Below are 144179 nucleotides of genomic sequence, written 5' to 3' on the forward strand. Positions count from 1 at the left end.
CCGCGCCGCGACACCAAATACAAACGAATCACCGTTTTCGATGGTAGAGCTCTCACTTGCACTTTTGTCATGTAACAATAAAGCCCCGGGATTAGACAGAATAAAATTCAACTTGTTGAAAAATCTGCCTGACCCCGCCAAAAGGCGCTTGCTGAATTTATTCAACAAGTTCCTCACGGGTAATATTGTCCCACACGACTGGAGACAAGTCAGAGTTATCGCCATTCAAAAACCAGGGAAACCAGCCTCCGATCACAATTCGTATCGGCCGATTGCTATGCTTTCCTGTATCCGGAAATTGTTCGAAAAAATGATTCTGTTTCGTCTAGACAATTGGGTCGAAACTAATGGTTTACTTTCAGATACACAATTTGGTTTCCGCAGGGGCAAAGGAACGAACGATTGTCTTGCGTTGCTCTCAACAGAAATTCAAATGGCATTTGCTCGTAAAGAACAAATGGCATCAGTTTTCCTAGACATTAAGGGGGCTTTTGACTCAGTTTCTATAAATATCCTATCTGAGAAGTTGCATCAGCATGGTCTTTCGCCAGTTTTGAACAACTTTTTACATAATCTATTGTCTGAGAAACACATGTACTTTGCGCATGGTGATTTGTCGACAATACGATTCAGCTACATGGGTCTTCCTCAGGGCTCATGCTTAAGCCCCCTTTTATACAATTTTTACGTAAGTAATATCGATGAATGTATCAACACATCTTGCACGCTAAGACAACTTGCCGACGACAGCGTTGTGTCTATTATAGGACCCAAAGCTGCCGATCTCCAAGGACCATTACAAGATACTCTCGACAACTTATCATCATGGGCTCTTCAAATGGGTATCGAGTTCTCTACGGAGAAAACTGAGCTGGTTGTATTTTCGAGGAAGCGAGAACCAGCACAATTACAGCTTCAACTAGGGGGTGAAACCATAGCTCAGGCCTTCACATTTAAATATCTCGGGGTCTGGTTCGACTCCAAAGGCACCTGGGGATGTCACATTAGGTATCTGAAACAAAAATGCCAGCAGAGAATCAACTTTCTTCGTACAATAACCGGAACTTGGTGGGGTGCTCACCCAGGAGACCTGATCAGGTTGTACCAAACAACGATATTGTCCGTTATGGAATATGGATGCTTCTGCTTCCGATCAGTGGCGAACACTCATTTCATCAAGCTGGAAAGAATTCAGTATCGTTGTTTGCGTATTGCCTTGGGTTGCATGCAATCGACTCATACGATGAGCCTCGAAGTGCTGGCGGGCGTTCTTCCACTGAAAAACCGGTTCTGGGATCTCTCATATCGTTTGCTCATTCGATGCGACATTTTGAATCCTCTGGTGATTGAAAACTTCGAAAGGTTAGTTGAGCTTAACTCTCAAACCCGTTTTATGTCCTTGTATTTTGATTACATGGCTCAGAATATTAATCCTTCTTCGTTTGTTTCCAACCGTGCTCATTTCTTGGATACTTCTGATTCTACTGTGTTTTTCGACACATCCATGAGAGAAGAAATTCGTGGAATTCCGGATCACGTGCCCCCTCAAGTGGCCCCAAATATTTTTTATAATAAATTTAGAACAGTCAACTGTGAAAAGGTGTTTTACACTGACGGATCAAACATCAACGAGTCCACAGGCTTCGGCATCTTCAATCAAAACATCACCGCTTCTTACAAACTCAGTGATCCGGCTTCAGTTTACGTCGCAGAATTAGCTGCTATTCAGTACACCCTCGAGATCATTGAAACCTTGCCCAAAGACCATTACTTCATTGTCACGGACAGTCTAAGCTCAATAGAAGCTCTCCGGGCAATGAAGCCAGGAAAGTATCCCCCATATTTCCTGGGGAAAATACGGGAACATTTGAGAACTTTATCTGAACGGTCTTATTTAATATCGTTAGTCTGGGTCCCTTCGCATTGTTCCATTCCGGGCAATGAAAAGGCAGACTCATTGGCTAAAGTGGGCGCATTGGAAGGTGATATTTATGAAAGACCAATCTGCTTCAATGAATTTTTCAGTATCTCTCGTCAGAAAACTCTCGAAAGTTGGCAAACTACATGGACGAATGACGAACTGGGACGATGGCTACACTCCATTATCCCTAAGGTATCGACGAAACCTTGGTTCAAGGGGATGAACATGAGTCGTGATTTCATTCGCGTTATGTCACGGCTCATGTCAAATCACTATACATTCAACGCACATCTCCGGCGTATCGGGGTCGTGGAGAACGGGCTCTGCACCTGTGGCGACGGTTATCAGGACATCGAGCATGTCGTGTGGTCGTGCGTAGAGTATCGTGACGCCAGGTCGAAGCTACTGGAATCCCTCAGGGCCCGAGGTAGACCGCCTGAGGTGCCGGTTCGGGATGTGTTGGCGAGTCGGGATAGTTCATATATGCTTCTCATATACCAGTACCTTAAACACATTGATATACAAGTGTAATGTGTTATTCCTCGCTCAGAAAATATAATCTCCACCTACAGGTTCGACACTAACATCCGCCCGATTCTCTCGATCCCCGTCCCTGTCCACCATCTTCATTGGAATTAACAAGATCTTTTTTTTTTTGTCACTAACTTTTTCGTTCCCCTTTCCCTGTTTTTTCACCATCTCGATGGCAACTAATTAGATCTCTGTCGTTTTCAAACATTTTGTTCCCACACCCCTTTTTTACCCCGTTTCCCACAATATTTACTTCTTTTTTTCATTCTCTTCCGTAACATCACCATCACCGGAAGACCGCTCCAGTCAATGACCAGCATGCGGGCCACCCGCCGGGCCTTCGTAGCCTGGGGGTGTTTCCCGCGGACCCTCACGGACCGAAGAATGCGGCCAACATAGAAAATTACCATCGCCATCTGGAATCATCTCATCCTAAATTCAATTCACCGGCCACTACCGATCGCCAGATACTATATTACATAATGATACTACTCTAGTTTTAAGTTAGACGATAATTAAGATTAGTAAATACCCTTGGCATCTTAGAGCTTAAGCAGTGTGCCTTAATATTATATTATATTATTGAATAAAAAAAAAAAAAACATTCGATTTCTATCAATTGTCATTTTGCGATGGCGAAGGAAGGAGAGCATGAACACCCTGGCCCGATCAATGTACTGCCTCCTGTATTTTGTTTCGGAAGTCATTTTTACCTCCTTTGTTCGGCAATAAAAATGGATTAAAATTATTGCTTTATGGTCGATTATAGTTGAGTCAGATTGCCAGGCAGCACCCCATTTAACAACGTTCTAAAGCAGTAAAATGGCATGTCGTTGACTACCAGCATGACATAAATTCAGTTTCTGCTAAGCAACACAGAGTGCGCTAGAGGAAGGGGTTTTCTAGATTGCTTTGGATGTGATTCTGATGATTTTCAAGTCTAAAAAAGTTATCTAAAAGTGGATGTCTTGGCTAAGTTTTCACCAAACATTCAGCATGGTATACATTATAAAATTGTGACAGCATTTGATTTATCCTACTTAAATTGATATACTTTTCTTAAAACTTTTACAAAACTCAAAATATCCACCAACACTACGGCGGGTCAGCTAAAAATCGAAGAAATGAATAAATATTCAAAACCCATTGATTGGTAGCAAAGCTGCAGAAACTTTATGCCATATTTATAAATTACATTTGATAAGATTAGACCTAGACTGCGTTAAGATGATAAAATTGATCATAATTTCACTGAATCAAAAAAGCTAGTTCTAAACTAACTACGGATAGCAAATGATAAGTTGTAAATTAGTGCTTGGAGTAAATTTTTTATCACTATATTGAAAAATCTTCATTCCGCAACAATAAATTCGAATTACCCGATTCATTAACTGTTCAAGCGAATAAACTCTGCTGGGCTGACTGACGGGTAAGCCGAATGCTCTTCACGCAACCCGCTTTTGTTCAACACGATCAAAAATATTTTCTGATCCATGCATCTGATCGTTACAAAATTAAAATTGTAAGCCCTTTAAATCGATTTTAGAATATAAAAATATTAAACTGTTGTTTCACCAAAGAACTAGAACAAATAAAAGTAGTCTATTCGCCCGGATATATCGGATCATCGTCACTCAGCGGATCGACGACAACCGGTGCCGAAAGTTCGGGTATAACAGCGATACCAGTTGCTTTGCACATTCCCTGCTTAAGATGCCGTTTGTAGTTACTTCCCCCGACGAACCGCTGACCACAAATCTCACATGCAAACGGTCTCTCGCCGGTGTGGATGCGCCGGTGAACCGTCAGCTGTCCTCCCTGAGCGAAACGTTTCTCACAAAAGTCGCACTGATACTTTTTCTCGCCTAAAATTATGAACATATAAAACCACAAACCACAAACCAATGATCGAAGATAACCTTACCCGTGTGTGTTGTAATATGTTTGGCCAACGCCGTCGAAGTGGTAAGCTGGCGACTACAAATCTTGCAAGTATACTGCTTATATTTTTTACCTTGGGCTCCAACATCTACTGGGGCAGCGATTTGTTCCGCGTTCGGGATAAACAACTTACTTTGAGGATTGAAATGCATATTGTAGTGCCGTCGCATTTCATTTTTATCCACAAATCCTTTCTGGCAGAGCTGACAAGTATATGGACGTTCTCCTACGAAACAAACAAAATTTCAATTTAGTAACCTTTTCATAAATGCCTGTTTTACAACATACCAGTATGCAATCGAGTATGGATGGTCAGAGTTCCCTTTTGTGTGAACGTTTTACCACAAATATCACACATGAACGGAATCGCTACCTTGCCGTGATTCTTCATGTGACATTGTAAATTTTTTAGATGCTTGAATATTCGATTGCACATTGTGCAAGTCATAATTCCTGGCAAAGTGTGCTTAAATTCGTGCTCCACAATTCGTTCGGCATCGCGGAATGTTAGATCACAGTATCTGCATTTTGTTTCTGGTATTTCTAAATCGTGATCCGCTTTAACGTGCTCCAGAGCAATCGTCAGCGAAGCGAAATTTTCCGAGCACAATCCACAAAAACAAGGTCGATTAGCTTCAGTTTCGGTGCATGTTATCTGATGCTCTTTAAGCTCATCTGGTAAACGGAACGTGGTTGTACATCCTTCACAAATGTAAGGCTTTCCGGCATAATGTTGAGTTCGAGTCCGATGATCCAATAAGTGACCAATCGTACGAAAAGTTTTCCCACAACCTTCGCATGAAAAATTAGCATTTTCATCATGGTTTCTTCTTTCATGAAGAGCCAACGATGAAGCTTTAATAAACGCCCTGCCACATTTTAGACAGATGTAAGCATTGCTCTTGGTATGCAGATTTTGATGCTTTCGAAGACTACTGAAAAGAGTATATGAACGGTCACATTTGTCGCACTGAAACCGCTTTTGGCCATCCACAACAACCACAGTTGCATTATGTGTTTCTGCTATTATCTTAGCATCCAGTATTTCGTCCGCTTCCTTTTCTGCAGCATGACTGCGTTCATGGGCCTGGCATGATGCCAGCGTAACAAAACGTTCGTCACAGTAAACACACTTGACAGCAAGACCTTCCTCATGTTGGCGCAAATGCTCACACAGAACCCGAGTTGTAGTGATTTTTTTATTGTCACATTTCTGACAATAATACGGTAACCACTCCTTATTATGAGTCACAACGTGCACATTCAAGTCATCCCGCGTTTTACCCGTGAATTCATTACAAATATAGCATTTGAGTTCTCGTTTTAAAAACTCTACATCGTCGGATTGTTCCTTGAGATGTCGTTTTTCGTGCATCTCGTGATCGTGTTTCTTAGTAAACTTCTTATCGCAGAAACGACATACGAATCGTCGATATTTTTCCATATCCGCATTGTATTTCTCATTGTGCATACGACGCATATGACTGCTCTGGGCCTGTGCCGATGGAAAGCGTGCCGCACAATACATACATTTGTGTTTGCGACTTTCATCATGCTGCCGAAAATGATAATTCAATTCCTTCAATTTTGTAATTTCACGTGACACGCAAATTTTGCAATTGAATGGTAACATGTTCTTATGCTCGCGCCTCATATGCTTTATCAGAGCCCATGTTTCCTTTTGATCGGTGACACATATATAACATTTTACCACATCTTCCTGGTCAGATTCTTCACTGCAATCCTTTTCAATCTCTGATTTTATTTTCTTGCGGCGCTTAACCTGTTCTTTCTTTACTTTTTTGCCCACTACATTCGGTGGCTTATAATCATCATCATTGAAGTCGTCATTATACTCAGCACTTTCATCCGATTCTGCAGTTTTGATTTCCTTCTTTTTAATTAAAATTCTTCGCTTCCGAGCTCGCTTCGCTTTTACCTTTTCTAGTCTCCTAGCAAGAGGCACATCGTCGTTCTTAGCCCAAGCTTCATCCGATTCTGTATCTTCTTCGCATTTCACTGTTACCTTCACAGGTAACTGGATGGTCTGTAAAGGCTTAGGCGGCTGCAATTGTGGCTGAGTATCGATTGGTTCTTTTTTGATAGCTTCCAATTTCTTCGGAAGATCCTCAACAAGTTTTACCTCCACCGGTAGGGCATGGAATATGGGAGTCGGAGGATCATACTTTTCTTCATTATCATACTCTTCATCACTTCCGTGAATACTCAATGGTTCATCCTTGATTTCGAAATCCTCGTTTTCCAGCAGAGCTGTCGGAAGCAATCCTCCAGGTCTGCTAGGACCAGCTGCGGAAAGTGGATTCCCATTTGCTTCAATCGGTTCATCTTCCTGCTTTACAATGTAGATTTCTTCCACATCGTTGTTGGTCGGAATGATATGTCTGAAAAGTGGAAAAAACAATATATCCGGAGCATCGAATGGAATAAAATTTAAGTATTTACCGAAGCAGCATTATTTTAATCCCTGATAAATGTAAACTGAAATGACAACTGCACTGTGAAAAAGAACCTGCTGACGCTACCTCAGGGATGCCAGTTATGCTATCCAAATTAACAACAATCAAGCCGGCTCGCTAATGGGTGACAAATTCGCAGTATACTGAGACCTTTTATATGCGGATTTTGAATGAAGTATTTTTCCGTAGAGGATTTTGAAATATGCACGAAAATATCACAAAACTGTAAATATCTGCATACCTCGAAATATCGGTTACATTCAATCGTCATAGATCTGCCAACCTGGCTTCTCTGCTAGCGACCGAGCAGATTTATTCTGAAAACGACTATAATGTCAAATTTTGACTATCAATGTTTTAACAACGATGATATCTGTCAACACCTGAAAACATCAAAAAGAAAAACTATTAGCGAGAACTTTTGTATCCCGGAATCCTTACTGCAGCATGCTTTGTCGGTTTGTATCATACCAACTCTACTAGATGGGAACTTAGGATATTCTAATGCACATTTCCCTAACAGGCAAGTAATTCCGGACACCAATGGAATAGAACAAATTTACATAGTTAAGTCGGAAAATGAACCCGAGAATCGAGAGGTTTCGGATTCTCTTGGAACGTCCGCATTAGACAATGAAGAAGTTGACCATATCAAACAAGAACCTCCCAGCGATGAGGAAGAAGCATGCGAGGATGGCATTCCTAGCTTTGGAATGCTGGATGTTATCATCAAAGAAGAATTGGAAGAACCAGGTTTGGAGGATGGTGGAGAAACAAGTACTAAGTCACGAAAAGATAGTAATAATTCAAATGTTTCAATGGATGGCTCTGCTAGAAGTTCCAGCGAGAGCGATTCTAGTTACACTAATTCCGACGAGTCGGACGATGAAGTCATACGACATACCCGATCACGCAAAGATACGCGTAGAACAAAAAATGTACGTTCTATACAGGATACCGAAGATAGCATGGACGAGTCTTTGAATGTAAGTAAGAAAAGAGGTCCGTACAAAAAGAAAGAGCAACCAACGGACAAAATCAAAGCGGTCAGACGAAAAGTTATTAAACGATTCGTTTGTCACTGTTGTCCGAAGAAATTTTCAACCCTATTCAATTTGGAACGGCACGAGAAAAGTCACATAACACAAGCAGAGAAGCAAAAACACAAAAAGAAGAATTTGTGTTTTGTCTGTCAGCAGGAAAACGAAACAAAGGACGCGTTACATGAACATTTGTGTCTGCATGCTGATATGCTACCGTACATGTGCCCGGATTGTGAAAAACCAGTAAAGGTTATTTCCGTTAGATTACTGAATAAACATTTTCAGTTACACAAGGAAATGCATACCGGTATTATCAAATGCGTTTATTGTTCAGCAAGATTTCACTCTCTTTCCGGCTGTCGACAGCATGAACGGGGACACGTTGAAGGGCAGCATATAAAGGAGGCACAAGCCAGAGCCGATTTAGAAAGCAAACGTCTTAACGTAAAAGTCATAATTGTAGATGGGTTGAAGAGGTATGAATGTGAATATTGTGGTAAGTCTTACTCGTTATTAGCTACACTTCGAAGACACACAAATTCACACACGATGGAAAAGGTTTATATGTGCAAAATGTGCGGAAAGATCTTCAATAAAGCCTCTTCTCTGACATTACACGAAAAAGTTCATTCGGATGTCAAACCATACAAGTGTGAGACTTGTGGCAAAGGATTCAAGGAGACAATAAGATTAATCGAACATCGGTGAGTGAGGACAGTGTGTATGAAATCCAACCATTACTGCTACTAATTTTATTTCAACCATTACTACAACTAAATTTATTTCGCATAATCGAAGATTTAAATTTTTTTAGGCGTATTCACACCGGCGAAAAACCATATCAATGTCATTGTGGAATGGCATTCCGTAAAAAATACATTTTAAAGGAACATAAACACATTTGCGATTTACCCGAGGATATAAAAACTTGCGAGTGCCGTTTCTGCCAGCAGTCGTTTCCCTCGTATTTGGACATGGTGCATCATATTAGACAATTACACACACTCGGAATGCCAGAAACCAAATGCCAATATTGTACGTCCAAATTTAAAAACGTCATTCAGTTAATAATCCACGAACAGCGCCATGATCTACCGAACGTAATTAAATGCGATCAGTGCAATAGAATTTTCAAACAGGAAGCTAATCTTGAAGCGCACATTAAGGTAGTTATTAAATTACAATGTTTTTGAAGTATATTCATATCTTGCATCACTTGTAGACACACATTAACGAACCGGAAGCGTTTATATGCGACGTTTGCGGGAAAACTTTCAACCAAAGTGTTAACTTGCGTATACACAAACGAATTCACAACGCAACACGATCGCATGTATGCGATCTTTGTCCGAAGAGTTTTCTGTGTTCGAGTACCATGCGCCGTCATCGGTTAACTCATTTTAACGGAAACAGTAAAAATTACATCCCAACGTTGGAGGACGAAGAGACAGAACCTGGTACAAGTCAGATTGAATGTGTCAAACAGAAGCCTCAGGCATCAACGGTTCATAATGACAACATGTAAAAATATGATACTGATAAACGTACTAAATTTTAATGAAATTGAATCTAATTGTATCTTGGTACTGGTACCGTATAATTAAACACTTAAGAATTCGTTGAACGGTGATAAAATAACATCAAATTATTTACTTTTTGCAACCTCCCATAAAAAAACGAAAAAAAAAATTCTACGTTTGCCGACTGCACACTGATACCTACTGATTTGTTGATAAATAGCTCATTTTAATTCACGCAAAATGACTCAATTTATGGTGACCATGAATAACCAGCCATTTCGTATGCTATATTCCGCCCACCGATTGGATTGATGTTCATTTTCAGCAGTTCATTCATTATGGTTTAAAACCTCTTAGATTTTTTTATAGTGACGTCACAAATGAACAAGAACTCATCCTTGACAGTTCAGCGGTACAGTTTACACACAAGCTTAAACAAAAATCGAAGAACACATCTGAAACAATCATCTTTACACTTCACAACTAGCCACTTTTATTTAATGAATCTTTGAAACGAACCGTATCGAATCGTTAACAAATGTTTTCAAGCTCTATTTAGGTCTCATCCGTTTGTACATTTAGGTCTCATCCGTTTGTCAACAGACAAACAGAAATAAGTCTGTTTACAAACAGTACCGCTGAACTGTCAAAATGTGTTCATCCGATTGAGGTTAACAGTGAAGGTAAAAAAAACATAATTAGGTTTTTTACCATCACTGCTAACCTCAATTAAATTAACATTTTTTGACAGATCAGCAGTACTGTGTGTAAACATATATTTTTTTGTTTGGCTGTTTACAAATTGGATGAGACCATTTACGGTCCATATCGCCTAAATAGTGTCTTAAAACATTTGTGCTCAATCGGTCCGATAATCGAGCAGATGATCGGACATATGCGGCTCGATATCGTTCACTGAGCAACCGCACACAAAAAATAACTCTGGTTATTATAAAAAGATCGTTGGTAAATTCAATAATTTCCGTTGGTTGTTTTTTTAAGAGAGTAAAAACTCAAACTTTAGGAACTTGAAAACTTTTATTGAAAACAGATAGTTCCTATCAATTGGAAAGGTTAACCGGAAATTCCTACTTATTTTACCAGCTGGCTTTAATTAAATGTTTTATTTTTCATGTGACCACCTCCTTGATAGTACTTGTTTCTCTATCTAAAATTAATTCTGTATAAAATGTTCAAAACGACGTATGTAACAATGAGAGATTCTCTTTGTTTACTTTCTCTTTTGATTATTACGGTACTCTTAGCAATCCTTCTCTCCAATCATTTACCGATAATAATAACTAATAGCTATCATCTTTCAATCTGCTCTGGAGAAATTACCGAAAAAAGCAGGAATATTTCGCAATAATCGAAAGAGAAAGTAAACAAAGAGAATCTCTCTTTGTTACATACGTCGTTATGAACATTTTATACAGAATTTATAAATCTTTATCACTTATACGGCAATTTGAAAATCAACCTAGAATTTGTTTAAAATTGATTGGAAGAACCCTTCTGAAAATTTATATGATCGAATTGGGCTAACGTTGCATGCAGATAGCTTTGGTCGCATACACCGTTGCCAGGTATTTTTATTCCGATTTTTGTCCTCTATCCTGTAATACAGATATGTTCTACAGAAATACCGATTATTCATACAGACAAATGGATTTTTGGATTTGGCTTGGGCCGGAATAAACACCGGTCACAATTTTCTAGAATAAATGTTGTATAGATTCAAGTAAAAATAAATTTTAACGCTTGATAGATTAAAAAATGACTTAGCAATTCTAGACGTACAGTCCAAACAAACAGTAGTAAAAGAAATACCACTTTTTTAAATCGATATACACAACAAAAATCTTCAACAAGCGTATACCAAGACCACATATATTTATTGTTTTCGTATTTATTTCATTCACGTAACAAAAATTTTCATGATAATTTTAGAACAATTGATTTTTTTACTTTCATCGAATGGGTAATCTTTTCGAAATTTGTCTAAACTATTCGGTGAAAATTTCGCCCTGGCATCCCTGATTAGAAATTGTTTTCATTTAACGATTTAGTAGCGCGCTAATATGAATTTGTAGTATATAACTATTTATCCACAATAATCAACCTTTGAAGATAAAAAGTAGAATGGATACGGTTGGCAAATTGGAGGAAGAAGCCCTTAAACGCAAGGAACGGTTAAAGCATCTAAAACGTAAGCAAGAAACCAGCAACAGTGAATCAAACCAGATAGCCGAGTCCATCCCAAAGTAAGAAAATTGTTCGCAGTGAAAGATCATAAAAGTTGAAACTTGATGCAATTTTTCTTCATTCCCACAGGCCAGTTTTTCGTAATTACCGCCCGGAAAGCGAAGAAATCAAAGAAAATGCGATCGAAGAAGTATCTCCCATAGATCTGGAAACAGAAATAAGTTCTCAGCTGGCTATGATGAAGGCTCCTATTGTAATAGAAGATATCGACATAGCCAATCTAGCACCAAGGAAACCTGACTGGGACTTGAAGCGAGATGTTTCGAAAAAACTAGAGAAACTGGAACGACGGACACAAAAAGCGATAGCAGAATTGATTCGTGACCGCCTAAAAGCGGGTCAGGACGATATATTGCAAGCAGTGAACGTCGCATCAGCGTCTATCACTTCCGCTAATAACGAGGATGAATAAAAAGACGGGAAAACCACATTTATAAACATGATTATTTTACATACAAATATTTAACTAGCTGTACAATTGAAAACAAATTTGTCATCATTCTATCCGATTTTGCGGCCTCAGATATCGATTTGAATAATGTGTGGTTGTCACCGATGCTGGTTCAATATTTTGACATTGAGAAACTTTCATGATCAGATCGTTGATTTCTAAAAAAAAATAAAACGTGAAATTCAACGCTATTGTAATGTTTTTGATCAACCTACTTTTTCTATACTTTTCCTCGATTGCATCGGACGTTTCTTTGATTCTCCGAACCGATTGTGCATATTCTTCGCTTGTTACTTGATTCTTCATGTGTTCCTGCTGAATTTGTCTTACTGTTTCTTGAAGCTCATTGAATTCTTTTTCTTTATTCTGTATCAGTTTTTCTTGTCTCATTGCAATCTCCGTCCGCAACTCTACCTTGCTCTTCAGCTTCATCACTTCTTTGTTTAAATTATTTATCACGATATTTGCATTTGAAATTTCATCAGTCGTAAGTTGCAAGGCATTCTTTTTCGTCTGGCAAATATTGCGTTCCGCTTCTAGCTCAGCCTCAAGTTCAGATTTTTGCTTTTCAGTTATTTTCAGCTTACTTTGTAGTTCGATTATTTGTTTTCGCAGGTCTACAATGACAGATTCGTGTTTCCCATCGCGACACTGGTATGATTGCAATTCGGATTTGAGCTGTTCATTTTCATCTCGGACGCGGCTACTCAGAGTTTTCAACTTGATATTCTCTTCCCGTACAGATTCGTAACGTTTAGATTCTTGCCTGCAATAGAAGTTTTCTAGTCATAAAGTTAAATAATAGAAAAATTTAAAGCAACGGACATGATCCTATCTGCATTTGTCAACAGCTCTTTATTCTGCGAATCAACCTTTTCCTGCATAGCGGATATCATCACTTTCAACCGCTTTTCTTCCAGATCCTTCGATTCATTAATGTGTTTAATAGTTTGTTGTAGTCGATTGATTTCCTCTGTATTCCGACTGAAAATCATATTTTCCTGCTCCAAGAGTTTTGCGTTCAACGTTCGAATATCACTCTGGAGTCGGTTGATCGATTCATCTCTGCTGCTCAATTCTAAATGATATTTTTGTATTTGTACAACATAGCCTGCTGTTTGATCCTGTAACGATTGCAACGAGAGATTGATGTGGAACAGAATTGTTTCCGTCGATGCTAGTTCTATTTGCAGAAACAGATGCGTAAGATTCTTGAAAGAACTTTTCTCATAAAATTGTAATAGATGAATGTTATCATCTTTAACTATGCTCATGTGTAGTTCTTCCTTTTTGCAGCTTTCCAGTATTTTTGTTAAATGATCGATGAATCCCTGGAATGTTACGTGCAACGACTGCTCGGTACGAATTTGTTCATAGCTATTGTTATCGATTGTGCTGATGAACATTTTAGACTGATCTGTTGTCTCGGTTAGACGAATTTGCTGAAAATAAGCGAGTAGTATAACTAATGTTGAAATTTAACACATTTTCCGATAAAACCTACGATCAAATTTTGTAGATCCATTTTTTCCACCACGACGTTGTATTTCAACTGAGAACGCAAGCCATAACATTCAACACTCACTGGCAACTGATAACTAGGAAAGAGTACTTTAACACCTCGCCTGCGATGCGCATCTATAAAATAGTTATCCATTGAACTGCTCCAGTAGAATTATCAAAAGAAATAAAGCCAATAACATTTGTTTACAGTATTCTCTATATTGCAAGGCCGTTATAAATGGCTTTCAAGTTTCACAGTAGTTGACATTTGAACTGCGTGCCTTTGGAAAACAAAAAGCTGTCAGCCGGTGAGTGAAGTTAGCTCACACCGTTCTTTAAACGTCATCTAGAAATGCCAAGCTTTCGAGGAGCATATTCAGCTCATTCGACTATGTTTTCATTCTTATAAGTTTAGTTTCGTGCTATGTTAGATGTGGAGAACATTGGTTAAACTGCTAAAAGTGAAGTAATCAAGTATTGATTTCTAGTACAAAAATAAATTCTTCATTTCAATGAAGAGCTTTTTCAGTTATTCTTTAGACTAGCTCATCTAGACTTGTCAAATTCTAGTCGTAACCGAGACAATGTTGCTAAGGTTTGAATCAATTCAAATTTGAATATATGTATAAAAACTACATCTGGTTGTTCCACAGGCAATTCATATCATCTAGTAACGCTATCGAGGAAATCTATATCGTTAAACAGGAAGAAGAGAGCGACAATGAGGAGCACCCGTCCGTAGAAAAATTACTTCCCGAAACGGGAATCGTGTCGACATCAATGACTATATTTGCAGAAAACAAGCAGCCAAATGTGGTAGAAATCAAAAGTGAACCTGAAGATGATAAAAGCGATGACGAAAGCCTGCTGAAACAACCTTTCGTAAATTCAACATTCGTAAGCGAATTGAATCCTGATGTAGATGATACCAAACAGTTGTTAGTAAAAAGCGAAGATGAAGATGATATCCCATTAGCAATTCGCATGAGAAGAAGAAAACAAATTGCTAAGTACGCTGAAAAAAATAAAAATAATATTGTTAAAGCGAATGATTCCGATTCTGATGATTCTGGGAGTCGTGTTGACGATTATGTCGGTAGTGACTCTGAAAAGAGACCACAGAAGGATCCGGATTGCAACATTTGTATCGTAAAATTTTCAACTAGACACGAGTTGAAACGTCACCTGCGAAAAAGACATTCTGATATGCTTCCTTTTCGTTGTAATAAATGTGCATCAAGAGAACTGAAAAGCTTTTGTTCTTTAAACAAACACTTTGAAATGCATGATCCAGCCAAGCCGTACAAGTGCTGCTACTGTGAAGCACGGTTCACTTCTAAAATTCATCGTACAGCCCATCAGAGACGCTTCCATAAGGATGACTTGGAGAACGACACAATTCGGAATGCGAATCGTCGTTTTGTCTGTCGTTATTGTAGTAAGCGGTTTGCTGCTAAATTCAATTTAGAACGTCACGAACGGAATCACGAAATGAAAATTACAGACGATGAATCCTTCTTAAACAGACGCAATAAGTGCTTCCTATGCGATTTGAAACCGTGTGAGACCAAAGAGGCACTTAATGACCATCTAACGATTCACGTCGATAAACTACCATATTCGTGCCAACGGTGTGAGAACGTTTCGGCTATCACATCGATTCGTTTGTTGAACAAGCATTTGGCATCACACGAAGAACCCGAGAAGCCAATAAAATGCATCTATTGCAACGATAGATTTCTTTCCATTGGTGCTTGCCAGGCCCATGAAAGAACGCATACCCAGGAAAAACAAGCCGATGAAGCCGCTGTTGCAAACATGGAAAGCAAAAGAATTTCCACCAAAATTATCATCGTGAATGGCATGAAACGGTATGAGTGTGCTTATTGTGGCAATTCATATTCTTTGCTGAGCACTCTACGAAGACATGAAAATATTCATACTGGAAAAATTCAATATGTTTGTAAAGTTTGCGGCAAAATTTTCAATAAATCATCCTGTTTGCTGCAACACGAAAAAACACATTTGCAAAATGCACCGTACAAATGTGAGATCTGTGGGAGAGGATTCAAGGAAACAATAAGACTTATAGAGCACCGTCGAATTCATAGCGGGGAACGGCCTTTCACTTGCGAGATATGCTTCAAAAGTTTCCGTATAAAACCACTGTTGAGAGAACATAGTCTTCAGTGTACGCCTCCAGATACCAGCATAGAATGCAAATGTCGTTTTTGTGAAAGCGTATTAAGTTGCTTTCGGGACTTGCAGGATCATGTTCTAGGCTCCCATCCACTCGTAATAGAGGAAACTCGTTGTACATATTGTGATATGTCTTTTAAAAGCGCCATAAATTTAGTAGACCATGAATATTATCACCGTAATCCGAACTCAATCAAATGCGATGTGTGCGGTAGAATTTTCAAACAACATTCAAATCTACGTCGTCATCAGCGACTACATAGCAATGATGCCGTTCCATATCAATGCGATCTTTGTGGTAAAAGTTTCTCTCAAAGTGGAGCGCTGAAAGTTCACAAACGAATTCATTCAGGTAAAGTTCTGACCGTAAATTTGTACTGAATACTACATTAAGTGGTTTACATTTTCTAGGGGAGAAACCGTATACATGTGAACTATGCGACAAAACATTCTACCACAGCTCGACCATGAACAGACACAAGAGATCCCATTACAAAAGCAAGAGCAGGTTGTTTTTATTTGGTGAGCAAAATCGTCTATCTGAGAATATGCAACCTGAAAGCATATCTTCGAATGCCATTGTCCCTATCAATTTTGTGCATTCTCAAAATATTCCCAATCAAAATCAACAGTTGATAGATGGAAATGCGATGCTGTCTCTTGAATCGGTAACCCTTCCCGTTTCGGTGGAGCCTCACATTTTTCTCGGATCTCAAGTGCCTAATAACTTACCAGAGCAGCAACTATCACTGGGCAGTTTCGAAATCAACACCGGAAACACTTCTGGGGGTGAAACAGCATCTACTTTGGGGGAAGGAACACCGCTTTTCGTTCTGGATACGAAGCTGTTAATACCTCAAACGATTGTGCAACATCAGGAAGAACGTATTGAAACCGACATGTAACAAAAATTGCAGTTGTACTCAGGGAAAAGTTAATGTGAACCGAAGATATACTATTTTGGTATTAAATTAATTTCTACTGAAACTTTTTAAAATTTTTTTTTTGAGCAAACCGTCACTAAGTTTCGTTCCCGCGGCTCATGGCACTCCGATACAAAAAGCATTAACATACATCAGTTCCATCGTTGATTTTCGCCAAGGTTCCCATTTAGGATATCATTTTGAATCTGTACGTTATGTTTGATGACCTGATTTTTCTAAAATGCCTCAGCCATATCAAAGCGTTGATGGTACCAAACCTTACATATTCTTGCGCACAAAAAAAAACTAATCCCTCATACGATGCAGTTCATAGAGACCTATTTTGGCTAGCAAATACATTGAAAATTTAACTTGGATTTCTGTTTTTTTATATGAACAAAACAAGTTTCGAGTTGTCTATAATATCTCATGGAATACGTAAATTAATTCCCTTTTATTTCACCGGTGAACGACAACATCTAAGTTAAAGCCGGGGTAAAGCCAAATTGTATATTAACTCTAGAACGCTCTCGGGGGGTAGATTTCAACCCCAGCGCTACTTCAAACCTCCGCCATAATTTCATTATTTTTCTCGGAGATGGCTTAACTGATTTCTACAAACTTCGACTCATATAAACAGTCTTATGCTCCCATATAAGGTTTCTGAATATCATTTACATCTGACTGATGGTTCCAGAATAAGAGGATGATATATGCAATAAAAGTTAAAATAATGTCACCCATTTTGCTCGAACCTCGAACTGTATGAACCGATTTCGTCCATCTAACATTCGAATAAAAGGTCTTAAGGTCCCATAGAAACTGCTTGTATTTTAATCAGATTCGACTTCCGGTTCAGGAGATACAGGGTGATTAGTATAATAATTTCACATAAATTTATCGGGTTCATCGGATTCACAGATTTTGACAGTCGACAACCAAATAAACTTATTTCAGTTTCAGGTATTCGGTTTTCGATCCCGGAACGCACCCAAAAATTTTATGTGGAACGCACTACGATTTCTCTAAAATGGCTTCACTGATTTTCAACAATTTCGAATCAAATGATCAATTAGGCGAATTTAACTGAAAGTATCGGGACTAGAGAAGCTAAAAGAAGGCCAAAACGAATTCAATAAACAAAAATTAAAATTAAAATAAACTTATGGTTCCATACAAAATTTGTGAATTTTATCCGATTCCGACTTCCAATTTTGAAATTACAAGCTGATGAGTTTTTAAAATTCAAATCGTCATAGAAGCGATACCTAAAAATCTTCAAAGTTGGACTCAAAACTATTTCAATTTTTTCGTCATACTAATTCATGGACATACGATCTGTTTTGGGTTATGATGGTCTCTGAATACCTTTTCTGGAAGTACCATAAACAATGACAAAAACTTTAAAGAGGAACTCACTTCTGCATCTAATTGAATGCTGCACCGATTGTCATACGTTTAGATTTAAGGGTATAATTTTATGGTTTTATACAATTTCTATCTTCGATTCGTCGATTGGTCATGAAAGTTATTTCATGAAATCTAAAAACATCGAAGAATATTCACGCAAAAAACACATGCGGATTGATAAAAAAAGGTATCATCTCACTGTTAGGTGGACTAAGCACGTTTTTGTAAATAAAGGGTGATTTTTTAAGAGCTTGAGAACTTTTTTAAACAATAAAACGCATAAAATTTGCAAAATCTCATCGGTTCTTTATTTTAAACGTTAGATTGGTACATGACATTTACTTTTTGAAGATAATTTCATTTAAATGTTGACCGCGGCTGCGTCTTAGGTGGTCCATTCGGAAAGTCCAATTTTGGGCAACTTTTTCGAGCATTTCGGCCGGAATAGCCCGAATTTCTTCGGAAATGTTGTCTTCCAAAGCTGGAATAGTTACTGGCTTATTTCTGTAGACTTTAGACTTGACGTAGCCCCACAAAAAATAGTCTAAAGGCGTCAAATCGCATGATCTTGGTGGCCAACTTACCGGTCCATTTCTTGAGATGAATTGTTCTCCGAAGTTTTCCCTCAAAATGGCCATAGAATCGCGAGCTGTGTGGCATGTAGCGCCATCTTGTTGAAACCACATGTCAACCAAGTTCAGTTCTTCCATTTTTGGCAACAAAAAGTTTGTTAGCATCGAACGATAGCGATCGCCATTCACTGTAACGTTGCGTCCAACAGCATCTTTGAAAAAATACGGTCCAATGATTCCACCAGCGTACAAACCACACCAAACAGTGCATTTTTCGGGATGCATGGGCAGTTCTTGAACGGCTTCTGGTTGCTCTTCACTCCAAATGCGGCAATTTTGCTTATTTACGTAGCCATTCAACCAGAAATGAGCCTCATCGCTGAACAAAATTTGTCGATAAAAAAGCGGATTTTCCGAATGGACCACCTAAGACGCAGCCGCGGTCAACATTTAAATGAAATTATCTTCAAAAAGTAAATGTCATGTACCAATCTAACGTTTAAAATAAAGAACCGATGAGATTTTACAAATTTTATGCGTTTTATTGTTTAAAAAAGTTCTCAAGCTCTTAAAAAATCACCCTTTACATTGAATTTTTAGACAGATTTCAATTCTGAGGTTAGAAATCTATTCTAAGGATCGTTTACTTATAGAAAAAGCCACAAGAGCGTTCTTGGGTAAATAATAATAACCTTTTATACGAAATTTTGGTTACCTGGAATAGTATTAATCATGTAACGGATTTGTAAATCAAATTATGCTATATTTTAGTCGAAACTGTGGCCTCAACATGTTGCGTTATTCAGTTATAATTACAGCTCAAGTTCAGAAAAACAGCAAATTGTTGAATACTTTCTACTAGCCTAAAACATTTAAATTGTCCATTTCAACCCGGTGAACAGCGATTGCAGTCTAACGTATAATAAATCATTCAAGTCGGGACATGGAACCGAAATTGAACGTTTTCGCAGTCACTATATTGGCCAATCTAATGGCACTGTAAGCAAATTCTTGGAATTACATTCTTTTTGTGGAATTTGGCCTTCCTGTTTCAACAGACTTCCTACTGACACTAAGAATCCTTTCCAGGTCGGGGCTCGAACATACGACACTGGCTTGTAAGACCAGTTTCCTATGCATTGAATCACCAACCAATCTAAGAGCAATGTTCCCTCATGTAGATCCATTGTTTATTGATAATGATATTGAATCTCTTAAGGGTTATCAAATCGTTACTGTCAAGTAGAGTGTTTATAAGAAGAGTGACGACATCTCATCCGTAATGCTGACAACAACTCAAAACGTTTAATCCGAAATGTTGACAGTTTCGTTCGCTTTGTACTGTATTTGACAGATCGTTTGCTCGTTTGGAAAAAGCTGTCATTCCAAACAAACATCTGTCGTCACTCTGGTTTAAGGCACTTTACTGTCAAGTTACTGTTTTCCACAACACCATCAATATATCGATCATTCAATCAATTATGACTCCACTTGACGAAAAATAACATCAATTGCAGTTGGCCCTGCCATTGACATTTACATAGAGATGTCAGATGTTTGGCGTCATAGAAGGTCCAAACAAACTCGAATTTAGTTCAAAACATACCAAAGAAGTATTTTTATGATTTTATGCTCCTATTATGCATGAACTACTACTAAGAAACGATACCTTGGCTGGTTCAATCCAATATATAGGACTGACAGCACAATGAATTGTGTTCACGGAAGCAACATATTTCGCTGTATTAGGTTTTTTATCGTGACGACACAAATGAACAAGTATTCATCCTTGACAGTTCAGCGGTACTGTTTACAAACAAGCTTAAACAAAAATCGAAGAGCACATCTAAAACAATCATCTTCACACTTTGCAACTAGTCACTTTTATTTAATAAATATCAAAAACGAACCGTATTCAATCGTGAACAAATGTTTTAAAACTTTATTTAGGCGATACGGACCGTAAATAGTCTGATCCAATTTGTCAATAAACAAACAAAAGAAATTTCTGTTTACAAACAGTACTGCTGGACTGTCAAAAAGTGTTCATCCGATTGAGGTTAGCAGTGACGGTAAAAAACCTAATGTTTGTGTTCATGCCTTCAAGAGATAAAAGCAGGATTCCAACGGAGCGGTGTTTGGATAAAACAAATTGTAGAAATATTTTCTGCTCTCTAACATTAGGATGTGAGAGATTTCATTCATAGTCAGTAGTGCCTTGATCGTTGACGGTGGTGTTCGTGAAAATTCCACTATCGCTCATTCCATCTCCAATTCCGACGAGTTTGTGTGAGAAAGGTTCGAACTAACATACACACTTTAGACATGAGCTGTGTTCTGAATTGCTGACTTGGTGAGCCACAATGGTCAAGTTGTATAGTTGCTCCGGTCCTGCAAGGAGGGTTAGATCAGATAAATAATGTTGAAAAATATCTGCTTCGAAAAACAAAATTCCATCCGAGTTTAACACAGTTCGTTGATTATTATGGCGACTCTACTTATGAGATGACTATTGGTACAATAGCCCTACGCCTATTGATCGACTGAGCCACAAAAGCACACACCTGATTGATTGATTGGTTATTGATAAATAGTACATATAAATTCATACAGTCGCTCTAGCTAACCGAATGCAAATTGCAGACGAAGGCAGTAAAATTCATGCTTATCCAACATTACGTTCATTACAAATGAAACTTTCCGTCAATTGACAAATTAGAACTTTATGAATTGCATCGTATGAGGAACTATAAAACTCAATTTGTACAACTGAAAATTGGTTACCAAATTTTAAAAAAAAACAAGTTTTATTCTTTCATTGGTATGTAATAATAAGGCTTTGCTTTGCATATTAATAATAATGAAAAACTTATTTTCTTTTAAAAAATAACTGCATTTCATAATTATTCCAGTTCGAGATTTTTTTTAGATATTTTTTTCAAATGTTGACATAATAGCACAATGGGAAAGACTGTTGCCTTTCGCTTAGCCGACCTTAAATCAGCCTCCTTGAAATAAAGGATGTTTTTTTATGATTCAAGAGGCGTGCTACCATGATAAAACAATATCATAGATATTCAAATTTTTCTTATATTGTAAATTACTTTTGGATAATGTTGATATGGCGTGTAATTCTTTATATGAATGCGTGGATTATTACGCTAATGAATTTACCATATAATAGAATTTGAAATGCTTTTCCTAAGACACCTGTAGGATTTTTTTTGTGCAGGTGGAACATTACTGCATGCTCTAGACCGACCCACCGTGCTCTAATACAGTGCGGTATGAAAATCATACTTCTGCCAAACCATACACCTACATGAGCGAATATTGAATGTGCATGTGTAAGTTATGCTGCTCTCGCATCATACATTCATTCTCTCTCATACAGCATCGCGATGGTTCATTCGCATTAGCGTACGAGCATATGCTGTCAGCAGTATATCTGCTTAGCGGTAGCCATCAATTGATGAAGCAAGGAGCGAAGAAATTCCTGTTCTCAGTAGAGTTGGAAACGCCGTCGCTAGTGAACGTACGCTTGTTCGCGGTCCGTGTGCGATACATACCCTTATTAGACCTAGGTACCAACATCAATATAAATATCAATAGCAGGAGCGGAGCGAGAGAACGACAAAGGGTGGTAGCATAATAACATAACACCCCACTCTTAACGCCCTGTCTTCTTGCCTGTCATGACTTCTTTAGAGCAGGACTTTCCGAAACGCAAGGAACGTGCTTGTTAGCTAGGGCCAATGTTCAGTGAAGATGCGGTGTTATCGTTTGTGTTAGAAAGAAAAATGTTTATTTCAAGGATAACGGCATTACTCCTGAATGTACCGTAATATCTCGGTTGCGTTTTGGGTGGTGGAAGCATACGACAGGAAACGCTGTGCTGCTGTTCTGAATAAAGCTATCGAAGATTCAAATGTATGGCAAAGAGCGAAATAATTTTAGTTTAAAGTGAAGAAGGTGAAGAAGTACAGAAAAAAAGTGCACGGAAGAAAGAGAAAAAAGTGCGAGAAATCCAGAAAACGAAAAGTGTAGCTGTGTACTCCTGGTTGCAAACAGTGAGAAACAGCAGCACCAATAAGAGAAGCACCAAAAGCTTAGGATGATATTTTTCTTCGTGAGAATGTTCGCGATCAGCATTATCAGCTGAATCAGTAGTTTATCGAAGGAGGTTTAAATATGTTGTCAGCGAAGTAGTGAAGAATGTCAGTGGCATTATAATCCGTCTCATCAAATGATGGATTCGAGGGTAAACTAAACGAGTCTTGCAGCAGAAGCATAAGACCAGGAGTGGACGCGTGTCTGACACGCGACACGATCTGTGTAAGAGGAAGATTTGTAGTGTCCGAAAAGACGATGAAAAATGTGAACCAAATGGGCTGGGCTTCCAATGCCTGCCAAAGTTTTCATCGATGACTTTGGAGTGTTTTCGGCAACGACCTCACAGCCATCTAAAATTATTGGTATTCCATAGTAGAAATTGTGGGGCGGAAATTCCGCAGCAAATCTGGCTCTACTCGTGAGCAATGTACGTATGGTACTTTAGGCATACTGAAAGCGAAAAAGTGCTTCGAGAGCGAGAGTCAAGTGAGAAGAAAAAGCAGCAAAAAAATCGATAAAAACAATTCGCTTCTCATCAAAAATACATTTTCACAGTAGGAGAGAGGGAATACGATTTCTTTCGAAGGGGTGTTTCCTTTTGCTCTTGGTCTTAGGAGATTCTTCCTTACCACAGGACGGGGCTGAAATCGAAGTGACTGGTAATAGCAGAATAGCCGGAGTGGATCGACCGGATACACTCTGAGGAAGGATAGAGAGCAGCACGAGAACTGAGTGTGAGAAATTACACCAAATTTGGAGCGAAACATGGATTTTCGAATTACGTTACTGCTAATTATTGGTAAATATTCACTAACAATATTATATACAGATAATAAATTGTCTCAGGCATTTCACCTTCTCACCTTTCTGGTCATAAATGAGTATAGAATCTGAGTATATAATAAAAATTATACTGAGAAAGATTCGTATGAACAGATATTTTATAATTAATTTAACAAATTAAATTAAGATATGTCCCACAACAATATTGTTTCTATCACACTCTAAAATTCAGATACAAAACAAGTACAGATTAGAAACGTTAAAATTACATTGATTATTTAAACTCAAGCTCGATTGTTTCTTGCTAAAAACAGTTTTAATGTAGAAACTTTTGCTCTTCGCTGTCTGACAACAAATGGTGGAAAATTTTTCTTGGAAAATGTGAAGCTAAAATAACATTGCACATAATAAAGCCAAGTAAGAAGTATGGGAGTCATGGTATGCAACTGAATGGGGTTACTACAGCGAGGATGGTAAAGACAGTACATATGTATATTCGTATATAAATTGCAACTGTCGACATCCTGGCGCAAGCGACTCGATCGTGGTTCAGTGAAGAAGATTGCTAGCAGCCGAGAAAACGGCACAAAACGGGGTACACAAACACAGGTATAATACATGATTAGAGCAGAACCAATTCGAGAACTTACTGTTTGTCGTTTTGGTTCTACTTCGTGGATCCTAAAGTGAAGCATGCACGGGTTATTCCCGGAAACGGGAAGCATGCAAAAGCTAAATAATTGAACAGTGGAAGCTGGTTTCCTGTCTAGCTGCTTTTAGTAAGTAATCAATAGACGATTCAATTCAAGTGGGAAATGAAATTTTGGAACATTTTGCATTGTATGTCTGTCACCGAACAAGCTACCCTCTCCTGGAAAACTTTGAGAAGTTTCGAGTCATTTGAACCGATAACGAACCTAGCAAGTTAAAGCATTGACATTTGTCTTGATGAAAAATGAAGTGAGATCAATAATCTTCATCATCCCATGGACTAAAAAGCTCGTATTTTTGAACGAGGCTTGGAAAAATGCCAATTGGCAACTGCTCATTTTTTAAAGGAAATAGAATAAAAACAAATGCTGACTAAAATTAGATGACATACACCAAAACTTAGTAACTATGGCATTTATTTATATACTCATGAAAATTTCAGGAATCAATGAACAAATGCAATTAATATTTTGCTTCATTTCACAAGTTAATTTGACACGGTTTCAGATACTACAGGCAAAAAAGTAATCAGCTTATTTTGTTACACCGTAAGCAATAATTATTTTAATTTTTTGTAATGCTGGATCTCGTTGCTATCCTTCTTTTTATGGAAGAGACAGTCTTATTATCACTTAGCAAGGCTTGGGGAGCTATTGGTTAACTATTCATGTCCTCGTACATTGGATCGACATCGCAGCTATTGAAGGAAACTTCGTTGTGGATTTCTTATTATGTTCGTTGTTATCTGAAGCAGCTGCACATTGTCGTACGTTGGTTGCAGATGATGAGAGTGATTTATTGTTGTTGAGTTCTGCCTTGAATATTGAGATGTAGGTAACTGATTGTGGTAGGTGACCAGCGATTTCCATGGAAGCCATCTTTTAGTCCACACGTAACAAACGTATGCCGTTCGGGATACTAGGAAAGACCTTTGCACTGCGACATAGTCGAAATAAATCCTAACTAGCGGAGGAAGCCAGATCATGCACAGGTACTTCAATAGCACTGTCTGAAAAGTGATATGTTTAATTTTATGTTTTAACTTTTTGTTTAAATAGAAAAAAAAACAAAATGGCTCACATCTTGAACATTAGCCAAAGCTGATTGTAAAGGGACGTCTTCCCGATGAACTCTGATACATGTAAATGAAATATAAAACTGTCTCAAGTTTGTTAGCCTCCAAAACTGTAATAATTTTTCGAAATGTTGCAATATGTAAACACGAACATAATTTAAAAAAACCTCTTCTCAGTCCACCCAATTGTGTGATAATGCCTTTCTTGGCATTCGAACAGTTTCATGTAAATTTTTTTTACATGAAACTGTTCGAATTTTTTTTTTCGTTAGGATAATAATTGATATAAATAATTTGTGTTGGTTTTAAACATAAATTCATTCAGATTGTTTCGGTTAGTTGAACAATGCGGGACTTTTCGTTTGCATTGCATATTCGACGACATTCTAAAATCCAAAAGTTTCAGCAAAAATACATTTGAACTTGTTCATTGATTACATTCTACGCGTTTTGTTGGTTACGTCACTGATTCCAATATATCTTCGGAACCAGAAGTGACAGCCTATTTAATATTTAATAACTATTTATTGGAATATGAATTAAAATTATATTATTAAGATTTAAATTGGGTGTTCAGCCACAAGTGGTATATATATGATTTGGTTATTACCATGAGGACATTATTTGCTTCCGCAATTCTGAGTGATCTTCGAACTTGATATAACTCAATAGTAGCTTTCAAACGAGCCTAAGTACGAGAAAATAATGCGGAAGTTAAAATCCTTAAAAAAGGGGACGGGTATAGCGTGATGCTTTTCACGCAGCCCGCCTGGGTTCGATTCCCAACCCCGCACATAGAGTCAGAAAGTTAAAACCTCTATAATAAAATAAAAAATAAATCTTCAAAAATTCGACTGTTAAGTTTTAATTTTAATTTGAAACAATCACATTTTATTTATATTTCAAACTATAGAATTATTTCACTACTAGGAGAGGTGAAAAGTTTTCTCCTTGACCATCAGAATGCGTACTACTAGCAAAAATTTTAATGGTACCCTAAATTTTATTTTTACTTAGGCCGACATGTTGGATTTCAGCGTGATGTTCTGCATACACAGCTGAATTTTGTTTACAAGTGATTGAGATTCTGTAGATATCCATTAATCCTGTCATTGAGTGCCTCACAGACTATCTCCGTACCAGAGACACAAACACGAGCGCATTTCGGAAGCGTGTTTGACCTTACCGATGTGGAATCTGGTGGACTGAACACGTCGTGGGAACCCTGGATTGATTTATATACGTCAGAGAACAAAAATGAGTGCTCGGCAATGGTCTGAAGTCGGCACATGTGATCTGAAGTATTTCAGTGTACTGTGTTCAGTATTTAATGCACATAACTTCTTAGATACATTATTTCAGTAAACTTTTACGGCTTCTAAACTAGCTTCATGTGGAGGAAGAAATATTGTCATTCGTCTCTATCACAATGTTTACGCTTATCTACATCCACTACATCGCAGCAATTTATTGGTGATAATCGATGTTATGCATATTGAAATTTCAAAGTGAAATCGTTTGAATTGATTGGACATACTCAACCATTCTGTTCACAACTTAAAAATCTCGTATTGAGTTATCATCCAAAATCAAGTATTTGTTTGATGATAATGTATAATGATTGATTGTTGTTGTGTAGCAGTCTTGTTTGAAGCGATCCCCTTCAGCAAATTTAGACTACTGCTATCAAAATGGGTTTATAACCCAACGGCACCTGATTGTGAATCGCAGTAATCAAGAGCCTCTTCGAAAATGAAGGAATTTCTAGTATGGGTCGACAGGGGCATACCATTGTCTACAGTCGGCTTTATCATTCAACTACGTAGACAGCGGTTGATAAGATAGATACTGACACCGAACTCCGACCGTCGAGACCGGATTAATTAATTACTCAACTTTCCTGACATTGTCCGATGACAACGATGAACGGAATACTGTTGCGGATGTTGGAATAAAGGATGAGCATGGCAAACGGTTGTATTACCGAACTAAAAAAAAAAGTACAAACAAAGGATTCAGTTAAACAAAACCAGTAACAGTAATTATGGGATGCGACAGTCGGACCATTTACAGTATGATTTACCTCTTTTTCATAAGCTTCATTCAGTAAGAAGAACTAAAGAACTCGTTAACATTAAGTTAGGTTAACGATTGTAAGCATTAATAAAACTGATTGGGACAAACTATCATTCACATGCATGTACCGGGTAATGGTGCTAGTATTTATTCTTCATCGAAAAGCGCCGACAACCACAAACACATTGTAAATTATAATTAAATTCATACAAATGAGCGTATGTACGGTTTTCTCTTAGTATTATGTACACTACGAACGAGTAAATGACAGAACCTTTACACCAACCGTTTGGTCCAAGTGCACTCGAGATATACAGGTGTCTCCATGTTTCACGCTTTTAATATACACACCGTTTCCATACTCCGTCGTGTTTAGTCAAAGCCATTTATCTTCTCCGTCCGGTCGCTCATTCTCTGCCTGTCCCTGGAGTGACCACTTTCATTCATCGGTTTCCACTAGTGTCGGGGCCTTTACCTAACTCGTGCTCGCTGTGATCGTTATTTGTTCTGATTTTGTAGTCGGTTGGGGTAAGCCCAGCCATTGGATTTATTTAAAATTCATTCAATCAAATGGTTTGTAGTGGCACACAGACTACGACTAGAACAAAGTACTGGAAAATCGATTCCTGCACATTTAACTTTTTGTTTGGAAGTAACAAAGAGTCTTCAATTTGTATCAATATTACTAGCATTAAAAATTATATTATACATATTCTCGTTTTTTGAGTTGGTTTTCATATACTGTAAATGTAAAATTTTCATTGTGCGTAAAAAAATTTTCTATCCGAGAGGAAAAAAGAAGAATATTTAGCCTTAGGCATGCGCTTAAAGAAACCTTACCATCTTAAGTGACTGTCGGTCAGGATACAAGAATTCCATTGAAATCGCTTGTCACCTACAACCTTCAGCAGGCCACGTATCAATATTGCAATAAATATGTTCACTACAGTAAGTCTTGCGATAAACTGGACAGGAAATCATCTCCAGCCAAGGACAACAATATTTCTTCTATATCGACCCCTGCCAGTTCCGGAAGCACCGAAGATAGTTTCCAAAATTCTCCAAGAAGGGAATTACATTCGTTTCTCATATTCATACCAAACGCCTCAGCACCACAAGGCGGATTGAAAAAGGTCTTTTCTCTGCCAGGTGTACTTTTATTTGATTTTCTTCTTCCATTTAATAATTAAAACACATTTTTGTCATTGATCGTATGATTTGAGGATACCTTTCCAGTAGAATTGACTGCCTTTGGTGTTGATCTTTTGGGTGAGCAATTTCAGTGAAATTCGAGGCTTTACGAGACAAAGGGTTGGTAGTCGGATGGAGCAAGGTATAATTAGTAAGCCACATGGGCAAACATTTTCACTGGTGACTTCCCAGCATATCGCGAGCTCCTTTAGACTAGTGCGGTGGTGCATTATCATGATGTAAAATCATCTTTTTCAGTCTGAATCTTTCCCATGGCTCATGAACTTCCAGCGCCCCTGCAAGCTGTGGTTGCGTTTTTGTGTCATCTTCATCAATGCTTGCAATTGGGCGTCATCGAACAATTTTATCAAAATTTAGTTGATAAAACTTTTTAGAAAAACATTTCATTATATTAACCATTTACTTTAAATTCGTTAAAACTCAAGTATTTTGTGAAGCGAATTTGAATATACACTGGAGTGCAAAAATTGTTATGTCATAGAAAACAGTGTTCTGCGAACTTGTTTCAAAACATAGGACTATCAGGCATGTTTTTCCAAAATAAAAGTAAACATGATGAAAGTATTACTTTCATCAGTAATGAAGGCTCAAAAATATGAGATCAATAGTAGGATTCGCTAGAAGCTTTTTTTTTCAATGCTTGTTGTCGAAATGGGATTCTGCTTGTTAATTTGAATCGTGATATAACATGAGTCTATAGATCTTTTTCCACTGATCCAACAGCCTAAACAATCTATCGATAATTACTTTCTCGCATCGTTCGACCAGAATTATGATTCAGACCTTCCTACCGGCCTTTGCAAACCGAAACTGTTTGATAACTAATTATTCATTCCGGCATCTGCGTTTTTGCATTTATGTATTTGCGCACCACCCTTCCCATGTCCCAATTGCGAATCCGGCCCCGTTGGAGCAAGAAGTCGGCATGCGAACACAGACCTTCCATACCAGGATTATGGAATTTCGTTTTGCACTGGCATTTTGGAATGAAAGCTTCGTTGCACTGGGGAGTACCCCGGCAACTGTTTCTATTTCATTCTCTTCCTCTCTCTCTCTCTTCTTCGATTTGGCTACTACTCCTATGGGATACTATAGTTTGCAATATACATTCACTCCCGGTTCTGCAACGAAAATTGCACGAATAACAACAATCTAGTGCCATGGTGGTGTTACCGGAAATGGATGGCCAAACCTGACTAGGGAAAGTATTTCTAAAATATTTTCCCCAGATTTATTTCTGTAAACCGTTCGGGGTGCAGATAACGTGATTGAATTGTAGAGGTGGTGGTTGAAAGGTGGAGAACCGTTTCGATAAATAGGGACAAGGGTGCAACATAAATCAACCATTTGTGCCAAATGCCAATGTGGTTTGAGGAGCCAGGATTATTTTCAATTGCCCTCTAGAAACGAACGATGGGTTTTATTCAGCGCGGTGAGCAGGACAGAGACATCAATTTCATTTATCGATTCCTCAAGCTAAATTGTCATTTCATTGTGAATTGTTGATAACTTATTGAATGCAGATTACTACCGACGGCTCTTGTGCACTAAAAGCTTCTATCGATCGACGCAGTAAACACTCGATTAGAGAAAATATTCTTTCTAACGCCAATAGGGCGCCAACGTCCAATCAATCAATCAATGACCGAACAGCAGGATGACATGGATTAGCTCCATCGTTTTTTTTGCGTTTGCTTCAGTTGCCATCAGAGTACAATCACTATTGTTAAATGCATTTGGCATATGGCAGCGAGCCGTTGTTCGTTTAATTACCAAAGTAAACATCATAGAAGCTAGTGATGATATTTTTGTCCCATCAATATAAGCACCATTATCGCATGTTGACCCAGTAAGGTGCACTTTGTAAAGCGACAAAGTAACCAATGCGTTCAGGGACTTATCGCGGGTCAATTTTATGTCACCGTAGCGACGCAAAACACGTAGACAGTGAGACGACCAAAGCCATAACAATAGGGCACTTCCAGGCAGGCTGTTTCACATTCAAATACATAGGGTAACAGAGGTATTTTGGCCCACTTTAGGATTGATTTTATTTTGGCCCACTTTGAATAAATATCCACCAAATGTTGTAATATCTTTGAAAATCCCTTCCGCAATGGATAATTTAATGTGATTAGCTTCAAATTTATGCAACATCAGTTACTTAACATCAATAAAATCCGATAAAATCGATAAAGTTTGTTAGGTGGGCCAAAATATATGAAGTGGCCAAAATACCTCTGTTACCCTACCAGGAGTTTGGGTTGAAAGTAGTTGGGTGAATTATCGTTGACAGTGGGGTGGCACAATGTGGCACAACCTTGTAAGTAGCTATAGGTATGTAAGTGCCTACGTTGACTATCGAAATCGCCCAAGTTGCTGGTTTTCTGGGTACATGAATAGTGGTCACCATCGTCGGCGCCTGCTATGGTGACCGCAAAACTTTTCACCACTAGGAGATTTCCATGCTCAAACGATTTTCCGCGGTAGTTTGCGTGATTCTATGCCATGCGACTATGGCACGGAAAAATTTAAACGGTCTGCTTTATAAATAAGAGGAGTAATTATCATAATCCCGTGTAATAGTTACCACACAATTTATTTATATGAGCATACTTGGTTGCCGTCATGGTTGCCGACTGTTACAGGAGAAACGATTCAAGTGCATGCTCCGTGTTCTATTTTTACGGCTTTATTATTTATTCTGCAGCAGTAAACTGCATTCGGTGCACACGGTCCTAGTGTACGGGCACAGACTGTTTTTTGACAGTGGTACGTAGCAGCCAGCAGGTACGAATGTTAATGTCGCGTCGACCACTGTAACACACGTCAACGATTTGTTTTGGTTAAATTTTTGAAGCGTCCCATTAACGATACAGGCGTGACCAATTCAAACGCTTCGTTCCGACGATTGAGTAACGATTCAGTTTTGATAACAACATTAGTTTTGCTATGGTTGACAAGTTTTTGTTTCTCTGAAATTCATTCTTTGATCTAAAAATTATCGCAATTTTGAACTGGTAGCAACTGTATTCACAACAGTGCCCAGATTTCCAGATTTTACTCAACTAAAATATTAGCAAACTTTTTCAATCATCTATTCGCACATTTTGTTACTTCTTCGCATAAACTCCAATAACAAAATATATGTTGGTAGTTTACTGACGGTTATATTTGGACCATACCAAATTCCGCTGGTTTTGATTCAAATCTGCACGTCACATAAATAGATTACCTCCGTTAAATCGAATTAAAACTTTTGGAAGCACAACTTTCACAGCACCATTTCCAATGTCAGACCTAGGAACAATAAAAATGAATTAGCTAAAGATTTATTACCCGCATTGTTTACCCCATTCCCCAATTCATACGAGCTTACACCCACATCTGGCCATTTTGCTACTGGAATAGGTTTATGGGAAGCGAATCGATTTACATGAAATGGCACCTATAAATTTGTTGCCCAATCGTTTTTTTTGCGAACTGTTGGCTACGTTGGAGTGTTGGAAAACGATCGCTATCAATATGCGATATGAGTTCCAGTAAGTAGGCCTCGCTAGACGTGTACCGTTGAAGTTTTAATTTGTTTATTCGTTATTCTATCACCTAAATATTAAGCTGGAAAAGTTTACCTTTGTTTGAAATAAATGTAAGATTGCTGAGTATAGCCAAGAGGAGAAGTTCAGGAAACAAATTCCATCACTCTTCAAACAAAAAAAAAGTGTGATAATAACACTATTAAGAACGAGAAATTTTCTGAGGAAACGCAATCCGTTTCTCTTCCCTCTCCTCGAATTCTTCGCTATGGTATTTCTACGCGCCTTTTGAAACACAAATGCAACTTTGAGTGAGTTATAAAACTTATCTTGTGTTCGAGTGTTTGCACAAGTGAACCTATCCGTATGATTACATTGCTTATCCAAGATTGGGAATTCAATTTGTAACTGAGATATACGAAAGAGATGTTTATACGTTCAGAGACAAGCTTTCATATTACAATAGAAATAAAACAAAATCCAAGATCTAGTAAAATCTACCATTGCTTGAAATGGTTTTGTCATACGCTCGTTATTGAAAGATAGGCATAGAATGTGTCTATTTCTTTAGAAATGGGACGGCATGGTTTCACTTTTTGCGAGGAACTTAGACAGAACCGAACTGTTGATATATTGGAAAGTTATAATTCTCAATCATGAAGATAACAAAACAAGTCGGATAAAGTTCGATAGCGAAAACTTTTGTTAAAGATGTAAATGAAATTTTATGAAACCAATGACAAGAAGAATTTAAATTGCACCTTGGACAGGAATATTGTACGATACCTGAAAAAGAAAGGTGACAAACATGGTCAAACATACCCGCATAGCGTTTTGGCTGCCTGGGCAGCCATGGCCACCAGACGGCTACCAAAATTGATTCAATGACGGTTGTCCAATCCAATTTGACAAAACAAAGTCGCCTGTATCTAAGTTAGCCGAGCGTTTTCATCTTCTCACCTTCGCTGAAAATGTCAAAAATTTCAATGTGGAAAAATCCTGGTGGATATGGTTGTATAGTTTGAGTTGTATATCTCGCAGCGGTGAGGCAGTCGGTCACCAGAAGGTCTGCCAGCAATATTTTTCTAGCTGGCAGCGTTTAGTCAGCCATCTGGCAGCCATGCATATGCGGGTATTAGGTTGTGGAAGTTCACACAAAGATATCTCGTAAGGCAAGCCGGCCGTCTGTTCCTATGGCTTGAAGAGTGACATTTACATCGCGACCGGAACCAAAACTCAGGAAATTTATATGCCGGAATGCCTAAACAAACCTGCCTAAATATCTTCAAGCGATAAATTTGTTTCGTTCTGTTTTGGTGGAATTTGGCATCCTACCATTACGGAAAAAGGTGTTGTACATGGAGTTGTATACCGCGAACAATGTCCAGGAGGTGCTCCAGGACATAAGCCCTCCCAACAGATTCCAGATCTTAGCACAGAAGGAAAATAATAGACCTTCGTCAAAATGAAGACGCGACGCTGGTTGGAGGCTTTCAAAACGTAGACGGAATTAATTAGAAGAAAGGCCTGGTAATTCTCATTCGCTAGCAACGAAGCAAAAGGGAATATTTTATTCTATATTTTGTGTAAATTAATATTGAAACAGAAACATGAGTTAATTTTCAATGAAGTTTTAATGATTGATCGAAATGCCTCCTCAGAATTCATCACACTCTCATCATTTATAGAATTCAATATAAATGATAATAGATAAATGATTCTGGACCATTAGGACGATGGTAGATAGACCAAATTATTGATAAGAAAAGATTGAACAGATTCTGATGTTTTTATATTACATTAAGCGCGTGTCTGTGAATTGTTTTTATCGAGACTTATCGAGATAGATTGAGATTTTTGATAAACGAGAAACTAAAAAAACTGTATTAATTCACCTAGTGGTGTAATGATGCCTTTCTCATTTAACTCGTGTTTTCATAAATTTTACTAAGGAACTTATCAAAACCCTTTGACTTGAGTCTTGATTAAGAACAAAAAAATTGTTTGAGAATCTTTCCGATTTTTGAGAAGTTTTGAGTCAAGTTTATAGGTATTCCTAGTTTTCTTTCTTATTCTCGCTCTAAATGACGGTATAAATTTTCAACTTACTTCACCCGTCTCTGAGAAAATGAAGAAAGTTCCATTATTGAGTTTTTTATCACTATTTTTATGACTTCCGGAACCGGGAACTGGGAACCGACATAGCTGAAATCGGTTTGTTTAACCAGCAACTAACACAACCTACAAATTGCAACTATTTTGTGCCAAATTTAGAATATTTTATTCTTATTTTGCATTATCGCTCTAAATGACGGGTTGTAATTTCATACCATAATCCATAACAATCCTGCAATTCCGGAATCAGAAATCGGATACGAAAAAAAACCTACAGTTACTTATTAGAACATAATACCTTCCATTTGAATCTAAGTTTGCCGTTTTTGAGAAGTTGGAGTGATTTCCGGTTTGGAGTACACAATTGCTTTTTTCAGTTCTGCCGGAACGAAGATCCGGTATAACCAGAATCAATGTATTTTGTCATCAACTAACTAAATCTGGTCAATAGTATATGACTAGTGGAAAGTATTTGGTTCGATTTTTCAATGTCATGTATATAAATACGCTCTTAAAAATGTATTTTTTTATACTTATCGGCCTGTAATTCCGGAACCGGAAGTCGTATTCGGATGACATATGATAGGGTTCTATTGGATTGTAAGAACTTTTAATCGAACCTAAACTTGTGAAAATTTATTGAAAGTCTTTGAGACAATCAAGTGCACTTTTTTTATTTTTCTGCATATTTTACTTCGTTGCTCCGGAACCAGTAGTCGGATCAAGATGAAATTCAATTGCAGACTAAAGAACTATATAATCTTTCATTTGTATCTGAGTTGAAAATAATCGGTCATGCGGTCTCTGAGAAAGTCGAGTGAAGTTTTTTTTTCATTTTTTCCTCGTTATTCTCGAACCGGAAGTTGGAGTTGGGTAAAATTCAATAACAGGCTATGAGAACGAGAGACGTACATACATACACATACACACATAGTCATTTTGCGTACTCGATGAACTGATTCGAATGGTATAAGACATTCGGCTCTCCGGGCTTTAATTCAACAGTCTGTTTTCACAATAATTACATGACCTTTCTATATGAGGAAGGTAAAACATGACCATGAGCCATGGAGAAGAAGGGAAGACTCTGCTATTGAGCTACTGGGGAAACTAAAAAAAAGTCAAAAATATATGTAAATAGTCTCGGGAAGTTATTAGCTGCCGTTCGCCACCCCAACCACTCAAACCACTACTACATTTTAAGCCTCTTTCCTCATGATGAATTCACTCACTGCGCTTCTTTTCTTCTTGTACATACTTAAAGTGGCAAAAAACTTTCAATTTGCAAAATTCTGATCATACCTTCTACAGGACTACAAAACAAAAACCTTATCACTTCCACCTATTCAAGTCTTGAAAAGACATTAAAACGCCGAAGACACTCGGGCATACCATAATACTCAAACCATTTTCGCATCAACACAAGAGCCTCCTAGTTCAAGAATTATCATCATAAGTTTCAATTCAAGGGATGCTGAGTTTGTCCTGCAGTAACTAAAATTGATAAAAAAAATCTAATAAAACCTAACAATACATTTACGCATGCATTTATCGTTCAACGTAAAGAAAAAGCAACTAGATTCGCTACCACGTATAATAATGTACACTGCCTCGAACATTCTGTGACACATTCTTCCAGCATGAAAGATTGTACTATTAAATTATGTAGATGACTTCTATCCGAATGAAGATTCTAGAAAAAATAGGATTTAATACTAACACTCACTTTTCTTCACTCAAGAAACAAATTCATATATCATATCAATGTCAAACAAAAAAATTCCGTTCGAATCGGTAGAAATCAAAAAAAAATTCAAAATTCCATTCAAACATAATTCCTAACATAACTTTTCTAGAACAATTTATGGAAATAGTCCAGTCTATTCGACTATACAAAAGTAAAGCATAGTGGGTCTTGGTGATTTCGTTGAATCGATACGGCTCTTAATTACAAAGGGGCAATTTACAATCTTAGGAAAACAACCAGAGGCGGTGGAACAAATTTCACCCAGGTATAGAGTAAAAATGTGTTGGTGGTAAGTTAGCGGAGGGTGGAGTTTGGTTGTTTAAGGAAGTTGATGAAAACCCGCATTTCCAGGTGTGGAATTCCACACCCAGAAATTTTCCTGGTGTGGAATTCAGTATTCACCCAATACAGCTTTCGCCGCATCTGAAAACAACCATTTTTGCAAAACGTAATACCAGGTTTCTTCTCTATCTTTGAGCGGAAATTAGAAATAAATAGATTCATCTAGCGGTAGCGAAGGAAACTAATTTTGCGGTTTTCAAAGTATGCAGTTTTCCTTAATTGTGTCAACAAAATTTGTAGCAGCATGCAGTAAAAAATAACAACTCGCACCATCACTACATGAAACACCAATAATCGAAATGAAAACATGCTTAAAAATTATAACTAGTTATTCTTGGTCGAAACCCTTCTAGCCTTCTACTCGGGTAGTCAGTTAGGTATTCTTTGAATACTTGATGATGGTCTGTCGTACTGGAGTGCTACGTGTGAAAGCTTTTATAACAATAACGAGTATCGAACTGGAAGAGACCACTAGACTGGGTACTACATTTGTACGTTGAGCGTATGGCACCAAGATTTGTCTCGTATGAACCACGTAAGAATTGCTATCATTTTGTACCGTTTGTGCAACCCGGTGAGCCAGGTGCTCAATAGATGCTCATGTTATCTTTTGTATATACGTTTTCCACATAGCCAAACCCCGGTTAGTCATTCGTGTCGGTTGCACACTTTACGAACAGAGTACGTTTTGAACAGAATGTTCCCTTTTGTGATATGCTTCAAACTGGTAGCATTCAAGTGGGAGGCTGGAAAACCCGCCTTTGACAATCGAGAATGACAGAATGACACACAGATACTTATCCACGTACGTGTGAACTTTCTAAATGAAAGCGCGTGATAGGGCACCGACAACCTGCACTTCAGTTATGTGTGAGTCTCGTACTAGTCAACGAACCTAGAAAATATTCCTTGCTATGAAAAATTTCAACAAAATGTAAATTTTCTACATCTAATCATAATCATGCAACTTATCTGAATCGAGACATAGTTGCAGTTGCAGCTGAGTGCTCCATTCATCATCATCGCAATTCTCATCTTCAACGTTGTCACCGTCGGTACAAAATTAACCGGCCGAAATGATACATTCCTGTTTTTCGCACAGATTTAAATTATAAAAGATATACTTTCCACACTCTCGTATGTGACGACATATTTAGACGCCTCTTCCAAACGCCCTGCATGAATGGGAAATGAGCAATAGTAACTTGTTTGAAGAGTGCAGCACACACTAGCATTGAGTGCGCCAAGCATGCATAAAATTTTAGTCGACAGAGCAGCAGTGGCAGTGGTCATAGGGCAATAAAGAGAAAATGCAGAGAAAAGTAGAGGCAACAGAAGCCCATGAGCAGACGTTGGTAGTTGGTTGTATGGTATCTTGTTCGAAACGCATATGAAAGATAAAACAGGAAAAATAGAAATTTATGCTTTAGACACTGATTTTCGTGGTTTTAGAGTAAGTAGATTTGGATAGATTTGAGAAAGCCAACATTTCAACGTTCAATCGGAACAAAATGTACTAAATAAAACAACAACGACGTACATAAAACTACGATATGTCAAGAGTCGAAATAACGTAAAAATAGTTTACCACAAGTACGTTACATATATTGGAAAGTACGTCTTACTTGAAGATTTTTTACTGAGCTCTAAGTCTCACTCGTGCCTATTGTGCAACATACATTACTCCATGTTTCGATTCATTTGAGCTTTGCCATACTATTTTAGTGGGATTTTATGTGTTTTCTTACGATGTAGAGCAGCAATTGACTTGAAAATCTAATCAATTAGAACCTCAGTTCTATTGTATTGCTATACTTTTTTCCATCAAACCATCGCAAAATATCGATCCGGTAGCTAAATTTAGCATGACAATCTCCAAGCCTGTATGAAACAAAATTGGTTATTGAATTACTACTGATGAAGCATTACAAGTGTTATTGAGCGAGGTAAAAACACAGGCGGTCGAGATTTTTTCGGTTCCTTTACTTTTTCAATAACGCCAAAACAATCTACCTGCTAAAACGATACCCTTCTAATTTCCTTTACGAGGATCCTAATCACACAAACAAAAAAGTAAAGAAAAACACACCCAGTCTGCAGCTGGTGCTAGTAGAGTTTCAACACACAGGAACAAAAAATAATTCGATCGGAACGATACAAGCAGATAGGGAAACCTTTCCGAAAATTGAGAAATCACCCGACATAGCTCGAAAAAAAAATACATACGTGAAAAGGTCCAAATAAAATGTGGGTGGAAGAGAAACAGAAACTTGTAAACATAATTCACATAGACAAACTATACACGACAGCCCAGCATGGTAGTAAGGAGAGAAGTTTGCTTTGTATGGGAGCAAAGCATATCAAATATTGAAGATACGATTTATTCTCAAGAAGTTATGAAAGGTACAATTCGAATTCATCGAGCAAAATTGCGGCAATCGGTGCTAGACAATCATTCGGCTATCTTACAATCGAAAAATGGGGACGGGTATAGCGTAATGGGATAGTCGATGCCTTTCACGCAGCCCGCCTGGGTTCGATTCCCAACCCCGCACATAGGGTCAGAAAGATTTTCTGGTCCGAAGAGGCGAATGACCTAAGATGTTAAAGCCTCTATAATTGAAACAAAAAAAAAACAATCGAAAAAACCCTCACTTTCAGCCTGAACTGTTTATTTACACGCCGAGAACCCATAACAGCGTGGACACCCCAGGAATCAATTGCCTTTTTTCGTTGCAACAGCCGATTGCAGGAATTGTTCATCACCGGGTGGTCGAAGCATAACAATGCGACTAGCGAGGCTCAATGGTGTACCATTTACCCCTCGAGTCATGATGGGCTTGATTTGTACTAAGGGGAAAACATCTGCACACATCTTTGGTTCAACACAATACCTTATGAAGCAACCACAACTACTAGAATTTTAAACTAACTCATCACCTAAGTTTTAAATGTTATAGAAATATGATATGAATATTTATGGCTAGCTTTTGACCTGCTTTCTATTAAAAACTTGAACTTTTAATTGTTTAGTTATTTTCGCTATTAATTACCATATATCTGAAATGAAGCAAACCACAAATTCGCATTCTGCAGAGCTGCCTTCCTGATCATCCCGTTGGGAATGCTCGTTAGCTACCAGCTGGAGGAAAAACCACGCGGTAGCTCTCACTGCATTCGTTTGTTCCAATTTTAAAGTTGGCACATTTATCGGCCAACTCTCGTCGCTCACATGAGAACTTGTGCAATACTTGTGTATTCATGCCAGAAGGAGCACCATTATTCACCATCTACTACATCACATGTACATTTTCGACAACATGAAAATTTACTTTGGTTCACTAAAATCTCACCTCACATTGAAGTAGTAACAACAAGTGGTATGGTTTGTGGCAGCAAATGACTGGCTGGAAGCTACAAAATGTGTAAATATGCATGTACAGGATGGATGCTGTATGCATGCGGTTATCTTAGCACTAGATAACGTGTACCAAAATCATTACATTTTCCGGGATGTGGCACAGAAGAGCTAGCTAGCGATTCTATGTCGATTGGATGAGAGCCAAACGGATTCGCTATTGATAATGGATTTTTTTTTATCTGCAACAGTCTATAGCGGTTAGGATTCAGACGGTAAGCCACTTGTTTCACAAATCAATTGTAATATGTTTTCGAGCTGGAAGGATCCTTTTTAGTGTCAGTAGAATCGTACTAGTGTACCAACGTAATTTTCCATTACATTAAGTATCAACTGTAAAGTTTAACAATCTTTTTTTCGATGGAAAAGCGAGAATGATATTGAAATGCGGGATTCAGATTCATACCCAGGTATGATCCGTGGAAGGTGATTTTTCTCTCCAATCGCTGAGTTCAGAAGTTCCCCAGGGCTCGCATTAAGACCGTCTTCTTTTCATCTTGTACGTAAACGACATTTCATCTCTCAACTCCTGACAATCACTCGGACAACACCGTAAAGCTACTAAGCTTTACTTTACTATAAGAAGTGTATCGAAATAAGCTATCCACAAATTTTTCTTTCAAATTATGATAAAAAACGGTGTTTTATTCAAGCCAAAAATTTGTTCTTTATTGTACGAGGGTAAACTTGAGCATAATGAAAACCGGATGAAATTTATGTTATACCTACGCGAATATTCGAACTTTTGATCGAACGCTCTTCATCAAGTTCCGGACAAGTGTTGCACCGCATTTTTTGGACACTTGAGCCCAAATTTTTTTGAACTCCTGCATGTTCCCAGCTGCTTTACCAGTCTTCTTGAAGACCCTCTTCACGATTGCCCAGTAACGTTCGATGGGTCGAAGCTGAGGGCAATTTGGTGGATTGATACGCGAATACAATTTCCGGACCCTTGTCGCTGCTCGCTTCTTCTGTTCTACACTTTGTTTCGGGATTTTCTGCTTCTTGTAAGTCTTCAGGTGATTTCGCCTCTTGATACGCTGGATCGCTACGTATTGACATTGATTTGTTCTTCATGTTTAGAGATATCACTTTCTGGTCCAGTTTCGGGTTGGAAGAGCCGGGTTTTCTGCCTCTTCTTGGTAGCTCATCCAAAGAATACTGTTCCCCAAATTTATTAATGATGGTTTTAACACTGGCATGATGAATTCCAAATCGCTTCACCAATTTTTGTATAGTAATACCTTTCACACTTAGCCATGTGTCCAGAACCTTAATTTTCACTTTCTTTTCAATACGCGACATTTTGAAAACGCTGAATTTCAACCACACAAACAAGTAAACAAACGAAAGCTGACAGCCAAACGCACAGCATACTGTGATCTGAGCATAAAAATCAATCACAAATACATGCGTACAACACAAATGTATGTGGATAGCTTATTTTCGATACACTCCTTAGGGATGCTCGTTAAGTTTTGATATGAATAGTTAAAAACAAAGAGATTTGTGTCAAAAACGATTTCATTTCCAAATAATTTTCATGAAGTTCAGTATGCTTTTACATGCGATCAAAAGAATTCCTGGAACACTTTTTCTCTTTCCGAAAAAAGTAGCTGCAAAACGTATATTTTAAACGTTGATCGGTACACTGTTGCCACGACGGAAATCACGACAAATATCTTAAGATACTGTTCTTATCACGCATACCATTGTCATGATGTTGGTATTGAGGTATTAAAATAAGTGTTACATATCTCGAATAAATCTCAAATTAACATTATCTTTCGACGGAAACGATCGAAATCAATGCTTTCACAACTAAAGTTGAAAACTGTGTTCGAGATGCTCCATAATGAAAAAGATAAGATTGAAATGATGGCAAGGACATCATATGAACTAACAGAAGAATGATTTTTTAGAATCCTCATAACAACTATGCAATGAACATTTTTTGTGTGAATTAAATTTGAATTTAACACTAGGATAAAAGTATACTACAAACGGGCAAAACAGAACCACCCAATAATATCGAAGGAACTTGCTCTTCAGAACCGTACCATTGTTCATCTGGATTTGCATACCACACTACGATAAAATAATAAAAGTTACCAACAGACTTGTAAAAAATCCAATTGATAGTCATATAGACAGCTTAAAATTGTGACGTATTTTCAATGAAAGAATCCAATCCAACAGCCTCATATTCGTTTATTTTTACCATCTCATTCGTAAATGATTGCATCCAAAACAAACAAAGAGAGACGAAGCATTTTTGTCTTTCACTGCAACAGAAGAAAGTATCAATACCAACGTCACTCGACACTGCTCTACGATAAGACGAGACCAACATAACGTCTGCATGGAGAATCAAGTCACATATTGTAGCTTCGGTCGGAAAACAATTGCTATAAAAGTGGATGGGAAACTTTACCTAATCCGCCATTTGGAACAGATTTGGCGCACGCGCTTACTGGAATACACTTCAGTTGACAGAATCAAAAAATTTCATTGTGACAAGAGAGCCTCATATTTTGATGAACATGTTAGAAATTCACTTCAGGACCCAAAAAATAATATACTCGGTATGATTTGTTACCGGTAAAAGTATGGCAAAATTCGCGGATAAAACTGAATGTGCAATATTGTAATCTGTGCCTGTAGTACTTTACTGAAAACCGGCCTAGTGCATTCAACTAAGATGTATATACAAGAAAAACATCTCTACTTTTGAGTCGCTATAGAAACTTTTTATCTTCGTTCATTCGCAATCAGAGAGGTGTGGGCACAGAACGAAAAGAAGAAAGATCAACTGAAACTTTAGCTTTTTTCCGACGGGTTGCAGATATGAGATATATTGCGGACGCATATCACTGCACACTACCATATCCCGACGACATCGCGGTAGAGTAGGAAGTACACATCACTTGACCAACAAACCTCGAATAGTGCACACATTTAACAACAAGAGTACTCCTCGTGCAAGGTAACCAGTCCGTGGTTATGATGTTGATATTGACTTAGCAGCACACGTACATGGTTTTTTTTCTGCGGGATAAACACACTGCGACATCATAATATAATCATGCGGGAAAAGACTTGTTTCTCTCATTCTTTTGAACACGTAGAAAGGAGTCTGGAACAGGTTCGCAGTCATCACAAAATCCCCTTGGGCTCATAGTATCGCAATTTTTTCTGGTTCACGTGGTACAGTTTATGCTGTGGAAGGCAGATTCTGATTGCTCTCTACATTAGCATGGCAAAGGAAGGTTGATAACGTCAATTACGTTTTAAATTTCCGTCGTGTAACTCTGTAGTGTAGCTCATATGCAAAAATGTACGCATCTTAGAAACAAGCAAAATCCCGATCCCGAACATTGAAATGCTACAGTACGCGCTAGCGAATGACAATAATCTAAATTATCTTTTATCATATTTCGCAAACTGACAAAAATTATGTGCAACACATTTCCGCTTCCAAAACTCAACTAGATGCCAAACTTCGAGTAATACTGTTCCGTGTAAAGTTACTGTTCATGAGCATGCGTTTGTGTTGCTCCATGTTAACAGTGTTAAAAATGTTTTCATTAACCCCGCTGAACATTTATTATTATTTTATGCTAAATTTAATAGTTATATTAGTACGGTGTTAATGCTTCCCTAATGAGCTATGAGTAGTGTTGGGATCCGTTTACATAACGTTTACTTAGGGCACCGTTTAAAATTTTGGGTTTTTGATCAGATAAGAGCTTCCTCTAGCCGGAAGATGTTTTGTTTTCCTTTCAAAGCATTGTAAATCATTTTACACTCATTCCAACATTACTTAGGTAGAAATGTATAGGAAGTTTGATTGATAGCCATTCATCTCAAGTTTCAACAAATCGACTGCATTAATACTCACAAAACGACCCGATAGAAGAAAAGGAAATAAATGTGAAACAAGATCAGGAATACCGATTGAGCCAAGAGATGTGATCTTTTGTGAACAGTTACAACATCATCAGTCCGATTCAACATTATGAAAATTGAGCATCGAATCAACCGTCAGAAGTGCTGCTGTCTGAAATGGCACGAGTGGTCGCTTCAACATAATAGAGTAAATTATGGACCCCATCCTCAAAGTAGACAAAGTCACGTACAGGTGAAAGAGTGTGTAGGCCGAACTGGTCGTAACTTCTGACCATCGATAGTAAATGCCTAGCCTCCGAGCGGAAGATTGGTAGCGATAGCGAAAGCAAAGTGTGAAAGATCAAGCATCAATATGGCTGCCTTCATACTAGTAGTAGTACACGACCTAACCCATAGACCTTTAGTTCGTAGTTTTTTTGTCATAATCATAGGACGAAGAGATAGAAAAATGTGGGTATCTGATAAGGGAACATTTTAACATTATAAATATGTAAATTTTTTATCTAGCTGGTAACGGTTCTATTGGTAATTTCGAACATATATTAATACAAAGCTTGTTATATACATGTAGAAATTTTGTATTGAAAGTTTTGCAATATAATGACGTGTACACATGCAGAATTCCAATCATGAAAATGGACAAAATGAATCATAATTCCGGTTAAAGAGAATATGAACAAATATATCAGTTCATTGTTATTTAATTCCACCTGACTAAAGTCTACATGAAAAATATATTATTTATTTATACTAATTGTTGTCCGTGTGATAAATCGGCTTGATAGTTCTCCGAATTCGAATAGTTCTTTGACAGATGTAAACGCTCGAATATGTGAAGTAAACGGTATCCGAAAGTAGTGCGATGGTTCCAGAAATGATACAAATCCTACTATATATTTCGGCCATAATTCTCTAAACTTTCGTTTGAGACGTCAGTATAGAAATTGAATTTAGATGCAAAATTTGATTCACAAATAGCATTTATTTCACGTCTACTTGGTGGTTCAAGTTGAACCGCGAGGTGGCATTAGCAGTTCAACATAAACTGCTAATGCACTGACAAATTACATATTTCATACTAAATCCTTCAAGCAGTTTTATTATATGTTTTTGTTTCAATTATAGACGGTCATTCTCCTCTTCGAGCCAGAAAAACTTTCTGCCCCTATGTGCCTGGTTCCAAGGTGGGCTGCGTGAAAGACATCGCCCAACCCATCAGGCTATAGTCGTCCAAATTATAAAAATTATATTTATCCAGAAATTTTATCTTATTTCAATCTTTCATTAAAAGCTAGTGAAAGGTGTGTTGAAGTAAATAAATACAGTCTTTGTTGTTATTAATATGAATGGGAGATTATGTATCTCATGAGTCAATTTGTTCATAAAAGCGACTGATTTCATCATTGTTCAATCATGACAATGGTGACGAATTTCGATTGAGGTTTATGGAATTGGTCTTTATGGAATCTCTCGCATATGTACAAAATGAAAAGTTTCGATATTTTTGGTTACAAGTTTGCATAAAATGTGTCTGCATCCAATAAAGCTACCACTTGTTGGGCAGCATTGCTGAGCCGATTTTATTTCTCTCTCATGTTTCGTTACATTACCAGGGACCTGTAGCAGAAAAAAATGGCGCATCGACTTACATTCTCAAAAATAGCATTCACTTCATTTTCATCGCGACAGCATATATGTTTTTATGCACTGATCGAATCTGAATTAAATTATCTAGACATTGTCAGGATAGATTTTTGATCCATGCTTTTGAAGACGAGACATTCAATGAACAAGTTGAAAGACGGCGTTTTTAGCTATGCAATTCATCCTTCAGAAAAAAGACTTTGCCGTCCGCTAAAGTCAATGAATCATTCTGAAATTTTCACAGAATAATCTAAACTAATTTTCTACGAGATTGTCAGTTGAGTTTTCTGATATTCGTCACCGTTTCTGAGAAAATCAGATTTGAAGCGTGAAAATAGCCCTCTAAAACACACTAAAACACACTGCCTCAGCCCTTAAGAGAAAGTATTTTTGCCAAAGTAACGTTGGATTAAAAATACTCAATCTTCAAACAATGCAGGCTCCGACATTAGATACTGTCTACTATTTTTTGGCTTGGCTGCAAACATTTTGGTACCAGCTGAGATGCTTTAGTCGATAACAAATTTATTTTATATACGTTCACATTTATTTGACTTGTTTATTAACATCTTCTCCTATTAGAATTTATCGTTTTTGACAATGATGTGGTTCTTAAAAATGAGCAGATATATCTGTATATATAAATATCTCATTCGTTGACGTCCCCACTATATATTTTTACATGAACCTCTTCAAGTTTTATAATAAGAAAAAAATGATAATGAAGTAAAGATGTATCCAAATTAGTTTGGAACATATCAATTGTAATCTCGCTCTAGCTTATTTAAAATAGATGAGATGAATAAAGGCGCTAAGACGAATATGGGTCAAATCTTGCTTGTCGCGATTTGTATTTTTTTTAATAAATTCCATAGAAAAAACTCTCACGTGAATCCACGGTATATCAATGTGACCGTCCTCAATGTAGTTGCCTAACTCTTCACATTATTTTTAATTTTTTCGTTATGCTCGAATTCCAGGGGGAATTCTGGCAGTTAATCGCGTATAAAATAAGATAAACAAACTTGGTGTTGAAATTGTACACGTTCTCTCTCGACGTGCTCCGCTGGCTCCGTATCCAAAAATAGAAGATGCTTGGGATATTTTTTTTCGAAGCGGTTCTTATATACCAATAATATTTTTTTCTCAAGAAAACCTAACTCGTGTCGATGGATAAAAGACATCTTCATAATATGTCTCTGTCCATTTCATCTACGTACACCAAAGAGCAGTCGTTTTCACGTTTGAAAACCAGAAGAGAAAACATTTGAATTTTTCAAATGTCGTTCATTTAAAAAAATATGAATTATAAGGTGCACATTGCTAACAAAACTGAACGTTTTCGACAACCTGGACAGATTCTCACTTCCTCTTCAAACATTTACAAGTTTGCGGCAGAAACCCTTTATCGATTGATAGTTAGAAGCACACCGTTTTCCTTTCATTTCCTACTGCTGTGTTACGATTTCCTTGAGCTTGACATCATCATCACACTCTGTGTTCAAGGCACCGATGCAGGAAACCTTCTTCACGGACAATTTTCTACTTCTTAGGATAGGCAGAAATCATTCTTGTATAAATATGTATTTACCTTAGTTAAGTCCTACTGTCCACAAGTACCACAAGTAAAACGATTTGGCTTTACCTTGCCATCTGTGTCGGTCAATGAGGCGTATAATAGAGCTCTTCAAGGAATATTATTTGTATTACTACTGGATAGATTGAAGTACGCTTCCGATGAACTGATCAGATTATTTATTTTTTGTGTAGACTAGGTCGATAATCATCGACCATAATGACATTTGGTAACTGGAGAATCCTATCTTGGAAAGCTGTAGTTTGATGTTAATGCGTTCAAATGAATTCGTGAGTATCAATTAAATTCGAACGGCATTTCTACCCGCTTCCTTCCGCACACGATAATGTACACACCCTCAGTAGATACATGCAATAGGGCCATTGTACCTATATTCATCTCATTGGTCGAGGATTCATTAAATACTCATTATCTCGATGTCTAATTTAAAACTAATTCACCTCTGAGGATAAACAGATAATACATGAACAGATGAACAAAGATTGAAATGGACACAGTTACCCTACACCCTTTGAAGGTTAAATTTTCATCAGTTTGTTTTCCATGGTCTACCGGACTCATTATGTTCAAAGGTGGTTAGTGTGGTTAATTTGCTTTCACTCCGTTAGGTACCTATTTTTGAACATGGATTTTCTCGTCTGGCATGAAAATGAGTCGTTTTGATGCAAGTAATTATTGATGTATCGTTGAACTGTTGACGTTTGAAATTTCTAACATATCACCACACGTATTGCATACCATGAGCTTACTGTCAAAAGTGACTGCTTTTGGAACGTTGCAAGCAAGGTAAAAGCTGTAAATTGGCAATACAATAGTTAAAAGCAATTTCTGTGAAACATATTCTAGTTACAATTACATTTAAATGTGTATGGTTTATCTTGGGCATTCCAAGAAAGACTGCCAACTGTAAACGCTGGAAATAAAACACGGAACATTTTTTTTTCATCTCTTGTATAATTACCTTCACTATGTTATATTTTGCTGATTTATTGATTCTTTTCGGTGAGAATTTAATAAGAACCGTCATTGTTGATTTTTGTACTGCATAACGTTTCGGCTTACTGTTCTTCATAGCCTTCGCCTACAATATATATTTTTTGCCATTACATACAACAATTTATAATATCTTTAAATATATTAAAAATTTAAGCAATCACGAATCCAAACCGTTTACAATCACAATGTTAGTCATTTTTGCATTTACTGTCGGAGTCTTGGTTCCATTTACGTACTGTCTCTTAGCAAAATTTTAAATTTATTGAGTGTGCATCAAACTCGGTATCGCTGCTTGACAATGTTTGTCATGACATGTAAATTTTTTTTGGCTTAGGTAATTCAGAGCATGCAAACACAGATTAAATAGTTTGGGAACCATTTCAAAAAAACTTAAATACGGCGAACACCGGTCCATAGTTGCTTCGTATTGGCCGCTAAAAATCACCTATCTTTGAAAATAAGTTAAGGCAGTTAAGCTCAGCCGACAGTAATAAACGGGTTCAAAATGACTGAGTATTTCATTCATTACTTCATTAAGCAAAGCAACCAAACCGAGTAGAAGTACATAACATGTTACTGGAAAATACACGAGCGCTGCTATTATTTCGAACTCCTCTTAAGGATATTGGTATCAATCAAATCGATATCCATAGACTGTAATTTTTAAAATAATGTGGAGACTCGACTAATCATATGTCTATTCCTACAATCCTGATCCCAATACTCATTCTAAAAATGTTTCAAAACATGTAGGGTAACGATTCCCTATTTCATACCTCACAAACCTGATTTAACCACCAAAATCACTATTATTATTTTATATTTCTGTTTGATTCGTCTTACTCCACATTGAGAACTGATTCACATTTCTTGGAAATCAAATTAATATTCAAAAAACTGTTCATCTTCAATAATCTGTTCCAATTTCATCTCAATGTTATTTAGATTTGTTATCGTGACGTCCAAAAAGAACAAGTATTCATCCTTGACAATTCGGCGGTACTGCCTGCATGGATTTTGACTTATGTCTGTCTTTATGTTAAATCAAGTTGCCTTGCGAGCAATTAAATAGTACGACTGAATTGTCAAATAAATTGTCAAATTAGTAGTAACGGTGAAAAACCTAATTAGCGATAGTAATTAGAACCAAATATTGCACTATTACAAGCTCAGGTTCAAAATGTCAGAACTATTCTTAAAGGGACCTAATGTCAACTATGATACAACACACGGTATTTTTAGAACCAGTTTCTATTCAATTCAACTTTTAAAAATGAACCGGACAGAAAAAAGCGGCCAACATAGATACTTACCAACGTGTTACATTCAATACGCCGGCCGGTGCCAATCGCCAGCTGATGGCGGGATCTGCCAAAGTCATTACATTATCTAAATATACTATCCTAGTTTTAAGTTATTTGTTAATTAAAATTAATTGAATAAAAAAAACTTTAAAAAATTATTGGATGGTTTTCGTTTCCTTTCGTTTTACATTTAAAATTTTACTGTAATGTTAATCTGTATTGGCCCTTATAACAATATGAAAATATGTGCATCTGCATTGGCCCTTTCAACACACACACACACACACATACACACACACACACACACACACACACACACACACACACACATACACACACACACACACACACACACACACACTTAACAGCGGTATGTTGACATATATCGAATTCAGTCACGTACCCAAAGAAGGGGGCTGGAGGGGCCCTGGCCCCTCCCAAATTCAGAAACAGATACAAAAAAAAAGTTTGAGAAATATTATGGGGCTGTTGATCATGTAGATTCTGTGATTACAGCGTGAGATAGAGATCAGAGTCAAAACCACATAAAATGGAAGATGAAACGGGGATAAATTTTTGTAATGGGATAGTGTAAGAAAACTTAAAATTAACATTTTGAATCGTTTCACAGTTTTGTTATGGTACATTGAAAGATATGATTCATGTTCAAAGTTATGAAATGATGGGATGAGATGGAAATAGCATTTCAGATGAAACAGGGAGTCGTTACCCTATTCAAAATAGAATAACTATACATTTTGTTCCCGGTTCAATAAAAAACAAAATGGACAATGATGAAACTTATGCTTCAGTCAAACGATGATATTCACATTCACGAAGTAAATTTATATATTGTTTCGATATTTTACACTTGATATGAGAAATTGTGCAAGGACTGAAAGTCGAATCGTTGCCGTTCCGTTGATGTTGTAACAATGTCCGATTCTATGTGGATATATTTTCGCTGCCTGTTTTAAATTCCTAAAGAGGTGAAGCAAAAGAAAAGCATTCAGAGCTCGGCGTTTTCTTTATTGTTCAGAGCTTGTAGCTGCAATATCATACACATGCCTTTTTCCAGCATCTTTCCTCTAGCCCTATTTCATAGTCTGGCTATCTTTCCTCAATCGTGCAGCAGAGAGAAACTGGAGTGAGCTCTATTCGCCCATTGCTAGCACGCCGATGTAGAGTACAGATGGCTCTTTACATGACATCTTTCAAAACGATATTGCTCATAAAAAGTATTTATAGTGTTGTGTGATTTTTCTTCTTGACAACGTTATGATAGACACTGCGGATTCTCCAAGCCGTGCATAATTCCAGTGAATATATCAGTGGTTGGATTAAACATAGCGAGAGCAGATGTAGCAGTGGTTGATAGAATGGAATGGAAAATACATTGTCCAAGAGTTTACATTTTGAAATAAACTGCAATCGGTGAAATATTGGATACGAGGTCGATGGTTGATAAACAAATACTCCGTAAATACAGTAGTGTGATGTTGGTCCATTGACTTTGTCTTTCTACAGAATGAATGAAACGAAGGCTAGCAAAATTTTTAATTTTTAATATTATACGAGCCCCAAAAATTGCTATACCATCACCTATACACGCATAATTTTAAAATGTTACAGTTATTTTCACCACATTCAACATTAGTTAGTTAGGCTAATAGATGAATCCTCGTTCACTTGCGGGATAATTCTATTAGCAGAAATGTGAGCTGCTTCTTAAATTGAATCGTCGTTCGCGGTGTCTTCGCATTTAACAAAACAATACGTAATATGAAGCTTTTGCACAGGCTGACACGGCTTGTTGAGTACTATATTCAATAACCATTTGAAGTCATCGTAGGAAAAGAAACAACGTTGAACATCTACACATAAAATATATAGTAAACTGTTTACCCTTCGAAAATAGTGTTTGCAACTACCGTAGGACGAATGCTCTGGCTTCGCTGGTAAAGAAACGGATATACCATTAATGGAGTATCTTTCAATTTGTTGAAAGCAAACTGCGGGATACGTTAAAAAATCAGAAGTCTCCCCGAGACAGTAAATATTAAATCAAGCTTTCTGTTACTATCATTGTGTAGCTCAAGGTGGACGATAGCTACCAAGTCGTACTTCGGCTACGGCCGACTGTTTCGGTTAATGCTGGAAAGGAAGCCTAATGAATGTGGTACGAAGACAAAGAGTGAAGCAATAACAAAATAAACAACCACTATATGACTGTGCTCGTGGAACGTAAAAAAATCACAAAACCTTGAATAGAAGATTCAGTAGATGTTTTGTTTGCTTTAGAAATTGAAAATTATATCATAGTTAATAACACTTTTAAATTATCAAAAATAAAGTGTGAATATCTTAGGACTAACCGTATAGAAAAATTGCACACTCAAAAATTGTGATTTTTTGTAGGTGACCTAATTCCACATACGATGCAATTCATAAAGACCTAGTTTGTCGAATGACGAAAAGATCCATTTGTTATGACTTAATGTTGGATTGGAATGAATATTACTGGTTCCGACTGTAATTTTCAATCGGCTTGCAAGTGCGACTGTATGAATTTATATGCACCATTTATTAGCCCAGCGGTTGTGTACTTCTGTGGTCCAGCCGATTTACGGAAGAATTTTTGTGATCCAACGATTCTCGGTTCAAAATCGTCGCAGTCGCTCGTTTGAACTATTATTGGTTTGAAAGCTAAAGCTTGCTTCAGACAGAATTGGAACAATTGCCTGGATTTCAGTTATTTATTATTGAATTCAAGATCTTTTTTTATACAAATGTAGCGTTTTCTTCATACTTTTAAGAAAGAATACGGATAAAATTATTCGTCACAATTTCGATTTTTTCCTGTAACACGGCTCATTACGCGGCGCACACCTTCTTCGTCCATTGTTTTAGCTATCTTATTCCACCAAATCTTGCCAAAACATTACGGGATGGTCGTGGGATCGAATGAACGTCAAAATTCGTTTTTGGAGACACTCTTTTTGGTATAGTTCCGATGTCATTGTCTTATTTGTAACGAAAACTTTCGTTTTTTTTACCACGGCTGCAAATGCCCTGCCAAATAATAAATTTTATTGCAAATTTGTCGGCAAAAAGAAATTTAAATTTGGCTGGAACATCCCTCCGAGCCGTTGCCAAGTAAAATTTTTGAACTGGGATTTGCCCGAAGTCAGCCTTGACATAGGTTTCATCGTCCATCAGAGGACACCCGTCGAACTTGATCCGAGCACGAATTTTGACCACACTATTCTGTTTTATGGTCCGATTTGGCTGTTTGCTAGCTCGATACGACTTGATTCCTTCCCGGAGTCGAGTTCTCCTCACGGTACTATGGGCAGCACCGAATTTTCTGGCCAAACCACGGTCCGACAGATTAGGATTCCTCTTAATCGTCTTCAAAATCTTACCACGCAGTTTCCGGTCGACAGTTCCACTCCGACGATTGGCTTGAGGCTTCCGAATCGTCGTCAATGTTTCCTTATACCGTTTGATAACGCGCCATACGCTATTTCTGGGCAATTTCAGCTGTTTAGCTAGCCTAGATGCAGACCACAATGGATTTCTCAAATAACTGTGCACAATTTTTTCCCTTCTTTCGGCTTCCATGTTGATTGTTTACAAAGTACAGTCGATTTGCGGAATGTCAAAAATCATACGTGAAGCTGACAAAATTCCCGACACGTGGGCGCCAAGAACTTCCAATTCCGTCCACCAGAAGCGCCACAATGAGAGCAAAAGGTTGTTCCAATTCTAAATGAAGCAAGCTTTACTTTTGGATTGTGAATCAAGTTCCAGAATCTATATGAATTTATGATGAAAATCAGCCCAAATTCGTATCAGAAATTATCCTAACGAAAAAAATATGTTTGGATGAGACTGTTTGAATGACAAGAGGAAGGCATTACCACACCACTAGGTGGATTAACACAGTGAAATGTTTTATTGAAATAGTGACAAAAGGAAGTCTGATTTGATATTATTGCAGCTTGAAACTACAAAGCATGATAATTAATTTTTCTCAGTGGATTAGTTTATTTCAATCAATATTTTGATAAAAATAACAAATATTATACAAGTGCGTTCCTGTTAATTTCTAACGAACTCTAGTTAAACGTAATGGCTGTAGCGCTTTAAATATACAAACATTTTAGTTGGAATAAGTGAAATTAAAGTTTGCCTAATCTTATATTTTTTGTTTGTTTTAAGAATAAAATGATTTCTTTCAAACTAATTTGCAAGGTGAATTTTGGTACTACTTTTAGTTCAATTTATATTCATTTTTAAATTCTTGAAAACCAAGTTTTTGATTGATATTGTCAATTTTCATTTGCACTAAAACATTTATCCCTTCTGTCGCGAAACGATCGAATTATTCACATACCATAATCAAGCCCTGGTAATTTAATTAGTTTGCATATTGTTCGAAACACCACGTGTACAAAAAATTCAATTGTGAATCGAAGAAACAATATATTGAATAGTTGTAAATCTTTTCAAGATATAATAGAATGTATTGTAATTCTTAGATCTAAATGTGATTCAATAGTTTATAATGTAAAATCAATGGTTTATTTATCTACGGGTATACCTTCTAGAGATGGTCGGGTAATAAAAAACCCGACCCGAGCCCGAAAAAGGTCGAATATCCAAATTTCATTTCTACTTGCAGGATATTATACATCATAGTTAACAAAAATTAAAAATATGAATTTGTGAACTAATAACTTTTTTCTTTGCAAATAACAGTATTATTCAAAGTTTTATCAGTTGAAACAATTATAAATTCAATTATGCTAATTGATGATAGTTGGACCCACGGCACCCGCCATGGAGGGTACATTTGGACAAATTTCAACAAATTTTTAAGTTCAATTTTTATGTATAATTACAAAAGCATCTGTTTACAAAAAATCACAATGAAGATAAGAATGTATACTACATTGTTTAAAACAGAACCATATCGCATTGAACTCACTTCCGATGAAAAAAAAAGAATTATTCAATTCTGTCGAGGAACAGAACCATGAGAGAAACTGAAGGTATGAAATGTAGAAAAAAAATCATTCAATCATTTGGTCCACTTCCTTTTGTCACTCTGAATCAACGGTAAGCCAATAAGACTGACGCCTAGGAGGGGTGGAGAAATGAGATCGATGCTAGATCAATATTACAAATGAAATCACGATAGAACTATTGGTTGCGCTGACTTTAGCACTTTCAAGAAATGAGACATCTGCGTAACCGTGCCTGATAAAACTTTTCACTGAAAGATATGCTAACCAAATTTTATACTGGCCAAACCTTTACTAACTCCAGTGAAAGTCATTTCATTGCTTCTTGTAGGCGATTATAACAATGAAGTTTTCATTCAAATTAAATAAATATTTGAGATTTTAAAATTATTGAGCCCCTATATAAAATTGATAGTTCAATAAGTTTTATATCAAGCTCAGCCTGACGATATGCCTATTCGATACCCTCAGCTTAGTGCTTGATTTTGTAACTAATTCTCAGCTGAGTATGTAAAAAACATATTTTCAAACTTCGGCAGCTGTAAATTGCCTTCGTTTCCTTCCTAACTTAATTTGTATCGCACTTGGCTTCAAAGAACAGCCGAAATGCCACACTTGGACCACTTTTGAAAATGCTTTATTTATACACATACACATAATAGTCGAGTGTGGATTTTTCCAAGTGTTTTTCCTCACCCACTTCAGCTAAATTTTTTTTTTCTGCTCCTCTCATTCAACCCGTATGTTGACGGTCCCGTTGAAAGCTATCGTAACGCTCTCAAGCTATTTGGGGGAGAACACGCGAACAAAAATAGGGTCTGCCTTCACGCACGTCAAGAAGAATCGGTCTAATTTAGCGCATACATCAATTCTATTACTCTTCACGTTCCATAAAAATATATTCGATTATTTTTCTTCGCGCTCTCTAGCTGCGGCAATCCTGTGCCCCAGAAACATGATTGAGAGGAGAAAAAAAAGTGCTGTACGATTTGATACCCTCTTGAAGGCCATACTTGCCGGCAAATATCAAAAGTCAAGCACCGCGATGAAGTCTGGATCTTTTACCCCTCACACACTAATCGCCGTCGAGATTAATTACATGAAAATGAAGTGTTGATTATAACGCAGCTTCGTTCTGGTCAAACGATTGAACTTTTTTTTTACTGCCAGAATTAGTTTTAATAACTGCTACACCACGTTTCAACTTGTTTCTATTGTAGCTGATGAAAGTTTGTGATATTTTTTCTTTTTTTTTCATAGATAGAATATATAGTGTTGCATAATTCCGAATTGTTGGTATGATAGTTGAAAATTCCCAGGGTTTCTGAATTTTTATGATATTTGGAAATAAAAGTATAGAACGATTAAAAAAAATGTATATCATATGTTGGAAGTATTAGAAATAAAGTAATTCAATGAGTGACGATAATCTTTCTTTTTGTCATATATTTTACAATATTTCCTGGATAAACAAGTAGTTTCTAATCTCATTAGAAATTTCTGTCTTTCCATGCTGAAAATCTTCACACACCGCATAGGCGCCAGTTTTACATTGTACGTTGCAGACAAAAGTCTACTGCTTCCGTCACCGTTATCTTTTCAGTGAACTGCCATCTGGTTAAAACCAACAACGACCACATTCCTAGTGTCAGGTTCTTTCATCACACGGCCCAACCACACATTACCTCATTGTAGCTTGTTGCCTTTTTTTTCCTATGTGAGGACGAGGACAACTCGACTGCCGACATGAATGATGCATCACACTTTGCCAATTGAAGAATGAGAAATATGTTCTCGTGTTCTCGCTATCCCATCCCATGCGCACATCGCCTTCCTCTTTCGAATCTACTGTCTTTTCGTTGTGCATACCAATGAAATGCAACGGGGAGTACGGAAAACTAATGACTTTCAGGCGGTGATATTCACAAACACAGTCATTAACAATAAGAAGGTAAAACAGTGTGATCCTTTTTCTTGTCAGTAGCGAAAAATAGCGCTTATAATAATAGCTTTCTTTACTTCCAAAGAATTACTCAGAGCAGTAAGCCGATGGCATCTTTCATTAGGCTGAGTAGAAATAGAATTTAATTTCGAAAGACATTTCCAGCTATTTGATGGAAGAAAAAGTTGAAATATTTTCAAGAATCGGCTATACCACATTTAATAATCCTACCACCAAGACATCACAGACGATATCCATGTATCAAGAACCAAGGACCAGTCAAAAAAGTTACACAAAATAAAAATACAGTGTGAGAGATCCCAACCGTCTGTATCCATTATCTTAATTGATTGAATCATCCACGGCCCTACACGGAGAACCCAAAAGTCGTGCCTTAGTAGGAAGCAGAGAGGTACATTTAATAAGTGTTTTTTTTTTTTTGTTTTTTTTTTTCTTTCTACAAATTACAACCGAAAGAAATGGAAAAGAACTTATGCGATATAATCTATTTCTCTTAACTCGAGCAAACTTTTTTTTCGGAACAATTGACCCTTGATATGGAAAAATATATCTGCTGTGAAGAAGAAAGAAACCTGTTTTCGTCTCACATATTACGAACTGGTTCAACTCCCTTACCACTGGTACAAGCATGCATTTTTTCCCGTATGCGCCAACCTGAACGACCGTTTTTTACAGTGTTTCAATGTCAAGATATTTTTTATAAGTTTTATATAGATAACGGAAAAGTTTAAAAATTTGCATGGCTTCCAACCACGGAACAATGTCATTTTTATGCCAAAGTTTGTACCATATTTCAATTCCATGTAGGCGATGTAGGCACACATAAACCTTCTGGATGTGTATGGGGGTTACATACATGATATACATGCCTTTAAATGTTGGCGTCTTTTGTTTTCAGCTTCTTTTCCTGTGTTCATGTCGAACAGGTTCCACTCGAACTCCTTTCTCCTGTTACCGACCGCTAATCGCAAAAATACGTTTGGTGATAGATGAGACTATGGGTACATCTATTTAAGTGCCTAGTAGATAACAGAACAGAATTTAAGTAAAAAATCATCCTCAACAGTGTGATGAAAAATGTTTGGGTATCGAGAGTACAGCGACTTTAAAGTTGTGATAAGATAAAAGCTTTCAAATTTTTGGTAGAAATTATAATATACATCATCTTTGGATAAGAACGCACTTGAACTAGTAAATAGTTATTAAGTTATGAGGGCTCCTCAAAAACTGATTTTTAAATTAGTACTATTTTCTGAATAAAAGCTTGTGAATTATTTGAATTTTGATACATTGGACTTTGGACGTCTTCAAACTAGTGCGATTACCAAAAAAATAGATACTTTGTCGAAATAAAAGTCGATTTTAATAGTTGGTGGTAAAGTCTTATGATGAACATTCGCTGCAATTGCAGAAAAAGATTATAATCCATTAATAAGGAGTGTATCGAAAATAAGCTATCCATAAATTTTTCTTTCAAATTATGAAAAAAAAAACGATATTTTATTGGAATTAAAAATTGATCCTTTATTGTACGAGGTTAAACTTGAGCATAATGAAAACCGGATGAAATTTAAGATTTTCTTTCACGAATTTTCGAACTTCTGATCGAACGCTCTTCATTAAGTTCCGAACAAGTGTTGCATCGCATTTTTTGGACGTTCGAGCCAATTTTTTTTTGAACTCCTGCATGTTCCCAGCTGCCTTACCAGTTTTCTTGAAGACCCTCTTCACGATTTCCCAGTAACGTTCGATGGGTCGAAGCTGAGAGCAATTTGGTGAAATGATATTTTTCTCAACGAAATTTATACCCTTTTCCGCAAGCCAATGGAGAGTGGTTTTGGCATAGGGAGCCGACGCTAAATCCAGCCAAAAAAGTGGAGGTTTACTATGCTTCTTATGGCAGCAATCTCTCTTGGAGACACTCAGGTCGATAGATTTCTGCATTTATACTTCCGGTAGTGAAACAAATGGTTGACTTCAAATCGCAAGAACATATTGCTTGTCATACCAGTATCTTTCGACAAAATTTCTCCGCTTGAGTCGACCTGTCCACATAGCCCACATCCTCCCCAACGACGACTGTGAAGTATTGTGGACCTGGAAGCGATTTTGAGCTCTCCTTTACATAAGTCTCATCATCCATCAAAACGCAAGCATCCGGACACTGCAAAGAACGCGAATACAATTTCCGGGCCCTTGTTGCTGCTCGCTTCTTCTGTTCTACACTTTGATTCGAGATTTTCTGCTTCTTGTAGGTTTTCAGGTGATTTCGCCTCTTGATACCCTGGATCATTCCGACACTCGTTCCTGCTTTTTTGGCCAAATCACGTATTGACATTGATTTGTTCTTCATGATTAGAGATACTCTTCCTGGTAGCTCATCCAAAGAATAGTGTTCTCCAAACTTATTAATGATGGTTTTAACACTGGCATGATGAATTCCAAGCCACTTCACCAATTTTTGCATAGTAATATCCTTCTCACTTAGCCATGTGTCCAAAACCTTAATTTTCACTTCCTTTTCAATACGCGACATTTTGAAAACGCTGAATTTCAACCACACAAACAAGTAAACAAACGAAAGCCGACAGCCAAACGCACAGCATGCTGTGATCTGAGCATAAAGAACCATCACAAATACATGCGTACAACATAAATGTACGTGGATAGCTTATTTTCGATACACTCCTTATTTTATGCCGAGCCGACCGATCCGAAGCAAAAGTCGGTACCGGAGAGTTCGGATTGGTCGGCCCGGGCTAATGCGACCTTTAAGCAAATATATCAAGTTTTAGCACGATAAAGCCATTTGTTTTATTTTACCAATTGTTTTAGATCATCAGCTCATTTAGATTGAACTGAACATAAAATTAACATCCAGTTCAATCTAAATGAGCTGATGAGCTTATACATCGAGACGCCATTTTTATTCTTTAATCGAAATTTGATCATCGATTTATACAAGGATTGTTGAATGATAGATGCACGGTTGGAAGAACTAACGAAAGTTTGTGCACACATTTCTTGCTGTTTAGAACTCGCTCTTCAAAAGCCTAGTTTTTTTTAATTTTTTAAAACACTGATTTTTTTTGAATATTTGCATAATAGTGACAACAACAAATCTAGTTTGATTCAGCCAATGTTACAATGATTGAAAAATTAGTCAAAAAGTCAGGGTTCAAAGCGAGTCATTTTACTAACGGTTTACATCACAGTCGCGTGAAGGAGTTTGTGCTATCCAAAACTGACTGCACATCGAGTTTTAATGGGGCCTATTGAATCATCAGTCCGACGACATTGCCTAGCTGAATAATTGCATGTGGGACACTTTGCTATGTGATCGTGAATGTGGAGGCGACACATCAACACCATCAGCGTTAACGACAGTGGGCATACTCTCAGACGGTTCAAATTAATCATCAGATTACTCTACTCGGTCAAGTAGGGAAGATGACCCAATAGTCGTATTAACAGGTACTCATTAGCTACTCGAGTGTTTGTATAGATGAAACTCAATTGAATCAAATCAATCGATCTGACATAGAAAGATAAGATTGAGTGCACATTTAAAATTTATCATATCGATTGATATGTTAACAACAACCATTGAGATAGCCGACGTTTTCAAAATTTCATTCGTATAGCTACTACTGACACAAGTACCTTACTGCCGAAGATCTAAAACAGGACGTATCTAAATTAATTCAAACGCAGCTTCAGATGTGATGTCCCTCTTTCTGTGCATTTATTTCATTCGGCGCCAAGATGCAGACAGATGCATTCATCACAGTTCTGTTTTTGTCGTGGGTTAAAGATCAACGGAAATGAGCTCAATCAACTTTGAAAATAAAGAGTTTGTTTGTTACTTGTTGCTGATGATTTGAATAATGATTGCAAAAGGAAGCACTAGCTAGCTGTTTTTTTTTCTCCCTCATATTCGAAAGCACTTCCTCTGGCGATCATCTGCTTATCAGTCTCGGTCGGTAATTATTGAATGAACTATTATTTAATTATTCAGCACGGAAACGATCATTTTGAACAAATGAGCACGAAATTTCGTTTTTTTTAACTTTTATTGAATGAGAAATCATTAACGAAAATTTTCCGAAACTATTTAATATAACTATAAATCCTAAAAATTCGACCAATTCATATCTATCGTTTTACAAAAAAACAAACTTTAATATTGTTTTTGATTTCTTTTTTTGTACACAGGCACAACCGTGGCAGTTGAGGTCCATTTCGAGACACCAGACAGCGGTTTTTTCCTTAAGCATTCACCTCGACAAAGCTCGATCTCGTCGTCTTCGGCCAAAGGACGATCAAATTCGGATTCTGTGTTGTCGATAGACAGATTCACAGTGGTACAGAACAGTCAACCTGTATCGATTCGAGCTAGTTACGGTCCCTTCTCAACCAAACAAACCGTCCCGGCCAGATACATTGTACCGGATGCTCTGGATTCATCCAGTGATTCGTCACAGAATGCGACTGCAGCGTTGATGGACCTGCAGCAGACAAACCTGCACCTAGATATATCTGCACATGTCGTCAAGAACAGTATACCACGAGATTCACCTGTTCTAAGGGTCCTGTTTCACGCCGGTGCAGATCCAGGTGGGCATTTACAGCGTCAAAAGATATGTGTATTACTGCACGCATCAATTGGAAATAAAACGCCATTAAAAGGACGATGTATGCCGGAAGGAGAAGATGGCGTTTGCGTCGCAGAGGTTGTAATTCCGTCTAATTGGTGGCCACCGTTACCGCCTCCCGAGAAGGACGGTCGCCCGACCATAGCACAAAAGACTCCTCAGAGAATGGTACAAGTATCATACAGTGTATTTGAACCACCGGCGAGGAGCCCTGAGTTATGCGAACCTAAAGTGCAGATTCAACCGTTGACGCCATTTGCGAAGATTCCTCTGGTACAGTCTCATATGCCTTATAAGGATCTACGAGCAGATGAGACTTTGACCATCATGGTGCCCCAGCAACCGCTATATCCATTATCCAAAATTCATGTACCAGTTTTTCTACATCCCGAGCCAGACCAGAACATCGCGGTCTTTATTGTTAGGTAAGTGTAGAGTATACTAACGTATCTTATCAAATATTAAGGAAAATATATTTCTACATTAAAGGGCTCGTGTCAAAGCAGGGATGCGAATACTCGGTGCCAGTGCGTCTTCGGAAGATTGGAACGTTTCAGTAGAGAAAGAAAATACCAAACATACAGTGGCCAGGGTAACCGCCTTCCGAAAAGATCAGGATCCAGATTCTCCAGTCAGCACAACAGAGGACCATAATGCCAATAAGTATGATAAAAACGTTCAACACTAAAACAAGAGTATTAACCCGAACATTAACTTTTAACTATAGGATAGTGGAAGTTTTCTCATGGCTTTTGGAAGTTGCCAACGATACCAAAGATCACTGGGACGGTGGGCGTATTGTGTGGTCCGTTAGTTATGTGCACGATGGACCAAAGATCAAAGAACTGTCGGCAGAAGCCTCCAGTGCCCCTCACGAGGAAGGCAGAAAAAAGATAGTCGCGAAGTTGGAAATTCAAAAAGATGATATACAAGCCGTGTTGCCGATCGCTAAGGTTTGTTTTATTTTTTTGATTGATGAAAATTTGTAATTGATCAGCGAGATCCACGATTTCAATCTTTTTAGAATTGGGAATTGATGAACACGGCTGTATTGACTGGACGTCAAGTATCTCAGGCAATGAAAGTATTCATAGTTTCTCAAGCTGGTAAAGTGGCTGATGTCACACTTCAGAGTTCGTGTCAAGCGGAAGACGAGAGTGTCATAAAAGTAAGTTTTACGTCTAGTATTCGTTAATTATAGATAAATTATAAGTTATACACCTAGACTTGATCTATAAAAAGTATAAATTTAAAAACTTAATAACCTCGACTATTTTGTAGGTTTCTTCATCCTGTAGCTCAGTGTACGTAGATGGTTCAGAAGCCAGAGGTTCATCGAATGCATCCGTCTTGGTGAAGTATGGAACTTACTCTGGATTGGCTAAGTTTACCGTCTGGATGCCTGAGTTTCCACTAGAAGTATCCGTAGCGGATTTCCGATTGTCACAGATAAAAGGCTGGAAAATTCCTGAAGAACATAATGCGTAAGAATAGAATCTTTTGGTATTTTTCTCTTATTGATCTGCAAAAAAAATCTTTAATCCAGAAGCGCGAACGGGAAAATGCGACGGAAAAAACGGGCTTACGGATGGAACCATCATGGAGAAGATTTTGTTAATGGTGTCTCGTCGGATCGAAACGTCTGCCGTGCACGCTATCAGCAGAGTCCCGTTGAAGTTTATGCAAGATTTTTGGCCATGGATCAGGACTCCGGTCGCGTGAGTTATTTGATCTCTCGACGGACTGGCCTGAGAGTTACCGATTTGGTGCAGCCTTTGCTAAGAGTAGCCGATCCGAAGATTGCCACGCTAAGAGGACGAACACTACAGGGAAGGGCAATGGGAAGAACAGATGTGCAGGTAAGATTCAAATTGTATGTGAAATATTTTCCTTGGTTCAAACTGATCTTACAATTCAGGTGCTATCTCCAATTACTGGAAGAGTTATCGGTGCTCGAGAGGTTCGCGTAGGAAGTGATAAAGTCAACATTGAAAGATTGCTGGTACGGGTTGTCTCTGGTTTGCAGCTTTCTATTGCTAGTGATAATGCAATTGAGAACGGTTACATTGCCGAAACTTCGGTTACTAGGAAACTGACTGCTCAATATCAGGAAGGCCTGCTAGACATTGATCTGGAGTTTTCCGACCGTTCTAGGACTCCTTTAAGGTAAAAAAATGCCATTATATTGTTTATGACGGAATAATATTTTTAAAATTTTCTTTATTCAGGGATATTTCGGTTGATGATTACTTTTTGCTGGTGGAAAGTTTAGATACAGAAGTGGTAGCTTTTGCTCCAATGTTGGCTTCCCATCACCCAAGAGTGATTGCCGTTGGGGAAGGAAACGGTGATTTACTGAGAGTTACGCTGCTGTTATCTGAAGAATGCCGCTTGAGAAGGAATATTCCGGTGTCGAAACAGGTTAGTAATTCCTTTAATTTTCCATTTCACTGTTGCAATTGTATTTTTAAAATATTCATCCGAGTTTGGGTCAAAATTTCCTGAAAGAGTCTATTATAGAATAATCCTTAAAATAGTCATCTAGAAGTAGAAGAAATTTTTAATTCGAGTGACCATCGAAAGGTTAAAGCCGGGGTTAAATAAACAGATAAAAATAACAAGTTTCTGAAAGGGTACAGGGTAAGGTGGGTCAAAAATTTTGATATCAGCTCCACCAAACTTTCCGTGTTCCTTTTGGGTCCCATAAGAACTATGCAAAATTTTAGCTCGATCGGTGAAACTATATTTTCGAGTCCGAGGGTTAAAATTTTGTATGGGATTCAGCATGGGAATATTATTTTATTTACAAAACAAAGATGGAGATGACTTCTAAAGTCTAAAAATCAGTGCATATATTATTCTCGTAGGAAATTTAACGAGGAAGAAAACCTTCGAAAATAACAAAACAAACTGACATTTGTAGGAAAAGTTATCAAAGGAAAACCGACCGGACCGGAGATTCTTGCATTGACTAGCCTTAGACGATAATACACCCGATTTTCAGGTCGTAAGAGATTTTGATCAAAAATAATTTTCGTAACAAGCCTGGTTTCGTTAATAATCAAAATAACATAATTTTCTTACAAGATTTTAGCTTTTTAGCTATGTTATATTGAACGGGTAAGGTAGTTAAAATTTGAGGGATTTAGTTAGGAAGCAGTTAGATTAAAGAGTCACATCAAAGCAGTGACAATGAAAGCTAAGAACATTAAGAACATTATGTAAACAGTTTCTTTTAATCAAATTCATAAACAATTTTCGATAATCCAACAAAAACTATTGTCTTCCTAGGGCATAAAATCTTCGATCGGCCCTCTGGTGAGTGCACTTGCTTCCGTGCAGGTGGACTTCAGTGCCTCTGACATAGGAACTCGACCGGACACGGTTCAAAATGACGGAATAGGTGGACGAGAGCGCAAGCCAGGACACGAGTTAAGTGACTTGGCAGATATTTTAATAGGTATTCCCCTCAAGGATGATCACAGTCAAGAGCCCGCAGCACTTCAACCCTCCAGACAACACCGGGGAGGAATTCCTGGTTATACAAACAGTAAGAGCATGGTTTATGCTGATGCCACCTCGTTGGAGATCGGGATGTATGTGTTATTAGCTGCGTTCTGCTTAGCTATCGGAGTATTTGTAATCTCATGCGTGGTTTATGCATCAAAGTTTCGACCCGTTACAATTGATATGAATGGTGAAGCAAGTGTTCGAGATGGTATGGGGAATGCTTCAGTGTTGGGCACAAAAGTAACCGAATCAACAACTAACGCTCATGATTGGGTGTGGCTGGGACGTGCTACGATGGATCGATCTGCGAACGGAACGGACTTCAGTGGAAATAACAGAGGTTAGAGATGAATAGCTGATTAATTACATCGAATTGAGTGAAAATTTATCTTTTTTTCAGATTCACGAATGCATATCATCAACAATCCAATGAGCTCGAAATATGGAGACGCAGAGGAAAGTGTTGTTCAGGTCAACAGCTTCGATAATCCAAACCATATTCAATTACCACCCAACACAAGCACTGCGATAAACTCAAACACTTACAATAAACGAGACCGCAGGAGCCATACTAAAAAGTAAGCCCATCAGTTGGCAGATTTAGTCGGAACTGTGAATCATTTACTTAATTTTAATTTGATTTCTAGTGAAGATGAAAAGGCTCCTCCACTACCGCCACATGGAGTTCCTGTGATTGGTGGAGTAGAATACCGTCCTCCAGTTCCACCCCATAGGAATATGGGTGTAACTGCAAATGTTGTTCAGCGGGTATGATGATGCATTGCTTGTTTTACTATGAATCAGCCTTAACTAACTACCTACCTACGAAATTACTTCCAGCACCAGGAACCGTTGGTCCAGATGAGAAATCCAAGACGCGTGCATCCACGTTATGTCCGCAATAGTGGCAATAATTGTCCCACAACCAATCCAGCATTCGAAATTCAACTTCATGGTAATTCAGCGCAACGCAACCTGAACTTCACTCAGCAGCAAATCAATGCAGCACTCTTCAACAACAACGTTCCTCAGTACTCTGTTCAACCTATCGTACGACAATCCACGAAATCACCACACTCATTTGAAAATATGGGATTCTCTGTAGTCCCACAGTCGCATCATCTGTCTATGGCGGGACCATCAAATGGCAGAAACTTAGAAGACCTACACATGGCCGAACGATTGGTACAACAATGTGCTCAAAAGTCAGCTTTCAAGTTTGATACCATCAGCAACCCATCGAGTAGCAGGAACAATGCAGTGGCTACTAATCTCTGTAACGGTGATCCAACAGTTAGTAGTAATGCTCAGGAATGTCCGCCGGTCACGATGGAAACGACCACTGAGATCAATTCTCTAGCTGCTGCAACGGATAATAGACGGTTTCGCTGTGAAGATTGTCCAAGTGATGTGAAAACCCTCGACTCTAGTTCTGACGGTAACGGAGGGTTTGTAACACCTCCTACCGAGGAGCAGCAACAGTTACAACAACACAATCAGTCCAAAATACCAAAGCCACCGTTGCCCCCAAAGCATAACAAACCAACGGTTGTGGGAAATCCGATGTTTGCTAGCACGCCCGATAGCGAACTTGGGCCTGGTGAGAGTCTTGGTCTCGATGATTTAGATATGGATTACGAACAAATTATGCACTATTTTGACAATTTGAAGGTGAGTGGTAATTCAATGATTGTACTAAATAAACAAGAGAATCAATACTTCTTCTATTCGTAGGAATCGAATGCCTGAGTTCAAGAGATCATTGCAAAGATCCGCGAGATACTGTCCACGTTCCAGCAACAGTACCGGAATGTAGCCATATCACCTGTCAGCAGTCCAATGTGCATACCCAGTATTAACGACCCAAACTTCGAACAGTTTTTCGAACATTTGAGTGAGTCGTACGCCTAATTCGTATCGCGTTACATAAATCGTACATATTCTTGTTCCTCCTCGGTTCATCTGTTCAACTCTGAGAAGTATATTCTAACTAATCACATACTTAAAACCGTCAGACATTGTTTTCAAGCTATAAATCATATTTAGAATATGCATTTTTTTATTGTTGAAGAAAACGACGCGACTGTATTATAAATTGATCTCACTTGTCGTTTAAATATGCTTTATCGCGATAAAATTACAATCAATCAAATGGGGTTAAAACTAACGGAGCATCTTTGCAGTGATCGTAAAACTAAAGAACAACAACATTTCAATCTGGTTGAAGTTCGCGAAGGAAAAGTAACAATAATAGTACTTCCACACACAAAAAAAGAATAAATCTGTGTATAGCACTCGACATTTTTGTCAAAGTAGGAAATTTGGAGATAATGCCGAAAAAAATACATACTCAAATGATTGTTTTTTTTTGTGACGTGATTGCAAACATAATTTCAGTGGTAAGCAACAGAACTTGAAAGCTTTCATATATCTGGCTTGATCGCAATACTAAAGTAAACAAATAATAACAACGCTCAAAGCGTACCTATTTCCAAATTTACACCTGCGACGATCGACAGTTTCATTTCAATATTATGGGACTACACAAGCACTGAAAGATTCCACAGCAGTGATCACGATTACACACGTTTGAAATGTTCCGTACATTTATCCCGCAAGTTTAGAACATTTGAATAATCTGTCGGGTTTGTTGATTGAAAAACAGTGAATCAAATTACACTCTAGTCATTTAGTTGAAGAAATTGGAGGAAGGATATAAGCGGATTATAATTATTGCAAAAGTATATATTATAGAAACAGTTGTGTAAGATAACTTAATATGTAAAAAATGGAAACTCATACCTTATATTATTATCATTAGTACAGCTTAAAAGCGTAATGGAACCGTTTTACATGAATTAACACAAACCCAGTGAAACCGGCTACAGTTTTTTAGGGTACCTATGTTAAAACATTGATTTCTATCGAACCGCTTCGTATTCTACTGAGAAGGAAACTAAATTGAAAAGCAGAAACACGATTCATATCATATCGATTCTATGAGACATTGTTTATTATGTAAATAGAATTTTTTAATGTGGCATAAGACAGCTTGATTTCATAATTGTACCTCCGTTGGATTAGCTGTTTATATCAAAGAGTGTGTCATGATTTCAAGATTGTATTTTAACGAACTTCAGCCATAAAAATGCATTTTCAAAACCACTTACATTGTCTATACGAAAATGATACCAAAAATTAGCTTTTTAAGGACCACTTAGGCTTAGATTACAGTCAACACAGAAGATTTAGTTCTATGCAAAATGAAATGCATTACCAGGAAATATTATACGCTGTTCATTACGCGCGATATTATGAATGAAATAAGAAAAAAATATGGAAACACATGTACCTATTCATCGCTAAGACATTGGACTCATTGTTAAATTTGGATTTCTTTCAATTTTCCATGTCGTTTGTTCTCATCGAGCTTCCAACTGGATCGTAAAAACATTCCCTACAGTCTTCAAGTTTGTCTTGATTGGACTCGATTGTAAATTGTTTAAACAAACAATTATTTTTACCAGTTTTCACATATTATTTTTGTCGATGAGTTTGCTCTCAATTAGTTCATCTGTGTCATAAGATTTCAATTATACGTAAGCAGCTCCAGCTATACTGAGACAAATCATTCATATGAAACTATTTAACAAAAATTTACTAGAAAAATACTATACTCATCTTCTATCCGCTGCCGCTGTTTTACTGTGCACTTCCTCAGCTTTTACTTGCTGTCTTTATAGTAAAAATAATGTTATTCTGGTCACACCTCGGCTTGTACGTGTGTGTGGAAATCTGAAGCGAGGGTTAGGCGATTGAATTTTGATAGCATTATTCTGAAGGATTGCAATTTTCATTTTATTACACCGTAATGTCGACGTTGTGCATTGCTCTCACTAAACCTGTCTCACTCAAGGAATATTCATAAAAAGTGTAGTTATCTCGATTGAAATATATATAATTAATTTTCGAGCCAAAGAAAATCTCGCTACTAGCAAACAATTCCACGATAAGTCATTGCTTCAGATAACCATATAACCTATTGTTGAGTCAAAAAGGAGTCGAGTGCCAGTTTTTTCCTTATTGAAATCTCAATGTTAACTTGATTTTACTCAATAATGTTAAATTTTACCTTCAAAATTCTACTGTAAAATGAATTTAAAAAAAAATCTTGTTTACCTATTTGCAGTTGTTTGCACTAGATTCGAAGAACGGCGCTTGGACTCGTTGACTTAACATAAGTCATATCTTTTCCGTCTTTCTAAAATCTAGAATCACTCGAAAAAATAAGTTTAACTATTCATCTAGCATTCTTTAATTTTTTGCAGTTGCAGAACAGCAACAAAATCACAACCAAAATGACCAGCTAAATGTATATTGTTTATAAATGAGCTTGATTATACACGCAATCCGCAAATACCAAACTTACATTACAAAAAATGGACAAAGTTATATGCAACAGTATATAGATAAATTTAATGCAAAAGAACAAATAATGCAAATATTTTGTATTCGATATAACATTACGGAGGTATGATTTCTAGAAATATTTATACATCAAGAGATCCGACGCATGATTAGAGCAGAAATCGACAAATGTTGAAAAATAAAATAGCAAGACACATGAATGTTTATTCCAAAGCAGCAAGCGTGTTTAGAATAGTGCAAGAGGCAGAAAATATACCGTTCGATAGCAAGCAAGTCCTAGGCAAGCAAAGATATATTATGGAATATTATCTAAGTGGAACACTGACAAATTATCACAAGTCCGTTCAATGAATAACCTAATGTGGTAAGGTGTAATATATTATAGCTGAAAATATAAATAATGCAAAATGGATACCAAATTACAAAGAAAAGATAAATGTAAAAGCCACTCCCAAAACCTTTTATGAACCCCATATACGCTAGCTAAAGACTTTAGGTAGGATTGAATCAGATTTCAGTCAGAAATTGGCGAGCACAAATACAATCATGTGCGTTCCAAAATTTCGAGAAACAAAAAAAACCGTTCGCCGTATCACGTTAGGACATTCGCTAAACCTGATCGAACCTAAAATTAAATATACATATGAAAACCTATATATCAAACCACTAAAACAAAAATCTGCTTATACAAGACATCAAAACAAAACAATAACAATATTAAACGCATATATAGCTGTTGTCGCTCCCAGCATAAAACAAAGTGTAACCTCTATACAGGCTAATACGTACTAAATAATAATACAATGCTACAGCTGCTCGCGATCCAAACAATACACAAGGTGGGATTCTCTCCAACTGTACTGGCGCACTCTAGGCAATTCTATTGGATTTATCTCTGACATTAGTTCGGCTCTTTTTCATTGAAATCAATTGCAAAATGTTCGAAATAATAGTTAAGACTGGAGTTCAATCTATTAAATTATGTCGATCATGAAAGAGCGTAGTTATTTCTGAAGCTTGGAAAACGGCCTTTCGACTGAAATTGTTAAAGTAATCTCATATGTTTTTATATTAGTATTCTGCTTATGTTTTCTATAATTTCATTCATGCTCCAACAAAAGAAATCAAAGAACAGACGTTTCGCTAGGTTTGATAATTGTTGTTTAATTAACAGCCAATTCTTTCAATGGATAACCTCGAAATTGTAATGCAAAGTACTGTATGAAGATCGTATTACCTAAAAGACACATTCTAAAAACTTTGTTCACTTAATAGCTTCACGATAAATAAAACTTCAAAGCAAATGTAAAACACAACAAGCTGCAAATATTAGTTTCATGAGTTGTGACGGAATCAGATTTGTAAAATTTGTTTAGGGAGTTTTCGCATTCTTTGATTAAATAGATTAGTGAGTAAATACAAGCCATACGAATTTTGTTGACTAATTGTAATGTTTTAGTTTATGTAAACTGGTTTTTTAACTGTTCTGTTTTCTTTTCCTTTCGTTTTCACTATTCCAATACTTACTAAAGTTATTTTCATAGACTACACGAAATGGCAGTGTTGACTTATACGCCCAGTGACATAGTGATAAATCGGTATAATTGGTATGCTTAGTACCTGACTATGTAATCTTCCAATTGATGCCACTCTCTGAATTTTCCCAGTTGTTAGATATTCAAGTTTTTTTTCTGCGCTATTCATCGAATGCGAACATTTTATTATATACAGTTACCACCGATCAGTTGAACGCTAGTACTAGTTGAGGGCAAAACGCCGCACAATTATACTGGAAGAATGCAAACAAACAATTAGTCCTTAGAACGTAATAAAAAAAAAACGACAGCAGCTGCTTGTAATGGCAATTTCAATACAAAATGTTTTAGGAAAATTGCACCGAGTCCTCATTGGTTAGGATGAAATGCAACAGTAAAAATCGAAACTTTGACGTAGCCGAAAAAACAAGCGAGTTACGAAGTCGTGCAAGGAACGATATTATTTAAATTATTACAAAATATAAACAAATAAACGAGATATTATTTGTAACTGTAAAAATAAACAAAAAGTGCTTATATTAATGCGTTTCACTTTTTTTCGATATCGTTGAGAAAGAAAGCCTTTGGTGTTTGTAGTAACATTTAAATATCTCCGGAACCAAGACGATTCCTATATTTGTCGATTTGCAGATGAATTTTGCATGTGACTTATTTATTAGCCCGTATATACGTACTCGAACATCCATATTAAATTGAAACATCGTTGGTGGTTGAATGGTGGCTCGAATCGAATACTGTGCGATTATTTGAAAACTCGCAAATTCCATCGAACACAAATTCTTTGACTGCTTGAGATTAAGGGAAGCTTACGATCTTCTACAGCAAAAACTTTCGGCACTAGTTGGTAGCCGGCACACATTCCCGAGTGGTGAACTGCTACGACCATCATTAGAGTGGATCGCGAAAACTACGCGAACACAAATCTCAAAAACCTTGTTAAGCTACATCAACTTTATTGAAGAATGCAACGGCGCAGTTGATATAAATGCATGAAGTTTTAATTTTAGTATCCCGATATAATAATTTTATCTTGAATTCCGATTGAGACATAATAAACGTATTTAAAAAAAAATGTTGTAGCACTGCAGAGACATTGTGGGACGGGGAAGAACATGTGGGAAAGCGGGTAGCGAATTCCAATTCGCTGCCTCCTGTGGAATGCACCTTCTTTTCCCGCAAATTATTCCAAAGGCTATCAGGACCATCACACAAAAAACCAAATCGACTACGTTCCCATCGACGGGAAATTCTTCTCCGACGCAATTTGATTCGGACCGCTACGATCTGCAACGTAGCGTAGATACTACCGAGGAATACGCACATCAGTTGACAACCAGTAGCTACCAACGAAAGAGCAGCTAGTCGCGGTGACTCTAGAAGACAACTGGAAGGATATAAGATCAGCACTGCATCGATATCGATACTAGGTACGAGGGAACCGAGCCGAGGAAATGAATGGTCTCTTGTTTACGGTAAAGTTTTAAAATCCCATGTCACCTGTTTAATATTTCTCTGGAAGGAGTGATTCAAAGCGCGAGTATTGGCACGAGTGATACGATCTTCCGTTTAGCTTCTCAGTTTCGCTGATTCGGTTTTCTGACACGTAACTTTAAAGTGATGATGGAAACATACATCGGACTCAAAACAGAAGCTAGACGGATTGGAATACAAAATATGCATGCATGTGAGCAGGCCCGTGCGCAGGGTTGGGAGGGTGGCTTGGGTTTTTAACCCCCCCACGGAAGATTTTTCAACAGTAAGTTCCATGAGCAATAGAGTATTTTTTATGTAAAAGTGCAAATAACTTGACCTTTCTTTCAAATTATTGCACCTTCCTCATCTTTTGAACCCCGCTCCCTCCCTTGAAACGAAACTCATAAAGATAAACTATTCTGACATTTTTTTCGAGTCGTAGATTTACCAACCAATTTCTAATAGCATATGCACGGGTTTAATATTTTCTTTTCAGCCAACTGCTATGTAGCAATTGCTTCAATTCAATAAGTTATCACTTGCCGATGCAAAGCTTTTAATACATATCGACTTATCCACCGATTATTATGCCGTATAATTGCGATCCAGCCATAACAATCAATCAATATTCAATGTCTACATATTGTAGCGTTATGTGAAACGCCACCATTCGAACTTCACTCCAACAGTTTGGTGTTCAGTGACATTGACCCTATTTTGCCAACGTCTGAGGCTACTCACACAGCATAATAAAATTATGCCGTACACATCGGCGCGTGTTTGTGGTCAATAGTCTTACATGAAAGGATTTCGACAATACCGTTGTACCACGATTATTCCGTGAAGGATAAATGGTATGATATTCTTTTTTTTTGGTATTGGCCAAACTTAGTTTCAAAAATTATTCTATTACAGTTATTGAAAAATTACATAAAATCGTCACATGTCATCACAATCAACAGAAATCTAACAGGACTTCAGTCGATTCATTGTTGTGATACATGAAAATGTTTTTTTTTTCATTTTTTATTTTTTGTATTTCAAATCACGAGGTCGAGAGCTGATTCGTTCATAGACTACATAAAAGTAAACGATTGTTCCTCGAGACAGACGGTTTCGTATTCTTGAGATTGACCTTTCGATCCCACTCGTAGAGAAGAACTATAGCGGTAAAATATTGAGATCTTCGACGATTACTACGCTAACCCTTTTTCGAAGTGGTAGGCCTTCGCGGGCCTGGCAACGCGGCAACTTTTTTTTTTAATCACGCACTTTGACTTTTTCGGAATGAAGAGCAACGTGGTATCGATCGTGCTTCGCATACGAATTAATACAGACAAAATCCCACTAAAGTGGCCGGCTGCCAGTGATCGTTAATCGAGTAGTAACAAAAGACAAAACCCAAAAAATTGAAAAGAGTTGCTAGAAGAGCAAGAAACCACGTCACCCCTTGATACCAAAAAAGGGGTTTTATATAGCACTGCACAGCATCCGCTGGGATCTTTTTCGGAAGGTTTGGGTACACTTCGGCCTCATGGTGGGAAGTTGGTTGACGGCGACGACGAGAAAATATGCTTCACACTGTTGATTCGGATTGATTCAAGGTCTTGGACTTGTTTGGTATATTATGCGAACGCGATTTAAATGGCAATTGGAAAAAGATAGTGTGAAATTCTAGATACTGTTGTAGTCAATGTCAATACATTATAAAATATGAAATTTAAATATAATGATGATTCTAAATTTTTTCCATGAACATAAATTAAATTAATGACCAGCGTTGCGTAATGTATCGATTAACCAAGATTTGATTCTTATAAAAATTTGTATTAAATGAACAAGAAAATAATAGATTTCTAAAATTTCTACACTGAAATAGATCAATGCATCAATGCATCAATAGTCTTCTCTTACTTAAATTAGCATGTGACAAAACGTCAAGTCAAGTCGACAAGTTCTTTTATGTCAGATATCAACATATGATGTAGTAAAATGTTCATATTTCGTAGTTTCCATATTTTTCGTCCGTTCATGTCACAAGCGTGGGTTCGTTCAAACCTTCAAACCATATATGAACGTGTATTGAACACGATTGATTCAAACATGCGTGCAGCAATCTCCTAGAATCTTCAAAAACAAATAACATCATACTAAACAATAAAATCAATAACAAACATATTGATTGGAAAGGAACTGTTTTGATTACTGTTTCGTAAACACAAGCGAGTGTCATCGCGATTCCACATTGTACCGGAACACCGAACATCGTTAGAATGTGACGGAGAAAACATTCTACAGACACACGTTTTCACTTTCAGTCCCCGAAGCAGATTGGCAAGTTTGAAAGAATGCTAATGAAGCCAGTCGGACTACAAGCATTTTTAAGAATGAGTGGAATGACGCAGGTGTAACAAGATAAATTCTTGCATAAAATTCGCATATAATGAGTGTGCTTGCGATGTTTGTTTATAGCTTTTTCTAGTGGAACCTGATTCCACAAGCAAAAAGCTATCGGAATGGTAAGAATAATAGTTTTCCGTGAACGCTTGAATTTGATAAATTTATGTTAGAAGCTTTAGGAATTCAGCTGTTCATATAGATCAGGGGTCCCCAAACTATTTTGGGTCATGGTTCTCTTTATTAAAATTTACTAAGGGCTCAGACCCCCATTCACAAATTCCTTTCAAAATTAATTTTCTCGCTTTTTTTAATATTGATGTAAAATACTTACCAATTTTCGCGGATATTTGACCAGGAAATACTACTTTTTTTAGCAATAAAGTAAATAACAACTTATATCAACTTATATCAAACACCCCGTCGACCCCCATAGTCAGTTTTCGTTTACGTCGACCCCCGCAAAAAGGACATCGACCCCAAGGGGTCTATACTGACCACTTTGCGAACCCCTGATATAGATGTTAGTTTGTTACTATTCTGGGTTTTCGAAATCAACGAAAACAGTATATATTTAAGTATTTTTTAGGACAATGTTCATCTGACAATAGATCCTATTAGTATTAATATTATTATTATTATTATTAATATTAATAACAGTTAATAGTTAATTAATACCCGGCTTTAACTTTTAGTGGTCGTTCGCCTGTTTCGGTAAATTTAGTTCATTATGACCATCTTAATGAACCAAACTGGCAGAAACAGGATTTTTTAGATGATTACCAACTAATTTTATAGATTAATTATTACGATAGATTAATTATTACGATAGCAAAAAACAATTATTCATTTTCATTCAATATATATGATTGTTTGTCTCGTGATTGTTACTGAACATTATAGGTCTGATAACATTGGGCACATTGTTAACAATACTATACTATAAATTAAATTCCTTTCACTATGCCTCGAGAATTTTTCATGGATCGAGCAATCGTAAAACCCGGCACTTAACCGATTCTTGTTTCACTCATTACTGACACGCCACGGTAAATTAATGTTTGTTTCAATCACTATGTATTTCCATACATACACAAAGCCTTCACCACAAAAGCCGCCCAATAACTGGCTTGTGGAAAGTGGCTCCGTGCAGTCATCCCACTATATACAAATACACACCTCCATCGTCAATCGACTTAGCTAGCAGAAAATATTTCCTTACGATGATGTTAAGGTGAAGAGTTATCAATTTATCTTCATAATATTAGAACTCAATATTTACAAATTAGAAGGCCGGTTATTGAACCTCAGTTCATGGAAGTTCATACTGGACGGGGCTATTTATTGCGGTGGGACCGAGCATCCTAACTCTCATTGGTATCAGTTGAAAGATTCGCAGCTCCGTCAGAATCACATAGTAGGCGTCGAGGGAATTGATCTCGAATGCGACTCTGACAGTCAGCACAGCTTTAGATTCCTCTTCTAGAAGCAACAAGCCGCATGCTTTGATGATCTTTGTTATCGGTTAATCATTCTAAGCGCTGTGGTTTAACTTAATTAACATACATGTTTTTATACTATGCCACTCCTGAATCAACACCAGAGGGTGATGGTACGCAAGACGTGATTCATTGAATTCCAGTTTTAAAGAATTTTTACGGCAACTGTGAAGAAAATAAGTAGTCGTGGAATTGTCATGGAATTAGTTATGCTGTTTCAAATGCAACAAATAACTAATTATTTTGTGCTACATACTACAGAAATTAGCATTTTGTACTATCTAAATGTTTGATAAGAAAACTATGTTTCAGTCCACCTGGTGGTGTTACGATGCCTTTTTTATAAAATTATATGTTTTTGTGGGCTTCTTTGTAAAACGCCTTTGATTGAAACCCAATAAGAGAGTTTGGAAACAAACTAACAAGTTCAGTTTTGAAGATTTCGCAATTCGCAAAATTTTTTCGTGGTGCCACATAGAGGCTCTTCACCGTGTATTTTCGGACCTAAACTGAATGGATATGAGGTTTTGAAGAATCGGTCCACTCGGCGTACTGCCGAAATCTTGCTTCCGTTGGTTTCTAACTAATGCAAATGTAATTTACTAAATTAAATGCATTTTTCGGTTGAGCAGTCAAACAAAGTGATTACAGGTTTGTAAATGTTTCTTCTCATAACTATCAATGTGGCGCAGACTTCTGTTTTCTTCTGTTTACTAGGTTTACTCAAAGCTTGTTGTTGTTGTTGGAATCCCTGTAGCGAAGTCGCAATATTTTCTATCTAAACTTAAAAAAACATTTTTGATTATTTTTTTCCTTATATCCTTATAATATTTCGTTGATTGCTTCAGCAGATATAACTCTACTCATTATTGTTAACTTTTGCTTCTAAAGTTTGAAGTTGTTTGAACGCTGTAGAAAAATATTCGTTGTCCTTTGATATGATATATAAATGGCTGCATCGAACGAGGTACGAAAGTCGTGTTGGCAAACTAATTGTTTTATTAGTTGATGTGCGGAATCCGATAAACGCGTGTTGTTGTGGAATTCAAAAAACAATCAAAGGAGTTTCGTCTTTGACTCATCAGTGCAGAGCAGTTCAAATTGAACTGCTTAGTGCTAAACTCGGCAGTTCAATTTGAACCGCTAAGCAGACGTAAAGTTTCTGCTATTTACAGAACACTTTTTGTTTTGCAACGAAGTGCAATGTCTTTTCTGACGTACCGAACGAAAACGTGTTTTCGACTATTTCTGGCCGATGCAGGTATGGTCATTTAGGGGTTAGCCAAATTTTGTGCTAGGGCACATAACCGTTTTCATTATTTTTACGTTCTGTAAATAGCAGAAACTTTACGTCTGCTTAGCGGTTCAAATTGAACTGCCGAGTTTAGCACTAAGCAGTTCAATTTGAACTGCTCTGCACTGATGAGTCAAAGACGAAACGTAAAAATAATGAAAACGGTTATGTGCCCTAGCACAAAATTTGGCTAACCCCTAAATGACCATACCTGCATCGGCCAGAAATAGTCGAAAACACGTTTTCGTTCGGTACGTCAGAAAAGACATTGCACTTCGTTGCAAAACAAAAAGTGTTCTGTAAATAGCAGAAACTTTACGTCTGCTTAGCGGTTCAAATTGAACTGCCGAGTTTAGCACTAAGCAGTTCAATTTGAACTGCTCTGCACTGATGAGTCAAAGACGAAACGTAAAAATAATGAAAACGGTTATGTGCCCTAGCACAAAATTTGGCTAACCCCTAAATGACCATACCTGCATCGGCCAGAAATAGTCGAAAACACGTTTTCGTTCGGTACGTCAGAAAAGACATTGCACTTCGTTGCAAAACAAAAAGTGTTCTGTAAATAGCAGAAACTTTACGTCTGCTTAGCGGTTCAAATTGAACTGCCGAGTTTAGCACTAAGCAGTTCAATTTGAACTGCTCTGCACTGATGAGTCAAAGACGAAACGTAAAAATAATGAAAACGGTTATGTGCCCTAGCACAAAATTTGGCTAACCCCTAAATGAGAATCAAAGGAGACCTTTTGTGGCTTCTCTAAAAATCGAACCTAGATTCCAGTAAAATTTCGTTCAATATGTATGACTACTCAAAAATGTTTAACCGGAATCAGTTTTAAAAGGAGATTCTAAAATACTACGTGTTTTTGACAATTATCTGAGAACATGTGATAGACTCAGTATAAATTGGTAAATATATACTGATCAAACTATCGCGACTTTCACTATTTAAAATAATACTGTATCTTTCCGAAAGCCTCAAGCCTAAAATTTCACCCAAATATGGAGTGGGTCTTGCCTACTATGGGTCTTGTTCAAAGGGAGAACTTAATAGAAAAAAATATCAATTTTACTGTACCGAAACAAGTAAACTGCAGTAAAATTCTGTTCGTTATATCTGTAGGGCAAAAAAAAATTACAATTGAAAAATATTCAAAATTGCGAACATATTGAGCATCTCTCAAGACTGGTTGTAAATAATTTTCATTTGATCTGTTTTAATAACAATAGATCGGAATCTTATATTTCTGTAATCTTACCACATTTAAAGCGCTTCTATTATTTCTGTCCACTGTTTGTGATGAGTGAAAAGAGCCATACATACATACTTATGTAACGCTTTATTTGCAGAAATGACATTCGAATTTGTTTATACTACGTTCACACTATGAGTTAAAACGAGTTTTAACTCTGATTTCATGTTTTGGGCGAAATAACATGTTTCTCTTCCGTGTTATTTCATATTCAGAAACGTCACATTAAAACACGTTTTCCCAAAATAACATGTTATAATGATCAGTCAAGCACAACCCTGCTAGCATTATCCGTCATTTCTCGACTATGTCAATTGACAAGCTTTTATCAAATCAGTTTTCCATCAGAGTAGCCATGTAATCATGACAAAACAAAACTGGAAACTGGTACAACCATGCTTGTTTTTTTGTTTTAAGACATGACTTTTTTGGTCATTTATTGTTAAAAATATTCACTTCGCGTAAATTGCCCAAGGTTCGAAGCAAATACCCTTCGAAACGTTGAAAAATTGAAGCGATTGAAATAATATTTTTACCAATTTTTCCGAGGCATTGTGAAAAAATAAGCTTCTCGAAACAGGGAATGCTTCATGAATGTTTCTAAAATTTCGGAACTCAATAAAGTTCCACAGTAAAGAGCAACCTCAACTCTTATTTGAAGAGGGGTACTTTGCGCAGCATATTGCAAAGTTGGTCAGTTTGTTTTACGATGCATTCTGTTTGAAGTTGGCAGCTTGGCTGTTTTTCCTCGAAAATGTTTGGTTAGGTTCTGTAAAAAGAATCAATGCTGAGTAAAATTGTAGGCTCATGTTACTTATTATCGTGACAAGATCGTTCTTTAGATGATTAAGCTTCCAGAATCGACGGAAATAAATTTTTAGTAAAAGTATAATTGTTCCGAACACCAACAATAAGGAACGTGCCATTTGAGCCAATTTGTTCTGATTATATTACTATCGTTAAAACGTGTTATTTTCTGCAGGTGTGAACATAGTATTACATCCTAATTTTGTAGCGAGTTCAAATACCTCATTGTCAATCTGAAAGCAATGTGTTTACAACATTACATTCTAATGAAGCCTAATTCCCTTGATATAGGGGACCATGTGTTGAAGCACGTAGCTATGCTGACATGTACGACATGCTGATCCAACAACTCAGTGCCCTTTCTGCAATGCTGGTGTTTCATTCAAATTGATTCTGATTCACATTGAACTATCGACTGCTAGGTATAACATCACATAGCCGTCCTTCTAAAGGTTTATGCCCTTTGTTCCATCTCTGGTGGATAGCGATGTTATATCTTAAAAATAAGTTCCAGGTGTCAACCTATTCTAAGGCAATACCTAAAAAAATAAAGAAAAATGCTTCCGTCGTTTTGTTTTCAAGATCATATTTATTAAGCTTCGGAAGACGGAAACCCTACATAGTGTTCGCTTTCAGATGTACGCTGAAGTTGATGGTTCATGAAAAAATAAACAAAAACATTGAGCGTAGATAACAGTGATAATGACCTCAGAGTGAATAGCACTCTCGGCCGGGAGCTGACCGAACTTGTTTGTAGATTTAGCCCGATTGCCTCATTGCATGATTATTGCTGTCTATTTAGCCTCGATCAGCAAAGTGGGTGATAGTGATGGTTTTCTTGTCGTCATCCCTCCAGCCAATCCCAATCAGATTAGGTCATTATTCTTTTCCACTACAGTCTAAACTAAGTTAATAAGAAGAAGAGAGTCTAATCAAATCCGCCAGAAACTCCCTATGTTGACCATGACGACCAGCGACTTTGACCTACTAAACGTCACTAGTAAAGAAAGAAAAGTGAAATAATACCACTTGAACCATTTTCCACCGTCCCAGATTTGCCCATCGAAACGAAATATCTAGTGAAGAACGCGATCATGCAACTTTTTTATAGCTTAGCTTTTTTTTTGGGACCGACTTTCTTTTTACGCGGGCTTTGTTGATGCTCACTACTTTATTCAACAACAGCAACAAAAACAACAACTGGGACAAACACCTCGCCTAACCCCGAAAAGTTAACGAAAGCAATCCAGGAGGAGATTGGAGTCGCGATAATTTCCGAGGCGTCAGGAACGTTCCGTGGGAAAATTTAAAAGCATCAGAGGTGAGAGGAAAACAAGCTTGATTAATGCCGTTTATCAGTGCGATTACAAGTTTTCTTGTATAACCTGCGTTGAGATTATGTGGAACGCCAGTGTTGTTTCTGTCGAGTTCATTGAACTACAAATCGAAGTGACCAACTTTTGGGTTCCACTTGTGCGAAATATGGTAATGAAGGAATTGGATAAATATTCACCGACTATTTTTAGCATGGTACAAAGGTATACATTTTATTTTCGAAAACATCAGTAATTTCTCATTGTAATAAACAAATTTATAAATCCGCAAATGCACGATTGTATCAACGTACAATCGCAGTAGTGCTGACCGGTTATCAGCTTCATGCATCATTCGACTACAGTAAACGTTTCTGGCAGATTGCTCTGTTCGATGAAGCAGTGTAACTACAGGTGCTTTTGTTGCTATTTAGTTTCAAAAACACTGAAATTCTTGTTGAGATGTCATTAATCTTTTCAAATATTCAATAGTTTTATTTATTCCCTAGCAAATGCCAGCGCAATAGTGTCAAATTTGTGTCATTCATTAAAATTATTCATTCTGATCCGTATCAAACACTTTGATTTTCAAATATTAAAAAATCAATTTCTAACTCATTGGTTTTTTTATATAAAGTGGCCATTTTGTAAAATTTTACTAGTCTTTTGCATGGCCTATTGACACTCAAAATCTTTCCTGAACAGGACCCAAATAGGTAGAATAGAATAATGAGAGGGTGCGAGTTGGATTGTGTGCTACAGAATATCTAAAATTGCCGAAATAATGAAAAATCCTTTAAATAGAAGTTCCATTAACTGTTGTATTGCTGATGTCTATGTCATACGATTCAACGTTTGTCTTTATTGCGAATGTCATTTTAGATATTGCATTTCAATGAAAGTTCTTAAAATCTAATAAATCAACAAGGAGTGTATGATATTTGAGGACAAAACGATTTTAAATTTTTTTCATTTGAAAAAATGTGAACATATACTTAATTTTTGTATGTAACTTAAATTGACTACCAGAGAATATAATAATTCATTATTGCCTTTCTCCCTAGAAAGGTAATAGAATAGCTGGAAAAATGAAATTTTGATCAGAGCTTCGGAGACTCCTAGTGTCATTAACCATACGACTCAGCACGGCGAGATCGAAAAATGTTTGAGCGTGTGTATAACATATGCACCTTTGACAGATTTTTCTCTCCACTCATTTTTTTCCAAGATGACTAAACCGATTTTAACAAATATGGGCTTGTTTGAAAGTTACTCTTGATATAAGCAACGTATCCGACAAAACAATTTTTTTCTTCTTTCTGCTCAATTTTTTCGGAGATGGCAGAACCGATTTCTACAAACTTAAGCACGTTTAAAACCTTAGTTTGGGCTGTGAATTAAGTTCGAATATAAATTGGCTGTCGTCTACGGTTCCGGACATATAATAATATAAATGACATAAGCGACAAAACGCTTTTTTTTCATCCGCTCAATGTTTTCGGAGATGGAAGATCAATTTGATGATACTTTAAGTTCCGGAGATATAATCGCGAAAGTGGCGTAAACGGCAGCATCGCGTTTTTTTTGTCTGCACGTTTTTTTCAGAAAGTGTCCTATGATCAAGTTCAAGTGTAAGATTTCTGATACTCTTGGTTTCGAAAAGATTGTCGAGTATGCGAGGTAAGCGCTGAAGCCCGCATTTGTGAATTTTTGAGTCATTCTGAATGAATTTTTGTCAAGAATTATCAGCCCAAATTCGTGTCAGTTATTATCGTAATAAAAAAGTATGTTATAATGAGACTGCTCTAATGGCAAGAGAAAGGCATTATCACACTCCTAGGCGGATAAAGAAGAGGATTTTTTATAATTAGTTTTGGGATTATAAGGACATACAAACTTTCGAAACATCACCATGTTCGATGCAAGTACCGAATCCTTCCTATCCGAAGTTAAACAGCAAATATGCGTAGGAGATGAGATTCAATTATCAAGTATCCCCCCGGTGAACGACCAAAAAGTTAAACCCGGGTTGAAATAAATAATAATAATAATAATAATAATAATAATAATAATAATAATAATAATAATAATAATAATAATAATAATAATAATAATAATAATAATAATAATAATAATAATAATAATAATAATAATAATAATAATAATAATAATAATAATAATAATAATAATAATAATAATAATAATAATAATAATAATAATAATAATAATAATAATACTAATATTACTAATATTATATCAACGTGAAAAATCGAAGTGAATGCATCTATTTTCATTTTACTCTTCTAATCAATACTATATATCAAACAGAGACAGCAGATCTCACTCTAACTAATGGTTTTTGTATATGAGATGACTACTGGACCTGAGGGGGTAACATGTACATGTGGCCACAGACAGTGAAGGAACAAGTGTAGAAAGTACAGTAATAATATCTTGTCATTCGAGCAGTCTCATTATAACATACTTTTTTTATTACGATAATTACTGACCCGAATTTGGGCTGATAATTCTGGACAAAAATTCTTTCACAAATTCACAAATGCAGGCTTTAGCACTTACCTCGCATACTCGACAATCTTTTCGAAACCAAGAGTATCAGAAATCTTACATTTGAACTTGATCATAGGACACTTTCTAAAAAAAAAACGTGCAGACAGAAAAAACGCGATGCTGCCGGTTACGCCACTTTCGCGATTATATCTCCGGAACTAAAAGTATCAGCAAATTGATCTTCCATCTCCGAAAACATTGAGCGGATGAAAAAAAAGCGTTTTGTCGCTTATGTCATTTATATTATTATATGTCCGGAACCGTAGACGGTAGCCAATTGATATTCGAACTTAATTCACAGCCCAAACTAAGGTTTTAAACGTGCTTAAGTTTGTAGAAATCGGTTCTGCCATCTCCGAAAAAATTGAGCAGAAAGATAAAAAAAATTGTTTTGTTGAATACGTCGCTTATATCAAGAGTAGCTTTCAAACGAGCCCATATTTGTTAAAATCGGTTTAGTCATCTTCGAAAAAAATACAGGAACAAGCACACAAAGCACAGAAACTGGTGCAAAAAATGCAAAAAAAAATAACAATCATAAATAGTATAGGAACAAGCGCAGGAGGTGTAGAATAGTGACTGATAGTGCAGGAACAAGAATAGAGGTTACAAAAGGTGCAGGAACAAGTACATAAGGAATAGAAACAAATACAGAAAGTACATAAACAAATACAGAGAACACTAAAACAGGTACGAAAAATATATGAACAGGTAAAGAAGACACAGAAACATGTGCAGAAAGTACTGGACCAAGTACAGAAAGCTCAGGAACAAATACAAATGGTAAGTACAGAAACAAATTAAAAGATAAATTAAAAATTTAAAAGCGAACGACAAATGTTATTAATAAAAACCCACTAAGAGCTGCGTTGTTTTTTTGAATTCCGATGTGATAAGTACACAGCTGGTACTATGATCGTACTGACACAAAGTATCCTTCCAGGTTGAGATTTAACCTCTTATGTTATGTTGAAACAAGTAGGTTTCAAGAATATTCATTCTATCTCTACATATCAACATTTTATGGATGTCGACAAAGCACACAACCCAACCCAGTCTCGGCTGTTTCGATTAACATTTCGGACGACTTCGTGGCTCAGTGTACTTGAATTCGGCAGGCAATTTCACAATTTCTTTCAGCAAGTTCATTGACATTAGCCGTGTCGCGTATTGCAAAATATCACAATGCGCGTGGGCCTCGTCGTTTAATATATGCTGAAAATCAACCATAGCACGCATACGTTAGCGGCAAGCGGTCGCTTCTGTTTTCTGTTAAGCACAACTTGATCTTGAAACATGACTCTGCCGACCGACTGAACAACCGTGCAGTGAGTTTATTCGATACCAACTACTTTTTTTCAGAACGTTGGTGTTAGAAAAAGATAAAATACAAAATACTACTACTAATGTTATCATTTCACTCGAATTTGACTTAATGCCGGCAAAGTTTTCCCGCCGTACGCTCTTATTTTGAACATGCCAACATCACACCCAGGCGCGAAGCCGCCTTGGTGAAATGGTAATTGTGGGAAAGAGAAAGAGAGAAATTGCTGAAGAAATTGTTTTTGAGAACTTATGGGGTCGGAAAGTGGGTCAGTGGTCTCGTTTCTTCCTACGACTCTGGAATCTTCGACCGTCGCCTCAGTTCAGGATTGCAACTTCGAAGCCATTGTGTGGATGGGGTCGGTCGTTTATTACTAAACTTTTATACGCAGAAAATGTGGTTATGTGTCTGATATGTAATGAAAACTCACCCACCGGAAACAGGTTTGATCGCCGATTGCGGTGCATATAATGTAATACAAAGTAAAACTAATTGAATCCACTTATGCTCTCTCTGAGACATTATTTAATAGATTCGGTAGTAAAAGTAGAGCATAAGCGTGGAAGCACAACAAAAAAACAAATTTTGCGCAGTATTTCATTTGATATGAGGTTGGATTGTGCTGAGTCACTTCAGTGCTCTTCACATTGTTGGTGGCATTCAACTGGAGTTTTGCATTGGCATTGACACAGTTTCTAGCCTATGGAATTTGTTTATGCGATCCGGTCGTCGTTGTGGTTAATGCTCGGTGTTTCGCCAGAGTCAAGAGTAACGAATGTTGAATAAAATCAAATTGAATGATAGTTCACATAGGGATTCCACTGAGGTTGTAGCTGGCATACTTGATGAATGAATGAACGTTGTAGAAATTTATGCAATGTTTAAAAAAAAAACTTTAAACCCATTCGATACGCCCACTAGCCTAATTCAAGCCTGTCCTAAATTTAGCGGGGTGCAAGTTCCATGCCTCAGAAGTTAAAACCAAAGAAAAGGCTATAAGGCCATGCACGATCGGATGGAAAGGTGATCGCACCACATATTCTACCTCTAGGCCACCGAGTCGCTTTCGGCTCTAAGCTTGGAAATAAAGCGCAAAAAGTTGGCAGTATAAATAAACGCAAAGAAATGAAGAAAAAAAAACGTGACCGTCAGAAGGAAAAGTTGGTCAACATCAACAAAACGGAGAAGAAAGCATAATATTGACGAGCAGCCTGGGTCCGTCTGAGTAGAGGCTGCTCCACATTTTCCTGTATGGGGTTTTTACCAGTGGGTTCATACTTCATCGTTACAACAAGCTGCATTTGCAGCAAAGTCAAAAGACCGGCTATCGGAAAGCTAACCGATAAAGGTGGAGACGCGCTGTTTTTATTTCTAAACTTGTTTCTGATACTTTCCACCCAATGAAAGAAAAAGAATTTTGTTTTACTTCACCCGGTCCGAACTTCCTCGACATAATTTTTCTCATTTCTTCTTTATAGTTTCAGTTTACTTCTATCTGGTGCTGCATAAGGTGAGAGTTACACCATTCAGATTTGCCTGTCCCTTGGAGAAATTGTATAAGATTCCGGCAAATAGTATAATTTATTCACGTGTACCCTACTTCCCAGTTTCTTTTCCTACAGCAAAGGAACACGAATATACGCCTGCAGCATCCAGTCGTATGCGCAAAAGTTGGGCACCTACTCAAGACGAAGGAGAAGGCAAGAAGAAGGAAAAAAGAAATCAATTATGCAATTCAAGTACACCGGAATTCGAGGTCACTGTCATTATAGGCGCGCGCTCGATCGGGCAATTTTAGCCTGTGTGTGGCGGTGCGTTTGTGTGTTTGTGTTCGGATCGAAGTGCTAGACAGGCTGCAAAGAAGTAGGTTGTAGGCGGTGAGGAAGACGCAACAAAAGTTGAAAAAGACCGCATCACTGACCAGAGATCGCTTCTTGGCGCTGCAGTTACGTGCAATGGATTGACCGAATGGGCCGCTTACCAGGGTGTGTATGAGTCTGAAGCATTTGAAGTCATGACACTGATCTTAGTCACAGTCGGTAATGGTAATGATGTGTAGTGACTGTATTGTGCCGAGTTTAATCGACTTCAGTACCTTATAAAACTATGGCGACCTTTTTGCTCGATATATGATTCGTGATAAATAATATTAGTCATTTTTTTACGACGTTAGGCATCAAATTTATTGTCATTTCAAAGTTATTATAATTTGATAACTATTATGTTACAATAGTATTTTCTTTTTATATATAAAAAAAAGTCAAAAAATTATAAATGTATGTTTTAGGGACAACATAAGATTTCAAACGGGGAACGTGCCACTTGAGCCAATTAGTTCTATCAGCTGGGGTATAAGCAACATTTACGAGGCACCCTAGATAATCAACTCCAGCAAAATATTGAGCCGCACGCTAAGTGATACAGTGAAAACAGACGTAATTTTCCCATGTTAGGGGCGGCTCAAAACAGCATCCAAAATGGACAAGCGGGAATTTCATCAGCTATTCCCAATTAGTATGGAATTTGAATAAACAGAATGATTTAAGATAACATTTTTTAAATATATTCCATAATCCATACACATTTTCAAGCAGGCTTTTCCGGGGTTTCTGGAATAGGAAATGGAGAATTGGAATAGCTGATCCCGTATCGAAAAACTCAAATTAAAAAAGGTCATAAATTTTTCAAAGTCTACGGAAGCCGCTACTAAAATTTTCGCACTTTAATTTCTATGTATCAAATTGGTACAATTCTTAATGGTAGTATACAAGGTTCCAATATAGGAATATGAGCCTGTCAAAGCTACTTGAACTTATTTGTGTATGCTTGTGTGGGTTGGTTGTCTAAGGTGAAACTTATCGCGTTTGGTGTGAAACAAAATTTTGTATGTAAGAAACATTTCGCTCTTTTTAGTCATGTATGTTAAGCAACCAGACAGGACACGGCAACAAAATCCAGTGACCGAAAGACAAGCTCGGAAGTTGTATGATAAGGTTCTTACAGATGAATGCATCCTAATGGATGGCAAAAGTACCGGAAAAAGCTTCCCAGATAAACGTTTAGGTGAACGTTTTAGTTCAAATTCTTGTTTGCTTATCAAATCACAAGAAAGCTTATGATCTGGAAACGTATTTGCAGCTGTGGCCAAAATCCCAGATTTTCGTGGAAAAGAAAAAATAAGCTCTTGCAGGAGTGCCTGAAAATGCATATTCTTGTATATATTGAAGCTCACAATAGATCTATAAAGTTTTGGCCTGATTGGCTAGCTGTCACTATAGCGGAGATGTGCTACAGTGAATCAATCTACCCTACTGCCCACGATTTCGTCCGATGGAGGAATATTGGGCAATTGTGAAACAGATGCTGAAGAAAAGTAGAAAGGTTATTCGGCATGCAACAAAGGTGTAGAGATTTTGGAACAGTATTCCAAAATAAAATTAATGTTATTCGAAAAATAGTTTGAGATTTCATCAAAACCAAATCGGATTCGAATTTGAGTACTATATCGTTATTTCGTTGACATGGTTCGGACTTAAATCACTTTTTCTGGAATCCAGACATTAATTAACTTAAACTGTAAAGTTTATGAAAATTCTTTCTTAAAATTAAATTTCTATAGTTTTCACTCAAGTGATTCAGATTCAAATCTAGATTCGTGAAAATCTGTTCTACCATTTCCGAGAAAGTCGATTGCATTTTTTTCACACATTTTCAGCTATATGCTGGTTCGGCTCTGTTATTTATACTTTATTATATTCTATTATATTATATTATATTATATTATATTATATTATATTATATTATATTATATTGTTTTATATTATATTATATCGTGTTATAAAATATAATATTACGTTATATTTCTCAAACAAACCATCAGGTGGGTTCAAGCATGTAAATCGAGATGCTTCATTCATGAACTGGACATTATAGTTAAGAGAGCATATTAATCCAGAGGACTGCGTGTAAGTGTCTCTGCTTATAGGTCTGTCCAACCTCTTTCTCTCGCTCTTCGGTAGTAACCATAGTCAGAAGGTGAGTCATATCATATCATACCCGATCAGATGCTAATAACAGAATTATAACAACTGGAGTAATTTATTTCAGAAATATTTTGTAGCAAATTTTGAAATGTTTCTGGCTGGTAAGCTGTTAAAATAACCAACATTATAACAAAAAAGACGGGGCGGGAACAAAATCGTAACAGATTTTGATACGTTCGTATCATAATTATTATTGAATTTGATATAACTACAGAAGTCCGAAAGCAGAAATTTATAACCATAGTTGTAATAAATTACATAGAAAAATCAACACAGAAAAACTATATCACAGCCAACTGTTAGGATCGTTACAATCCTAAATTGTTGAATAATTGTTTTTTTTTTTAATGAATAATTTATTTAGTGATCTGGTATCTTCTTTTAGTTCTTTGAAATTCTGATCATTGTACTTCGATATAAAGCAACGGAAAAACTCTTTTTTTTTCAATTAATGAACTTTATCATGAGTCTTGCAAATGAAAATAAAACATCATAACTGATTTTGTTATTGTATTGTTATCATAAATTTTAACTTTCAACTGTTTTCATTTGTTAAATATCTCAAAATAACACAAATTGTTATACATATCAACTGTTGATATACTTGTGTTATGATTTTGTTATGTGCATCTGATCGGGTATCCGAAAGAAGAAACCAGATCACTAAATTAATTATTCATTTAATAAATAAATAATAAATAAATCAGTCAACAATTTTGGATTGAAACGATGCTAAAAGTTGGCTGCGATATAATTTTTCTGGGTTAAATTTGCTCAAAATCTGTTACGATTTTGTTCCTGCTAGAGTCTTTTTTGTTATTCTAACAGCTTACCAGCCAAAAATATTTCAAAATTTGTTACAAAATATTTTTGAAATAAATTGCTCCAGTTGTTATAATTCTGTTATTACCATCTGATCGGGTATCGGGGCTACAGTAAATCTACCTGTATCAACTTGGTGCAAATTAAGTGAGATGCAGATTTCTTAGCGAATTATGTTGATCCACGAGGTGGCATTAGGAGTCTAACACAATCTTTTAATGTAATGATGAGCCGAAGGCGAAACGTATAACAACTAAAAACAGTCATGTTCACTTGAGCACAAACTGGTACCAAGACCTAAATGACCACTATATGTTCGATGCTAAGTAAGTGAGATAAATTTCAAACACTGTAACAACTGTAAGTTATAAATATCGCTCGGAAAATTCATTAAATCAAATCAAATTGAATAAACACATAGAGAGAAGGTAGTAAAAACAGAATTCTAATAAAAAGTTGCATATGAAAAAAACGGATCTAAAGTTCTGATAAATTAATTGTTTTGATACTTGTCCCAAACGAGAAGCCGAAAATGTTTGCCTCTCCGATTCTAATAACTTCTTCATCACATGACGTCATTCTAATCTGTTCCTCTGTGCTGTGGGAAAAAGATTCGTTCGAGTTAACGTCCAACAACCGGAGCTAATGGTTCTTTTCTCGTACAATGTTTCGCAGCTTACTGACTGAGCACTCGGCTCAAGGAATTTTCTATTCGCCAAATAAAAAATTGTCTGACATTTTTGACTTTGACTCACCCCGATCACTTCAACTCTGTATGCTATTTTCCTGTCCATTGAAACGGTTAAGCAGGAAAGGTGACTCGCAGATTTGAAATGCACGCTTGATATCTGATCGGGATGTCTGGTCGATGCACCAGCAAATTCAGTCTGTTTTTTCGTGCACTCGACACTATGCTATCATTGTTTCGAATTGCTAGTCGTAAAGTGTTTATGACTCTCCGGTTTGATGATTATACTTCCTAAGATTTCGAAGAAAAAAATCGTTCTGTTTTTAGATGCGGACGGAACAAGTCCATGATAATTTAAGTGCAGTAAAATATTAATATAATCATCAATTCCATCGAAAAATTCATGCATTGCACATTATAACTTCCTCCGAAATTCAAATTATTTCAGTTAAAAATGAAATCGGTTCGACCTCGAGACCGTCTCCATGAACCGTAGATAAACGATCTGTTATCTTGGCCTCCTCGTCAAATAGTATGCTCTAATTCGAATCATTTCATGGCAGTCCAAACTGACGTATGATAGCGGCGGACGCATTCGAAATAATTGGTGCCATAGGCTAGAGAGTGCGCGAAAAATTTTGGCTTTTGATTCCTGTTCGCTCTCAGGGTCAGTGTCCAGTAACAAGTATACCTCCGCCTCGCCGCACTGGTTTGTATCCAACCTATTTATCAATGTTGCTAGACGTTAATGCTGATGTGTCTTAAAATCGTTTTGGAAATTTACCTCTCTTAGCGTCAATGCCGATGAATTGAATGAACGCAGATTCGGTCACAAAAAGTGTCATCATGGTGTCGCTAATAAAGTCAGTAATCTTATATGACGCAGTATAGTGGTAGTGTTCAACAAATAATTAATCTGAATTGATTTCAGGGAGAAGGATATGTGCAATATTTATAAAGTAATAAAGTAAAAAAAATTTCAAAATTTTGAACACTAAATATCTATGATAAAACGTTCAGATACGAATAAACAAAATATACAGTTTAGGCATAATAACTTTTATACTTGCGTTAAAATTTATATAAACAGAACTGGAGAGCAAGGCTTCGAATTACACAGATAGCAGAGCATCTGACAGGTTTCAATCCCCCTTATTATGAATAACGACGTATTGATTTTTCGATCGAATCCTAGGTACCTTTGATTTTGCTAGAGCACGCTAACATTAATTCCCGAAAAAACTGATGAGAGAAAAAAATATTCCGCGTTGGACGCATACGCCTACTATGATCCTTCTTTTCTTCTAGTAAGTTAGTAAGAGTGAGATCTGATGTCTCTGTTCGATAGATTGAGTTTAAGGGTATGATGAAAAAAGGTGCATTCGTTTCGAGTTTTCATGTCGCTATAATAGCATTTTCGCACAATTTTCGAATTATTTTTTCTGTAGTATTCCTTCTGAGAGCCGAAGTAACCGTATTGTATTCGATTTCATTACAATTCGTTAACTAAAGTAAAATAATAAATTGATATGGAGTACGGTAAAGGTCAATCAAATGTTTCTGATAACTGGTAAGGCGAAAACAAATTTGGACGTTCTGGATGGCGAAATTTGTTGAAGACGCTGAACTCGAAACTTTCCGAGTAGTGAAGCAATGAATGAAACGTTAACTCAACCCCAACTAAGTTTCAAGCGGGCATTGGAAGAATTAATATGAAATAAGCAAATTTTCACCAAAGCTACCCGAGTCCGAATTCTGGTTCCATAGTTGTAGGTCGGTGAGTGTTTGCAGTCAGACGCACATATAAATCCTTTTTAATCAATTTAAACTGTTAACTGATTCTGTAATAAAGAGGTATCAGTTATAAAACCTACTGTTAAATCTCAATTTCAGATTATAAGTAAGCTAAAGTGTAATAATATGACCCCCATAAGAAAACATTGAAATATTTCTAAATGCTTTAATATATATTACTCGAAAATGTAAGAATCATACAAAGGTCAAAGGGCTTTTTTTCAAAAAAAATCACAGAAATATGCACGTTTTTATGAGTAAATAAGTTAGTTTGTTTAAAATTAAAAGGGGATTTCCAAAACAAGCCAAACAATTGGCATTGATATTCATGCCTTATTAATTCGCGACTGATCATACAAATACATAAAATTATGCAGAATCAACCAACCATTTACCTAAATTATGCAAATAAAAGCTATGTTAAATATATAAATATGAATATATGATTTTTATGGAAAGAGCATTACAAAAGTACGTGTGCCTCTTGCAGCGATCATTTAAGCATAAATACCGGTCGCATCTGTTGCGATCATCTACCTGTTACGATCTCTACAGGTCTGCAATTTCTCTCTTTACGATCGGTGAGAAATGTTCTCTTTCTTTGAGTTCTCTTGATAATAACTCACTCTCTCGATATTGTTCCACGTGCTCCTTTCGCGTTTGCTCATTCCAACTGGTGCAGTGCACACGCACTGGCTGCGATCTTTCCTCGATCGCATGCCGTATTCACGGTAGTATAGGTGATGATCGCACATGGTTTTGACCTTCCCCTTTGCAATCACTCACTCTCACAGTAAGTTCAGGTATTGTTGCTCTCCATCTCAGGATTACTCTCATTCACCCCCACCTTAGATCACAAGACTTTTGCATTTCTCTAGGTGCCGGGCCTATAAAAGTAGCAAGGACATATAACTCTACTATAGTTGTGCTTTTTATCGCCGACGCCGACTGTTTCAATTGTTCCGTAACGTTCGTGCGAGTGAGTCGTGTTGAATCCCATCTTCTTGTGTTGTGCAGTTTTCAAGCACTGTGTGTTCTGTTGGTAGTTTTGAGCTTCATCTTCAGTTTGGTGACTTGATCTCAGCAGTAGACTTTAGAGTATTGTTAGATAAACCGTTATTATATGCAAGAACGAAAGGTTCAACTTGAACAATTGAAGATCCGTCATTGATCGAGGTCCATAGTTTGAATTATTCGAGCAAAATGTTCCTTGATACGTACCTGTTAAGTGTGGTGCAGCAAGAATTCTTTGACGCATCCAAAGCGCGAAGTACGCTTTTGGTGTTTTGCTGCACTTTATCCTGTGTTTTATTTCTGCAATGGCTTTACCGACTGGTTTGCCAAATCAAAAAGCTTCCACCCGGGCCATGGGGGGTACCGATTTTCGGGTATCTCACCTTCATTGGTCACGAGAAACACACGCAGTATATGAAACTGGCACGCAAATATGGCTCGTTGTTCAGTGCCAAACTAGGCGCACAACTAACGGTGGTGATCAGTGATTACAAAATCATTCGGGAGGCATTCAAGACGGAAGATTTCACCGGGCGGCCACACTCACCGTTGTTAAAGACACTCGGTGGTTTTGGTGAGTATGGTGATTTTGTGCAGTGATAGTTATAAGAGAACAATTCTGGTGACTTGTGCGAATGTGAAGAGAGTAAAGTCCACACTATTCTTTGGTTTTCTATTTCTGTTCCATTACTGGTGAATCAAATATTTTCTCATACCGACAGTGGCGAATATATTTTTTCCATGATATTTTCTGCATGCAAGTGTCATATTACGTCCTCCTTTTCACAAGTGCGAAATAAAGGAAGCGCGTCACTTTGTCATTTTACGCCACGTAAAGTTGAGTCACCCTCGGAGTATCCCTCCCTGCATTTTTTTTGCCAGTGCTATAAACTCGATTATGTCACGGTATGACTGTAAATAAATATCAACAACCACGGCGACGATGTTGCGATTGCGATTACTTTTTGTCATGGGTGCTTAAAAATAAACAAAACTCGGACCGTTGCGGAGCACAGTCTTCAGAGTGGCGATGGGGTTCAATTATGTACTCAAAATATTTGCAATAATTTCCACGTTAAGAAATGTAAACATTGAAACTCAATATAATATAATTACGAACTATAGTTTCGCAATGCTGTTGTCTGTTTCATATTCTCTACGATATGGTACTAGTATTAAGTATTTAATGAATAAAGTAGTATTTACTGTTGAGTTTAGATTTACAGTTTTTGATCGCATTCAAATGTAAAAGTATAACTGAAATGTACTCCGTGTTCCGGTGTTTAGCGCGTGTTTAATTGCAATTTGAATCTGCTAGCGAAACGCAATATGACTCTTACGTTACCTTTTCGTCATCAGGCAACACCCATTTGTAGCAACTTTGTTGCTGAAATAATACCGCTATATTTGTTTGCTGAGCTGGAAGTGGAGAGGAAGTTCGTAGCTGTTCTGAAATTTACTTTAAACCTGCATAAGCACAATATCCTATTTCACTGTTGCGTCTAGTGCATTACTCCTTGATAAACTGTTGACGTCAGTCGCTGTACGGGATAACGACCCAGTAAACTGATCGACTTAAAGAAGAGCACTGCTTCTGTTTCAAAAAAAAATCTTGCAGTTGTTCTACGGTCAGTTGTTGAATTTACACGTATTTATTCTTTTTCGGTTGCATTAAATAGTCCTAGAAAATGGGGTCGGTTTTTGGTAAGCTAGCAATCATACTACCGACGAACCAGAAACAAAGTATTTGAGTTTGGACTGGTTACGTAAGCTGTGCCTTTACCTCTCACTGCTGCTCTGCGCGTACCACTTGGGACTGCAGCGCCACACCCGATAGCGTCACTGCACTGCCGCAACAGCAACGGCAGTCGTGGATCTGAAGTCATTGCACTTTGCGAACGATGCGGTCCCAGGCTGGCCTTGAGATTTCCCGCCAACAGCATGTATTCATGCCGACACTTCGACACAACCGCATGGTCCGATACTTTGGTGGCAAGGATGGTGAATAAAAACTAAACAGGAAGGTATATGTATCGGGACCCCGGAGACGGCTTTCATGTTTTGGCTCGTTATACGATCTAAGAATTCGTAGGTCTGACTGAGAGTGTATGTGATGTGTGTGTGATTTATCTTTATCTTTTAAACATACTTTTTTAGATGCTTCGAAGAAACCACTTTTTACAAAAATATTTCTTATTCACTGCATCCACAGGTATCATCAACAGTGAAGGTCAACTGTGGAAAGATCAACGTAGATTTTTACATGAAAAACTTCGAAACTTTGGTATGACAGTTCTTGGAAACAGAAAGCATCTTATGGAACATAGAATCATGGTGAGTAGGGTATTTTGTATTACTATTGTTTTTTTTCACATTTTATACTTTTAAGAAATAGCGACAATTTTGAATTTTTTATAATATAGTACTCTAAACTAATCATTGGTTCGTTGATTTTTTTTTGTTATCATCAGACGGAAGTCGCCGAACTGTTGGCAGCATTAAATGAGGTCGGCAGCCAGTCTACAGACCTGAGCAAATATCTTTCCGTATCGGTGAGCAACGTGATCTGCAATATCATCATGTCGGTGCGTTTCTCTCTAGAGGACCCGAAATTCAAGCGCTTCAATTGGTTAATCGAGGAAGGAATGCGTCTTTTTGGTGAAATCCACACTATCGATTATATTCCTCAAATTCAGTACCTTCCTGGCAATATCAATGCGAAAAATAAGATCGCAAAGAACCGACAGGAGATGTTCGACTTTTATCGGGAGGTGATAGATGAACACAAGAAATCGTTCGATGCCAGTCACATCCGAGACATCCTGGATGCCTATTTAGACGAGATCCAAAAGGCCAAAGCAGAGGGACGTGATGCGCTACTGTTTGAAGGAAAAGATCATGGTGCGAAAGATACAAATCCAAATTAATATAAAAACACAACCTTAATAGTGTGTATCTTCCTATTTTTTTCTAAATTTCTTATCCATTAGAAATCCAAATGATGCAGGTGATTGCCGATCTCTTCTCGGCGGGTATGGAAACGATTAAAACCACTCTGCTGTGGTTAAACGTATTTATGCTGCGCCACCCGGATGCGATGAAACGAGTTCAGGACGAACTAGATCAGGTAGTGGGTCGCAATCGTTTGCCGAAAATCGAAGATGTACCGTACCTGCCTATAACGGAAACCACCATACTGGAAGTAATGCGCATATCCAGCATCGTACCATTGGCCACAACGCACTCTCCTAAAAGGTAAAAACCACTTTTTTTTCTTTTCTTGTTTCCATACTGATAAGAGATGCATTTCTTGATGTTGTCGCAAAGGCCACGGTTGTCAATCACTCGGAGTAGCTAGTTTGGCACAGAAAACAGGGAATCCTCTCACGATCCAATTGTCAAGGAGATTGTCCCCTCCATGGTTAAGGGAGACGCTCAGAGAAATAGTGAGAGAACACGCCAAGAACGATTTGTAACACACTCATACCAACATACGCGCCATAGGTGGGTCCGATGAATGAAGCTACTCATTCCGGGTCGGCTGATGTCTGGTCTGTATGGTATGGTGTTGTACTTTCCATAGTCCGGTTCTGAACGACCGCCTTTTTGCGCTATCGTTTCCTCTTTGTCTACCTCCTTGGCATGGTCCGATCGAGTGATTTAACGGGAATTCTTGTAAAGAACTACGAAATACTGACCGTTTTTTATGTGTTGGCGGCGTGTCCCATCTTGCTACTGATCGGGCCGGACCCCACTGGAAGAACGATGTAAAAGATGGGGAAAAAGCAACATTGCTGGGCGTTTGTTGTGATGATCGTTTAAGTGGAGAACGTTAGCTCTTTTTTTATTTTCCTCGATACAGCTGTTGGTAAAACTGGGGTTGTCGAGAAACCGGTCAACGATAGTGAAAGTATTTCTTTCGCGATTCTTAGTCGGAACATGATCGTTCGTCGCTGAGTAAAGAATGAAAAAAAATGGAACATTGAAAAACCGATGGAGGCTTGTTTGCAAGAATAAATTCCCTTACTCCGGACTATACGGATGACATGAGCTTTTGCAGCAAATGTTTTGAAAATTATATTCTGCACTAGCAATTTATTTCAGTTTCATGTGTAGACAAATTTCCTTTTTTTTTTTGGTTGGTCTACCACAATGCGTGTTGCGCATTATGCGACAGACAAGGCTAGAGAGCTAACTTGAATCATTATTTGCCATCTCATGATATTATTATATGTTTCTTTTTTTCTTTCTTTCTTTCAAATAGTGATGTCGTTATCAATGGTTATACAATCCCAGCCGGTTCATATGTGGTGCCGTTGATTAATAGTGTCCATATGGATCCAACTTTGTGGGATAAACCAGAAGAGTTTAACCCAAGCCGCTTTTTGGACGCTGAAGGTAAGGTTCACAAACCAGAATTCTTCATTCCATTCGGTGTTGGACGACGCCGATGTCTGGGAGACGTACTGGCTCGGATGGAGCTTTTCTTGTTTTTTGCTTCCATTATGCATACATTCACTATCGAACTACCAGAAGACGAACCAATGCCAAGCTTGAAAGGTATCATCGGTGTTACTATCAGTCCACAAGCCTTTCGGGTGAAACTGATTCCACGACCATTGAATGCTGACCTCGACAGAGTGCGCAACATTGGAGTTTATTAGGTGCGCTGAACGGCTCAATATGGCTTCAAGAGCACGGTATGTTCCTATGCTTCATGCAAAATGACAAAAAAAAACGAACATTATGCTTTACATCGTTAACAAGATAAAAAAACTACCTACACGAAAATTGAACACCTTAACTCCTTTAGAAACCTCCCATGGCGGAGCAGTGAACAATTAAAATAATTTGAGTGCCTGCAACTGAATCGAAAGTACACTAACTAGTCACGCGTTTTTTGTTCGGATAGTAATTTTGTTGAATCGTCCTTCTAAGACGTTGAGTTTGTTTGTATTGTCATAAAAACGGCAATCCGCATTTTTTAATCGCATTTTAATGACAGTTAATTATTCATACATGCACTGAATTTTACAATAGATGTTAATGATGCACTCAACAGAACAACGAACAATTTTGGTACAAATGGCGGGAGCCAGCAACACATTGAACGAAAACAAAATGGTTTACTACATAATTGTGCACACAAAAACCACAGCCACATACACACAGAAAATGTAAACAGTATAGATGAAAAATTGAAGAAAACTCACGTGCCTAACGTGTTCAACATGCTGAGTTCAGCAAAAATCCGAACGATGGTCAACTGGTTTTTACTGTACAGTTTCGTAGAATCGTGTATTTATCATAAGCTAAGACAGAAAGTAAATAGCACACACACAGTGCTCAACAACAATGGACAAGCAGTAACATGATCGTTGCCTCCCAAAATAATATGTGTTCAGTAAATTTTAGATACAAAAATATGTTGACATTTATTTCCGTAATATTCCGCATGGATAGTACGTATTTATTATTTTTCGTATGTCAGAGTAGCAGTTAGGAATACGAATGATATGAAAAGTCAAATTTTCATATGTTTAATTAAATTTTATAAATTCCTGTCTCGAGATTGACGCGATAATTGTTATGAAATAACAAAACGATTGAGAAATTGAGCTTACTGATGTTCGAGTACTTACATCGGCTTAGCGCTCTTCCACAGTATGTATAGGGAAAATTTAGTATAAAGCCTTATTTAATAATACGATAGCAAGATAATACGATGCAACGACTGAGGAAGCCTTCATATCTGGTAAACTATGTTGTAACAAATGGACGATTACTGCTTCCTTCAAGCTTACACATCTGATCACAGCATCTACTTGCAAAGCTGAACCCTGAGTTTGCATTTAAAACACATTAAAGTAAATGAATCAGTATAAACACTTAGATCTGAGATATAAATAGGTTCGTCGCCTTCAAATTAATCTTACAAACAAGTACGTTGTGTCTTTCGTTGTTATTTTTTCACTTGCAAAAATTTCTAAAAACATCGTTAGGGAATGATGGAGTGAATCGTAAAAACTGACAAAAGTAAGAATGCAAATTACGCCACCCCGATATGTGGAAAATCGTGCCAAATGGAAGTATTCGGATTCCGTAGATTAAGACCATAATTTGTTTTTATGAATGACTGAGAGAGAAATGAATGTGTAATCGGATTCTACAGTGTTAGATCTTACAAAATATTGATAGTTTAAAAATATTAAAGAACATGTAATGTGATTATTTATAGAACATCTGTTTTAATCCTAGCCTTACTGTTGAGTCAACACCAAGAATTGATGACAATCAGTTATCGGCTGGACAAGTTTTACGAATAAACAAAATCAATTATAGGAAAACTAGTTTGTTGTTTGTTTTATTTGAGCAGATCTTCCTTAAAGTGTATCTCATATGAAGGAGGGGTAAGAGTAATTCCGCAAACTCCCGTCAAATCCGAAGGTTTCTCTACTATGTCTAATTCGAAGTGCCAGAAAAGACGCGCCGTATAAAGAAACAGAATCATCCGGGCAAGTTCATCGCCTAAACACATGCGTTTTCCGGTTTGAAAGGGTATGAAGTAATTCGGCGCTTGAAACTGTCCAGAATCATCCAGAAAATGTTCTGGTTTGAAGTGGGTGGGATCGGACCATAACTGAGGGTTCATGTGGATCGCCCACAGCATCGGTATCACCATCGTTTGCTTGGGCAGCTTGTAACCAGCGATTGTTGTGTCCTGAAGCAACGAAAAAAAATATAGCAGAAAATTACTATTGCCTAGACCAATACATGTCCTATATTCGAAAAATCAATGCATATATAGTACTATATCTAAAACTTACCAAAACAGTTCCATGTGGAATTCCAAGCGGAACTACAGTCCTTAATCGTTGAACTTCCGCTATACAGGCTCGTAAATATGGCAAAGCTTCAATATCGTTCAACGTGGGTTCACACTGAAGATGACTAGAAAGCTCTAGCCGCAATTTCCGTTGACAATCTTTATTCAGAGAGAGGAATAGTATCAACCACCGTAGAGTAGTGAACGTCGTGTCAACACCTGCCCCGAAAAGGTCTGCCAAAAGATGCCTTAACTGAACATCGCTACAAAACGCTAGTTCTGGACGGTTCGTTGCTTTCCTACGTCGAGTTTCCTGCACAAAGTTCGACAAAATACAATCATTTGCGAGTTCATTGACCTCAATACCAATGCTTCCTAGCAGTATCCTACGTCGCTCTTCAATGATCGAGTCGTAAATTTTATGGGTTTTTGCTTTGCCGTTTAATAAAAATTCAATTATTCTTCTACTAGAGGGCAGATGTCTACAAACACACAAGAAGTCAAGCGGTCAGAATGGAAGCGAGAAGAAACATTAATCTTTGCTTTGATCTTCGATATACACATATATATATATATATACACTGAATCCTACCTTAAAAATGGTAAGAAATTAACCGCCATGGAAATTCCAATATGCTTGACGCCTTCTTCCTGAAGGTTCTGCAGATACAGCCAGGTTTTATCGTTTCGCTCGTACGTCAGTCCGAACACGAGGTCATTCATTAAATTTCCTAGAATATGGTGTATAAACGGTGCAGGATCAAAGACAAACACTTTCCTTGATTCGTTTCTCAAATCCTGCGAACGAAGGTCGCACCAAAAGCAAAAGGCAATTTAAGATTAAAAATATTCTTGGAAGTAGAAGAACGGAATTTGACAAAAAAAAGTAGGGCTGCAGCTACCAGAAGGAGGGTACGATCGAAAAATTCCATACCTGTAAGAGTTCATTCACACCGGCTACAATACGAGCCTCGAGCGTTGCACGCGGCGAACCGAATTTAGTCATGCCCATCTTGCGTAGCCATTCGCTCGAAAGACGCCGTTGATCGCGCCACAGATTACCTTCTGCGCAGATGATTCCTGGAAATGTATGTTTTGTGCTGTTTTAAGTTAGGCTGCATTTTTGGCTACGAAACTCAACCGACTTCCAAAATTGATCGTTCTCGAGAGAATGAAAAAGAAACACGAATAAAGCGCCTAAATTGCACCGGAAATAGCACGCATACTGGAAGGATTGTGTTAAAAGATAGATTCATTTTCTTTAGTTTTAACATACAATCTATCGGTTAATCGATTCAGTCTACTCTAAAATTACGATATTCTTCAATATTGAATGAAATCTGAAATGTTACTAAAATGAAAAAAAATTGCAAATTGCTCACTGATGCGTCATAAATCAGAACTACCCACAAAAACTACTATTCCCTCCGCCTGACCATGATCAAGAATCAAGCATCGAGAATTCAGGTTGAAAGCGGAATCTTGGCATTCTTTTATTGGGTAGGTCGTAATTTCAGTTTCATTCAGCATCATTTTCACTTTCGTGAATGCGAACGATCAGCAGCGCTGATGTTCGCTGATCGTCAGGGTCTCCGGCGCATTTCGGCGAGAATGTTTATCTCACCACAGGGACCACAAACCGACATTAGTGTAAATCATTAGTTCGTGGTACGGCAAAAAAAACCGAACTCTTGTAGCCGCCAGAAGATGATTCAGAAAATAAAAAAATGTACAATGTCTGCAGATCCAACTAATGGCATCAGTGTTGGAATTCTTAGATCGTGAGTAACTCACCGTGCCCTCCCATGATTCCGTGGGTAATATAAAGTGGAGCTCGACCGGTGAACTCGTCGCGCTTGAGAATATCCCGAAGTAGATCTGGATCAGTTATCACGACGGCATCTATTTGACCCATCCGAAGGCTGTAGATGGGTCCATACTGTTTAGCTAATTTTGTAAGGGTTGCGTATGGTTTTTTCGGGTCAATAAAAGGTAGATATCCAACTATCGGTAAGCCCAGTGGGCCTGGGGGTTTTCCTCGGCGGTCAAGAATTGTCCACACTACATAGGTTAGCAGGGCGATTGAGAAAAGCAGCAGATACATCTGTAAAAGAAGTTGTAAAACCATATTCAATAAACTTTAATAAGATCTGCAAAAATCTTGCCCGATTCTACAGAAGCTAGACTCTATATGTTAGTTAAATCTAAACAAGCGTCAGCGTAGGCAGATAATATAAATAGATACACCAAAGCAAGACGTAATGTATGATTGATTCGACAAAATCACCCTTTCGACAAAATAACCTATTCGGTGAAATGATATTGATCCGCTATCAATCTCTTTCGCAATTAAGAGATTTTGTCTAGAAACTATAACACGAAAAAAATACGGATTCACATTAGTTGCTGCTTTACCTTCACCACACTCTCAAAAAAGATTTTCCAAATCGATGTGGGATATGCTTTTATTAACGAACGAGTGTGAGGTAAAAGACAGTACTACGACAAGCATCTGAAATTGGCTGATTTTTTTGATTAACTTGCTGATCACTTATTGCAAGTTGACTGCTTCAAAATAAATTGTTCATTCTTTTCTACATAACATCGGAAATATAATCAGCAATTTATGGGTAAATTCTCAGTTGTGTAGGATAACTATAAATAACTCATGGATAGGAATTTCTTCCAAATTGTGGGAATCTGCAAACATCAAGAAAGACAATCATTTCGCATGCTTGCCTCTCTCGAACTCTGACGACGGTTTTGATGGAGTCACAGTTAAATTGTACCAGTAAAGAGAAAAAAACATGGTCAAAACTCAATCTTTTCTTTTTTATGCTTAGGTGGAAATTGAACTGCTGTTTTATACAACTATTCGCTAACAGGATTAGCAGCATCTGCCAAGGACAGTCGCACCAAGTTTTGGGACCTCTGTGATCCTGGCACAATAAACTCTCATCAGAAAAAAACGCGCTCAAATCTATTCAATTTCGATTGTGGCTTACTAGCTAAAGCAGCACTGAAGCATCCAAAAAACTATTTCCGAAATTTTCTTCCTTTGTGTCGTTAGTGTCAGTTTTTATTGTATGTATTTGCACCGTTACAAAACTGAAAGCGAAGAAGTGAAAGCTTGCATAATGAACACGATCAATATACTAAGAAGATATACTACTCTATGCTTTTAATCGCCAACCAGGAATTCTGACACCCACATTTTAATCTCAAAATATCAACATTCCGCAACTACTATTGTTGTTGGTTCAATCCTTTTTTTTTTATTCTAGTAGAATCACTTATATTTAGGCATCGTCGTATGAAAGTAGGTCATTTAATCGAAAGCCGTTTTATTAAATGGTCAATTTTTTGGAAAATAATCTAACGAATTTTTGATTTTTGAAAAGTGTAGTATTCAGCGTTTTTTTCCCCATACTGGAGCAATGATTTTCATAATTTCTTAATTATGGCATCGGTAATGGATTTTTAACCGTGTATCATTTTTATTACTGTGAGTAATTTTATATGCTCATTTACTAGCTAGTTTCTTCACAAGTTGGAATATATTGAGTATTTTCGCAGAGTTAGTTGAAAATGCTTCAATATTGTCTTTATATCAAGCCTACAAATAATGCTTCCAATTACTGTTAACACTAAATCTCGACGTTTCATGCAATTCTAAGACGTTTGACATCAAAAATTTTCAATTTCGGAAATCTCATGTACTCCCCCCTATAGTAATTTTTCAAGATCGACACACACACACACACTGCTAGGAATATGCTAACATAATCTGCATCAGCATAGTCTAACATGTTTCCAAAGTGCGCTCGCGTTCTTCCATGTCAGGACTCGAACATACGACAACTGGCTTGCGAGACATTATACACTAACCAGCCAACCCAGCCAACTTCATCATTCTCATATATTGAAAACCAGTAGTTAGAGAGTTCTTTGGCATTTCTGATTGATGTGTGCATTGGTAAGATGAAAATTTGTACATTCGCTTAGAATTTCCAGCGTTTCCATATCAGCAGTATTGCATATTCGAAGAAATATTTTACTGCGATATTGCTTCATAGAGCCGAAACGAAAATATCGTATCAGATTTCATCGCAATTCGTTGATTCACAACATCATTTGATGACTCTACTGATGCGATGACTACTGGCTCAAAAACTGACTTCGAAACCGACTTTTAGTGTACAGGACAAAATAACTTCATGACGCTAGAAAATACATTTATGTTGTATGGGCCGTATGAATAAAACGTAGCAAGCTTGAATTTCGGTAGTAAATGCTACATGTGAATTACGTTTCTGTCAAAAGCAGAGACTTTCTACACAACAACTTTCGGACATGTAGTGTTTACTACAATTTTGCGGTAGGTAGCTGTAGAGGTTGCTATTCGTATGTATGCTGATAAAATGAAGTAGAAATATCAAACAAAGTGGCATTTTTGCAGCATACATACGTTTCTTACTTTGTGCATGCTTATTCCAGCTTTTCGGCTCCGTGTCCATACGGCATGCAATAAATGCTCAAATTCGAAAGTAGCATTAACTACATGTTCGAGCTTGTTTTTTTTTATTCATGCCAAACCGCGTAATACTCTGTGGACTTTGTTTTTGAGAATATACTACAAACAACAGACTTTACATTTTATTCATACGGCCCATTGTTTCGTCCGAGCATTGAGTGTATTTTTGCTTAGCGATTTATGTTGAACTGCTAAGTTGCGCTAACAGTTCAGTATAAACTACTAACACAGTGATGAGCCGCAGACGAAACGTAAAACAAAAAAATTCATTGCTGTTGCTTGCGAATTATAATCCAATATCTATATCAATCTATTTCGGAAATGTCTGGTTTATAATATACTCACGCTTGCGTTTACACAGAACTAAATCTTAAGCAACACTGAACGTTCACTTTAATCGATGACCATCAACCGTTCGACCGAGCTCAACACCAAAACTGATCAATATTAACTAACAATCTAATTACACTTTTAAATACCATCACTTTATATCAGATCAATCGCAAGAGAACAGAACACTATTTTGTTGTTTTAGAACCGAGCGTTTGACAGAAACAGAAACGGGCTATTTTCGAAATTCGAAGATCGCACTATTTCTTTCTCCTTCCTTCAAAATTCTTATTAGAATCCGATACAAACACCTCCCTCTTTGTCGTTTGATTCTCGTGGATTCTCGATCGCGTTGGTTCCCCATCCGTTCAAATCCGTCAGACTAAACAAGACCTAATCTTTTGCGCTAAACTGAAAAGTTGGGTTGTTTGCGTAAACTCGAGACAAAAAGGCGGAAAAGCATTAGCCGCCGTATGCTCAGGTCGAGTTGATATTCATTGCTCGGAGGTTGCAGCTTAATTTTGTGAGCAGCAGCACTGGTCTGATCTGCCAGGTTCAATGAACCTAGCTGACTTGGCTGCGAGCTCTGACTGCAATGCATTGCTGCTGCACAGCGACGTTCAGCTGTTTGACATGGGGCACGGGAGGACACCAATTCGGAGGGGAGCCACAACACAACCTCAATTCGCGTATACGGGAAATAAAACTTGTCTCCTGCGGTCGGTCGGTCGCCCACTGATCATCTCAAGCCTTTTCATTGTCGGGAATATGATCCTCTTCGGAAATGTATACTGAAATCATGCGTGTTATCTCAATAAAAGTTCGACTGTAACAAATTTGATAACTACTATTGACGGTATTTTCCAACATTTCAGGATAGTTCAGAAGCAAAATTACTAATACCTACAAGTTAGTTGCCAACAGAAAATTCTGTATTCATATGAATAGTACATTAACCCGCGCTCTTTGTGGAGCATGGGTTAATCTGCAGTTCAATCCGTTGCAATCGGATCTGCGCGAAAACAAAATCGAAGAAACCTGTTGCAGGACTTGGATTTAATCAGATTGCAGTGTGAAATGAATACTACGAATATAAGAATAAACTTCTCTTAAATCATACCACATTATTCATATAATACAATTCGAGAAATACATGCGAGCTAATGATGAATTGCATAGAAATTTAACTGATTGCATTTCAACTGCTATCGAATTTATTGAACTACTAAAAATTCGTTTTCCTACACAACACACATAATTTTGTAAAATTAGGTTTGCAATACTAAAATCATGACTGAAACAGTAATCAAAACGAGAACAACCAGTCAGAGCTACATTTTATGTGTTCTTTGATATCCACCATCATCACAGGTTATGCTTCGAGTTATATCAATACAGCCAGGTAATGTTATCTGTTCAGCTGTCGGCTCAAGGATAGTGGCCGATTCGATTATCGCTGCATTTTGGCATACACACTTTTAGGGAGATTCACCCGACAAGAGGTTGTCCTCATCAGACGTTCAATCCATTGACCTTTTTCCTCTGATCTTTCAGGTCTGGTCTTATGGAAAAAAGGGGCAATGGCTCTTCTTTGAAAGAAACCAACGTTCCTAAGCGGACACCGAACTCTTGGCGAATTCATGTTCTTCGTCGATGATTTTTATTTTGGAGGCAATAAACTTCTTAGAAGGTACGATGATCATATTTCGTTCCGAATTAGGCTTACCACGTGCGGAAAAAGTGTTATAACGTTTGAGAGAAGAACTTGAATTTCTATTGAATATCAATGAAAAATTTCATTAGAAGAAAAAGATACTTAATTCAACACATTCGCATTGTTGGAAATGTTTGAATCTTTCAATGATAAACAATATATTTTATCGATTATCTAAGCAATTGAATTGTATTCGATCTCAACACGACAAGAATCAATTATGTTATACAAAGAATATTCCGTTAACATACACAATTAGTTCTCACTTACCACGCTAAATTCTTCTCTTTGATTCGCAAATGAAAGTTCCTTATTCCATCAGTCGACTACCAGTCTTCCGATACTCTGGAAACCAGGTTGCTTTTCCACGCCAACCAGTGATCGTTTTCTGGGTTATAGAAAACCAATGCTCCTCTCTTCCAACACACTCACACATGCCGGTTTTACTGTTTCCATGGCAGAGATAAAAAAAAAACAATAGTCACCACATCTCGCACATTTTATGTTTCCTTCAATCTCTGCAGACCTTCTTCCCGCATTTCATCCCATGTCGTAATGGCAACGAAATTGACCTCAAAAGTGTTATGTTTACCTCCGCTCATCCTACTCTTCTGAAAGTAACATGAAATAATGTCGACTCGTAAAGGGAGTGGATAAATGCGGGAACCCTAATAGCTGCACCGTCTCACTAATGGGTCTTGTGTCCCAGTTGGAAGATCCAGGAGATCACGACTTGATGGCATCAGTGACCCACTGAGCACAGTTGTAGCAGGGCCTGGGAGTGCGAAACAGAAAGAAGACTGTAGGCTCTCTGACTCGTTTCCCGTCACTTCCCGCTAAACCTGTCTGTTCAGAATCTGGTCGTCCGATTGGTCGAAACCCGAGTAAAATTAGAAGGCATTAAACTTATAGAAAATAGAAACAATCTTCGATGGTTTCGTTATGAAAAGTGTTCAAACAGTTGATAACCATTAAATTGTAGATTGTTTCTATAATCGATTTGTGTACCTTCACAAGCTTTAGTATATCACGACTATCTTCCCATTGATCAGGTAAATTCGACTTCTAATTAAACATTGAATTCTTTTTTTATTCGGCCATTGCCATGTCCCGTTTGAAATCAGACGTTGGTGCAACAGTTCAACCATGAACAGTACGGATGTGTAAAACGTGCCCAATTCTTACGTTTTTACATATTTCGTAATTACCTTTCTTATTACTTCAGTGCTTTCGTCTCGCTCTTTTAATCTTTTCCCGGATCTAGTCGAGCGACTTTTACTCCAATGCAACAACTGGACGAAAACGATGACTTTCTTACATTTTTTTCATCGTGCACTGAACGGGCGGTGCGAAGGTCTGGTAATAATCGGAACTTGTGGCTTTAAATTATTTATGTAACACGAATACTGAACAGAAATGGATTATTGTCAACGAAACACTTAGACGTACTTTTGAATTGTTCTATTGCCTTAATTAGTAAACTCGTAGCATTATACTTGAAGTAATGAATATTTGTTTACATTGCATAAATTAATACTCAGTTACTGAAAATATTATATGGAATTTGTTTACTACAAAGTACCCTGTCAACAGGAAAATAATATTATCAAACTTAGACTTATATACTATAGATATAGGTAACAAACAAATGGTAAATAACCCCGTTAATCAACAATAAGAAAAATTTCAGTATTGACGTCGAAGTTACTATTTTGTTACACGGCTGTTCAATTGTTCTAAGAAAAATTAAACAAAGGAAACTCTGGAAAAGTTTAAAATAATCAGACAATCAATTTTTTTTGGTCAAATCAATTCTCGGTTCTTCATTTCGAAAGTTCAAGGAATAGAACGGCAAAGAATCCGAAATTTGTGAAATACAACGGAACCTTAATATGAAAGATGAATTGTTCTTTTAGAACTCTACCTGTGTTCCGATTCCAGAATTGTAGGTAAACGAGTGTACATTTCAATAAGATTTGGAATCTAAACTACACAATTCCTACAGGCAACATTGACTCCTGGATTCCTGTTACAAAAGTTATGGGTTCTAGTAACAACTGAAGCAAATGATTTATCAACTTTTCGTTGAAATCATTACTATGCACTAAAGCCTACTTACCTCATTGATTAACATCCGAAAACGATCAAACTGTATACTTTGAGGGCTCTCGATCTTAGTCCACCGTTTTCCACTTTGTCTACCTTTTTTGGTACTCGATCTTTGTCCATGTATTCTCCTCACGCATCCTCTTTTCATTTTGGCATGTTGTCAGTGCATGTCTTAATTTTCGACAAAGTCGCATATAACAATTTCCAATTATATGTATGGTTAATTTTGTTGGCCTCATGCAAATTGCAGTATCTCGTCAAATTGAAAACAAATATGCTTTCATTAACTTATTCTTTACGTTTCGTCTTAGACTCTTCAGTGCATACCAGTTTATGTTGAACTGTTATGCCACCTAGCAATGTACATGTACATTTACTTTGTGATACTATTAAATATATTGGAATGAAATCTTTTTAATATTTTCTGGATAAGATATCGAAATATATGGGTTCCTTTTCTCAATCGGAAGTTATATAACCAGTAAAAGAAGCTTCCACCTGTAAGTATGTAAGTAAGTACAATTCATTGAGAATATTGGTTGGGTTAGGACTTCTTAGCAACCTACGAAAAATTCACTTTGTTTGTGGATTTATTGTCACTCTCTTAGAAAGTTTTTAAATTATATGAACAGGTCAATGTGCATAACATGACACAAGTTGGTACATCATTATCTGTATCTGTAGAACCCAGTAATTTTGATAGTTAAATTTCATGCCCCCTTGCATACACTGGGTTTGATTCATACAAAAAAAACAGTATTAATCCACCTAGTGGTGCAATGATGCCTTTCTCATATCAATCATACTGTCATATAAAGTACTGTGGTATTCTTCAACATAATTTTCTTCGATTCTTGAAAGAATACCTGAAATCAGTTTGTTTGACCGTCTACTGATAAAAACTATCAATTGGAGAAGATTTGAGGTCGATTTAGAAATTTTTTTACGGTTTTCCGCCCTTTTCAGTGATGGTATAACATTTTCAACACATTTTACCCTATATTTCCGGATCCGGATGAAATTCAGGAATTACGTATGGGACCGCAGGACCTTTCATTTGAACATAAGTTTGTGAAAATCGGTCGCGCCATCTATGAGAAAAGTTAAAAAACATATTTTCATTTTTTTGCACATTTTACCCCATAACATCGAAACCGGAAATCCGATCTAAATGAAATTCAGGAATTTTGTATGGGACCTGAAGAGCTTTCAAGCTTGTGAAAATCGGTTCAGCCATCTCCGAAAAAAGTTGGTGCACTTTTTTTCACAATTTTTTGCACATTTTACCCCATAATTCCGGAACCGGAAGTCGGATCCAAATAATATTAAGGATTTTTTATATGGGACCACTAGACCTTTCATTTGAATCTAAGTTTGTGCAAAAAAACTTTACATACACACACGAACATACACACACAGACATTTTGCGTACTCGACAAGCTGAGTCGAATGATATATGACACTCGGCCCTGCGGGCCTCGGTTCAAAAGTCGGTTTTCACAGTAATTTCATAACCTTTCTATATGAAAAAGGCAAAAATGATCCCAATTAGAAACTCGATAACTTCTTCCATTACAGTATCGGCAATTGTGGTGACATCTTTTCGAAAATAGGCTGAACTTAATCGAAATAGTTATTGATGACCATTATCAGAAACTTTCTGGAATAAAATAAAACGTATTAAAATGTGAATTCTTCGAAACGGGCACATGCTTAACATCAAATGATTAAAACAATTGAATTTATATTATCAACGCCTTTAATGTCAACTAAATATAATTTCAGTTTCATTTTGGAGAATAAATTTACATTTTGAGCAATCTTATCGATGCTGATCCACATTTTGAACACTTTTTGTAGGAAAGTATCAAATAATAAATGAAGTCAAGTAATAAATAAATCAATTTTGCAATGATCCATTTTTATCATTCTGAGCAATAAATGCGATTCTTCATGAACGATAACCAAAAGTATAAAATATATAAATATAATATTAGAAATTCAAGGAAGGACATTAGAAACAAACATTTTATTAAACTGCAACACAATTGTGACTTGTCCGTAAATTACAAGCTCAACCACGAAATGACCCTGTCGTAAGAGACGAGTGACAGTAGCGGGCAAGAAAAAAAACAAGGAAGAAAAATTTCAATCGAAGAAACCATATTATATAATATCAAAACAAACAAGAAATCTGTGTATGCGCTGACATTTGAATAAGTTAAATTCCATGCGAGTCAATGAACTCTCCGGTTACATTTTTCGCTACATACTTATAAAAACCGCACACGATCTGCGGCAGGGTCTCTGCTCTCTTGCGATATGGCAAATCAGTGTCGCAAACCGAACCGGCGAACCTGCCCCGAAGAGTTGCCAGTATTAGTAGTAATCGATGAGAGCAACCTACCAAGAGAAGAGGTGTGTATTACATACTTATCACCTCGTTCGCGGCTGAGAATGTGCATTGTAAGCGTGTGTTCTCATTTTGCGGCAGCGATCTCCAATTGGTACTACTAGCCAGTGAGCCACGCGGTAATGGCAACAGCTGTATAGAAATTGTCAACAAACTTCCCCGCATGCCAAGTCAATGATCACAATCTGAGGCAATTTGCTATTAGTGTATGCAAACAAGGTTGCAGTAGCACATTTACGTGCTTGGAGTAATTAGTATACTTCGAGCTGTGCACATGAAAAAAATAGCATTTCCACTTGGTTGGTTCACGTGGTTTCCAATGTAATTCGGAATTGGGTCATCGTTGGTAATCTCAATATCATTTTTTGCTAGCACTTTGAATGCATCTTCTGAATGTATAATTCTAGATAAGCAGTAATGATCTTTTTTATCTTTTTTATTGATGACTGCATTGTTCATTTTTCGAATTTTTCACAACAGTGCTACCATTTTTTGCAAGTATGGCTGTCACAATCCATAGTTTTTCAACACCTACTTTGTAACATGAAAGATTATTTCTAAAGAAAAAAAATATTCATAGAAACCATAGCTACTGAGTAAAACTCAAAGAGCCACTGCTATCAAACCTTTTGTTTAACACTGATCTTGAACGTTGGTATTACTCCATTAAACTGAAAATCGGAAAAGCTTGAGCTCAGTTTTTTTTAAATTAATTATTTGAAGAAACTAACCTAGGTTTGTTTCAGGTTTTACTAGCAATGGCAAAAAATAAGCTGTAAAATATACGTATTTCTAATAACGAGGGTTTCTTGAGTACACTGATGTCACTTCTACGTAGAAAAACGTGATTAATCCACCTAGCAGTGAGATGATACCTTTTTTATCAATAAGCATGTGTTTTTGCATGGATATTCTTAGGTGTTTTAGTTCTCATGACATTATTTTAATTATCGTCGTTTTAAACGGCAAATTGAGATTTTAATCACTCATTACCCTGTAATGCCGAAACTGCAAAACATATCGAATTTCAATCTTAGCGTGCGACAATCGATTGAACATTCCATGAGATGTCGAAGTAAGTTCCACTTCAGAGTTTTTCGTCATTATTTATGGTACTTCCAGAGCCGGTATTCAGGAATTAGCATAGCCCAAAATGATTCGAATGGCCATAAATTATTACGCCAAACAATTTACATGAACTTTATAAACTCATCATCTGTAATTCCAGAATCGGATAAAATTCACCAATTTTGTATGGGACCTTAAGTCCTGTAATATTTGTTTTTGAAGTTCGATTTGATCTTTCTTGAGAAAATGATTGAGCTTTGAGAATCGATTCGATACTGGAACCGGAATTCTAAAATCGGTGTAGCCGAAATCAGTTAAATTCACCTGAGCAGTGTATAGACATCTTTGAGAAATTGCAGTGCGAATTAAAATTTGGGGGTACATTCCGAATCCAAAAAAGAATACCGCTTAAACTGAAATAAATTTATTTGGTAATCGACTATCCAAATTTGCAAACCCGATAAACCTGATTAATTTATGTGAAATGGACATTTTTATACTAATCACCCTGCATTTTCTAAACCAGAAGTCGGATCTGACTAAAAAGTAAGAGGTTTTATAGGATTTTAAGACCTCTCATTTGAATCATAGATGATTCTTAGATTTCATTTGAATCTTAGATCGGTTCAGCCATCTACGAGAAAAATTAATTGCATTATTTCAATTTCGTTTCACATATCATTCTGTAATTCCGCAATCAGAAGTCGGATCCAAACATAATTCAGGAGCCTACTGGAAAATTATATGTTGAGGCTTCCGAGTTTTTCAAGTAAATTTTGTATCGTTGCTGTATAACCGTTGTTTGATGTTAAACGCTGATTTCATCCGACAATTTTGGTTTTCTTAGCAATTGTTTAACATTTTTCCATTATCACACAAGTGAGTTCGAGACGCAATATCACGGGGTCACTGTGTTTCTTTGAAAATATTCAACAAACGTTTTTTCAAAAATTCTTTAACAAAAAAATGCTCGCTATCACGAAAATTCTACTTTACAATTCACAGTTGCAAATCGCCTGTCAAACAGGAGCGGGTCATTTTGCCGAAAGTCGTTTTGCCGAAAGTCTTTTCACCGAAAATCATTTCACCGAAAGTCATTTCACCGTAAGGGTAATTTTGAATACATTTTATTATCAATGAGAAAGCTACAAATTCTGTGCTAGGGCACATAACCGTTTTTATTATTTTTACGTTTCGTCTTTGACTCATCAGTGCAGAGCAGTTCAAATTGAACTGCTTAGTGCTAAACTCGGTAGTTCAATTTGAACCGCTAAGCAGACGTAAAGTTTCTCCTATTTACAGAACACTTTTTGTTTTGCAACGGAGTGCAATGTCTTTGCTGACGTGCCGAACGAAAACGTGTTTTCGACTATTTCTGGCCGATGCAGGTTTGGCCATTTAGGGGCCTAGCAGAAACTTTACGTCTGATTAGCGGTTTAAATTGAACTGTCGAGTTTAGCACTAAGCACTTCAATTTGAACTGCTCTGCACTGATGAGTCAAAGACGAAACGTAAAAATAATACAAATTCTGGCTAATCATCAGAAATATTTATTTGTTTTCATGTCTCCTGGATCATTGATGTGGCGTAGCCACACAACTGAAACCAAGATGTAATTGTCTCATTTGTCCGGTCTACTCAAAGCTAGTTTTTTTTGTTTTAGCTAGTCCTAACGAGCGATAGCGAGATATTAAGACATTTCAAGGATTCGGAGAAATGACATTCGGCGAAATTGCTTTCGGCGAAACGGCTTTCGGCAAAATGCCTTCTGGCGGAATGACCCTGGTCCCTGTCAAACTAAATACTTTTTAGGGCACTATGATTTTCGGTGAACCTAAACGTTTCCTGTTGCCATGTAAAACCGTGAGCTGCTGGCGGAGCTGCCATTTTTTAGGGCGGGGAGGGGGGTATGATCTAACGGTTGAAAAAATAATACTACTTTTGCGAATTTTTTTAGAACTATCATTAAACAACATAAATTCAAATATTTTACATAATACAAAGCATAATTCGAACAACATTCCATAATTTTTCAATGAAAAAAAATTGAGAAATAAACCGGTGAAGGAGCATTTTTGAGAACAATTCTTAGAAATCATGATTTCCAGTGTCCACTGTCCAGACTAATCAGAAGTCAACAAATTTAAACAGTATAGTTAAAGTAGATATTTTTCTAAACCCCAACGTTTTTGTTTGGTTTTTTAATTTTTTTTTAATTTTTGGTGGTTGTTCAAAATCAAATATGCGATTTTTCGCAAAAACCCCCGGCGTTTTGTAGCCGTAAAATCTTCCCAAAGTAACAAGAAACGAAAAGAAAAACGTTGGGGGCTGGTATTTTACATGTGAAGAATGTATGCAAAAGTTTTCGAATGACGATAGACACGGAAATCAAAGGAAACAAATTTAGTTAGCTTAAGGGAAGGAAGATAGTCAAGAGGCGCGTCGGGTCTAACATAAAAAAAATCATATTTTTTCTATGTATTTTGTCATAATAAAACATTTCAAGAATGTTTTGTCCAATTTTCAAGTCAATCGATGCAGAATTCTTGGGCCTGTGCGCCGAGCTCTTGCTTCTCGTCAGTATGAGATAAGTAAAGGTAAAGGCCCATAACCTCCAGAATTTTGCTCGCATAGGCTTAAAAACTTCACAGAATATTCTTGAAATGTTTTACTATAATAAAATACAAAGAAAAAAATAAATGATTTTTCAAAAGTGTTAGATCCTACTCGCCCCTTAAATATTTTCTTTCCCTAAACATTTGAAAAAAAAATTGCAAAAAATCATTCCAAACTTTTTCGGTTTTGCTTAAGCCAAATTATTTCAAGCTTTTGAACACTTCAACAATTCGAAATTCAATGTATTTTTGGTCCACATACGAATTTCATAAGAGACCGAATTCTCCACCCATTTTAAAATTGGTTTCAATAACAGCTTATGGAGTTCCTCAGAAGTTATGTGATTCGCAAATTCGAATATTTGGTAATCATTATTCACAATATGCGCTCATTTCAAGAGATTCTGAATCAAATCTGCGCCACTAAATATTAAATTACTCAGAAATATCATTTTTTCCCTCTTTCCGTCATCGTCATCGCAATTTACTGAAAGTAGACCTAGAAATCGTTGAAATTATGTAGTACCATGGTTATGTTTATGAGGATGAAAAACGCTAGATCCCGTCAATTAAACTGGGTTTATAACTCAATACAATGTTTCTATTGACTCTCTTCTCAATTACAGCTAGAATGTATGATTTGCTTATGAGATCAACGCATTACCCCGGTACTAGTCCAGGGTGGTTCAGTACTCATGCTATTACTCACCTGCATGTGTGTAGGTAATTTTTTTTTTGCTCAACGCGCAGGTTTACGTTGTTTTAGAGTCTCACTGGTTGTCTTAGTTATGCTACCAGATCGAGCCGTGCAGCCAGCGGTAGTATCTGAAAAGCTTTGCACAAAAATTTATGTCAACAAAAAGTTCAATGACCGGATTTAACGCTTCGTTCTCTTTTGCTCTGGTCGGCTTGTGAATATGCCAGTTTTTTTGCGGGGAGTCACGAAGGTGAGGTTGATACACGAGGAAAGAAACCCGTCAGTTGTCGCCACGAATAAATGAGTGCCAACCAGCCTGCACGAGACGAAGATTAAAATACATCAGTCAGCTGAGTGTGTGAGTGCTGACTATTGTAGTAAAATGTTGAGATTGAATTTGCAATTGAAATTGAACCTAAATTCAACAGCATCGCTCAGTAAATTATTTGAAATTTTCGGATATACAGTTTGCGGCAGTAAAAGATATGTACGGAACAATATATTCTACATTATTATTGGTATTATTTTTATAATGTTTAGTTTATTTTACCCCGGGTTTAACCTCTTCGGTCGTTCTCCGGAAAGAGTTAAAGAAGTTCTCGAAATAGAAGACAGAAGCTCTCGGACTTTCACTCTCAAAGGTTTACGAACTCCGATGACACACTATACTGCATTTAATCACGTCATTTTCCAGTTCTGCAATGTTTTATTCTTCTTATTTATTTCTACCCTGCTGCAAGCTCCCATACAGAATGGTGCTACTGTTAACTGATGGACGCTCGGAGTCTTGCGTTCTGTTTATGCCGTGAATATCAATGCATTTACATTACTCTTTGCCTTGGTTCATTGGGTTGACTGACTGGCGCAAGGTACTGTTATTGACCATGCCCACCACGGCGTCAATTCCAGGGACAGATTCTACTTCAAATGACTGGCGAAGAGAGGGTCGCACTAATCCTCAGACTCTCTGCTTTCCCCTGCTCACATAGCCCACATATATGTGTCACAAATTACGAGAGTGAGTATCGTGTTCCCGCTCAACCTGAGCCGCCTCCATTGCTGATGATTGTAGTAACCTTCCTGTGGATGTGAAATTAACCGTAATTTCAAGTTTACCGCACCGCAACCGGCAAACAAACGCAGTTGATCGTTTCGTTCCGAATGACAAGACCAGTGAGCCTTTTAATTTAGCTCACGATATTGGAAACAGGACACTAAACTGCGTTGCTCGGTGAACTGAATTTATTTTACATTAAACTATTTCTTAAAAAAAAGCATTTGGTTTCAGAAAAATATTGGGAAAATAATTTATTTTAATAAATTGAGATTTTACTACAGAAAATAAGAGATTCTAGTTTATTTATGACATTTAAGTGAGTAAATAAAAATTAAGTGCATTTTTGCCTTTCTCATATAGAAAGGTTATGCAATCACTGTGAAAACCGACTTTTGAACCGAGGCCCGGAGGACCGAGTGTCATATACCATTCGACTTAGTTCGTCGAGTACGCAAAATGTCTGTGTGTGTATGTGTGTGTATGTGCGTATGTGTGTATGTAACGTTTTTTTGCACTAACTTTTCTCGGAGATGGCTAAGCCGATTTTCACAAACTTAGAATCAAATGAAAGGTCGTGTAGTCCCATACAAAATTCCTGAATATTATTTGAATCCGACTTCCGGTTCCGGAATTATGGGGTAAAATGAGCAAAAAAATGTGAAAATAAGTGCACTAACTTTTCTCAGATAATGCTGAACCGATTTTCACAAACTTGAATTCAAATGAAAGGTCTTGTAGTCCCATACAAAATTCCTGAATATTGTTTAGATCCGACTTCCGGTTCCTGAGTTATGGGGTAAAATGTGCAAAAAAATGAAAATATGTTTTCTAGCTTTTCTCATAGATGGCACGACCGATTTTCACAAACTTAGGTTCAAATGAAAGGTCCTGTGGTCCCATACGTAATTTCTGAATTTCATCTGGATTCGACTTCCGGATCCGGAAATATAAGGTAAAGTGTGTTAAAAATTGTATACCGTCACTGAAAAGGGCGAAAACCCGTAAAAAGTTTTCTAACTCGACCTCAAATCTTCTCCAATTAATAGTTTTTATCAGTAGACAGTCAAACAAACCGGTTATTCTTTTTAGGAATCGAAGAAAACTATTTTGAAGAATACCACAGTATTATATATGATGGTATGATTGATATGAGAAAGGCATCATTACACCACTAGGTGGATTCAAAAAGGTTTTTTCGAGTGCGGTCTTTACATAGTAAGAGAACTTAATTCAATATTTTAAATATCTCTATGTTGATCATCATTCCGTTGATGTCACTCCGATTGAAATTCCAAACACATTTTTAGTTCATTTTAATACTATGAAAGACAGTATAGTATTAGAGTATAGAGCTGGAAATCAATATTTATGATAATAAATTTCAAAATAAAAAAAAACTAGTGGCAAATGATGCCTTTTTCATAGTACTTAAATATTAATATGGAAATCTTAAAAAAAACTGTTTATTGATTAGAAACAGGAAAGTTTGTTTGGGAGTTAACTGGCAAAATCTACTAATGAATACCGGAACCGGAAGTAATTGAAATTCGGAATTCCGTATGAAACCGTAAGACTTTTTATTTGATTTTTGCAGTTTCCCGGAACCGGTATAGCCGAAGTTGGTTTGTATGGCCAGCAACTAAGATGGCTTACAAATTGAAACAGTTTTATGCGTAATTGAAAAGATTTTTTTCCCTTCTTTGCTTTAGGTGGCGGTATAAAATTTCACCCTTACACTCTTCACCCGGTAATTCATGGCCCGGAAGACGGATCCAGTAGTAAGCTAAATTTAGGAGTATATGACCTGTATTTTCGGTAGAAGCTGCTCGATATTTATCAATATTGTATACAACATTTTCAATCCGGTAGAAGATGCTACAAGAACTTGAGTCTCTCAATGCATGAACCGCGAGAGAATTTTTCTACAATACCAACAGAGAATCGAAGAAAATCGAATCGATGATTCGACTTGATGATTCTCATACTAGGTTGCAATATTTCCAAACCCTTGTGTGGAGCATTCACATACATTTTCATAGACACAACTTATACAAAGGTTATATGCACATAGTTAGAATAAGCGGCAATAGTAAAATGATTCTATCGCAATTATCCACTGCCCATAAAAAATCGGATCGCGAAACGAGAATAAGCGACCGTTTGTTGCTTCAGAGAATATCCCCACAGCAGCGAGCTAACCTTTTATTCTCAGACAGGTCATCGAGAGAAATTCGCTCTCGCGCTGGGATCTATTCTTTGTTAAATGAACCATGCCGGTTTTTTGTTGCTGCGATGACATCCGTCTCTCTTTGATGGCACTGATTGAATCGTATGAAGAGTTGCTAGGGAGCGTTCTTTGATACGATAAAAGCCATCCTTGTATGGGACCATAAAGTCTTTCATTTGAAATTGAAATTTTTACTCTAACCACCCTGTAATTCCGGAACCGGGCGTCGGATCTATATGAAATACAGAAATTTTCTATGGCATCTCAAGACCTTTCATTTGAATCTAAGTTGATGAAACTCGGTTGAGTCATTCCCGAGAAAAGTGTTACACAATTCGATACACAGAAACTGAGTTTAGCTGAAGCAGACTGTCTCTTCGATACTGACCGAATAAGTGAAAATACGTAATAAACCAACAAAGTGTTTCCTGTGAGAAGCGAATTTAATCATCCATTGCATACCAAGTGAACATTTTGCGCGATGTGAAGCTATATTGAATTGACGATGAAGGACACGGACGAATTGCGCTCATCACCATCAGTTACAGCAGTTACAGATCGTTAGACGATTCTTCATTAGAATTTTCATTCCCCGATTGTTTGGGGCTAGTTCTCAAAAACAATATCAACCATGTGTTCCTTTATAAATGCAATAACGAACTCTGCTTCAGTGCTTCTAGCACATTTACTTTGGCTCGTTAGTTCGTTTTCAGAAAATACCCACAACATGAAGACCGATGGAATCAAATCTAGAAATCGGGTGCAGAAGAACGGAGTTAGAACCTTCTGTTCATTCAACAGTGCTACATGAATAAAGTAATAACAGGACACAGTACGGTAAATATCTGATATCGAAAACTTTTGTTGTTGCCAGATGTCTTAAAAATGTATAAAATGTCGAAATCTACACAATAAAAAATTGTGAATTTTACAGGTGACCTAATCTCACATACGATGCAATTTATAAAGACCTTTTTTGTCAAATGAGATCGCTATTATAGTAAAGGTATTTCAAAACCGTGCACAAATGTTCACAAGTTAGGAAAATCTTTTTACTTTGAAATGTTGCCATAAATGAATATTTATTCAGAACACACAAACCGAAAAGGGATACAAAATTTCTCAAGCGTCTTCACCGGATGAACGATAGAAAACAAAACCCGCTTTTATTCGATAGAAAACAAAACCCTTTTTATTCGCAATCAGTACTCAACGAGTCGTATCAGAAAAGAAAGAATAAAACTTTTAACTGATTTAAAAAATAGTAAACGCCTATCCTAGACGGGTTTGAGCAATGTCAGTGACAATTCCGAACGTTCGAAAAGGTTCCACCGCCGTCAGTGCCGTTATGATTATTGGGGGTTTCGGAGAGGAAAATACAAAATGTGCGTGTGACGAAAGAAAGCCAGCCGAAATAAAAGATCTTAGATCGCTTGTATAAGGTCGCGAACGAATAGTGGCACTGCGAAACATAGCAAATGGGGCTTGACTGTGAAGCCACTGTAAACCTGCTCACCTCTTTTGGAGATGGTGCGTTTTCTTGAAATCGTCGAAATGGACAAGTTGCGTATGCGAATGTATATCGAACTCGTGGCTATGTAGCAATACCCTCACGCACATTGACAAACCCGTCTTCTGACGGTCATACTTTAGAGCTGGATTAACTGTTAAAAGTAGGTGAGGTAACAGTAGGGAGAAGGTGCGGAGTGAAATTGACAGAAGGGTATTTCCTTCGATGGTTATGTAAATTTTGGAAGCATAAAACGGTGCCAGAGGCTTTACCATTGGCGAATATTCCAAAGTCTAGACATGTGATATTTTAACCTAGTATTGTTAGTAATAAGAGTTTAGTGAAAATTTTTTAATCGCCATATAAAATGAAAATGGTGCACGAAAAATAAAAGGTTCGTCACTTCAGCCCCATTCAAGTCGTTACAAGTTCTCATATGTTGCTTCGTTAGCTGAAGTTAGTCTTCGGTCGGTCGTTCCGTTTGTCATCGGCATGATATCTAATGATTGATATGAGAAGTGCGCTTTTGACATATGAGAAGCGAGAATTTTGACATACTTCAACGCTGATTCGTATTGTTTGAGGTAATTGTTTTGTTCGTACTACAATCAAACGAACATCAAATAATTGTCTTACGAGACCAGCGTCTCACTTCGAGAATTAGAATCCGTGACAAATAATAATGTAATTTTAGGATTCGTTTTTTTTTTCATTATATATTTATGCATTTTTAGTGAATTATATTCACTGATAATTAATGCGCAATCTGAAGAAATGCTGCTTTATTACAGATTAGAGTTTTGGTAATCATCACTCTAGAATGTCACATTTAAAAACACAAATATGTGCTCAGTATTGTAAATATGCAAAGTGAAGTTCGTTTATCCATTAGAGTTAATGAAAAACAGCACAAAATAAATTAAAGTACATTGATAAAATCTATAATCTGCAAAAGTGCAACAGAAAAAATACGGCTTTTACAAATACAGAAAAAAATAAGGCAACTGAAACCATAAGAACTGGATGGAGAAAAAAATCGTGTTCTGATTTGCTAGGCAGCCATACCCGATAACCAGTTCCATCAGCTGATTCGTAACAAAGCCAGTATTACGTGTGAACAAAACCTCACCAAATTCATCAGTCGGGGACCGTTTTTTTTTCGGGGGAAAGGCAACTTGAGGGGCGGATTAGCCAGCTAGACACCGTCTGAGCGCCCACTTGCACATATGCGAGTCTATGACGAAGGCAAAGTATGTGGGGGACCAACCGGTAGAGTTGCTACCCAGCAAAACAGCCGAAAAAGATGAGGTTGCTCCGACTTCTCACTCTATCAAATACCGTTCAGACGCGCAACGAATGACCAAATTGTGTTATCTAAAAAGCAAGTCAAAACTATTTAAAATTTGGCCTCTTCTTTTTCCGCGCTTCTTACGTTTTGGCTGGATGTGTCCCGGTGTACACAAAAGCCAAAATTGAATATACAGACGGACTGAAATATTTTGTTAACGAATCACGGGAGAAAGACGTAGACGCAAGACGAAAGATTGAACAAAGCACATAAAAACTACACCACAAACCAGACCAAGTTGGCTGCCAAAAATTAACGTCAGACAGTAAGAAAAAGAAGGGATAAACATCGCCGAAAGACGCAAGGCGAAACTTGGCGCAGACTTTTGCTTTAGGTAACGTTCGGTTAATGAACTCACGAATTTCGTCCAGACTTTCTCCAGTCAGCTGGTCTGTATTCAAATAAGGGCCCCAATCCGTCGGTTTCTTGGTAGAGGTAGTTTTAGTGTGCTAAGCCAGCAATGGCTGAGGGGACACGCAGACGCATTAAAATTGATGCTAAATGGCGAACCAGACCAGACAGACCTTCCATCAACTGTTATATCTGCTGGTCACTTACCTCTCTCCAACGCGGCTTGGGTATACTATTATGATGGAACCTATTTCAGTACTGTGTTTCAACTTTTTACTGGTTTTTTTTTTCAGAGCCTATAACGTAACACACGGGAAAGGGCAATGATCTGATTGGCGACTCGAGTTATAGGTAAACGAAATTTGCCACGGTCGTAATCGCCCAGTAGTTCCATGATATCTTATCCTACCAGCCCACGTTGGACTCTATTGTGCCAAACCAGAAAAGCGACTTAGCAGTATGAGAAAATGTGAATGTGGAAAATAGTAGTAATTGGAGAAAATTGAATTACTAATATTTGGCCAAGTAACGTACTCTTATACAGTTTTATTTAATAAATATAAAAATAAAAATAGTAACTTGAGCAATATGATAGTTCTGTGCCACATCTTCTAACAGAAGAATAACGAAACCAAGCACAAGTCAATATCATAATTCTGATCGTTGGGATAATTCTTCCAAGGATTGAAAAACAGAGCTTACTAAAATTATTGAATCGATTATCGATCTGAACAAAACAGTCAAACATAAAATTGGCCGCTAATTGTAACCCTGCACTGGATCTGGGCATAATCTATCAGTATTATTTATTTGTTCATAAGTTGGTCAATACAGCCTTTTTAGAAAACGTCGACGTGGATTCTACTTCTAAAGCATAAATACTATAAAACCTTGTAACAGACGTATTCGTATATGAGAACGGTATTGGCGAAGTTTCTCTATTTAAATATTTATAATTCAATACAACTTTCCACAAGTCGTAGTAAAGGGTGATTTTTAAGAGCTTGAGAACTTTTTTAAACAATAAAACGCATAAAATTTGCAAAATCTCATCGGTTCTTTATTTTAAACGTTAGATTGGTACATGACATTTACTTTTTGAAGATAATTTCATTTAAATGTTGACCGCGGCTGCGTCTTAGGTGGTCCATTCGGAAAGTCCAATTTTGGGCAACTTTTTCGAGCATTTCGGCCGGAATAGCCCGAATTTCTTCGGAAATGTTGTCTTCCAAAGCTGGAATAGTTACTGGCTTATTTCTGTAGACTTTAGACTTGACGTAGCCCCACAAAAAATAGTCTAAAGGCGTCAAATCGCATGATCTTGGTGGCCAACTTACCGGTCCATTTCTTGAGATGAATTGTTCTCCGAAGTTTTCCCTCAAAATGGCCATAGAATCGCGAGCTGTGTGGCATGTAGCGCCATCTTGTTGAAACCACATGTCAACCAAGTTCAGTTCCTCCATTTTTGGCAACAAAAAGTTTGTTAGCATCGAACGATAGCGATCGCCATTCACTGTAACGTTGCGTCCAACAGCATCTTTGAAAAAATACGGTCCAATGATTCCACCAGCGTACAAACCACACCAAACAGTGCATTTTTCGGGATGCATGGGCAGTTCTTGAACGGCTTCTGGTTGCTCTTCACTCCAAATGCGGCAATTTTGCTTATTTACGTAGCCATTCAACCAGAAATGAGCCTCATCGCTGAACAAAATTTGTCGATAAAAAAGCGGATTTTCCGAATGGACCACCTAAGACGCAGCCGCGGTCAACATTTAAATGAAATTATCTTCAAAAAGTAAATGTCATGTACCAATGTAACGTTTAAAATAAAGAACCGATGAGATTTTGCAAATTTTATGCGTTTTATTGTTTAAAAAAGTTCTCAAGCTCTTTAAAAATCACCCTTTAGAATCACTGTAAATTTTCATTAAGAACTTTAATGTTAGTGGTACTGTGTTCCACGTCTGCCACGAGCAAATTCTTTTCAAATTAAATATTTTTGTCATCTCATTTCGAAAAGTAAAGCGACAGTAAACCGAATTGGTTTACATTAAGAAGTACATAGAAAATTGTCACATTTCAATGCGAATCATAAGCCATAATCATTACACTTTTTAAAAAATTAAACGACAAATTTACTATAGAAATTAATTGCAGTTATTTATTACAGTTGTATCGAAATGATGTAGATTTTACTGTGGATAGTTTTACAACTACTTTACTTTGAGCAAGACTTAGTCATTCCAGAAATGATTACAGCCAAAACTTTGAAATCTCATTATTAGTATCAAATGTTTTTTTTTTGCAACATTGAAATTTTCAGTTAAACTGATTGTTTAGAACTATAGCACTAAAGTTCAAAGGTTGTGCCTATTTGTGGAAGCGTTGAGTAAGGAATACTTTTACGTCCAGTTCGAACTACGCTAACATAGAATCCCTAACCTTTACGTGGAAATGAAATGAAATTCGGAAACCACTAATCGTAAGCTGCATTTAACTCAAAAATAATACATCGATTAGCGAAATTATTTGAAGTTTCACGAAAAACTAAATTCATAAATCATAAATTTGCCCCACCAGACCAGAACCGCGGAAGGTGGGGTGCTGGCTCGGAGAGTGGAAATGACGTCTCATGCTCTGAGAAGAACCACTCCTTCGCGCTTCGATTGATTAAAGATAAATAACTGTATAAAGAAACGTTCAAACAGCACAACCGTCCGTGTGCTACTACGGAGCTCACACACACCTACATTAGCACGTGCCCAGCCACCGCCACCATACAGTCCATGGCACCAAGCGCATACATATGACACACGCAATCGACGCCGATCAACGGTTACGATGACGCGGGCGACGTTTCTCTCGTTCGCGCGCGGTCATTGAACTGTAAGGTTCGCCCCCTCCATTGACCCATATTCAAGTCAAAATGTAGAACACTAGGTGACAGCTTTGCCTACACGAGTAAATAAAAAAGCACGAGCAAAACGAAGAGGTAACGAAAGAAAGGAAGAAAGAAAGCAAACTACAACCATCGATAATAAGAGCAGCATGAGTGTGACAACAAGAAGTGAAGAGATAGAGACACATCACTGGGAACGAAACAAGTCGCATAGAGAAGGGAAAACAAAAGAAAACCCTCTCTGCGTGTATGTTCCTTTCGGAAGAAGATTATGCTACCAATGTCAAGCAGTCAATTAGCGGGGTACTGATTGAATATGACTCGAAAGTTTTTGCTCGCTATAATTTGTACATGATTATGAATGCCAATAACCTATAACTAAAACAAAATAAACGAAATAGTAATTTAATTGTAATTTCAAAACTATCCAAACAGTATATGCACAAAATGCAGTACACTGATTTGTGTGAATAAATTTAATAGAATTCAAAATATTTTCCGTAAAGTAATGTTTAAAACAGAGCAGAATAAGCTTGTCATGAAAACAACTCTCGCACAAGGAGACAAGATATAATTTTTAAAATGTTTCGTCTTCGATAAAAATACAAATCATATTTAACAGACATTATAACATAATTGTAGAATAGTTGTCAATCCGCACCCGCAAAAACAATTCTTCATTCACAAATTTGTCATATTTCTTATGTCATCTATTAATTGTTCGGGCTCCTTGGAGATTTTTGCATACATATTAACCACAAACTGTTGGTATACCTAACCGATGGTTCCGCTGTAAATGATTATTGATATGCGGCCTAATCATGAACAGCTCTGCGGAAAAATTCATTGAACTGTTTTTTCGCTTCGCCGTGAGTGTTTAATCTTTCTCCTGCAATGTTCACATCGATTGACGTCCATTTAAAATCACCAATAGTATCTGGATGCATTCTATAAGAAGCAAAAGGGAAACGTGCCACTTGAGCCAATTAGTTCTGAATCCTTATCTGGATGCATTCTATAAGAATTGTTGTGCACACCTAGGAAAAATTGTATCTTATGAAATCGACATATTCGATCATCAAAAAAAAGTTTCCTGGCCCCTCCTGAACTAAGAAAAGTTCATGAAATATTATGGGGCTGTTGAACCTGTATATTACAGGTTTTGAGAATTACGTGATTATCAAAACTGCACTGCCAATAAAGCACGCAGCAACAGAACAGAGTCAAAACTACATAAAATGGTGGATGAAAACATAAAATACAGAAAATAATAGTTCAGTTTGTGAAGCTACATCCGTTACGAAGAGTTTGAGGCCTATCTAAGTCAACGCCTGAGTGAAGGTACTATGTAAAAACATTTTTCGTTCCGATTATAGAGGTTTTAACCTTAAGGTCATTCGCCTCTGCGAGCTAGAAACTGCGGGGTTGGGAATCGAACCCAGACGGGTTGCGTGAAAGGCATCGACTTACCCATCATGATAGACCCGTCCCCAATATGAAAAAATGTTCCATTTGACGAAGCGTTTCTCTCAAAATTATCGTGAGATGGAAAGCGCTAAAGTTAAAGAAGCTAGAAAGCGTTGCATACAACAATTTTCTTAATTTGAGGGTTATAAATCATATGAGTTATTTTGTGGAAATTATGAATGTTAAAAACCGTTATGAGTGTTAGATTCTTGTGGTAAACCTGTTACGATGCGTTACTTTTAAGGAAATTATACACCTTATGGCATTACATGCGTTACTTTTTAGTAGGTTATAGGCGTTACGAAGCGTTACATGTGTTACCTTTTTGTGAGCCATAGGCGTTACGAAGCGTTAAATGCGTTACTTTTTTGTAAGTTATAAGCGATACGAAGCGTTACATGCGTTACTTTTATGTCAATCATAGGCGTTACGAAGCGTTATATGCGTTACATTTCGAAAAATTATAGGCCTTACGGAGCGTTACAAAGCGTTACTTTGTAGTAAGTTATAGGCGATACGAAGTGGTACATGGTAACTTTTTAGTAGATTATAAGAGCTACGAAGCGTTACATGCGTTACATTTTAGTAAATTATAGGCGTTACGGAGCGTTACGAAGTGTTATTTTTTATAAGTTATAAGCGTTACGAAGCGTTACATGCGTTACTTTTTTGTAAGTTATAAGCGTTACGGAGCGTTACATGCGTAATTTTTATGTCAATCATAGGCGTTACATGCGTTACATTTTAGTAAATTATAGGCGTTACGGAGCGTTCTGAAGCGTTATTTTTTGTAAGTTATAGGCATTATGAAGCGTTACATGCGTTACTTTTTTGTAAGCTTTAGGCGTTACGAAGTGTTACATGTGTTACTTTTTAGTAGATTATAAGCGTTACGAAGCGTTTAATGCGTTACTTTTCTGTAAGTTGTAGGCATTACATGCGTTACTTTTATGTCAATCATAGGCGTCACGAAGCATTACATGCGTTACATTTTAGTAAATTATAGGCATTACGGAGCGTTACATTCGTTACAATTAAGTAAATTATAGGCGTTACGGAGCGTTATGAAGCGTTACTTTTTGCAAGCTATTCTACACTCTTAGAAAAAAATGGCAATCACACATGACAAAAATCTAAGCATACAACATTTCATTGTGTGATGACCAGAGATACCATTTATACGGATTTTTCTGTATCAATACAGATTTCCTCAATTACAAATTTTTACAAAAAATAGTAAAGAACAAATTGAACTTTTTCGCCAGAGTTCTCAAATCACAAAATGATCGAGAAATCTTCTTAAAATAGGGTTTTGGGATAGTGGGATATTTGATGAACAGCTCTGAATTATATGATAATAATACTTGAAACTCAGATAAATTTGAACTGATATTCATAAAACTAATAGCATTATGAAACTCTATTGTCAGATTGAAAGTGGCAAAACCTGGATTGAGGTTACATATTAAGCGCTGAAATTCTATGTCACCTTACGAAGTCAACATTTAGGTCTATGTAGATAAGTATATGGAATTGAAATCATATTTTGTTGATTCCGATTGTTTAGGAAAAATATCAAATTTCCTCTCTTTTGCTTTTATGTCAGCACACATAAATTTTTTTCTTTTATCCAGATTCAACAAAATAAATCCATTTTTTCCCACTCATTTGACTATTCTTATAAAACCTTATGGTTTTGTAGTTATCCATAAAGCACTTGCAAAATTAAACTGAATTATAATTACTCAATTTCAGGATGAATTCGGTTTACTCAATTTTGGCTTATTGAACAAAACTCTCGCTGTGGTTCTATGGTATTGCTCGAATATGAACTCTGTGTTAAATTTTAAATGAACAACCTGGCGAATTTTTGCAGATGTAGCTACGATTGAAACAATTTTTCTATTTCTATTTTGTTTTGCTGTAGATTTAATCACAAGTTTGCTTTTGTTTTAATTCGAATTCACGTGTGATTTACACGATATGGCGATAGAATGCGTGTTCCACACTTGTGTAGTTTAAATGGTGTGAGAAGTGTTTCAATCGTTGTAGTGGGGAACTTGTGTAATAGACAAGAGACCTTTGTTACCGTTCCGGAACGAAGTGGAATGTCTGTATATGTGTTATATAGTCAAATGATAGGTGCTGTTTATTTTTTCTCTGCACCACCATGCGCCTCCATGAAGAAAATAGGTAAATAGATGTCCCAGAAAGTGAGCTTTCCATAAAATGCTGGACCATGTAATAATTGCACAAAGTGTACATGTATATAGTTGTAGTTTTGTTGTGATGTGGAATGTTTCCCTGAATTCAAGCGACCTCTCTTCTCCATTACCAAATCAAAATGAAGTGCCACTGCACTCTTACTTAGTAAAAATATTTTTATCATCTGTTAGATCTACTCAAAAGTTGATTACATTGCTAGTTCCAATAACTTCAACATAATTGAACTCCAGAAACCGGCTTGCGCATTTACTCCCAAAAACATTACTTGATCGTTGTCAATTGTGACTTGCATTGTTACATACGTAGTGCAAGAAATTAGGTTGCGAACGATCCGTATGTTGCCTCAAACACGTTCATCTCGGTTCAACTTTCTTGCACGTGGTTGAGTTCATCGAACCCTAAGTAAACTTGTTCTAGATTTCCGATCCGGCTGACCGACTGACACCGAGAAGGAGAAAGATGAAACCGCACGATTCTGCGGCCGCCAGTAACCCTCGCATGTCTTGTTTTAGCATATCTTCTGTGTCGTCTTCGTCTACAATCCGTCGTAGTAGGAATCCAGCCAATATCTAAGCTAGGATAAAAGTGCAGATCAGCATGAGAATGCCTTCACTGCTGCACGCTATCACAAGCGGATGCCGAAAACATTTCTCCTCTAGTCACGTTTTTTTTTCGTCGATTTTAAGACGGGCCTCCTCAATTAACCAACACCACTATGTTCGCTGCTAGGCAACAGTAGATGTAACAAACTGAATGGAGGTGTAATAGATAATATTGAGTCATTATAATTATGTGAAAGGTCGTTATTCACTATTATGTTATTTTCTTATCCGCTCGGTGGGTGGTTGTAAATTGTAACTCCCCATTGGGGACTAAGAGGCGTGTGCGGAAATAGTGCTGCATTTGGTTTATGAAATAACTGAACAAGCAGAAGGGCGACTTTGTGTCTCATTCGGTGACCCGCTTGCAACAACAGTCAAATCCGACAGAGAGTTAGTTGTCTGGAAACGAGAAGGGGTTTAAGGAAAGGAAGGAAAAAAAGCGCAAACCTTGTTTCTTGCCTCAGAAAAATGGTGAAGAAGAATGAGAAAAACAAACAGCACATGCCAATAGGGTTGTGCCGAAACTCAGTTCTTGACAATATTTTGACGGCGATTTGTGATACCTAATCTAGACTTATTATATACCTAGTGTAATTCTAAAATTTCCACGAATAGTGTTTTTATAGCGAGCTTTAACTTGCCAACACCTAACCAATATTTAATCACCCCCAGCGCATTTCCACGCTAACCTCCGGGCTGATCTGACCGAAGGAAAACCGGATTAACAAGCCTCGTACGCAGATTGATCACACGAGAGAGGTAGGAAATCAAATGTTTTCTTTTCCGTAATCGCATAATACATAGAGCCGCACCAGCATTAGATAGAGGAGAGCAAAACAACCTTTCGCAGTCTCAGTGGTCGGTTAACTGCAATAGATGCATTTTTCTGCACTTTACCTCTTCTACGGAGCATGTGGAAAAATAAATTGTCGAACAAAGCAAGTCGTATCGAGACCAAGGCGAGAGGAAGGTACCATCCAAGCTATTGAACGACCAAGCCGAGTGTTCAAGGTAAAGTATGTTAATACACGTAACATGAATCACTGCTCACATCAGCCGAATCGAGAACTCTAAGCTGCATTCCCACACAAATAATTTCTTAAAACGACAATGTTGATCATCCATCATAGACTTTTCTTCCGCTTTTCAACAGAAGATTGTTCCGTTAAAACTAGAAATTTCGAATTCAATGTTTGTTGAAAATCGGTAGCATGCATAATATTTAAAACAATTACTAGATTTTACTAATAATTTGGGCTTGATTTGTGGAAATGCCAAGCGAATCTGTTTTGTAACACGTCCTACAAACCCTCAATTGCCGTACGGCTTGCAAAATGCGGAGAAACTTCATCACTGCGTAGACTAGAGTGTAAGTGTAAATGAATAGCTTATTTACTTCCGCTCAGGGGCGATTATCAATCCAGTTTAGATCCCAGGCATGCAAGCATGATGCCAAGCATAGTAAGAAAGCGGTCATTGACCTTGAAGTAGACTATGTCCGCAAAGCTGTCTTAGTTCCTTAAACGGGTGAGCCTAGTTTTGTTCGTTTGGTCTCTGAATGTTGGCATTGCTACCAGTAATGAGTACGCACCTTTCCCATAATTAGTAAATTAGAAACCACCAACTTTGTTTTGGTTTCCCATAGTAGTTCTAGAAGTGGGACGATCACAGTTTCCAGTAAAGTGGTACACCACTTTCGCCAGACTAATGAGTAATGATGACCATACGAAAAGTAACAGTAGTGTTCGTTCAATATCGATCACCGACAGCGAAACAATCAAAACATGAACCACATGTTTCATATTTATCTACTTTCACACCGCTGCTATCAGTGAACATCAAGTGGCGTACCGAGGTCGTATCCGTGAGCTGTTTTTACTGCTGAATTAGGATCTCTCAGTTGACTTAAGTTCTAGTCTAAAAGTCTCCCAATTTTTGCTTTAAACTGGGAAATAGACTGATAAAAGTTTACAAAAGAACACAGAAGAAAATGATTTCCACATACCCTATTCGATTGACAAAAAAAATCCGAAATCCTTATTCCAAGTGAACGTTTCAGGTGACTTTTTCGATTCTTGATCTAACAAAATATTCAATGAAACACATGCACTATAAAATAACATTTTTTAATAGGCAGTTTCTGCAGTAATAAACGAAAGGTATTTGAATTCTTCCAGCACACATTTGGCTTCCTGGAAAGAAAATAAACCGTTTCAGAATGACTAAAACAAAAAAAAACGATTCAACATACTGTTTTCACATCCAATGTTTGATCATCCAGCAAAGATTCTAGAGATTCTTTGATCTCATTGGTCCAATGTTTCTGCAATGCCAAACAACTGAATCTTGCCAGAATACGAAGCAACGTGCAGGTCCGGTGCCTGTTGAGCAAATCAAATTCAATGGAATGGAATATTACGTTAAAAAAAACTAATATTTTACCTCAAAATCGCATCCTCGTGATTCAACATATGCAGCAGACTCACGTTCTCGTGAAAAACTATTTGTTCAATAATTTCTGCATTTTCCGGTAGTTCTCGCAAGGCACAATTTAGCACTGCTAGAATCGAACAACTCAATCTTACGTAGCTTTCGTTTGTTCGGGCAGCATTGATGAAACTTACAAACAGTTCCTTTGCTCCAAGAATCTCGATTGCATCACAAAATTGATTCAAAAAGTTTTCCCCAGAATGTACCAGGAAACAAATGAGATCGTAAACTGCCGTTAACGTTTTCACTTCGTCGTTATCCAACGAAGACAACTGTCGAATGGAGGCATCTGATCGAGTCAAATTGTTCGCCGGTGTGTCACACGATTGGCTCTCGCTATTGGAAGCATTCAATTTCTTATTACACAATAGTTTCGAAGCATATACGAGATTAGGAACTAATTTTAGTTCTGCATAGACGCTGAGGATATCATTAATGATTGCTGGTGGGGCGTCAATTGCTAGCGGTAGTCCTAATAAATTCGCCACATTTTCGATAACTTTTGAACTTGCACGGCAGTTCCTCAATGGTGCTACAATAATACTAACAAAGTTTTGCTGTTTCAGCGAATCCAACTCGCCGTCAAGAATCTCCTGCATTGATTTCTGGAGGAATACCAACCATTCTTCATTTTCAATCGGAGGATTTTGTGATTCATCACACGAATCCCAACCCGGCAGGAGAGTTGGTGTGATTTTTTCAGTCTTTATATCTATTTCGGGAAGCTCTTCGGCGGAACTTTTATTGATGTTTTGTGAGTCTCTGTCCAGCTCTAACCTGATTGAGAAATTGTCAATATTTTGACTAAGTTTTCTGCGTTCCAGCTCTTGGGATTTGAATCGAAGGGATTGGTTCTGCACATTGATACTGTTTAGTCGATTGGCCAATTCATTCGGAGAAATTATCCTTTGCCCTTTCCTATCCAGCAAAGGAAAGTTATCGTTGTAGTTATTCACAACTAAATTAGGATTTTCCTGTATAAACTCCGCGTCGTTACCTAAAGGGTGATGATATTCTATTGTGCAGAAATCTGGATTGATTGCCCTTGCTTGCTCGGCTTCTGTTGCGCTATTCTTTCCAATTTCCTGTTGGGTAGTAGCATAGCGAACAGTGCCTTCCACACAATCCTCTGCATCGGTTTCAACAAATTCCATGTCACTTTGCAATATTACATTCATACTATCTCTTGACGAAGCCAGCTCATCATCATTGGATGCTTTCGTAGCCGCTGCCTGGCGTTTATTTCCAGCAGGCAGGTTATTTATGATATCCCCATACATTAAACGGTTCGTTTGTTTTCTTTTTTCATTGCTTTGTGAAGCCGTTAACGGGTTTGTGAAGGGTGATTCAGGTATGTCCTGTTCCAAAACCACAATGTGCCCTTTCACAAACGGATGTGTTATTATTTTTGCCCATGGCATCCGATGGGTGGGGTCTCTTTCTAGCAATCCTTGCACAAATGACATGCAATTGGCTGTGAGAAAGCTTGGCCATTTAATATATTGATTCCGAATTAATCGAACCAAATGGATCATCGAAGTGGAACTAAACGGAGGTTCGCCGGCCAACATTTCGTAAATTATACAACCAAGTGACCACAAATCCGCGTGATGGTCGTACGGTTTTGCCTCCAGAAGTTCAGGGGCCATGTATAACGGTGTACCTTTGATAGAAGTGAGAACGTGTGTACCCATTGTCATATTTCGAGCGAATCCAAAGTCACACAGTTTGGCCGTCATGTTTTTATCTAATAAAATGTTTTGCGGCTTCAAATCTCTGTGCAAAATTCGATGAGAATGCAGATAATAAAGAGCTGACACTAGATCGTACGTGATATTTTGAGTTTTTGGCTCACCAAGTGAGCCATCACGAAGCAGACTGTGAAGATCTGTTCTAGCAAACTCAGTTACGGCGATAATTTCATTTTCAGTTTCGAAAGAGTCTAACATACGAATTATGTTGGGATGTTGAAGGTTTCGTTGAATTTCGCACTCACCCCGCAGACCTTTCAAATCTCGACCTGATCGTCCTCGCTGGAAATTAGAAACCATCAATTGCACTTGCTCAGTTATACTTTGACTAAATATTACCTTGCTTATTATTTTCAGCGCCACTGTGATTTTAGTTTCCTTATTAACTGCTTTGTACACTTTCCCAAATGATCCTTCTCCCACTAAGTTGTTAATAAAATATCTATCCATGTTATCCGGTAAAGATTAAGCACTCAAGGAATTTCAATTACAATCAGGAAAACCTGTTCAAGTTAACAAACGGTCGCCGTGTATTTGACGATTTTCATCCTAGCCTACGTTTTCTTGTTTTACATTTAGAAGCTTAGACCGTGATTATTTACAAAAAAGAATTTCCGAAAGTAATTCAAACAAACTGAAAATACAATCTATTTCTATATGAAAATCATGAAGATAAATAAAAATAACACCAAAATGACAGTTCGGCCTGTCACGGAACGCAAACTTTTGCGTTTCTCAATGTTCGGTCATTGCGTCAATATTCTTATTGGACCGATGATGTTCGAAAGTTTTGCGGCTAAATCTAGTTTGATTTTTACTGGCATTCTCCTTCATTTTGCTCACACCAATTAGGCGTTACTGCTTCGGGACTCAAACCACGCGTTATGAGACGGCGACGTTGGCGATTGAATCGCCCTTCCACCTTGGATGCATCGATCGTTGGATTTGTCCACAAGCGCTCTCCGACTGCTGCCAATCGTGGCCAGGTGCGAGAATCTTCATGAAAATGAAAATGCAACATTGTCGTTTGAATTAAGCAAACAATTATCAATTTCTTACCTAATGAATACTCGTCTATGAATTCTGTCCAAACACAAGCTTCTCCCCCCAGGACTAAGGTATTGTTTAGGATTCTATTATTGTAGACTTTTTTCCAATTATAGTAACTCGTGATACCCCAGAACCCATGATCAAAGTACCAAGCATTTTTAGTTGAAATTATCAATCGATAACCTTTCTGCAGCAGCTGCTTAGGTAAATCCTGGTTGCCTTCTACCCATGTTTGTATGATATACCGATCGTTCGATAAATACTGTTCAATTACGTTTGGATCGGTTAAATGGCTGGACCATAAAACAGTGGGTGAGTGGATTTCATTTGGACGAGTCCGATCCCACAGTTGCAGAACATTGTTTTGAAATTCTGCCCATAAATCCAGAAAATCTTTCGTTTCTCGACCTTTGCCATTTTTTCCCAAGTGGTCAACAATTTCCTGAGTAGCATTCCAGCAACCGAAAAACACTTCATCACCACCCATGTGCAGTATTTCTCCTGGTGGAATTAGATTAGCAAACTCGCTGTATACTTTTTGTAGTACCGTATAAAGGTTTGGATTTGCTGGGTTCAGTTGGCCACATGGAGGTTCAATGCAAAGTTTTCGCCATGGTTGTTCATTTATACAAACCGATAAATTTCCTAAACCGGCCGAGGGAGCCCATTGCCAACCGTTTCCTGTTAAGAACCGTATAATTTATACATACTTAAATTTCTTTTTCTATTATCAAGTACATTACCGGCATGAGCAGGAGCATCGAATTCCAATATCACTCGCACTCCACGATGTTTGGCATAGCTTACAATTTCACGGACATCTTGTTGACTGTAAACTTCTTTATCTGAATATGCTCCATACGTCGTTACCAGTGGTAAGCTAACTAATTCCAGTGGGAAACTTTGAGAATCTGTAACATGCCAGTGTAGAACATTCAGTTTTACTGAAGCCATGCCATCAATTTGTCTTTTGATGGCGTTCATTGGTATGAAGTTCCTGGCGGTGTCCAGTAAAAATCCACGATGTGAATAAACAGGCGCGTCACTTATGTGTGCCGCAGATATTATTAGCAAACAATTCCCATCGGAATAAGATTTTGGTGTTACTAGTTGGCTTAAAGTTTCCAAGGCATGACGTGCACCGAAAATAGTCTGCGCGATTACGATAACCTCTACATTATCTTCATAAGTTCCTATGTGCAATTCATAAGACTCGTTTGTCGTCCACGAAAGAGAAGTCTCGCCAATACGAACCTTGACAGAGACGAAGACGTTTGTTGGTGCATTGTGACTACAATTGCGTTCACATTCCTCCAACAGTGTTTTCACAAAAATTCGTTGCGTGTGATTCAAGTATGATCTTACTTCGGCATCGTTGGGACTATTGGAATAATCGAAAACTATATTCGCTGGAACAATTTCTTTTGTTTCTCGTTCCAGTCGCAGTGGTCCAGTAGGTATTGGCCACAATGATCCATACTGATCACAAAGTAACATACATTCGTTTATGGTATCGAAATATTTCTCATTTTCGGTTAAACTCCCACGATGCTTTCTGATGCACTTGCCTTTAATGCATTGAAACTTGTAGAGCGAATCACTTGCGCCGAACGTACATATCACACAGTTTGATAAAACCGCGATAATCACCAGCAGGAGGCTTGCTTCCGAAGTGACTGTTCTCATTGTAGCGTAAAATTGAACTGAATTCAATGGGTTAGCTTGCCTTTTATTGCTGCCACTGTTCATTAATAGCATCATGTGTGGAAAGTTGTAATGGTTTTTAGGAGTCTAAAATTATTTGGCGAGTTCTACATTTATCAGTGAAAGTTGCGCATAAGTTATATTTCATTGTTGGCCCAACAAATACACAAAAGTCACAAATAGACAGTATCGGCCAAAATATGAAAAAAAAAAAAAACAATCGCAATGTTCAATATAGTTATCGTACGTCGTGCTCATTAAAGCGCACAGCAAGAGCTGAGAGAAATGCACTCACGGCTGGGTAGTTATAAATTCAGCCAATTAATTATACTCGTACAATCTACACATGCGTAAGTAACAGTGCTACTTCATATTTGTACATCGAGAAAGTGAGCAATAGAAGTAAAACTGGTAAACTAACGATAATATGAATACCATTCTTTTTCGGTCAGAAATTATACGCAGTTAATGAAATAATGAATGAAATCAGTCGTGTGAATGATCGAGAACCAATTGTTAAAAAAAAATTAAATCAGTTTATTGAAAGCCCACGGGTACTCAGAAGCCCAGTTGAAAACAAAAATAAATTAAACCTACAAGTTATATCGAAACGTAAGGCATAGAAACAAAATCGTAAATTTGGTAGTCAAATCAAACACTAATAAGCCGAATAAAACTTTTCGAAGCGAAAATGACTCAACTGTATTTATGTACAAGTACTTCGGATGACGGTAAATAAATTAGTGTTTATTTGAGCTGCTGCTCGAATAATCAATACATCCACCATTGGTGGTGAGATCAATTTCTTCCGATCCATCCGACAGATCGCTACCGTTAGAATCGTCCGGATGTGCGGACATCCTCGATGAAGCCTGAATAGTGTCGTACAACGGTCGCCCGTCCCGAATGGATTCAGCGGTTTCTGCATGGGAATGATTCGATTGATAGACGGGGATACGTTTTTCTTCATCGGAGGGGTTGTTGTTGGAGCAGTTATTGGGCCCTTGAAATGCGGGATGCATCAGAGTGAATTCAGCTTCCTTCGGAGGAGACCCCGTTTCGGTAGACTTTTTACCCGGTGGAATATTGTTGTTCGGTGATGTCGAATTTTGGGAATCTAAAATAAAAAAACATTTATTGATCACAGCGGTAAAGAATTGGAGATAGTCTTGATAATCTACCAACAACTAATTGGGACGAACTGATGCCCAAGCACCGCATTCGCCATGCATCTTGTAAAAGCTGTAGTCTGGCCTGCTTTCTCCACTTCGCCCTGCGATTTTGAAACCAGACCTGAAAAAAATGTTACCTTTATTATACAGGAATTAGACAAAATATCTCCTTTCAGCTTCGGATACAATAGCTTTGCTTCGGCTCTAAGAAGCAATAGCACAGAAAAAATAGTTCAATACTGTTAGCGACGCGAAAACTCGAACTATCTCTCTAACTAATGGTTTTCGTATTTCGAGATAATTACTGGAGCCGTCACTCTACAATACATATTCTAAGAGTAAAACTTGTTCTTTTATATCTTAACATCAATTAATAGTAACACGTTTAAGCGTATGCTAATAGTTCGTGCAGTTATTTCAGGTGTTGTTATAATTCGGTAGTCATTAACCTATCTGTGCGTACAATAAAAAATGTCCGTAATAATAGTTACTTCCGCCTGCTGACAGGTTCACGAAGTAAAACGATTTTTGAGTGCAAAAGAATATTTAGCTGCTTCAACCAACTTTTCGAAAATTATGCGTACACACTTAGAAAAAATCGTGTAAATTTACGTCTTCAAAGACCGACGTATACGAGCGTCAAAAATGACTTGTTTTTACAGTGGATCTAACACATTTTTAAGCGCTGAAACATGTAAACTTACACATCTGCTTCAAAGATGGGGTATGTTTGACACATATTTAAACCATTTTTGTAAAAATCAGTCATTTTTCGAATTACGTTCTTATGGATTGAGCAATACAATGGTTCATGACGGGTTGGTAACGTTTGCCTTTTCCTACATTTGAAAAAATGCCTAGACGAAGACGAAGCTTTGAGAGTAATGAGAAACTTATGAAATACAAATAAAAATACGGCTTAAAAAACGCAAACCTTACTTTCAACTTCCATTCTGAAGAATCGGATGCTTTTGGCGAGAAATGGAGAAAAATCAAATCATCTGCGGCCCTGAAAAGAGCCTTGGAATCTTCATTCTGACAAAAATTTTGGTATTTGGCGCGTATATTCAGTAAAATCGTCCAAAATTTGACTCAAAATTATGACAGCGAAATTATAAATTATGATATTATGCTTATTCAAACGACATGTGAACATAATGCGTGTTTTACACTTATGAAAATCCTGTGCGAAGCGCTCAAATCGTTGTAATAGGAAAATTTCTCTAATAGACGAGATAACTTTGTTACCGTTCTGGAACGAAGTGGAACGATTTGAAAGATCGCGGTGAAGAGTCGAGTAAGTCTCAGCTACTTATTTCCAACGTATAGCAAATTTAAAATTCACACTAGTTTCGGAAAAAAAATGTTCGAATCTTTATATTTATTTTCTAGGGGTCAGCTAAATCTCTTGCATATATCAATTGTATGTTTTGAAAGTGTGGTTGTAATGGGAACGAGTCATTTCGCTGAAAGTCGTTTTGCCGAATAGGGTATTTCGCCGGGTTACTTTACCGAAATAGTATTTTTGAATACATCATATTATTGTTTTTTTGTTTTATTATGTCGCCAGGATAATTGATGTGGCGCAGCCACATAACCAAAGCCAAAATGGATCTGCGGCACAAAGCTACCGAGACGATTCCAGCTGAGTTGACCAGCGACCCGCCGTTGGAAGCGGCGACCTATCGCATATAAACCTGTAACCGCCTCGTTTGCCCGATCTACTCAAAGCTAGGTTGCTTTGCTTTAATTAGGTCCGAACGAGCAAAACCGAGGTCCGACAGCACACGAACCAAAACGGAGTGGCGAAGTCGCATTACATATTTCTTCAATTTCACTCAGTAAACCGAAAATATCACAAACATTTGGTAGATACACCTATGCAAATGCTTTGATGGTTAGTAGCTAATAAAGTCAATAAGTTTCTTAAGAACTCCGTTATGAGGTTTATGAATCAATCTTTATTCAATAAGTACAATTGTAGGTCAACAAAACGGGCGTTAACGCTATCATCTTTCAATTGTCTTCATTTCAAATCAATTCCAATTACGAGGTTAAGACAATCGCAGAATTCGGTGAAATGACCTATTCGGCGAAGTGGTCCATTCGGCGAAATGTCATTCCGCGGAATGGTCTTTTCGGCGAAATGGCTTTCGGCGAAACGGCTTTTGGCGAAATGAGCCTGACCAAGTTGTAATAATAAGGATTAGGATTATCATGAGCGGTAGTCTTCTGAAATTACTATCAGCAGTTAGGCTTTTCTTGTAACGTTGATATTGTGACACGCCATTAAACATATGATCGGGCTGAAGATCGAAGCTAGACGTTTCTGACTGGCTATAAATCGATCGAATACAAAACATGTGAGTGGAACAGACTCTGGTGAAAAACACGACGCCTTCCATTAATAATATCTCTAAATCCATATCAAGGTGGTTGATAAATTCGTGGATTTGGGTAATTGAAGACCGCCGGCAATGATCGACAGCTTGGATAGAAATACATTTTAGCAGGAAATCCTGCGCAATTTGGATTCAAAAAGTCGACTAACAAGGGATGAGCATGTCACTACTCTAGATAATTTCTCGGCAGTCTCTGTGTAACGAGACGCACTTGGAAATTAGATATTAACTCTTGATTTAAGCGCGATTTTAATGAAGAGTTGAGGTATTTCAACATGGACTTCTCAAAATAACATTGACGTTTTCATATATGGTGAAAAAATTCTCGGATTCGCAGATTATTGTTGGGGACGGGTATAGCCTGATGGGATAGTCGATGCCTTTCACGCAGCCCACCTGGGTTCGACTCCCAACCCCGCACATTGGGTCGTAATCGGGAAATCGTAGTGATGTACGCATTTGTTTTAAGCTAGAGCTTGTTACTTACAAACAAATTATGGTTGATTTCTGAAAACATATACCAGAATTGCTGTTTGCATTAAATTAATAGAAAAGTAATAATAACTGTTAGTAATCAATTTATTTCTACAATTTTTGTTCTGGGTGTATTGTCTCAGTATATTAGTCAACACTGATGAAATCTTCAACAGTTTGACAAATCTGATTGTTTGATAAATCAGTCACGACTTTAGGCCAGAAGATCTATTGATATGATACGTATTTCAAAAATTGATACAATGTCATGCTTCAACATTTCTTGTTGTATTGGTAAGAAAACTATAATAACTGCATTAGTATGGTAAGATATGCAATTGCGTAATTTAGCAAAACAAAACTTTAACATACAAATAAATAAATCACCTCTAAATTAGATTATTAGATATTTACAAAATTAATCTATTTCGATTCATTCCATGAAATAGATGGTTGAGATTGCAATTTACGCCTCCGCAGGGATTTAAATGAACCGTTTTTAATTCTGTTTAAACAATTGCACTGTTGGAGAAAATTATTTATCAAATCTGATAAATGTAGAATGTGACCTGCTGCTTCAAGCCGTTCACATCAAACACTGACCACTCATAAGTAATGATATATGTTATACAAATACAGCACGATCAAATTCCTCAAACCGATTCGCTCTTTAAAATCGCTACAAATGACAACGTTATAGAACTTCACCTGCACGCGTGCCTCACTGAGACTGATTCTCAAAGCGACCTCTTCTCGCAGAAACACATCCGGATAGTGAGTCTTTTGGAAAAGTGTTTCCAGTTCCTGTAGCTGCTGGGGCGTGAAGGTGGTTCTATTCCGTCGTTGCCGCCTTCGCCCAAACATATACTCCGTCAGTAAGTCACCGGGTAGCGGGGATAGAAAAGGTCCAGCCATGAGATCGCTCTAATCTCCAATTATGCACTCACAGACAATTGGTAACAGATAATTGGAAAATTATGTTAATAAAACTATCAGTGCAACACTTGCTGTTGGAACACAAATTGTAATTTTCAAAACTGGTAAAGGTTATCTTCAGATGTGCACAACCAAACTGCTCGAAGCCTACAATAGGACTGAAGATTTTTATCATAAACATCCCTTAAAATTGATGCAAATCTACATTGCCACCCCCTGCAGTATATAAATGTTTTTTTTTGCTTCACTACAAACATCAAGAGAGGAAGAGAACGAATGCGCTCCAGAATTGTGCGGTTCATTTCCACTATTTCCATTACCCTACCGGTGTACATTTGTATCCTGGTTCTATAAAGGGTTTGCGTTGAAGGGCCATCGTGCAAAGATAAATAGATCAATGAGGTAATAATTAGTTTATGTTCAGCTTCTATTGTTCGAGGCTCTTCAGCCAACGAATTGTGTACGATTTAACAGCAACATTTTCTTCCAATAAATTTTTAATGACTACAAATGAGTTCAAAGATGTTATAGAACAGTTTGAATACATATTTATGTTTTGAAGTAGTCATTGCGAGTTTGTATAGGAAAAAAATTTGAAAATCATTATAATCCCAACAAGAGAAACACTTGATTCGTTTCCCGTAACTAAAGGGGAACAAAAATAATAATAACTATATCATTTAGAAAAAAAAGTCGAACTACATGCGCCATACTGATGAACAATTTTTCCCACAATAAATCCCTTTTCGTCAACCAACCAGCAGGAACTTTCCTGAAGAGCGTGAAAAACACGCGCCAGTGCATATTTAATTCGATTATATTTCCACCCACTTTTCCATGGTTATCTACGGCAATGTAATTATATTTAGCGCTTGCGCTCCTATTGTTATTGTTGCTGGTGCTTCTTCTCTTTCTTTCCTGCTTACCTCTTCCCGCTGCAGTAACCCTTCCGAGATCGCTGCGGAGGAATGGAGAGGAAAAAAAGAATAATGCTTTGTTATAGTCTCCGTGCTGGGTGCTGGAAAACCGGTGAGGAGGCAAAAACGTATGCAACAAACATTACAGCCAACGTGCGGTTGTTTATTATCATGTTTTTCGTCCTGCCATCGTTATTAAAAAGGCGGGGCAAATTGAGGCCAATCATAATACGATATAGCGATATACGAGTGCTGGAATGGAATAAAATCATCTAGAGGAGCGTTGCTACTGATATTCTCGTTGCGAGAAAGCGCAAATTAGGGTTTCTTTGATAAATGAATTTTTCTGCGGTGATGTCAGGATGACAAATGACAATGTTTTTTTTTCATTGCTGTTTCTACAATGAGTAAGTATTGGGTATCGAACGAACTTGTATTTGATTTTTATTTGAGTTTATTTGAGTGAGTATTTGATTTTTATTTGAGTATGTTGAAAATTATAACTACATAGAGGAGAGTGGGGCAGGCTCAATCACGGGGTAAGTCCGATCACTAGCGATCTTTCAAAATGTTTTTAATATTTTTAAATTGAACTCCCGCCAAAAATTTACTCCTCCAGTAACTACTTCATACATGTTAAAGATGGTGCTCATGTATCGTAATGGTAGGAAAAGTAGTCAAAAACGTTCTATTATAAATTATCAGAAATAGTTTACCATACATATCGCACAAGTTTTGTGGATTCGAATAATTGATTTATCGGCTTCTAAGAGTATTTGCAATCGAAAGAATCGATACCGAAAGACTTGGACTCGTTTGAAAGCTACTATTAGATTATTTGATAAGCTCACAATACTAATGGCCGAGGTTAGAATCTTATAAATGTTTCATTCAGACTAGTTAAATGGCAAGAGAAAGGCATTATTACACCACTAGGTGGATAACAAATTTTTTCAGTAACCATACCTTTTATGCTGAAATCTTGAATAATGTATATACTAATAATTTAACTACCCGTATTGGCGGTTCAATGCGTAGGACGCTGGTCTTACAAGCCACTGGTCGTATGTTTGTGTCCCGACCTGGAAGGATTTGTAGTGTTGTCAGTAGGATCGTAGTACTAGCCATGTAATGATCCTGTACGCTATAAATCGGCTGCAAAGTCTGTTGAAACTGAAAAGCCAAATTCCACAAAAGGAATCGAATGCCAAGACTTTGACTTTGAAATAATTTAACTGATGAACCCGACCATAAAGAATAAAAATACTTTGATACCTTAGTAATCTTGTACATTTACTGTCTCGAAGAAAGTTATTTGTACAATATTTTCAAATTAGACTCAATTTTTCAGTAGCTGAATCTACAACTCGAGTTCATGCGCAGTTGAATAGCAATTTGTTGAAATACTGTAATTATTATTCATACGAGATTTATCATAAAAAGTTTGGCTTTGATAAACATATCGAATATTTATAAACTACTAGACTAGAGTGTGATAGTTCTCGGATCATCACTAGCCATCCAAATAGAACTGCCATTGCCACTTTGCAGTTCAACTTAAATCGCAGAACAAAGGCAAAGTAGGCTGTTAGGTAAAATGAATTCATTTTTTTCTCTATCTTTGCTATATATTTTTGAGTTTCGTTTATGATTTGCTGAAAAAAGAGCTAAGCTTAAAAATTAAAAATTTGGGCAAAACAGATAGTAATAAAAAGCACCTAAAATTAACTCCAACTCCTCCGAACTATAAGGGGTAAACAATTCTTTAACCTGTACCCAGTGGCGTATCTAAAGGGGACAGTCGCCCCTGGCGCAACGTTTTTAGGGGGCGGCAAACCAATTCCTTTTTTTTGCTCGTTCAAGACATCTTGCCGGAGATGGAGTTCAGCTGTTTTTATTTTTCCTCACTAAACCGAGCGGCAAATCTCATTTTACCCCGGGCGCCAAATTTCCTCGGTACGCCACTGCCTGTACCCGATCGAAAATAAAATACTTTTACCCGTACTCGACCCGAACCCGTGAATAATTTTTCCAAACCCGAACCCGACCCGTTTCCGATAAAAAAATAAAAATATTTATCCATACCCAACCCGAACCCGAAAAAATGCGAGTGTTTGGGTTATGAACCCAGCCAGGGCCGCTTTTACAGAGGGCCATTGGGGTTGAGTGCCTCGGGCCCACAGTCTTAAGGGGCCCTTGATGGAACCCACTGAGCAAAAAAAAAGTCATTTAGTTTGTTAGGGGCACACAAATAAATCTTGCCTCCGGGCCCATTAAAACGTAAAAGTGACGCTGATCCCAATCAAATTTTTGAACCCGAACTCGACCCATAACCTAGAAAAATAGTTTTTTTCTAAACCCGACCCCGACCAATACCCCTCGTATTTGGGTTTGGGTCAGGTTCCGAGTATAAATACCCGAAACCCGACCATTGCTACTGTGGATCTTCGTCCAGATGCGCTCCAGAACTCAGGAAAAGGTTTTTTTTTTATAGAGAACACTAGTTTTGTCTATTCTGA

The 144179-nt window shown here is 37.3% G+C and overlaps 11 protein-coding genes across 12 annotated transcripts; 5 read left to right on the forward strand and 6 right to left on the reverse strand.

Moving 5' to 3' along the window:
- Positions 1-3602: 3602 nt before the first annotated feature.
- On the reverse strand, positions 3603-7079 carry LOC131428889 (zinc finger protein 184-like). Its single transcript, XM_058592952.1, has 4 exons — positions 6857-7079; positions 4682-6795; positions 4377-4619; positions 3603-4317 (listed from the first exon to the last, which is right to left on the reverse strand). The coding sequence occupies exons 1-4, from the start codon at positions 6865-6867 to the stop codon at positions 4055-4057; spliced, it is 2631 nt and encodes an 876-aa protein (XP_058448935.1). The 5' UTR covers positions 6868-7079; the 3' UTR covers positions 3603-4054.
- A 106-nt stretch (positions 7080-7185) lies between these two features.
- LOC131428898 (zinc finger protein ZFP2-like) lies at positions 7186-9564 on the forward strand. Its single transcript, XM_058592961.1, has 4 exons — positions 7186-7328; positions 7394-8617; positions 8728-9079; positions 9136-9564. Exons 1-4 carry the CDS (start codon positions 7318-7320, stop codon positions 9436-9438), a joined length of 1890 nt encoding a protein of 629 aa, XP_058448944.1. The 5' UTR covers positions 7186-7317; the 3' UTR covers positions 9439-9564.
- Positions 9565-11474: 1910 nt separating this feature from the next.
- Positions 11475-12213, forward strand: LOC131428919 (coiled-coil domain-containing protein 12). Its single transcript, XM_058592980.1, has 2 exons — positions 11475-11697; positions 11768-12213. Exons 1-2 carry the CDS (start codon positions 11576-11578, stop codon positions 12108-12110), a joined length of 465 nt encoding a protein of 154 aa, XP_058448963.1. The 5' UTR covers positions 11475-11575; the 3' UTR covers positions 12111-12213.
- On the reverse strand, positions 12169-13931 carry LOC131428911 (spindle assembly abnormal protein 6 homolog). Its single transcript, XM_058592972.1, has 4 exons — positions 13654-13931; positions 12975-13591; positions 12365-12915; positions 12169-12307 (listed from the first exon to the last, which is right to left on the reverse strand). Exons 1-4 carry the CDS (start codon positions 13804-13806, stop codon positions 12195-12197), a joined length of 1434 nt encoding a protein of 477 aa, XP_058448955.1. The 5' UTR covers positions 13807-13931; the 3' UTR covers positions 12169-12194.
- Positions 13932-14026: 95 nt separating this feature from the next.
- Positions 14027-16826, forward strand: LOC131428905 (zinc finger protein 678-like). Its single transcript, XM_058592967.1, has 3 exons — positions 14027-14247; positions 14306-16203; positions 16263-16826. Exons 1-3 carry the CDS (start codon positions 14237-14239, stop codon positions 16754-16756), a joined length of 2403 nt encoding a protein of 800 aa, XP_058448950.1. The 5' UTR covers positions 14027-14236; the 3' UTR covers positions 16757-16826.
- Positions 16827-22268: 5442 nt separating this feature from the next.
- On the forward strand, positions 22269-70998 carry LOC131428925 (transmembrane protein 132E). 2 transcript variants are annotated; one of them, XM_058592985.1, is made up of 15 exons: positions 22274-22340; positions 23504-23668; positions 60543-61407; positions 61472-61645; positions 61710-61935; positions 62007-62150; positions 62264-62466; positions 62529-62841; positions 62901-63148; positions 63211-63403; positions 64274-64832; positions 64893-65070; positions 65140-65260; positions 65333-66163; positions 66227-70998. In XM_058592985.1, the coding sequence occupies exons 2-15, from the start codon at positions 23635-23637 to the stop codon at positions 66239-66241; spliced, it is 4104 nt and encodes a 1367-aa protein (XP_058448968.1). In that variant the 5' UTR covers positions 22274-22340; positions 23504-23634; the 3' UTR covers positions 66242-70998. The 2 variants fall into 2 exon arrangements, with proteins under 2 accessions (XP_058448972.1, XP_058448968.1); XM_058592989.1 differs by having other exon boundaries at positions 22269-23668; positions 62532-62841.
- Positions 70999-92690: 21692 nt separating this feature from the next.
- Positions 92691-99115, forward strand: LOC131428936 (cytochrome P450 18a1). Its single transcript, XM_058592996.1, has 5 exons — positions 92691-93342; positions 94981-95102; positions 95240-95669; positions 95759-96023; positions 97033-99115. The coding sequence occupies exons 1-5, from the start codon at positions 92958-92960 to the stop codon at positions 97430-97432; spliced, it is 1602 nt and encodes a 533-aa protein (XP_058448979.1). The 5' UTR covers positions 92691-92957; the 3' UTR covers positions 97433-99115.
- LOC131428943 (cytochrome P450 306a1) lies at positions 99104-104646 on the reverse strand. The gene is made up of 6 exons (XM_058593003.1): positions 104474-104646; positions 101389-101698; positions 100529-100674; positions 100187-100392; positions 99596-100076; positions 99104-99489 (listed from the first exon to the last, which is right to left on the reverse strand). Exons 2-6 carry the CDS (start codon positions 101696-101698, stop codon positions 99133-99135), a joined length of 1500 nt encoding a protein of 499 aa, XP_058448986.1. The 5' UTR covers positions 104474-104646; the 3' UTR covers positions 99104-99132.
- A 26221-nt stretch (positions 104647-130867) lies between these two features.
- LOC131428954 (serine/threonine-protein kinase fused) lies at positions 130868-133469 on the reverse strand. Its single transcript, XM_058593012.1, has 4 exons — positions 133345-133469; positions 131207-133287; positions 131016-131145; positions 130868-130956 (listed from the first exon to the last, which is right to left on the reverse strand). The coding sequence occupies exons 1-4, from the start codon at positions 133453-133455 to the stop codon at positions 130891-130893; spliced, it is 2388 nt and encodes a 795-aa protein (XP_058448995.1). The 5' UTR covers positions 133456-133469; the 3' UTR covers positions 130868-130890.
- LOC131428947 (chitooligosaccharidolytic beta-N-acetylglucosaminidase) lies at positions 133465-136289 on the reverse strand. The gene is made up of 3 exons (XM_058593007.1): positions 134799-136289; positions 134065-134736; positions 133465-134001 (listed from the first exon to the last, which is right to left on the reverse strand). The coding sequence occupies exons 1-3, from the start codon at positions 135814-135816 to the stop codon at positions 133820-133822; spliced, it is 1872 nt and encodes a 623-aa protein (XP_058448990.1). The 5' UTR covers positions 135817-136289; the 3' UTR covers positions 133465-133819.
- Positions 136290-136431: 142 nt separating this feature from the next.
- On the reverse strand, positions 136432-140895 carry LOC131428958 (retinal homeobox protein Rx-B). The gene is made up of 3 exons (XM_058593016.1): positions 140516-140895; positions 136941-137052; positions 136432-136876 (listed from the first exon to the last, which is right to left on the reverse strand). Exons 1-3 carry the CDS (start codon positions 140720-140722, stop codon positions 136500-136502), a joined length of 696 nt encoding a protein of 231 aa, XP_058448999.1. The 5' UTR covers positions 140723-140895; the 3' UTR covers positions 136432-136499.
- Positions 140896-144179: the final 3284 nt, after the last annotated feature.

The sequence above is a fragment of the Malaya genurostris genome, chromosome 1 (genome assembly GCF_030247185.1).
Source record: "Malaya genurostris strain Urasoe2022 chromosome 1, Malgen_1.1, whole genome shotgun sequence".
In the NCBI taxonomy this organism is placed as follows: Eukaryota; Metazoa; Arthropoda; class Insecta; order Diptera; family Culicidae; genus Malaya; species Malaya genurostris.

Bases quoted from the DNA above. Each gene is read 5' to 3' on its own strand.
- LOC131428889 (XM_058592952.1), bottom strand. The intron at 4,620-4,681 runs GTATGTTGTAAA...TTTGTTTCGTAG, and splicing joins CCATACTCGATTGCATACTG to GAGAACGTCCATATACTTGT. The intron at 4,318-4,376 runs GTAAGGTTATCT...TCATAATTTTAG, and splicing joins ACATATTACAACACACACGG to GCGAGAAAAAGTATCAGTGC.
- LOC131428898 (XM_058592961.1), top strand. The intron at 8,618-8,727 runs GTGAGTGAGGAC...AAATTTTTTTAG, and splicing joins ATAAGATTAATCGAACATCG to GCGTATTCACACCGGCGAAA. The intron at 9,080-9,135 runs GTAGTTATTAAA...CATCACTTGTAG, and splicing joins ATCTTGAAGCGCACATTAAG to ACACACATTAACGAACCGGA.
- LOC131428919 (XM_058592980.1), top strand. From the start codon at position 11,576: ATGGATACGGTTGGCAAATTGGAGGAAGAAGCCCTTAAACGCAAGGAA. The intron at 11,698-11,767 runs GTAAGAAAATTG...TCATTCCCACAG, and splicing joins ATAGCCGAGTCCATCCCAAA to GCCAGTTTTTCGTAATTACC.
- LOC131428911 (XM_058592972.1), bottom strand. From the start codon at position 13,806: ATGGATAACTATTTTATAGATGCGCATCGCAGGCGAGGTGTTAAAGTA. The intron at 13,592-13,653 runs GTAGGTTTTATC...GCTTATTTTCAG, and splicing joins TGGATCTACAAAATTTGATC to CAAATTCGTCTAACCGAGAC. The intron at 12,916-12,974 runs GTCCGTTGCTTT...CTTCTATTGCAG, and splicing joins ACAAATGCAGATAGGATCAT to GCAAGAATCTAAACGTTACG.
- LOC131428905 (XM_058592967.1), top strand. The intron at 16,204-16,262 runs GTAAAGTTCTGA...TACATTTTCTAG, and splicing joins TCACAAACGAATTCATTCAG to GGGAGAAACCGTATACATGT.
- LOC131428925 (XM_058592985.1), top strand. From the start codon at position 23,635: ATGGATTTTCGAATTACGTTACTGCTAATTATTG. The intron at 62,467-62,528 runs GTAAGAATAGAA...TCTTTAATCCAG, and splicing joins ATTCCTGAAGAACATAATGC to AAGCGCGAACGGGAAAATGC. The intron at 65,071-65,139 runs GTAAGCCCATCA...TTTGATTTCTAG, and splicing joins CGCAGGAGCCATACTAAAAA to TGAAGATGAAAAGGCTCCTC.
- LOC131428936 (XM_058592996.1), top strand. From the start codon at position 92,958: ATGTTCCTTGATACGTACCTGTTAAGTGTGGTGCAGCAAGAATTCTTT. The intron at 95,103-95,239 runs GTGAGTAGGGTA...TGTTATCATCAG, and splicing joins TTATGGAACATAGAATCATG to ACGGAAGTCGCCGAACTGTT. The intron at 96,024-97,032 runs GTAAAAACCACT...TCTTTCAAATAG, and splicing joins ACAACGCACTCTCCTAAAAG to TGATGTCGTTATCAATGGTT.
- LOC131428943 (XM_058593003.1), bottom strand. From the start codon at position 101,698: ATGTATCTGCTGCTTTTCTCAATCGCCCTGCTAACCTATGTAGTGTGG. The intron at 100,675-101,388 runs GTGAGTTACTCA...ATACATTTCCAG, and splicing joins CGGAATCATGGGAGGGCACG to GAATCATCTGCGCAGAAGGT. The intron at 99,490-99,595 runs GTAAGTTTTAGA...TCGTTGCTTCAG, and splicing joins TTCCACATGGAACTGTTTTG to GACACAACAATCGCTGGTTA.
- LOC131428954 (XM_058593012.1), bottom strand. From the start codon at position 133,455: ATGGATAGATATTTTATTAACAACTTAGTGGGAGAAGGATCATTTGGG. The intron at 133,288-133,344 runs GTAATATTTAGT...TCTAATTTCCAG, and splicing joins CGCTGAAAATAATAAGCAAG to CGAGGACGATCAGGTCGAGA. The intron at 131,146-131,206 runs GTAAAATATTAG...TTTGCTCAACAG, and splicing joins CACGAGGATGCGATTTTGAG to GCACCGGACCTGCACGTTGC.
- LOC131428947 (XM_058593007.1), bottom strand. From the start codon at position 135,816: ATGATGCTATTAATGAACAGTGGCAGCAATAAAAGGCAAGCTAACCCA. The intron at 134,737-134,798 runs GTAATGTACTTG...GGTTCTTAACAG, and splicing joins CGATGCTCCTGCTCATGCCG to GAAACGGTTGGCAATGGGCT. The intron at 134,002-134,064 runs GTAAGAAATTGA...ATTTTCATGAAG, and splicing joins CATAGACGAGTATTCATTAG to ATTCTCGCACCTGGCCACGA.
- LOC131428958 (XM_058593016.1), bottom strand. From the start codon at position 140,722: ATGGCTGGACCTTTTCTATCCCCGCTACCCGGTGACTTACTGACGGAG. The intron at 137,053-140,515 runs GTGAAGTTCTAT...CATTTTTTTCAG, and splicing joins TCAGTGAGGCACGCGTGCAG to GTCTGGTTTCAAAATCGCAG. The intron at 136,877-136,940 runs GTAGATTATCAA...TTTTTATTTTAG, and splicing joins TTCGTCCCAATTAGTTGTTG to ATTCCCAAAATTCGACATCA.